The following is a 114,271-nucleotide window of genomic DNA, read 5'->3' as shown; positions in this document are numbered from 1 at the left end:
GCAAGCGACCTTCCTCGCCAAAAACCGCCTTTAAAGCGCTGTCGCGATAAAATCGATATTTTAAAGAATTCGCGAGTGGTGCAAGCGGCTACCAATGGTGGAGCGTCCGCGAGCAGTGACGCGTAGAGTACGTGAGAGGTGCGGTGGTGGCACGTTTTTTGGCACGCCTGGCACACTTTCCTAGCAGACGACCTCCACTGACGAACGAACGGATAGAAGCTTCCATTCACATGGCGCTAAACAGTATGTCCGTGGCAGCGTCTACCTTAATTTTTTTTTTATTGTTGGTCAGGCCCGCGTGGCCACGAATAATGCGAGGAGAAGCAGCAGTCATTGTTTCTCGTTCGCGACGCACGCAACTGCTATTCTCTCTGTGTGGGCGTGCGGGCTCGTAGTTAGATTTTGTGCTCCCTTGGTCAAGACTCCCCCATATTTACTAGGAACAAGTCATAAATGTACCTGGCCACTGGCCGCTGCCCATCTGCTCGAATGTCTTGAGCAGAACGCTTCTTTTTTTTCCGCACCGATCGGAATTGGCCCGCACAACACCAACGATGGCTACGCGTGGAGCGGTGATTGAGTCGCAATTTAATGTGATTGTACTTGCGCTAAGCTACGTGCTGTAAAGATGGAAAAGCCCTTCGGCGTTTTGAGGGAAACTGCAGAGGGAAGTTTTCTATGCAATAAAATAACATAAAACGTGAACATCTCTGCAAAAATACCCAGGTCCAATATTAAGCCGAACCTCGTGAGTATTCAGCACAACAAAGATTGGCTAACTCCATAGCTTCGGGGGGGAAATTGCGTTTGATTCCATTCGACGTTATATTGAACTTCTATATAGTAGAACTGGGCTGCACTCAGGGCTGGTATAACAATTTCATAAACCCATTTATAAGAGTAGGCCGTACTGTAGGTATATCGTGACTTGTGTACGTAAGTTACCACATAGCATGCTTAATTATTGTTATGGAATGCTATGAGATTTCCGAGCAGGTCCAGCACCGTGTTTTCATGCCCACAATTTACAAGCAATAAACTTTGCGGCAAATATGTTTTTTTTCTTATATTTAATTCGATATTCGCATTTTCTTTTGTTGGAGTGGAAATTCAATTAGAAATATACTATTCGGTATTCATACACACCTACATTTCAGTACTCCTTTAAATAAACCCATAAATAGCTACTTGGTCGTCGGAAATTTTCTAGCCATGCCATTGTTATTGGCGTGCTTAGGGTAGCACGCTGTACCAATTTATTTGGCCAGTTTCTGTTTGTACCTAATAAGTATTTTCCCCTTGGCTTTAACATGTCCGTTCTTTCTTATTTGCAGATTCAGGCCATGCTGCCTTCTTTTTCTTCCTCATTCTTTTGTTAACCTGAAAGGATGCCTGGACAGCCATTTTAATTTGTTGGTGTCTAGAAAAAAGTTATTTGAAATACAACATCTACAGGCGAATGTACAGAAGAAGAGTCTTCGTCCACATCATGAAAGGCCCCAATTTCTCCAAAGAATCGAGAAATACCTAAAGATATCGTAGGCATCTCGAGACAGTCATCCTTGGCTTGCCATTTTTAGATTCAGTGGCCTTTCCAATCCCCCACGGAGGAATAGTCCTGTTCTATTTATGCTTGTTGCCATGAGTTCATGAAGACAACGGAACTGGACATAATAACGTGTTGTCCAAACTTAACAACGGTACGTATTTAGTAGTACATATGTGCCTCCGCGTACTGTCTGTGACAAATTAGTAGATATTTGTATTTGAAAAATATGCCATATGACGGGAGACGGTTGAGCACTGGAAATACAGGGCATTTCGTATTTATTTAGCATTTCTCATCAAAATTATTTGCAGCTCGATAAAGACTTCAGGAGCATATACAAGTCAGCCGGCATCCCAAGAAATTTTTATATGTGGCTGGTATTTTTTTTGCCTATTCAGTCATTTTCCGCCTGCCTATCTGTCTATCTATCTATCTTTTCTTCTTTCTTTCTGGAGTTTTACGTGCCAAAACCAGTTCTGGTTATGAGGCACGCCGTAGTGAAGCGCTCCGGATTAATTTCGACCACCTGAGGTTCTTTAACGTGCACTACAACGCAAGCACACGGGCGTTCTTGCATTTCGCCTCTATCGAAATGCGCCCGCCGGGGCCGGGATTCGATCCCGCGACCTCGTGCTCAGCAGCGCAACGCCTTAGCTGACTGAGCCACCCCGGCGGGTATATCTATCTAGATAATCTATCTACCTATCTATCTTTCTATCTTTCTATCTATCTATCTATCTATCTCTTTCTATCTATCTATCATCTATCTATCATCTATCTATCATCTATCTATCATCTATCTATCTATCATCTATCTATCTATCATCTATCTATCTATCTATCATCTATCTATCCATCTATTGAGCGATCCATCCATCCATCCATCCACCCAGTGGCGCAAGTTGTCGACCTGCTTGGGCCACTAGATATGTGTTCCCGGTCGTGTTGTGATCGTGGTGATTACTAGGCCGTCATTTCAGCTTCTTCAACCTACTCTCACCATGCCGAAGTCACAACGCCATCGTCCTCTTACAGTCGTCATATATTTATTGTCATACCACCATATTGATGCCATCGTGGTTGTTCAATTGTCGTTATTCAAGCTACAGACGTCACTCTCGTCATCATGTCTTCGTGACGCCTTCTGTTTCGATCGAGTGGTCCAAGTTGCCTAACAGCTTGGGCCACTAGTCGTGGGTTCGGGGTGGTGATACCGTTCTGGTCGTTGCATCATTCCAACTTTGTCATCCGACTCTCCTCATGCCGTCAACATCACGCCATCACCGCCACACAGTCATCGTCACCATGTTGTCGACTTATCATTGTCATCAATTCAGTAACGCCATCCCACTGCCTTCGTGGCATTGTCTTCATACCGCCTTCGTCTTTTTGTCGACGTCAATCTTTCCTGGCCATTGTATTGTGATCATAGTGTCGCCATCCCATCGAGATTGCGCAATACTCTTAGTCACATGGTCACCGTCGGACAGTCGCCATCGTGCCTCCATTGTCAGACCTTCGTCGTGATACCATCGTGCCTCCATCGTCAGTCCAGCTGCGCCATCCGACTCTCGCCATGTAATCCTCGTGACGCCATCCTTCTTCATACAGCTTTCTTGATCGTCACGCTGCCACTGCCATCATAAACCCGTCGTCATCCCATTGTCATCGTGCCCTTGTCGTGCCATCGTTGTCACTGCATTGTCCTCATACAGTCGTCGCCATGCATTCGTTGTTAAACAGTCACGTCGATGCCCTCGTGGTCGTTCCACTGTCATCATCCGACTCTCGTCCCGCCGTCACCATCATGCCCTTGCCGTGACGTCACTGTCATCAAGCTGTCCTTTCACCGTCGTCATCATTTCCACCATCGTCATCCCGTTGTCTTTATGCTGTAGTCGTCATAGCATCTTCGACGATCCACCGACGACATTACTTGCTTGTCATTCCATCCTAATCATGCGGTCATCTTTCAGTATTGATCATTCCACGGTTGTCATGTCATTGTGGTCATCGCGTCCTTGGGACACAAACGTCATCAAGCATCCGTTGTCCTATCGCCGTCGTCATGCCTTCTTGATCGTGCCATATTCGTCATTACCACTTCTTGACCCGGTTGCCGTCACACAGCCCTCGTCAAGCTATCGTCGTTTTACGCCTTTGCCGTTCCATCGATATCTTTACCTATTTGCGATTCCATCGCCACTGCGTCGGCTTCGTGCAGCATCACACCACCACAGCACGTGTTAAATAAACGTGACTTCGGGAATATCGTCCGTCGCTACGTGGCTCGATTGCTATTCGCATTACCTTCGGCAGTTCTCGCGAGATGAGTTCTGCCATAATTTTATTTCGCTTTTGATCTATCTGCCCAAACACTAACCTTCCCAGCTTCTGCTTGCATTGCAGTATTCAGACCTCTTAACCACTACGGTGCAATTGTGTGTGAAGATCACTGTTGTAAAATGTCGTGCATATGTTGCAGTTTGCAACATGCCACTTTGGTGGACTCGTGACGTAGAAGCAGCATGGTTAGGAAGAAACGGAGCAAGTGTTGGAGGGCAAGTGACAGTGTTACGCCATTGTTATGAGAGGTGCACATTTCAGAGTATAGAAGAGCTCTGTAATCCATTAGATCATCGAATTCTCTAATGTGCTCTTATATCCGAATAGACAGACATTCCAAGTTTCGATAATATCAAACTGCAGCCATTGTACCCGAGATCTAAACTCTCAACCTCGTGTCTATTTCTGAAACTGCAGATTTCAGTAGCACGAATAAGCCCTTGCCAGTAGCCACTTTGTGCTCATCGTAATAATTTGCAGCAGACGCTCACAAAGTGCATTCTATTACAGGAGCAAGAAGATGCACTGGATAGTTAAAGTTGTTGTTGTGGTAAACTTGGACCTGTTGACAGGATGTTTTCTATGTCCTTCGACAATATTGAGGGGAGTCTTGGCTTGGAAGGAGTTCTACTGGTCCGCAGTTTTCTGTGAGTGCTCACTGGCATTTCAGATTTTATTGCGTTATGTGTTTGGAAACAGTAGCCCAGCCAATGTAAGGGCATTAACGAAATCATGTGGATTAATATAACTTGTGACGAAATGCATCCCCTCTCAACTTAACACCTGATGCGGAAACATGCGCTCGCCTGGTGAATATATCATTGCTTAGATGTCTCCGACATACATACGTGTATACCAAAAAATGCCGCCCCGCACCACCAGGATATCGTGCTTGGCATGCCTTTGGATTGGTGGTGTGATGACAAGCAGATCTTTTAACCGTACCTCACTTGCACGCTACGCTGATACCGTCATACTTCCGTTGACTCCACAGATATTATTGATTTCATCTTTGATGCCACTTCTTGACAAAAATGTGCCAATAGGTTTTTGCGCGGAGGCCTCTAGCAAAGCCCGTCAAAGACTCTTCTAACGCATGGGTAAAGTGGGTTATTTCTCTCATTACGACACTTACAAGCTACTTTAATCCCACTCATTGCTTGACCATTTGCCTAGTTCGTTCTCGATGCCTGTGACAATATTTCTTATTTGTTCAGCGTTAAAATATGAACTGGCCATCATTCGATCCTTGCTCTCTTCGCCAAGTACATATCCCATTTTCAAAATGATGCGTTTATGGTCCCTTTCTATGTTGCTAGACCCTTGCTCGTCAATGACCTTTTCTCTCAACTTATCTTAAGTACCCTCTGTCACCAGACAGTAATTAGTGCTCGATTGACCATTTCGGACTTCCCATGAATAACTTCCCGTTGTTGTCGGTATAACTGTCTAGATCCTGTACGTTGGCATTCATGTCACCTAACAGGGTAATCACGACATTATTCCCGAAACCCTTACAAGTCCAGGAATCCGGTATCTCGACAGCTACGATCAAGTCGACCCTGGGGCAGTGCGGTTGGCGTAACTCTATGGGAACCATTTTTTAAAAAGATATTGCCTAGCAATGCCTTATTTTTCGCAAATTGAACTTCAGGCACTTAATCCATGTTGTGTGACCCGCCGCGGTGGCTTAGTCAGCTAAGGCGTTGCGCTGCTGAGCACGAGATCGCACGTAAAACCCCAGAAAGAACTATTTTTTAAATATATATTGCCTAGCAATGCCTCATTTTTTGCAAATTGAACTTTAGGCACTTAATCCCGACAACGGCCGAACACGATATGCGGCGTCTAGTTTAATTTCACTGCTTGGATTTTCTTCCTGGAACACTCTTGTTCACCCGTTTAAAATGCACTGGGCGATTTTTTAAATGCTCATTGCAGCCCAGCGAGAACTCAGCCTCTTATTTCACCCTAGTGGTATATACTATACGTTTCTCGCTATAAGTTGGTGCAGATTCGTTTTATTCCAGCGGCGAAATTTTTTTCCTGGAGTTCTTTTGTAGGCCTACTAAGCGGCGAAGCAGCACTAAAGAAGCTATAGATTCGTCCGTCATTGTATTGAAGGAAAAGCGTTCGTCGATCATGTAAAAGTTCGTGCACTGAAGCGTGCACCTATGATGCACATTCGTACCCGTATATGTACAAGGAAGGATGACAGTCACATTTCCCAACAAGCAGCCGACCGAATCGCTTTATGGAATGACATCCAAGCTTTAAGCCTGGCTACGCGTGCAATTTTTTCTCAAATGTCGGCGCATGGTAACATGTTTCTTTGGTACTTAGAGCGATAAACAATATGTTGTAGTTTAACTTATGAAGACCAATCAGCAATTACACTGAATGAACGAGCGATTAACTAAGTAATTACGCATAAAGCTAGGTAATAGGATTATACTCACTAGTGATCACTAGTGACCAGCATACTAACTTCTCACGGTTTGACGCACCTGTAATGTCTTGGATATAAAATGAATGATCATAAAACGAATAATTGAACAATGAGGCCTGCTGGGAACTGGTATGATAAAGTGAATAGTGATGATGAAGTATTTACTACAGTGAAGCTGCTTATGGCTAGGGTTCCTTCCATTTTTGTTCAGCCTCAACAAACACACAGGTCCCGAATTTGACGCAAAATTGTTTGATTCTGTGCAAAAGCTTATACGTCTCAATCACATAGATACGTTTTGAGTAGATTAGTTATCCACAGGTACCATTTTACGATCAGTAGACTCTCAAGTAGATAATAAAGATTTTTCAAAGATTTGCCGCTGTGCGACCGGCGTCGGCCATGTCTACGGTCGCACCACCCTCTCTGTCGTCTTTCCAAACGCCTTTCGTATCTAGTTTCCGTATCTAAGTTCTTTGTCACCACAGTGTCGTATGCTTAATAGCTTCGGTGGTCATCCACCTTCGCGGAGTGGAATGGCTTATGATTTTTACAGCGTAACCTGTTATGGGCACATCCCGATAGCTGTTGTCCGCCGCCGCCGCCGCCGGGGAATGTAACCGTTATCGCCGGAAATGCGAAAAAAAGTACCGGTCCCTGCCGGGATCGAACCCAGGCCCTTTGCGCGGGAGTCGGATACTTTACCAGTGAGCCACGCAAGCGCTTTCTATCAGGCAGCGGTAAAATGCCCTATAAGTGCGCCCTAGGCAGGCGCGCAGGCGCAGACAACCCAAGCCTCCGCCAACATAGTAACGCCATCTAGTGAAGGCGCCTGAAAACGTAGCGTGCGCAGGCGCAGATTACGAGATGCGATTCAAACGAGGCGCGCAATCAACGCGATCCCCAGCCTCCGCCAGTATGGTGGCGCCATCTAGTTAAGGTGCCTGCAAACGCAGCGTGTGCATACGCAGACGACGAGATGCGATTCAGACGAGGCGCGCAATCAACGCGATCCCGATGTGAGACGTGCGCCACATATTCTGGATACCTCTTCGGTACACGTTATGGCGCCTCGTCGCAACGTTCGAACCACTGCTGAAGAAGCGAATCGTAGAGCTACATGCGCGGCTACAACCAGACATCATTGGGCTCAGCAGACTGCTGTGTAGAGATCATTACAAGCCGCAGCTCGCCGTCGACGCCGCGCGGACAGTTCAAGATCTAAACTCTGAACCTCGTGTCTATTTTGCAAAGTGCACTTTTCAGTAGCACGAGTAAGCCCTTGCCAGTAGCCACTTTGTGCTCATCGTATTAATTTGCAGCAGACGCTCACAAAGTTATCTGCTGTGCATTCTGTTACAGGATGAAGAAGCGTTACTCCAAGGTGTCATTCACAAGCACGTCTGATCGGCGTGTGCCTTGTGTGGCTTCGCTGTCTTTAGAGTGGTCGTGGCTTCTGAATGAAGTGTTCAACTGGATCACCGTGATGTGTGAGTGCTCAATGACGTTTGAGATTTTATTGTGTTATGTGTTTGGAAACAGTAGCCCAGCCAATGTAAAGGCAATAACAAAATCCTGTGGGCTAATATAACTTATGACGAAATGCATCCCCTCTCAAATTGGCACAACTGATGCGGAAACATGCGCTCGCCTGGTGAATCTATCATTGCTTAGATTATGACGCTTACAAGCTACTATAATCCCACTCATTGCTTGACCATTTGCCAAGTTGGTTCTCGATACCTGTGACTATATTTATTTGTTCAGCTTTCAAATATGCACTGGCCATCATTCGATCCTTGCTCGCTTCGCCTAGTACCTATCCCATTTTCAAAATGATGCGTTTATGGTCACTTTATATGTTGCTAGACCCTTGCTCGTCAATGAAATTTTCTCTCAACTTATCTTAAGTACCCTCTGTCACCAGGCAGTAATTAGTGCCCGATTGCCCATTTCCGGCTTCCCATGTTATCATCCCATGATTAACTTCCCGTTGTTGTCGGTATAGCTGTCTAGATACTGTACGTGGGCATTCATGTCGCCTAACAGGGTGATTACGGCATTATTCCCGAAACCTTTACAAGTGCAGGAATCCGGGATATTTACTGCTGCGGTAAAGCCCACCGTGGGGAATTGCGGTTGGCGTAACTCCATGGGAAGCATTTTTTAAAAAATATATTCCTAAGCAATGCCTCATTTTTCGCAAATTGAACTTCAGGCACTTAATCCCGACAAAGGCATCACGCTTTATGCGGCGTGTAGTTTAATTTCAATGCTTGGATTTTCTTCCTGGGACACTTTTGTACACCCGTTTAAAATGCATTGGGTGATTTTTTAAGTATTCATTGCAGCGAAGCGAGAACTCAGCCTCTAATTGCACACTAGTGACATATACTGTACGTCTCTCTCTATACGTAGGTGCAGATTCGTTATAATTCCGCCGACGAAATGTTTTCGTGTGGTGCTTTTGTGAGCCTACCACGCGGCGAAGCAGCACGTCTTAAGAAATATTGAGATGACTGCTGTTCATAATCACAGCACACGCACCGCGGTGGACGTACTAGGCGATCGCTAAGATTGAAGCTCACAACACAAATAAATGATTTTTTTTCCGGATCCTGTAATCAATAGGCTACTCGATCCTCAAAAAACGAAATTCGTAGGTTTATAATTATTGTTACAGTCAAGTTACATCACAAAACGAGTGTTAGTTCTGACAAAGTTCTTTGTTGTTCTCAGTATGTCTAACGTATGCTTTTGAAGTTGGGTAAACGTATTGATGGAATGAAATGTGTGTATTGGGGGGCGAGCTCCACCACTGTAAAAGCTGGCGCCACCGTCGGCGTGACGTGCTTTGAGGGATCACGTGGGACACAGCGGCCGCGTCGTCTGCTTCGGAAGCGCCGAAGCGAGCTGAAAACGGAAGTTTAGTCCCACCTGCGCTACGGTTCTGATTAAGTGGGGATGTTTTCCCGCTTTGGGTGTCTGCTCGACAACACTTGAAAGCACTATAATAGCGTAGTGGCTGCATTTGAAGGCGTCCGACTTTTTGCGCAGTGCCGGACCCGTACGCAATGGAGCCCGGTGTCAGCCTTCCCACGCACCCGCAGGCCAAGAAGCGGCGTGTAGCTCGTATTGCGAAACTTAGAACCGGCAAGGAGCCATCGGCTACAACTCGGGTCTTAGCAAGCACTTCCGCGAGGAAAATTTCTGCTACGGAGTTGGGGCTGCGATGTTCGGTGAGTAGCAGAAAGCGCACGCTGGCCGGTTAATGTCATAAAGATTTGGTCTATGAACTTGTTGATGCTAGATACTGGCAAGTTCACCAGAATGGAAAGGGAACGGTAAGAAGCACATTCAAAAAAAGGCATAGCATATGCTGATGTTTCTGTTAGCACCAAACAATGAATGTACTGGAATAACAAAGAAAGCAGCAGGAAATTCCTCGCTGAGAAGACCGATCAACATACAGTGCGACGCAACTTCAAAAACTGCGACATTGAAAAGTCCAATAATTTAGAGAAAAGAAATGAAGATTGAATCATCGCGATGGCATATCACGAGTCGCCGTATAGCCTCGAAATCCCTAGTTGTAACGAAAATATTTTTGAACAGCTCTGATAGCGTCAACGCAACAACGGTTGCTTGTGTACTGTCAAATTTTCATATGCTGCGGCGTAAATCTCACGGCACGGTGCGCAAACGCGCTCGCAGCGAAAGCGAAACATTGTGCGCGGACATGCATGCGGTCGCTGTGAACCCGTGCGATCGCTCCATTAAGGCTTCATTCTGTTATGCTGATTCTGCTATGCTCCATTTGGTTATACAGACAGCACACTATAAGAACATATTTCACATAGTCTTCTCTCAACGATTGCCTACCTTTCACGCGAGGCCGGTTCGGGGGACTCCATCGCGGCGACCACGCGCAATGGGCGTTCACTGTACGTATTCGGCAAAGAGATAGCGACTGTAAACTATTCTGCGCTTTCTGTTTGCCCAAGATGATTATTTTGACAATAAGGAACTTCCCTCGTTTCGAGAGTAAATCCAGAAATGGCCAGGAGGGCTCCCGCGTGGTGTTTTTATTGAGCGCCGACAGCCAAACCTATAAGGAGCGCCCCGCGTTATCCCTCATACTACGCAAGCGAGGCGCTTCCGACAGATGGCGACTCCGTAACTCGTCGCCCCCAATATATAGCACGAAGGATGGGTTGCCCTACCCTACAGTACAAGCATTCGTGCTTTTATGGGCAGTCGTGAGGTATTACTATTGCGCTTAATAAAAGACAAAGTTACAGTCACTTTAGCATGCGCTAAAGAGGATGAAAGTGAACGCCTGCGCGCTCACGAGACATTGATTAAATAACTTGAATTTCTCATTAGAATGCACTGTTACTTCCTATTACTCGTTTGCTCCTACCAAATCCCGCGGGTTCCGAGTGCCCGAAATAACTCGTATCTTAATTAACAGTGTCTTAATCAACTCCGTCTTTTGTAACACCAAAGGTCCTGGGTTCGACTCCCAGCCGTGGGTTCGAATGCCTTACCTGCACGTTAATTAAGGTAGAGTTAGGGCACTCAAACCCGCGTCCTTTGTTAGTGGCACCGTTGTGACACCAACACATGGGGGCACCGTTTAGCATGTGGGTCCTAAATAAGAGCTCTATTTCTCCCTCTGTGCAGCCACGAGCGGGATTACTGAAGAAACTAGCTGCTTACCGAGACGCCCTGTTGCCCATCTCCAGCTCCAACAAGAGCGATGAACGGGGACGCCCAGAGCACCACCGCTGCCTTTGGGCGCCATAGGTGGGCGTGGAGCCGGCTCCGTACCACCACAACTGCTCCTGCTGATATGGCAAACACGGGATTGTGTGTTGTGCATCGAGACATATAGCTTGCGAAACGAAGGACACTGGCTGGCAAATAAGCCGCGAGCTACCACAAGCGGCGCAGGTTTGTGTGTGGTTCGTGTAGCGGCAACAGGATTGACGGAGGCCCCCTCTTCAGACCTTGTGTGCCACCCCCGTGGACATCTTTGATCGTTTCCAATGTTAAACCAAATAATAAGCTAAAATGAAACACAAAGCTAGACGCAGGCGACACCATACGTCAAGAGTGTAATAACTTTGTGGACGCTTGTTTTTCGAGAAAATTTATGCTTCGTGTGAAACGTACCGCTGCAGCGTCACCGACGATGAAAAAATAAAAATTCTGTGCGTTTCAAATGCCACCAGATGTCGCGTAAATAAAGGATAAAAAATGAAGGCAAGATTGGCCATGCGATGCTAAACCTGCATCTACGTTTAGGAAAACAAAAAGACACTCTTGTATGAACAAAATGGAGAAACGAACTCTTTGTTCCCTTAAGTAGAGCTTCTGATCCAAGAATGTGATCGTGCAATTTGATCAATCAAGTGCCTTTTCAGAAACGTAAGTCTGGTTGACAATAAGAACTGACTTAAAAGGTGCTATGTCACGGATTTTCTTGGTTAATACAAACTTGCAATCTGTCATACTCGATCGACCATTTCCAGGTAAATAGAGAGCGATCAATGACTTGAAATGATGAACTCGAGGTCTACTTGGGAAAATGAGTAATTGGCAGTGAAGTAGGACTAAGTGCGGCTCCCTATGCAGTAGAAGCCCTCGGATGCAAAGCTTCACTGTGAGTTAAGTGGAAAACGTTAGCCCGTTTTCGGGCTCAATCCGCGTATTTCTTTTTTAATTCTCAATAAGGTTATTTTCCGCATCCTCGAAGGACGTCACCATCTTGAACCGGTGCTTGTCCCCGAATTTCCACAGCCCTGCGCATTCCCACACAAGGTGATGTATATAAAATATATAACATCCTTCGTGGTGTAAATTCAACAAGTAATACCCATAGTGAAGCAATACAAGTACCTCGGCGTACACACAAACGAAGGAAAGAATGACTCAAGCAACCACCAAGACAATCTGAAAAATAAAGGAGAAGTGGATTGCAGCAATAATGAAACACGGAGCACTGTGGGACCACAATAAGTGTGAGGTGGTGCGTGTTATCTAGAAAGGAGTAATGGTGCCAGCGCTAACATTCACGAATGCCATTCTACGCTTAAAATCGGATATCTTGCCGGGTTTGGAATTAACCAAAGATCAGTAGGCCGGTTAGCTTTGGGAGCCCACGGTAATACCGCAAATGAGGCAGTGCAGGGTGACATGGGTTGGGGCTCTTTTGAAGTCTTAGAAGCACAGATCAACATTAGTTTTGAAGAAAGGGTCAGGAACATGGATGAAAATAAATGGGCGGCTAAAATGCACAATTATCTCTACATGAAAAGCGTGGACACAGAATGGAGGAAGAGGTTAAGGAAGTTGGCAACCAGGTACAGGATAATCGAAACTAGATAGACAACCAAGAGTCATCAGAAAGAAAGTGAGAGAAATAGAGACCGTGAATTGGATGCAATGAATGGAAACAAGAATAAGAAAGAAATTAGAAGGGAAAATCTGTACGATAACACAGTGCCTTGCTATTTGAGGCTCGAGCCGGTTGCCTAAGGACCAAAACGTACCGGAGCCAATATTCGGAACTAGATGAGGCATGTGTATGCTGCAGTAAAGATCCGGAGACCACTCAGCACATCCTAATGGAATGCGACGGGATCCACCCAGCGAGAACCTAGGTAACGTGCAACTCCCAGAAGCGCTTGGGTTTAAAGTGGAAGGAAACGTCAGCAGATCAGCCGTAGAGATAAGCAAGAGGCGATTAGAGTACTGGTGAAAAAAAAAAACAGGGAAAAGATGAATATGACCTGATCTCTTAAAATCATAGGTAGCGGTACAAGGTACATTTTTGAATAATGAGAGGTATACAAAATGCTAGATAAAGAACATATATAGTATACCTGATTAAATCAAGCAGGCTAGGTGACTATTTGTCGCCGCCCCGTTTCAAAGGGGATGCCAATAAATCATCATCATCATCACTGGAAGCTGTAGATCGAGTAATGCCATCTAGCGCTTTGCGGAAGCTGATTTAATTTGATTTATGAGATATTATTCACCGAAAGATAATTTGAATACCAGCTGCCTCTTGGCCAGTTCCCCGTAGTGGGTTAGTGTCATTGCTTGAAGAGCCAGATGAAGAAGAAGAAAAAGAATTCGCGTCGAGGTTACACACCTGTCACGTCTGTAGCCACGTCTCTAGCCACGTCTGCAACGAGTCCGTCCGGGAGCATCCGTGACAGAATTATCGATCATCCACGAGGCGCTAAGGCGACAATGGGTAAGATCCGTATTGGGGAGCAGAGATGGCGCTTTTGAAGGGGACCAAGACGAGGTGAGAGACACCCATTCAAAAGGCCGTTTCTTCGCCCAAGTATGTACAGTCCCATGTTAAAATCTTCCCAGGTCACAGCGTGGGCGAACGCGTCGACATTCAAACGAGCACCGGGGCTCCTGAAGTAATTTTGATACTCTAGAGCTGCGGATGGCGAGAAACAAGTGTCCATTTCCCTCTTCGGAACATTGCAGCCCCTAGAATCGAATACAAGCTCCACTACGTTCGCTCACGCTATGGCCTGTGAACTTTCGACCAAGACTGTACCAACCGGTCTAAGTTAGCACAATGTGACCGCGTTGGCCAATCGTACGGTCGCGCTAAATGACGACGACCCTTGTTCTGCCCTGCAGATCAGCCCAGCTTCGAGATATCGTCGATCGGTAAGCAAAAACACCCAACCGTTCTCGCACGTATTTCCAATGGCCACGGCGGTATGGGTTGAGCAGACGAAGAGATGTTCATAGATGCATATTCCTGCGGCGATACCCGTTGCAGTAGTTAAGTAGGTGGGGCGTTGCGGTGCTGATCTCGAGGTTGCGGGTTCGCTCCTGGCCGCGGCGGCCACATTCTAATGGGGGCGGAATGTTTTAAAACGGTCGTGTACTTAGATTTATGCGTGCATGTTGAAGAACCATGGCTACCCCCTAGAAGCGCCGCAAGTTATGATCTGTACAAGCTGGCCGTTCCAAATAAACGCTGTTGACGCGTCAAGTGAAATTGAAAGACAAGCAGAAATAGTGCGCGACACTATTTCGGCTCGCGCACGCAGATAGTGCACGAGATATCACTGTATCACTGCTATCGCGATCGCTATCACGGCTATCGGCTATCCCTAAAGTGGTGCAGCGAATAATTTCTAGGAGTTTCCTTTTTTCGTTTCTTCGCTGCAGGTGATCATGAAATGAAGTCTGCCGCAGGTAAGAATATGAAATACTAATCGCTTTTAAGAAGCAAATGACGTGTCCAACAACAAAAAAAAAAGAGATAGTATTCAACCCGACGTTTTTTTGGAGAGACGGCTTTCTTTTCTAGGGCTCAAACGAAAAATTGCGTTGGAGTGCTACTTTAATAGAATATCTTGACAATAGAGGGCCGGTTTTCACTTCTGCTGGTATGAGCTTGCTTTTGTGGTTTATCATGATAATAGAGGGTAGGTGGGGAAGAAGTCGAGTTGGCATCTAAAGTGTGTCGGATTATATATATCCCATTGTTTTTCTTTGACCTTAATTTTTATTTATTTATTTATTTATTTATTTATTTATTTATTTATTTATTTATTTATTTATTTATTTATTTATTTACTTGTTATTTATTGAAAGGGGACGTTATTTACTTCGCTAAAGCATGTCGGCAGGCTAGTTGGTTCCGATTCATGACTCATGATGCAGCGCTGTGTGTGTCTGCCTCGTCTTTTGTTAGCTGTTTTTGTCTAGTCATGCTGCACGTTTTAGTCATGACTTATCAACTGCATAATTAGCCCGACCAGAGAGGCGATTCCATCCAAATGTCAATAGCTGAGCTTTCTTAACTGACCAGCAAAACGGAAACATGCTTCAACTGACCAATGTCACAGAGTATACAGCAAAATAAGGAGAGAGGTACTAGCAAAAATCAAAGTGGCAAAAAGAAAGAGAAACGAATAACAGCTAAAGAACAGGTATAGACGACTTATTCGACACATCTGTGCACAGGGATATGTTCCATGGCTACATGCAAACAATTAGAGTTTTTTTTTATTATTATTATTCGCGAAAACAAGAGTATTTTCCATTCCTTGAAACCGATACAACGTCAACAGTATACAGCTCATAACGTGAATCTAGACGTCGTCAGTGCTGAAAGTAATCCCGGCAACGTCCTAAGCTTGCGCGCAAGCTTCAGTGTGGTCTTCAAGTGACACCAATAATATTAGAGTGTTTCGCTGTTTCTTTTCTTTTCGGAGCTGGAGCAGCCGAGGCGGAGGCAAAGCAAGGGTAAGTTCGCAAGACCCTTTTTACCGTGAGAAAATCAGGCTGCAGGCTCACCGCTTTATTTCTCTGTGAAATTTATACGCGAAATTTATGTAAACTCCTATTTTCCTATTCAAATACGTGTTAAACAAAGAAGTGGTCTTATTACACAACCGGTCGACCAAATTTAATGAAATTTGTTGTATACGAGAGAGGAAGTTAAATTTAGCAAATGTAGGGAGCGGAATTTCGATTTAGGATGTCACAGATTTTACTAAAATTGCCGAGAAGAGGAAAATATAAAAGAATGCAGCCCGGAGTTCACATATCTGTAGGTCTGCAACAGAAACAGATACCGCAGTTTTGTAAACTGCATATGTTCGAGCACCTAAATCGGAGGAAAAAAATCATGCACAAACTTTCCGCTTACTTGAAATCATTCCAATGTTTACGAGAGTTTTTCGAAAGTCATGCGTACAAACAAGAGTGTTGTATTTTAGATCAATTTAGTCCGCTTAGCTTGATGGTTTAGGAGGTGCACTTTACATAATTGTGAGTTTTTTTTTTTTTTTTTTACTGAGTTATAGTTGTAAACATTGTAGAGTTTAAGAGCGCTCGCAAAAGTTGTGCAACGCCATTGCGTTGCGTTTCCGACAACTTCATCTCCCTCGCCTCCCCGCCTGGACGGGATGGCAGTGGTTTCGTAAACACTGTCACTCGGCTGTCATCCCGCCTAAGGGTAGGTCAACAGGCGTCCCCCATTGGCCGACGTTTCGGCGGTATTCGGGCCCTTCCTTGTGTGCGATGTGGGTGCGCGCGCAAGACGGGGCCCGGATAGACCACACCCAGGCCTCGGAAGGTGCTTCAAGTGTTCCTTTCAGGCGGCGGCGGCCCCTTTGTCCTCCGCCGCCGGCCGACGGTTACTTCGGCGCGTCGGCACACGGAGCGGCCGGAGCAGGCTCGGGCGCAGTGTCCTGTATACGCATGGAAGCTTGTGGTGCTCGAACCCACGGTGGTCGTTCGGCGTACGCGACCGGAGCGTGCGCACCGTGAGCGGTGTGTGAAGGTGACAGGAAGAGTGAGGGGAAGGTAGATGAAATCGGCGCACGGGGAGATATGTACGGCTCGGTTAACACAGCGCGTTCGCGTCTTCCTTCGTGTGTCCTCCCTTTATGTATCCTTTATGTTACCGTACTTTATGTATCCTGCATGGTGAAATTTGGCCACTGCTTTTATGTTTCCTTGGTGTGTCCTCCCTTTATGTATCCTTCATGTTACCGTACTCCCCCCGCCTCTTCAATGCAGCGGCTTAGGCGACCAGAGGCTGATTAGGCTCCTGACCCGACGCTGGGCGCCAATTTGTGGTCTCTCTTTCTCCCTCTCTCTCTCTCTCTCTCTCTCTCACGCACGTACGCACGCACGCACGCACACACACACACACACACACACACACACACACACACATATACATACATACATACATACATACATACATACATACATACATACATGCATGCGTACATGCGTACATGCGTACATACATACATACATACATACATACATACATACATACATACATACATACATACACGCGTACATGCGTACATACACATACATACATACATACATACACGCGTACATGCGTACGTACATACATACATACATACATACATACATACATACATGCGTACATGCGTACATACATACACATACATACATACACACGTACATGCGTACATACACATACATACATACATACATACATACACGCGTACATGCGTACATGCGTACATACATACATACATACATGCGTACATGCGTACATACACATACATACATACATACATACACGCGTACATGCGTACATATACATACATACATACATACATACACGCGTACATACATACATGCGTACATGCGTACACACATACATACATACATACATACATACATACATACATACATACATACATACATACATACATACATACATACATACGTGCGTACATACATACATGCGTACGTACATACATACATACATACACAAATACGCACATACATACATACATACATACATACATACATACGTGCGTACATACGTGCGTACATACATATACATACATACATACGCGTACACGTGCGTACATACATACATACATACATACATACATACATACATACATACATACATACATACATACATACATACATACATACATACATACATACATACATACATACATACATACATACATACATACATACATACATACATACATACATACATACATACATACATACATACATACATACATACATACATACATACATACATACATACATACATACATACATACATACATACATACATACATACAGTGCGTATACATACTAAATCATACATACATACATACTACATACATACACATACATAATACATACATACATACACAATTACGTGCGTACATACACACTACATACGTGAATACATACATACTGTGCGTACATACACACCTACATACATACATACATACATAACATTACATACGTGCGTTACATTACATTACATACTACATACCAACATAACATTCCATAATAATACCTACATCCTACCTACATAACATACATACATACACACCTACTACATACATCATCATCATCATCAGGCCGATCTTTTTATGTTCCACTTGCTAGGACGAAGGCCTCTCCCTGCGATCTCCAATACCCCTGTCTTGCGCTAGCGCATTCCAATCTTGCGCCTGCAAGTTTGCGCCTGCACACATACATACCTACAGACATAACATACATACATTACATCCATACATACATACATACATACATACATACATACCATACTACCATGACATTACATACATACCATAACATACATACATACATACGTACCTTACAATACATACCATACATACATCATACATTAACATACATACACCACACACCCCACACACACGCATTACATGCAGTTTCAGTGTGAACAGACCGCGGACGACCTTCGGCGTTCGCACAGCGCAAAACTCACGTGGCGGCACTGGCCCGACACGACCCGGATATTATGACATGTCATATATATACATATATATATATATATATATATATATTAGGATATGTGGCGCCCCGCTCAATACCTAAGCAGAGCTCGACTCACGGCGATTCTTTTCGTTTGCAGGGGGAACAAATCTGCTTCGTTGCTCTCCTTGGGAACATTCTTTTGGATAGCCGTCATGGCGATCATCATTTGTCTTCTGTTTGCCATGACCTTGTGTGAGTCGATTCTTCTGCAGGACTAGTTTGTCGTTGAACCTCTCGCTACGTGTCATTACACAGATTAAAGTCAGCGCACAGACGAGGTAGCGTTGTAGAAAGGGTCATAGAACAAGGGTCAGTATTGTCCAGAGTGGTTGAAAATGAATTATTTCCATCCTCTTTACATCTTCTAGCAGAAGTAGGTTACCGAATTGTGATATCTTGTGTTAGTAAGCCATTAAGAAAGTTTTAAGCTTGAGCAAAGGGGAAAAAAGTGCTTCCTGGAAGGGGGGGGGGGGGGGGGATTTGGCAGTGTTTTCATGTAATACAGGCTAAGAAAAAACTGTGTTCCAGAGAACGACTATGGCATAACATTTTTTTTTGTCAATGCTATTCAGTTATTTAAAATCATTTCAGCGTTTCAATCAATCAATCATCACCAGTATTTGAATAGAGATGCCTCGAGAAGCAACTTGTTCTGGCAGTTGACTTATCTCCTCCTCTCCATTATACACTTACAGCAGGAAGAAAGTCACGGCAAGTATACATAAAGCGCAAAAAATTTTTTTTACCTCTTGTAGTTGTGACGTAGGTGGCTAACGGGTGTTAAAGGCCAGCTGCAACACCATTTTGTAGCACGTGAAAAAGCCATCTTCAGATAGCGAAGACATAGAGCAAACTCTGTCCAAAATTTTACGCTTAAGATACGAGATGATGCGCCACGATAAGGTCGAGTAGATGGATATTTGCGCGCGCTGCGCGCGATGCGTCCTATGTCAAGGCAACATGCGCACGGCACGGAGAGGAGGCGAAGCACACGCCGCTTCGCGAGGTGGTTGCTAGGCAACCCAGGTGACTCATCGCTCAGCGATGTTTTGCGGCTCGCGGCACAGCTTACGGCCGGCTTTAACAGCTCGGCTGTTAAGAGCACAGGCCGCATGCTGACTCCGTGGGCTACAGAAGAGACATATGGGGAACTTAGCAGCTACCGCGAGGTAGCATCTACGGACGCTGGCGCAGTCAGTAACCGGCCACACGACCACTCTAGAAAAAACGTGATGCCGTCTTTATAGAGTTGCAGACAAATTGCCTGAAATCGTTGTGTCAATTGTATTTATTGTAAATCAGTTATAAATGAACCCACCTATACCTTTCTCCCCTTTAGGCCCGGCCAAATCCTGACGACGCTGTTACTGATCTCGCCTTTCTGCCTGGTGCTCATGATATTCGTCTTCGCCATTGTCGGAATCGCCACCTACGGTACGTCGTCCCTGCACAACTCTGGTTGTAACTATGGCGTTCCGTTGCAGAGCACGTGGTTGAGGGTTGGTCGCCAGCCCAGGCGGTCGCGGAATTTTGATGGCGGTAGAATACAAAAAAGAAAACGCTTATGTACGGAGGGTAGGGTGGAAGTTGCAAACATTCCGGGTGCTCAAATGTAATGAGCGCTGCACTAAAGCATGTCTCCCTAAGTACCTGTGTCAGTTAAGGATGGTGATGTCTTCATTAAGAGAAAAGTTCTCTCTCTCTCTGTCTCTCGCACCCACAGACACACCCACACACACACACACACACGCACATGCACACGCACACACACACACGCGCGCGCGCGCGCGCAGCGGCCGTATATCGATGGAGGCGAAATGCAAAAAACGCCCATGTGCGTGCGCTGTAGTGTACGTTAAAGAACCCCAGGTGGTCAAAATTAATCCGGAGCCCTCCACTACGGCGTGCCTCATAATCAGAACTGGTTTTGGCACTTGCGGGCCTCTAAAGTGCGGACCCGCATTCAACACCGGGTTTTGGCGTTGCCCTGCTGAGCTCGAGGTAGCGGATTCGCTCCGCTTTTCGATGGGTGGCACGGAACTGCAATAACGTTCGTGCAGTTAGACTTAGGTGCAGGTTAAAGAACCCCACGAGGTGGAAATTAATCCGGATTTTCCCACTACGGCCTGTCTCATGATCTGATTGCGGTTTTGACACGTAACACACTAGAATGTGATGTAGTTTTCTTTAAATTTCATCCTGTGTTTATGCTCAGCGCGATGCCGTACTTTGACGCTCCTCCTTTGCGCAGGTAGTCCATTAATCGACGCCAGCAACGCCTCCGAGTTGAAAGCCACGGTCAGTGAGAGTGAGTGAAAATTTTCTTCCCCCAATTGGCATTTAACAAACCCTTTCACGTCATTTGCGTTCACAAAACCTCCTCTAATTGGGCAACTTGCAGGTCTCTGTTAAGGCTTACGAGGGTCATGAAAGACATCATAAACAAATATGGCAGTTCGCCCGAAGGCGAACCATGAAAGCTTGAAAGCGAAAGCAAGTTTTAGCGTTGCGCTGAAGGCGTCTCGGGACGCTAGCGTGGCGAAGGGCGTGCCAATGACATATTGGGCGTGGCACTTCGACGGTGCACGAGCTGAGACAGAAGAAAAACCGTCGTCTTCGATCGGCATCATAAGAAATGATTTGCATAAATTTATCTTGACCTTCACTATGGTCTGTGGTATGCACACATCCGCTCAGCAGGAACTCTTACACGCGTGCGCACAACCCTCAACCGAGGAAAGTCAGGATGCTGCCCTGGCTTCCGCAGAGCCCATTGAGGGGTGTGTGATGCGCGGTCCATTTGACTACGTCGCTTTTTGACAGCGGAGCTATTCTTAGTCGAGCGTGCGTAGTCACGCAGGACCTGAGCCGGAGAGGTCACGTGACCCGCTTGCCAGGAGGAGAGGAGCCGGCCAATCGGAGCGGGCGCCGGGGAGGAGGAAGAGAGCATAGAGTTTCTCACTATAACACCTAGAGGGTAAACTGGCGTCACCGTCTATGCGAGTTTCTTAAAGGGCGCCGTGCTCTCATGGGAATGACGGGATATGTGTCTGCGAGGCTTGGGTTGGCTGGTGTTGAACGAGGCTTCGTCTAAAACGTGGATATGGCTACACAAATAATGCGTTCTTAAAGTAAAATCTACATAAAAGGCTTTCATTCACCCATATTACATCTCTCAATAAAGTTTACTCACCTACAATGCAGAATAAAGCGAAGAAAAGCAAGAACAGACGACAAGTTGTTCCAAAGCGAGCGAGAATCTTGTCGTCTGCCCTCCAACTTTAGCAGCCAGCTGATACTTTTTACGTTTCATAGAATTGTGCATCCAATAGTATGTCCTCAAAATTAAACAAAACATGTTTTTGTGTAATAATAAAGCTAAAGCAGTTTTTACGTGCTGTTTTAACAGGAAATGAATCATTGTGACAGACTTGCCAGGCGCGTCTTCAAGGCGTTCTGGCTCTCCAAGAACGATGCCAATCCGAATCCACAATATACCGGCATTCCCATGCATACCACAGCGCAGCAGCGCCACATTTCCCCCTAGGTTTTATAGTGTGAAACTCTATGGAAGAGAGGCCCCGGCGTATAATAGCAGATGTTTGCGCCACGCGCTCCTCGCACCATGGACGCCGCTCGGCGCGAGCGGCATCCATCGGTCACCAAGCACGAGCGGCATCTAGAACACGTGCCACGAAGTGAAATCTGTCGAAACAGTGGAGATGTGGTCGTTCATTCAGTCTAAAACGAAGACTACCACAGCGAAAAGAAAAGAAACATACGCGACAATCGCAGAAATAGAACGACCACAGCGCCGCTGTTTCGACAGATTTCACTTCGTGGAACTGGCTGCATTTTTCTAAATGCAAAAGCATTATTTGCCCCACTAAACTAAAAATCCGGCGTCCGTACGACATCGGTCCGGCGTTAACATCCGATTGTACCAAAACCCACGTGACCCAGTGAGGACGTCACGTTCCCGGCGTTGGACCTGCTGCGGCGCGCGCTGCGAAATCGCACGGTGAAGTGGATAAAGGTGAATTAAATTGCACTAAGGTGGAATGAAGTGGAATAAAGTGGATTAAGGGGGATTAATACTGGTAGAAATTATGACAAGGTGAATTAATGTTGGTACAATAGTCAGGTGGTTTAAGGTGGGTTAGGGTGGAGGAAGGTGGCTTAAATTGGATTTAGGTTAGTACAAATTAGAGCAAGGTGGATTAAGGTGAATTAAGGTGGACTTTTAATTTAAGGTTCTAACTTGGACAAGTCCTCATGCTTTCGCGTTCAAATCACGTAAGGATACTATGTCAACTTTTTTTAGAGTTCAACGCACGGCGCGTCTTTGGAGGCATGTTAATCCTCCACGCGTAGGCCACGCATGCGCAGTCGATAGAAGGACAGCACGACGGCGCCGACAGCGCATATGCGCCTCGAGCGTCCCTATAATTTCCATCGCAATAAAATGGGATAAATATTATCCCGCTGGCACAAGCCGACTCCAATAGATGGAGACTATACAGTCGCGATAAAACGTTGCGCGATATGATAAGTGTTGTGCAAAATATTCTCATATTTCATTTATCCTACTTACTATAGCTTACTTATTAGACGGATCGACATATAAGAAATTACATTTTTTCCAGCACTGAAAAACGTCACTCTGAGATTAATGTCATCGTCGATGACAACGCCGGGCATCAAGACCACGGTGGTAACGACGACCCCGAGCCTCTATCCCATGCTGCTTTGCGTGCTGGGACACAATCTAGCAGTGATGCACCAGACCTGGAACTTCTACTGCAACTACATTGTGTACCCGGATGTTACGGCGACCCGAAACGGCTTCATCGGTCCCGATGGCCCCTACGCCTGGAACCTGTTCGTCAATGTGAGAGGGGTACTAGAAGAAAGGGAGGGGGGGGGGGGGGGGGGGGGGGTAGAGCATTGGCTTTTGCTAGGGCAGCACGCTTCAATCACTCCATGGGACACACATTTCTTGTAGTAAAGAGGCCTGAAACAATAGGCGCAACAGAACCTATAAATACGTATGCTATTACGTATTTATAATCGCCCTATCGAACGTACTGACTCTTTCTCTTACCTTGGTGTCCTTCTAGACAGCTGCTTAAATTGGCAGCTTCAGATAGATGCTGTCTGTTCTAAATTAGCCTCAAGTTGTTATGCCCTCGTGCAAGCCCGTGAATATTTTGACGCTTCAGTACTCCGCATTTTGTACTTTACTCTAGTGAACTGCCACCTTTTGTACTGTGTAGAATCCTGGGGTTTGACATATAATTCCTACCTTGATCAAGTAAGACGTTTGCAAAAACGAGCTATACGTACGATAACTTTCTCGCGATACTATGAACCAAGCAAACCCCTGTTCTCTATGCTAAAAATCTTGCCTTTTGATTTTGTACGAGAATTAAGATTAGCCACATGTATTAACAATGTTATAAGACACAACGAGCCATTCCCCATTTCGTTACTCTTTACGCCACTACGCCACACCAGGAACCAAACTTTTGGTAACCTAAATATTCCGCCAATAAAAAACGCCTATGGCAAACGACTGCTACAGTACGCTGGTGCGAAAGTCTGGAATGGTATTCCGCACTATATAAAGAACTCGCAGAACTTGCTGAGAGCAATGAAAAATTACTACTTTGAAGTACTTCTCTCTTCTTCCTAAACTGATATATATTTAAGTTCTATTTTTGTTAGACCATGTATACTCACTTTATCAAAGGTTTTCATGTGTTTATTACGAAGTGATGTAATTTTCCTGTTCTCGTTGTTAACCTGTCGAATAGATTAATGCTAATACCAACACTACATGTTCTTATTAGCAAATCTATGTACTATTATTACTCAGATATTTTTGTGTATTTTGCGAAGTGTTGTATTTTCTTATATTTTTTGTTAACTAACTTGGCTACACTTATACCAAATTGTATGACAGTTTCTTATATGTATATTTCTAAATGGGCCCCGTACTAGCCATTGGCTAAGGGACCATACAGATTGTGTGTATCTTGTAAAATGAAAAGTATATGTGTGTAATAAAGAAAGAAAAGAAAGAAAGAACCTACGCTCATCCACTCACCCACTTTAGCTTTATCTTACCTAACATAACCTGATAAGGCCTAGCCAGCTTGGCTTAGCCTATACATGCCTTACCTAATTTTACCTTACCTAGCCTAGCTTATCCAAGCCTCGCCTAGCATTGTCTTGCCTTCCCTTTCCCAACCCAACGCAACCCAACCCGACCTAACCTAGCCTTGTCTTACCTAACCCAAACTAACCTAATCTTACCTAACCTAGCCTAACCTAGCTTTGCCTTACTTAGCTTAGTCTAGCCTAGCCTTGATTTGGCTTGTCTTAAGCTATCCCGAAACATCTGGGATGGTATTCGCATCAAAGATGGGCAGAAACCATTGGAGGACAATCGAAGTCAAGCGACAGCTTCCCGGTAGACCTTCTGAAACATACCTGTTGAAATATTCTCCTCGAGGGCAGTTATTGGTTCGCTCCACTGTCTAAGGCTGTGAGGCGGGTGGGTGTTGGGACGTTCCGCTGCCTCCAGGATGGTACCGCGTTACAAACCTACATTAAAATTCTCTCGAGAACACATATCGCGGACTGGTATCAGAATCAGCGTGCGCCAATGCATCACCTTCGAATGCACCGTCTCCGCGATCGGTCCAGTTTTTTCGGTAGCGCAGCCGTTGACGCAAAGTTATAGCCTAATACTTATAGGCAGGTAAAGCTTTGCCCTATAGTACAAGAAAGCAGCAGAACACCAAGGGCCCATAATACAAGTTTAGTAAGGCATCATTCAGTGGCAGCACGCAGGAGGCTGTCTACGCAAGTGTACCTAGACTGACAAAGTAACATTACAACCGCCAAGAGCACGGGACATTATATTAGAAACATTGGGGAAGTAACGATGCATGACATAAGGTAACACAACCTGTTCTTGCATTCCCTTTGCATGCACATGCGTCATTGCACATGCGTCGCAGTCCAAAGACCATATAGGAGAGGTCCCGCATTCTAATAGAAAGTTTTATAGACAAGACCAATGCATGCCCGCAAGGATCCCAGAGATCCAAGAGTAGCATGCCCGCGCTCCGATGAAAAGGTCCGTCGAAAACACCCGTGCGCGACTGTCCAGAGATTGGAGAGAGGTGATCTTGCGTTTCTATGGAGAAGTGTTTAGACACTACACCACTTAGCGGTCTTCCGTTTCCCGCAGGCCACTCGGTCGATGCCGGACTTCTTTCCGGGTCTCGCTTTTTCGGCGCTGGATGCGAGCCACCCGAAAAGTACGGTGGCTCGCATTCCGACCATGAGGAACGCGCTGGACGCCATGGTCGCCAAGAAGGTCGTCGCCATGGGAGTGCTCAACTTCACCAGCGACACCTCTCACAGCACCTCTGTCTTCAAGACGTTGTTCGAGGTGCGTATAAGACCCGGGACCCTAGTCCGATTCCCATTCCCGCGGAGAAACCTGCCGAGGAGCACGTTCTGCTGTAGTAAATGCAGTCAAACCCGACAAACATCACCCGCACCTAAGAGCCCTGGCCGTCAACGCAGCGACGGGCCTTCTGTGGCCACCGATAATGGCGAGATTATTGTTATCTGGGACGGAGCGCTCTTTCGCGAGTTTTATTGAAGGAGAACCCGCCAGCGTGTTGCAGATAGCCTAGTTCCTACTGCTCCAATATGGTTTCCTATGCAGGGATGCTAAGAACGTACATGCACCTGGGTGCGGTGTCCCAACATGCCCCTATGAAATGTTCGTCTATCTTCATGCTCCCTGATACATACATGTTTCTGACACAGTTTCGCTACATGTCCCTATGTAGTGTCCCTGTATAAGTTCATGCTCCCATGGCCAGAGCACGTTAGTTGAGGCCGACCTCTCTGCCTTTCTAATGAATTATCTCTCTCTCTCTTTCTCTCATGCTCCCCTGGAGGGACATATGCAGGGACACCGGGAACCTATATATACATGTATAGCGCCTCTACATGGCCCTATAGATTATGCAGTGTCATTCAATATGTTTTCCTCTCCTGTAGGGGCATTCATATAGGGACACTAAGAACTTATATAGATACCTATGAGCATGGTATATTTTCATGAGTGTTAAGCTTTTTTATTCTCTATTTCCTTGGGGGGGAGTGTCTCCTAGTTATCCCTCACACCTCGTGCTACTGCTTTTTAAGGTGCTGAACGAAACCCTGCAAGGCCAACGGGGGGCGCTCACGTTTCTCGGCGTCCGTCTACACAGCATGCAAGACGCCAGGAATTTCGCCGTGGACGTCCAGAATCTTACGTAAGCCGGGCTGTCCAATATCCATGAATCGCGTCGAGCTTTGCGCGGAAGAGCAGCCGGTGAAACTTTAGAGCAAGTAGTGAGGTTTATGTACACTTTCACGTAAAAGCTTTCATCGCCATGTAGAAATTGAAAAAAAAATGTTAGATCTATTTATGCTACAAGCGAACCAGGAATGCGACAGCTTTGGGGCTCGCCATCATTCATCAGTTACCCACGAACAGTCACCTGGATTCTTTTCTCTCTCCTTGGCCTTCTGTGCCCTGCTTTGGACCTACTTTCTACGAGTTTATGCTTTCACCTTTCTTATATTGTTTGTGCGATTAGCATTGTTAGCCTAGTTCAACTGCTTTGTGTCTACCTACTAGCGTCATTACGTCGCTCTTCAATATAAAAAAAATCCCCTAAAATTTCTTCGTTGCTGGGCAGATTTGAACCCGCGTCATACGGATTCCTCAATCCGGGCAGCCTGACGCTTTAGCACTGCGCCACAAATTCTCAGCGTCAGCACTCACCAGCGCGCCACCGGTGCAATCTCGGAGGACACGCAATGTCATAAAGGGACTTCGCGCGCGCGCCGCTATATGGCGTAGAGCGCTCAGAGGAAAAAGCGAGACAGAGGACCCTGGCTGCAGGACACGGCTCAAACGTGACGCGTTTCGGCGGTCGCAATACACGCTGTCTCGCTGCACTGCTTTATTGCTAATCGCATTAACCTCGACACTCATCATGAGATTGGTTCGCCTGCCGGAAGTTCCTTAAGGGAGAATTCTAGCGAATTTTTGATGTCAGTCAATCTTAGCAAAATTTCTACTGCATGTTCTTTTATTGCGATAGCAATTATATGGACCCTTCAACCGGATTTCTGCCGTCGTCGCCGTCGCCGTGAGGTTCCGTATAAAGTCCAAGGGCGATAAAATCGTCGCCGTGCGCCGTATGCGCGAGTGAAAGCGCGCGGGGGACGCGCGCTATCACGGAGAGCGAACGCACGGTGGAGAACAAACGCGACTTTCATCGCGCGAAAGGCCGTGGGGGTATGGGAGGGAGCTCGGAGGGGGGCGACGCTGTGCTGCGGCACAAAATGCGTATCTTGCAACCGGGCGCAAGGGGAACTGGCCACTCAATCTCCCACGCAAACACAAGAAAGCGGGAAGGCCGCGCGGGAGGGAGGGGGGGGGGGGCAGCTTCTACTCTGACAACAACTGCTCTTGAACTTTGCCAGGCTGTGGCGGCCACCCGCACCGTCTTTAAAAGCGATCTCCACACGGCTCTGATCTTTGTATGCGCTGTGCATTCGTCGCTCAGTTTCCGTTGAAGCGATTGACCGCACGAACCTTCGCTCACTGCGGCGGCTGCGCTTGCTGCCAGCGTTTTCACAGTCGTTGTCTGCGGTCATTGAGTGTGATCTATTCATGTTTGCTTGTGCGCGCTGACACCATGCTTGTTAATTCAGTTAGTAAGCGAACGTGTCCAAGTTTATGCAGCCGATAAAACTACCATCCCTACTCCGAATAGCTCTCTACTAATTTGCTATCGCAATTGATGCTTCGCCTTTCGGGCGAAACTGCGACATTATTTTGGCACTCAGATCATCTGCCCCAGACGGTAAATATTAAATTAAATTATGGGGTTTTACGTGCCCAAACCACGATCTCATTATGAGGCACGCCGTAGTGGGGGACTCGGGAAACTTGGACCACCTGGGGTTCTTTAACGGCACCTAAATCTAAGTACACGGGTGTTTTCGCATTTCGCCCCCATCGAAATGCGGCCGCCGTGGCCGGGATTTGATCCCGCGACCTCGTGCTCAGCAGCCCAACACCATAGGCCCTGAACAACCACGGCAGGTCCAACTAAACATTCCGACGCCGGGAATCGAATCCGGGCCTCCTGGGTGAGATCCAGGTATCCTAGCCACTAGACCACGCCGGAACGAAGGCGCCCCAGACGGTACGATGGATGTTAAGCTTTACAGAAAATCAATTTTAAAGATTCCACGACGGCGAAATGCGAAAACACTCCTGTATTTAGTTTTAGGTGTGCATTAAACGAACGCAGATGGTAAAATTTAATCCGGAGCCCTCCACAGTGGTGTACACCCACTGTGTAGGTTTGGGAAGTGAAACTTCACACTTTCGTTTTATTCTACGGTGCACATGTCTGTTCTTTTACCTGAATGTCTTTCACCACTCCTCTGCGATTAAAAGAAACAAATGGAGCTGGAGAGGCCATGTAATGCGTAGGGTAGATAACCGGTGCAACATTCGAGTTACAAAATGGATGCGAAGGGAAGCGCAGTCGAGGATGGCAGAAAACTAGGTGGGGTGATGAAGTTAGAAAATTTGCAGGCCGAAGTTGGAATCAGCTAGCGCAATACAGGGGTAATTGAAGATCGCAGGGAGAGGCCTTCGTCCTGCAGTGGATTAATATAGGCTGATGATGGATGATGGTGATTCATTATATATGAGGGAATGAGCGATTGGAGCCCGAGACTTTGTCGATCAAAGTGCCTACGAAGGTGGGGTGCAAAGGTGCGCTTTATACCCGCTCCATGTGTGCGCAGTGGCCTGGACTGCGTGGTGCTGCAGACGCACCTATCGGACGCAGTCACCGTCACGGAGTCGTGCTTTGCCCACCTCATCAGCTACAAGTACACGACGGATCCTGTGCCTTGCTTCGTGAGTATCCCAGTCTTCGGGGCAACTCTCCCTAAAGTACTTCGATAGTTAGAAGTATCGCAGTGTCCCCACCATTCGTAAACTCTAATGTCAACACCATGTTAAATGTATTATTATTCATCATCAGCATCATCAGGCCTATATTTATGTACACTGCAGGACGAAGGCCTCTCCCTGTGATCTCCAATTACCCCTGTCTTGCGCTAGCCGATTCCAACTTGCGCCTACAAATTTCCTAACTTCATAACCCCACCTGACTTTCTGCCGTCCTCGACTGCGCTTCCCTTCTCTTGGTGTCCATTCTGTAACTCTAACGATCCACCAGTTATCCATCCTACGCATTACATGGCCTGCCCAGCTCCATTTTTTTTTTTCGCTTAATGTCACTGGAATATCGCTATCCCCGTTTGTTCTCTGATCCACACCGCTTTATTCTTGTCTCTTAACGTTAGGCTTAACATTTTTCGTTCGGTCGCTCTTTCTGTGGTCCTTAACTTGTTCTCTAGTTTCTTTGTTATCCTCCAAGTTTCTGCCCCATATGTTAGCAGCGGTAGAATGCAATGATTGTACACTTTTCTTTTCAACGACAGTGGTAAGCTCCCAGTCAGGATTTGGCAATGCCTTCCGTGTGCACTCCAACCCAATTTTATTCTTCTGCAAAGTTCTTTTTTCATGATCAGGGTCCCCTGTGAGTAATTGATCTAGATAAACGTACTCCTTTACAGACTCTAGAGGCTGACTGGCGATCCTGAATTCTTGTTCCCTTGCGCTCGGCACGCGCTCGTGCCACTGCTCCTGCGTTCGTCGTCGTCGTCTTCTTCCACAGCTTTGCTGCGTCGCCGCTAATAATTCCAGCGTAGAATTTCACTTTTCTTCTCTCGTCGTAAAGGCGAGGCCGAGTGTTTACGGGGGTATGAGCCATTCATTGTCTTACGTGACGGACAGATTTAATTTTGGAGCAATTTATTTTCGAAGAATCGCAAGCGGCAATGGCGGTCGAATGCTGCTAACCATGCCGCCGAGCAAACTCGAGACATCAAACTCAAGCGACAACAGCGGCAAGCAGAGAATTGTACAACGCAACGGAAGGAAATAGTTGCACGAAAGGGAAGTAAAAGTAGCAGGAAAAGGAAGGACAAGTAGTACGAAAGGGAAGGAAATATAGTAGGAAAGGGAAGGAAAAGAAGTAGGTCAGATACACACACGACAAGCTTCGCTTACCGCCATTTCCTCGACAGGGGAAGGGCTGGTGATTTGTAATATTATTAATGCGAAAGTATTAAATGACTCCCGAGGTGCAACATCCGGCGTAGCCGGCATTGGCGTGACCACAATGGCCCAAAAAGTCAAGTGAGCCCAAGTGAGCCAATCGAGGCAGTTGGATGACATCAATTAAGGCAAAGGGAATTAAGTCGAAGTCAATTGGGGCACAGTTAATTAAGATAGTTTTTTTTCTACATTAAGGCACTCGAACCCACGATCTTTGGTGTTAGGGCGAAGTTAATTAAGGCAAAGTTTCTTAAGGTACAGTTAATTAAGGCACAGTTAATTAAGATATAGTTAAGACCCTTGAACCCACGCCCTGTGCTGGAAGTCGAACAATCGATCTTTGGTAGGTCGCGATACTTTCGCATTCATCCACGTAGGGATAACTGAGTGCCCCTTGAATTTTTACTATTATTATTATTAGTAGTAGTAGTAGTAGTAGTAGTATTCATTAGTATACAAACTCATGTAAAACACTATCGTGTCGAACTGTCTGAGCATGACATTTCAGTTATCGTTGGAAGGCGTACACTACCACGAACGAAGACGCGCGTGTAATGCCTGAAGCCACGCCAATCCAATCCAGTGACAAGGCGAGTCGACGGCTGTTTTACAATAAGCTATAAGCCTTCAGGCCTCGACACCACAACTAATCTCAAGAAGAGCACCGAGATAACGTTCTAATTCGCAGCCGAGGTGAGATGAAGTATAGCGAAAATCTACCATACATCGTTCTTTTTTTTTTTTCGTCAAGGAGGCAAACGGCTCAGAAATGGCGACCCGTTTCGTCTGAAGTGGGCGGGCTTGGGGCCGCCATGTCGGCCGATGAAGCAGTTTACGTGAAACGGGAGTCTGGGGGCGACATGGCCAAAAACCGCTTATATGGCAGAACGTACAGTGTGTCGTTGCTTTCAGCCCTTTTTAATGCGAAAGCATTGTATGCCCCATTACACTAAAATCCGGCGTCGTCGGCGGCGGCGTGACCGAGCGATAGTACCAAAAATGGCCGACGGCGCAAAGAGTAATGACATGTCAAAAATGCTCAGATTGACGTCAAATTTCTCTGGAAGCTTCCTGTAAACAACGTAAATTAATTGCTTCGAAAAGAAAATTTGATAAATTTCGGTACGGATGGGAGTCGAACCCTGGCCGCCGGCGTGCAAGAAGAACAAGCTTCCCCGACGCCACGGAATCTCCACGGTTCAGGCTGACTAAATGTGCGCCTAGTGCGTGCGTTTCCGAAGGAGTTTATTCGTTAATTAAGCTAATTAAACAACTGAACAATTTTCAAATTTTACGGCACAACTTGTTATTAGAAACATGAAACGAATCGTCATAAAAACACCATAAAAGTATTTCCTTGTTTCTGTATGTGAAGAAGGCCACGTATACCGATATAACCGCCGTCAAATTATTCGCTCAATTCAGTTGATTGCGCACAGAGTGACTGCGAAGAGTGGGTCGCAGCCCAGCCTTTTATTTCGATAGCAATTTTACAGATACTACAGGGCGCATTTCTGCCGTCGCCGTGATGTTCCGTATAAAGTCCAAGAGCGATAACATCGTCGCCGCGCGCAGTATGGTGTATGTGACGTGGAGGGGTGGTGTAAGATGAAGCTGCCTTCACACACAAAGTTTCCTACTGAAATTAATAAACGAACCTCCGCCGTTGTGACCATTCAGCCATGATGGTAATGTCGGTATGACGCCAATGATGGTTGGTGCATGAATTTGTCTGGCCATCGTGCTTGTGGCTTCAGCCGTTCTTAGTGGCTTTCAGTGTTTTGTCTGCCTTTATTGGCCTAAATTTTGAAGCCGTCCTATATTTTTTTTCTACATGCAAAAGGCAACAACACTGCGCAACCGTATAACCAATGTGAACTGTTGCATTTATCACGCAATACTTTTGTTGAAAATGACCAATTTTACAAAGTCGCAAAGCCGTTTGAAGCCAGAAGGACAAACTTTAGGCAAATCCACGTGCTAGTTATCATCCTATTATAGTGTTCTAGAAAGTTTCTAGACACTATAATGAACCCCATATAAGATTCTTAGAAAGTTCTAGAAGTTCTCTCTTCTAGAGCACTGTATGAACCGCCAAGCTTACAGCTCTCGTAGACACAAGCGCCAGAGTTCCCTCTAGCGATTTTTTGTAGGAAACTCTGTGATGCACACGTGGCCTCCGAGATCAGAGTGCACGCTCGGTCACTGGAATCTCGGAGGCAATGATGCACCTATCACTGACTCGTCACTGGAGATGAGTATGGCTAGCGGGGGCATCTGCCAAGCAAACACAGCTCACCGGGTCAGTTTTTCCGCGCTGTTGCCCACCAATTCGCCGCGATTCATTATCCGGGGTAAATCTATAGAATGCCCCGCCACCAAGCTTCATCCCGCGCATTTGTCGCCACGCAGGCCCACGCGCTGGAGGCCCAGTCTGCCCTGAATAACACCGGCAGTGGACTGCTAGTCATGTTCAGCTCGACGCTGGCGGTTGTGGACTACGTGGGCGAGAGCGGTGCGCCGGGTCCCACGGCGCCCGGACACGAGTGCGAGTCGAACTTGGCGCTCGACATCGACATCATTTGCAACACCAGCGCCATGCAGAATTATCGCACCGACATCTACGATGCCGTGGAGGTGGCCAGGTACAACGTCGACGTCTTCGCGCACTTCGCCAGCTTCGAGAGCAAGAAGACGCTGGAGAGAAAGGTGCCGCCCCCTTGTGGTGCTTAGCCGTGTGTGTGTGTGTGTGTGTGTGTGTGTGTGTGTGTGTGTGTGTGTGTGTTTGTGTGTGTGTGTGTGTGTGTGTGTGTGTGTGTGTGTTGTGGTGTGTGTGTGTGTGTGTGTGTGTGTGTGTGTGTGTGTGTGTGTGTGTGTGTGTGTGTGTGTGTGTGTGTGTGTGTGTGTGTGTGTGTGTGTGTGTGTGTGTGTGTGTGTGTGTGTGTGTGTGTGTGTGTGTGTGTGTGTGTGTGTGTGTGTGTGTGTGTGTGTGTGTGTGTGTGTGTGTGTGTGTGTGTGTGTGTGTGTGTGTGTGTGTGTGTGTGTGTGTGTGTGTGTGTGTGTGTGTGTGTGTGTGTGCGTGCTATTTTATCACTAAGGGTACAATTTGGGCTTGGTGGGGATCCACTATGACTACCTCATCAACTCTGTTTTCTCTATCACCACGTGGTGGCCTTAGCTCTCCTGCAAGTTGAACACTATACTCGCGGACAACTTTCTGTGGCAATGAAGGGAAAGCTACGGGCGCGTGGACGCTGCACATGTGTTACCGCGCCAAGTAGTCCGGCAGCGTTTGACAGTGCTTTTGGTTGCTCGGCACAGACGCTGAATCGACCCAGCTTCCACATGCAACGGTTTCGCGTTTGCCCGGACGCGGAAGGGAAAAGCCGCGAGATAAGTACACTTTTACACTCAGTGGTGTGTTCTGTCTTATTTTAACTGTTGCTAATAAGCTGTTTATGCTTTCTCTTCCCCAGCCTAAAACAACGTGGATTAAAACGCGGGAATCTTTTCAGAAGCGCTCTCACTTGTGCCTACTTCTATAGCTTTCCCTTCATTGCCACAGAAAGTTGTCCGCGAGGAAAGTAGTTCGTACGAGCATCTTCGCCACTGGTCCTCACTAGAGACTTCAATGTTCACGAGCAGGCACCAGCGTAAAAAAAAAAGTATTTTTTTTTTCAGCAGTTCTCTGCAGCTTCGTCTAACGAAGCGCAGGTTCATTGCACTCGAATCATGCAAAACGGCACTTTTTATATTGAAACACTAGAGCCTGGCAGAAACATTCACTGCAGAAAAGGCTATATTAAAGCTGTTTCAAGGAATAAGAAATCTACCAACCTTCAAGGAGCAGACGATTGGCAGATATGCGCGTGCGTGCTGTTTCGCCCCTGCCGCCAATGTATACTACGCGCTAGCTGTACTCGGGACTTGGTGCCGCAGCCGCCTCAGTCGCTAAACGGCTCAGCCAAACTCGAACATAGCCTAATTTTGCCAGGGTTAACACACGTGGGAGTTTTACCGAATTCGGTTGCACTTCGAAAACACGGTCAGGGCCAGAATAGACACGGAGGTACGAAATAAACCAGGATGGGAGCATTGCGTCCCGCCAGCCAGACTTCGCAAGTCACCTCAACGTGAAGCCAACCACATTCGCCTTTTCTCTCTCAAGAAGATCGGCCCAACCCGCGATCCTGATTAAGGCTTGCCTTGGAGCTAGCTGGAATTTCATACTTGTACTTGTAAAGCAGCGCTGCAAAGTTAACCATACACAGGGACGGAATGAGGTTGGAGAAAACAAGAGGCTTCGTCTGTGCTGTTTTCGTCCCTGTGTGTGGTTAACTTTGTAGCGCTGCTTCATAAGTACAAAAAAAAAGAAAGAAAAATGACCCTGCGCTCGGCGAACTCAGCCCAACGTGCTTGATTTGCGATAACTTTTGTGATCAACGGGCTACTTGTTCTGGTGTATCGCCGCGTTGTCAAATGTTCTATGCGCCATTTACTGTCGTTATAGGTCGCGGCATAAAATTCTGGCTGCGGCTGCTGCATTTCGATGGGGTATAGAAATGCGAAAACACCCGTGTCCCGTGCATTGGGGCCACGTTAAAGATCCCCTGGTGGTCAAAATTAATCTGGAGTCCCCCCGTATGGTGTGCCTCATCCTCAAATGGTGGTTTGGGCACGTAAAACCTCAGAATTCAATTCGACTGCCGTTATATTTTGCAACGTGCGGGCGCATGCAGCTGCCCATTGTCATCGCACTAAGTTGTCCTTTTGTAAGAGCGTGCGCTGACGGTAGAAGGGTGGAAGGCACTTAGACTTACCACGACTTGATCACGTGTCGGTTTCCGATTCTTCTAGCCTCAAGGTGGTTAAGTAAATGTTCCTTCCTATAGGTTATTTTCCTTCGTGAAAAATCTCAGCACTCGACAGGGCGTCTCATTAGGGCCGACGCAACGTCCGAGTCTGCGATGATGGCGCGCGCTCGCCAGGATGACGTTGTCCGCGCATGCGCCGCAGTTGCTGGGCGATGGCGTGTGCCGCCTGAGTGGTGTTTATCGCCGAGATTACAGATCTTTAGATTAGGGCACGCAAGCGGCTTGCGTACGCAAGAACTACGGACCACGGTACTGCGCATGCGCAGACTGACTGTTTTCTTTCGTTTTCATGCGACGCAACGCAAGAAAAAAAAAAGACAACGGAAGAAAACGTTAGTTTCTCTCGTCATACAACCGTTCTCATTCGAGTAGGTTCTTGCGATTCCCTAATGAGGGTGTTTGAGAGACTGAGAAATCGGAGCAGTTCTCGACTTCTGTCACCTGCTTCTTAAAGAATGTGATAACTAAGGAATGTACAAGCATAGACCATTCCGCGCTAGTTCTTGCTGCGACAGACTACCCGTTCCATACACCATCAGCATCGCCTTGTTGTGTACGCCCGTACAATTTTCCATCAAACACACACGCACCGCAGCCGCGATGGCTTCGCTCTTTTAAGCAGGAGGTCGGGGGTTCGATTCCTAACCGCGGCTGCCGCCTTTCGACGGAGGCGGAATGTATATAAGAGCTCTTGTGTACCATTCTTTTGATGCGTGCTAAAGGGCCCACAGTATAACTTTAACAAGCACGACTCACCGTGATTGCTCAGTGGCTATGGTGATGGACTGCTGAGCACGAGGTCGCGGGATCGAATGCCGGCCACGGCGGCCGCATTTCTATGGGGGCGAAATGCAGAAAACACCCGTGTACTTAGATTTAGGTGCACGTTAAAGAACCCCAGGTGGTCGAAATTAATCAGGACTCCCCCACTCATAAGGCGTGCCTCATAATCAGATGGTGGTTGTGGCACGCAGAACCTCATAATTTAACTTCAACACGCACTGTATATATGCAGCTGAGTTCTTTTTTTTTTTTTTTTTTTGTTTTTGTTGTTGTTTTCAACAGGTGCACCTGTGTGTTGATTTGTTTATTATTAACATTGGTCTGGAATTTGCTTGTGTAATTTTTGCGCCAGTGTTTTGCGATTGATATTGTGGTGTGTATTATAAACTTACAAAGATAAAGAAACAACAATTATGGTAATTAGGGCATTTATGCGAGTTCCCGTACCTATGGCAACTTCATTCTTCACCTCATCTCTACCCTATTGGATAGCTCGTAGCCCCTAGAGTATCAACTGTGCGTCTTTGTTTTGTTTAGTTTTTTTTTTTCGTTTTTTTTTTTGTTTGTTTGTTTTCGAGGCCTTTCTCGTTTTATTTTTATGGCGAGAACATCGTCAGTAAAGAAAACACAGTAAACGATCTTAAGAAACACTTATTTTTCAGATTGCAAACAAAAAATATCTATTGGCTGTCCACGACTCCCGCCGGGGCTGAAATTCGGGTAAAACGCCAGATCCCCCCCTACAGACGTTTTCCGGAACTACAAGGTAGGAACGTGCCACTGATGGGTCATGTTCTTTTCGCAGATGGACATTTACCTTAACTACACTTCGGGGGGCTGGGCCGTGTTCGACATCCAGCGTGACGTGTCAGCCTGGTGCCTGAGCCCCGACCCGTACCACCGGCTACAGGCGATGGCCGTCAAATTGCAAGGAGGTCAGGCAAAACGTGGGATGATTCGCCGGCACTTCTATCACCAGACGCGTCGCGTGAGCGCCTCTGTTTGCCTTTCGGAAGAGCGGCTCAACTTGTCAGGGAGACCAACAGAGCTCAACTGTCAAGCGTTCAAGTGCGATTGTTCAATGGCAAACACTATACTGTTGCACGAAACTGCTTACCTGTGCAAACCCATTGTTTGGCAACCGACGAATTTTTGTGTTGTTTCGAAATTTCGGCTGCCCATCTTCCATTGTTACGCTCTCCTAATGTTCGCGTTCTGTTTTAATAGCTTTTGTACTCCTACCTCTTGCTGTAGTGCATCTAAATAAATACAACCTAGAGAAAGGTGCCATTCAAGACGAAATATGTGGCAATCGTTTTCTAAATAATAAAGCCACTGGGACGATTTGAAAGGTTGTGTATTGAATTTATTTAATAGATTGTCCCCGTATGGCCGGGGTTACTATAAAGATCTAAAAAATCAGCACCTTTTGATGCTAATCTTGTCCCAATACTCCCCATTTACCTTGCGTGCCTTTCCTTCCCGTGACATTGGGCGTCCGGCGCTTTCAGGTCACGAACGTTATGCGCGAGTCAACGTGACACAACGACATAGTAGACAGTTTTAGTATTGCGGAAATGGCACCACGCTAAACGCAATAAAATAGCGGGGTCAGACTGCGCATGCTCAAAACGCTAATTCAGTTTTGCGGGTAGCGTGCGTCCGCTATTTTTCAAATATAGCGGAGACGCAAAACGCTCGCTAAGTTTCTAGCGTTGCAAACATGGTGGCACCCTAGGCCCGAGTGCTTGACATGCAGGCTCGTTTCAAGGCTTGGCGTGGATTCACACGGCTAGTTTGGTTGTCGAGCTGCTCAGTTTGCTGCTTTGACTACTCGCAGCTAGGTGGTTTTGCGCTTAGCGGCGCATCGTTGTCTTACGCTATACTAAAACTCTATCGAACAGCGTTCTGCAAAGATTTAGCGTGCGTAACACGCTAACGCTAACGCAAGCATTTTCCGCAATACTAAAAGTCTCTAGTGTTCGTGACAGAAAAGTAGCGAGCGCAAAGTGGTAAAGAAGAAAAAATGCCCGCAACACACATGGTTTCGCAGTGTTATCGCGTTGACACAGCCAAATGGGCAATCACAATGTGTCACTGAAGACCTCGCTTTCATCGTATACCATAAAGGATCAGCTGGGTACGGAAAGGGCCCACCGGTGGCGCAGAAAGTGCCGGCAGCCATGCGCTCAATGAGTATCGCGCATGTGTTCAGAGAGAGAGAGAGAGAGAAACATTTATTGTTAATGAGGTGGGGCGACTTCCTCGTAGGGTGGAGCTCTTAGTTCAGGGCCCCATTGGCTCACACCACCCCGCGTGCCCGCTGGATCAGCCATCTCTGCTCTTTCGGGTCTAAGCTGGTAAGCGCAGTCTCCCAGGAGGAAGGTAAGGTGAAGGAATAGGGGAGGGTGTGAGCATTCCCAGGTGCAATGATATACTGTGGACTTTGCTCCACAGTAGGGACAGTATGAGGGATATTGTGTGGGGTGGAAGAGGTGAAGGTAACAGAGACAGGGGTGTGAATTGGTCTGTAGCTGTCGCTACGCTACGGCATCTGCTCCGTTAAGAGACTGGTGTGGTGGGGAGGAAGTGTCTCCTGCTCCCTCTGCAATGTTGTAGAGTTTCACTGTAGTTCAGTGGTTCTGTCGGTGCGTCATCTGGGTTGCACAGCTCTTCCAATGGCGCCCGGTTAGCGAGCTCTCGGGCTATCGCATTAGCGCGTTCATTACCTTGGAGATAGGCGTGTCCAGGTGTCCAGACGATGCGCACCCTGTGTAACGCTGTGGGCTGTAATGATGTAAGGATGCGGCGTGTGTAGGGTGTCACCGTCCCTTGTGTCAAAGTCCTGCACGCGGTTTGTGGAATTAGTGACCGCTGTGATGGGTCCATCCGGTGCCGGTGTGGTTGAAACGTGTACGATGGCTAGGGCGATAGCAGCCACTGTCCACAGTGTTGAGCGTGGCCGAAGCTCTCAGAGTGTCTGTGCTATCGAGCACGACTAGACACACAGCACGTCTTTGTGGGTACCGGGTCACGTCGGTGTAAAGGACCGGTGTGTGTGTCCGATGAGTCATCGCCAAAGATTCGAGCGAGGCCTTGTGCTCTTGCTGGTCTCCGGCATTCATGACGGTCAGGGTGCATATTTCGGGGAATTGGAGCCACGTGAAGTTTGTTTCGAATGCTATAAGCGCGAGAAGTGTGCGGTCTTCCTGTTGTGGCTTTCTTGGTGTTTGGTATCCTAGACGGGATAGAATTAGACACCCCTGTCTTGTTCGTTGGGGCGTTGTAACTGTCTGTTAAGGTGGCCTTCCACTAGTTCTCGGATGGTGTTGTGTACCCCGAGTCGTAGTAGGAGCTGCGTGAACGCATGTTGGGGTAATCCCAGCGCTGTCTTTATTGCCGTACGGAGGAGTGTGTGCATCTGGTTCATCTCAGTCTGAGTCAGGTTATGGTAGAGGAGGTGGTAGGTTAATCTTCTAATTATGAGGACTCGCACGATTCGGAGTACATCTTTTTCTGGGAGTCCTTGTCGGCTGTTCGTAATGCGCTTTGTCATGTGCGTTACTTCGGTTATTTGTTGGCGCAGTATGTGTAGGGTATGTGTGGCCTTCCCGTATGTGTGAATATCCCTAACATCTTCGGAATATGTCGATCAAGAATACCAGCTGGAGTCAAACGCTCGCGTTGCTTACGGCATTCTTTATTGTCCACGTCATTCAAAGGCTCCGTTAAACGGGCTTGTTGTTGAAATTACAGCGTGTATGATTGAGGTAGTCAGCTTTGTGATACATGTCCATGTGCCTATGTTCAACGATGAATGATGTCAATAAAAAACGATGGTAATGATATTTGTAAACCATTCAGGAATTAACTTACTTGCGTGTACTAAAGTTGCTGCTTGCAACTCAATAAAATGACATATATATTATTTCGTGTCGTTGTGCGGAAATAAGGGCAGGAAGAAACCATGTGCACAGGTCAGACGCTCTGTCCGAGCGTTCTGACGAGCGACGTGTCCGGTCCACGTGGTCCCTTTATGCCCTTATTTCCGCTCAACGACACTACAGGATGCACCAACTGGCCCAACAGTCAACGCTTCTAATATATATTAATTGTTGCTTCACCGTCTATATGTGGCTACCTTTCCAAGTAAACACGGTATTTCGATGGGGCGCCACTTCACTCGCTGCTGCGCCGTTTGACGACCATAATCACTGCGGCGCCAACAGCAACCACGGCGATCATGGATGCCACGACAATCAGCGCGATGGCCCACGTCGGCAGCCCGTTCGTCGACCCCGCCAGGGGCGGCGGTCTTTGGAACGTGACCCTCGCGATGTTGGACACCGGAGAGGACAGCCCCACGTCGTTCCACACCCTGGACGCGAAATAGAAGTCTAGCAGCGAATCTTTCCGCGCGACTGCGAGCAGCTCGTCGGGAACCGAGAATCGCTGGCGCTGCCTGGAGCCAACGGCTCCCGGCGTGATGTGTCCGTCCTCCGTGGAGTTGTCCCGGATCTCAAGCGCCGAGTCGAAGTCCCTGATGAGGTCGCTCAAGAGCGTGCTCGCCCTGAGTTCGACCCGGGAAGCTGCGTGCAGGGATGAAGAGAAAGAGCTCCAGGCGGTCAAAATTAATCCGGAGTGCCCCATGAACTATGGCGTGCCTCGTAATGAGGTCGTGCTTTGGGCACGTGCATAGAACCTAGGAATTTATTTTAACGGGTTCAATATTTTGAGATAACGACCTGGATCATCACAAGTCAGTTATAGTTAGTTGATTAGTAATTAGTTGGTTGGTTGGTTGGTTGGTGAGTTAGTTAATTAGTTGACTAGACAGTAATTAGTGAAATAGTTAATTAGCTTGTTCGTTAGTTAATTAGTTGATTAGTTGGATAGTTAGTCATTTAGTTAGTTAGTTAGTTAGTTAGTTAGTTAGTTAGTTAGTTAGTTAGTTAGTTAGTTAGTTAGTTAGTTAGTTAGTTAGTTAGTTAGTTAGTTAGTTAGTTAGTTAGTTAGTTAGTTAGTTAGTTAGTTAGTTAGTTAGTTAGTTAGTTAGTTAGTACGACCAAGTCACTTTTGACTGTTGGTGACACCATGAACAATGGAAATCAATCAGGTCTGTTCACAGAGGAGTTCTTTAAGCTCACAGAGACAATTTCATGTGGCCCGAAGAACCCAATCTAAACGTCACGTGCACTGACATCCCCGTTTCCTCGTACCTTAAATTCTAGCAAGCATTAAATTACCTCCTAGCAAACGCTCCTAACAAAATGAAATCTTGACTACACGCTATCGCATCACTCATCTGTAATTTTATTTTCCCGCTGCACATCGATCGCCTCAAAAAACTACATCGAAAGTTAAAGAATTTCGATAGTTGACTAGCACGTTCCACTTAAAAAACTGGTGTGAAGCGTTCGTAGCGACATAATATTTAACGTGGAGTCCTTTTGGGATTTTTCCTTCGAGGAGAACGTTCACGTGACACAAGAAAGGTGCATTGCAGTTGGATAAAGTGTCAAATGATGATGTTACCAGCTTTGCTACTGCCGTCCATGACTCGGTAAACCGGTAATTTGTAAACGGTAAGAAGGTTAAAGGTAAGTTAAAACATAAAACTCTCAGATAACGAATCTATTACCGCGGAATTAACGAAAACACAGTTTTGAAAGAATACCTAATCAGGCTTTGTTGATGTAGAGCTTCTCTTTAGTTTCCTTTTAGTTTGATAACAGCTCCAGCCGTAACTTACAGCGCTCAATTGGGACGAAACGCGTCAATTTAGGGCTAGCTAATGTGCACGCTTTCGTTGGAAATTGGCATAATTTTGGCTCGTGTACTTAGATCAACGTCCGCATCACCTTTCCTGATCCTATTCGCAAGCGTATACTCTCAAGTAAAGGTGCTCTCGAGTAATGATGCTCTCGAGTAATTGCACATATGGAGTGTTCTACTTAGCTAAAGCTTCCCTGTCGCGTTTCATTCCTTGAGCAACGTAAGCTGTTTGGGGCAAATGAATAAATAGCTCGATTAATTTCAATTGCTGCTCACCGTTGCCAGAGTTCAGGTGGGCTCCCGGGCAGGTCCAGGCCAAGAGCACCACGTGCTCGCCGTTGTCATCCACGAAGGAGTCCTCCACGCTCAGGTCCTGAATGGAACCTGGCGGAATCGTATAGCCGTCAATCTCGTGACCCAGCCGGAACGAGCCTCCTTCGGCGTGGCGCTCAAACTGGGGCGCCTTCTCGCTGGACACGACCTGCGGCTCGGCCTCTTCGATGTCCTGGTCCACGTAGACGAAATGGTCGAGCGGGATGCCTCCTCCATCCTCGTCCGTGGGTGCAGCAGCGACTGTGCCGACGGCCGGCACCTCTAATCGGAGAACAACCACGCGAGATAACGCTTGTTATCGAGCTGGAGACAGTGTCGTAGTTGAATACGTAAGCTATTCGAGCGAAATCGTGCAAACCACAGTGTACTGTTTACCGTGCACGCCCACTTGGTGGAAGTGGTGTTGATAACGCAGAGCGGAAAACTTCAGAAAGCTTAAAGGCCACTCCACTTCAAGGAATGCGTTCATGTTCAACTTTATTTCTGACCATGGAAGGTACTTTTGTACAAGAACAATGAAATATTCATTGAGGAAGGTCATTAGTAACTAATTCATTCATAATTGATTTGCTCAATCATCGAGAACCGGGAAAGCCTCCCTTTTATTCATTGTTTAACTGCAGCGCGAACAAAAAACGAGACTCAGGCAAGTTAGCAAACAGACGCTGTTTTTTTTACTCGCAACTCAGTTTATTTCTGGTAGTGGTACACATGTACCCAAGTTAACTAAAATATGCATATGCAGAACGATTCAAAGAAAGTTAAAAACAACAAATAGCAACTTGCCTGTGTTGTTCGTCCTTTGTGTGAGCTCCGGCTTAACAGTGACTGAATAACAAGTGGCCCAACTTTTAGATCTACTGAAAACTCATTCCTGCGTACAGTGACGCCATACCATGAGCATTCGGTTAAATAAGAATTTTGAGGTATGAAACAGCATAGCGAAGATTAAGTGCTGGACTATAATGGGGTAGGCATATATGCCACGTCAGCGCTTCCAAGACGAATATTACTGAGAAAATAATAGAATTTTCAGTTTATTTCTCGTTCATGTGAAACGGGGCTGGCCAGAGACCCAGTGTACAAAGCCTGAGGAATACCTCAGCGCCCGCAAACGACAAGTACGTTAACAGAGTACATTTGCATGTCACACATGTATCATAGATAGTTTTACAGAGTCTAACGTCAAACTCAACGATGTCTCACATTTGTACGTTCCAAAAGCACCGAATTTGCGTGCCTAAATTCCTCAACTGCATTTGTACAGCATTCAACACACATTTTCTACATACTAACAGTATGTAGAAAGTTAAGTATATACAGAAAAACTTGCAAGGAAACATGAAACCATAAAGACGAACCGTCTCCAATATATTTTCTAACTACAATATACACAAATAGGACGACGTTATTTGATTGATGCACTGAAGGATGTGGCGCTGTCGTACGTCCTTGACTTCAATCAATCAATCCATTAATCAATCAGGGTTGGTTCCCCTAACATATATATCGGTGAGAAGAGGAGACGGCGAGAAATCTGTAAATACTGTAGCTTGACACAGCGTCAACCAACAAAAAGGAGTAATGACAGAGTAAAAAAAAAAAGTCACAGTTTCGCCCGAAAGGCGAAGCACCGATTGCGATAGCAAATTAGGAGACAGCTATACGAAATAAAGATGTTAGTTTTATTAGCCGTATAAAGTTGCGAGACTTCGCTTACTAACGGAATTAATAAGCACGGTGTCACGCGCGCACAGGTAAATATGAACACATCTTGCTCTATGACCGCGGAAGCTCGCTGTCAAAACTCGCTCCGGTGCTGGAGTGAGGAAGCGCGGCCGCTGCAGCGAGCGAATTGACCTTCCTGCTGTCTCTCGTTTCAACGCGAACTAAGCGTTGACAGCACAGCGCGTACGAAGCTACCGGCACTCAGCGTACTTTGTCCACATCGCAGATCGCTTGGCGCCCACTTCGTCAACGTCGCAGATCGCTTTCAATATACGGCGCGCGCGCGGCCGCGCCGGTGTAGAACGCCATCCCCCCTACCTCCCTCGCCTCTACCCTGTGCCTCGCGCATGACAGAAGACGGCGCGCTTGCGCCCCGCATTCCTCCATCTCGCGCGCTAGATTGAGCCGCGATCGTCGGCTGACCCTCGCAAGCTTTCACTCGCACATACAGCGTACGGCACGCGGCAACGATGTTATCGTGTTCGGACTTTATACGGAACATCATGGCGACGGTGACGCCAACGGCAGAAATGCGCTTGGAGTGTCCATATAATTGCTATCACGACGCAATCAAACAATGTAGAAACTTGCAGTTAGAAGCCGCGTTCTGTGGTGTCCAATGCCCTATAAGGAGCATCAAACGTTGCTAGTATAATTAAAATGAATTTTCATATGTGAATCTTATAAAGAAAGCTAGTGAGCCAATTCTACTCACATAATCGCATGTTCCAAAATCTTCTGACTCTCTGAACACAATTCACTTCTCAGGAAAGCTTTATAGATGTTGTTATCACAGGGACGCTGCACAGAGCGGGGCCAACTATTTGCAAGTGGCATCTCTACAACGTAAAACGTACTGACCTAGTAGCTGTGGCGCGGGAAGACCTCCAGATGCCTTCCGCCCTGGCACAATGACGGAGTCATTGCTGCTGACGACACGAGCCGAGACGGAGTAACGACCAACACCGTTGAACTGCGTGAAGTAGCCGCTGTAGATGCCGTCGTTGGCCGTAACGTCGGCGCCTAGGATCAAGAAGGTCCACTTAGGTGACTGCGCATTCCGAGACAGATATGCTTCAAGAACGTTGAATTTGTGTACAGTACGAGTGAAAACTTTACGGGCCGGGGGTGCCGGTAAACATGCCAATACTCTTGTAGGCTGGCGTGCAGCCTGGTACTCCAGTTTCCAGCATGTACTAGTAGCATACGTATGTGAGTATAGTGTTGTAGAAAGTATTTTTACGGATTTACCGGTTACGTTTAAATTGCTCGGAAATTTCACGCTTACTCAGATACCACTGTCAGTAAACTTTTGACGTCGATTGTGCTAGCGAACTCGCGAATGTATTAGACGCTTCACGACGCGAGTATAATTCAGCCCAGCGTGGCAAAAAAGAAAAAAAAAGTAAAAGATGCAGGAACTTATTCGCAAGAACTTAGCGATTTTCTATAGAATGGGAGCAATACAGATTCGGCACAGCAATTGACATTCGCTTGAATGAGTATAACGCATAAGAGTTACATCTTCGATCATTGCATACACAAATGAATGCTTTTGAAAGTCTGCCATCCCAGATACTTAGTGTTTCCACACTTATACAGAACTTCTCCAGGCCACGACATCGCACAAATATGTGCCTACCATTGATACCACGCACCAAGTGGTTGTGGCCAAAGCGCGATATTCTGTACTGGTCCTTAGCGAACAGGAGTTAGAGAAATTGTTGTTGTTGTTTATCTTTTGCATCTGCCCATGCTCCTCCTCACTAGCAACATCGTAGGGTACTGGTTTATAAACATGAAGTTTGTACGTCCGCAGATTTTGTTTTTCTGCTAGGTGAGTTGGTACATACTTGTAAATGAATAGGTAAGATTGCGGAAAGGACGCTTCGTAACTATTGCGTTCTGTTCTTGCGCCCGAGGTCGTCTTGCGCGCTTCTTCCCTCGTGTACGCGTCTTTCTCGCCGGTTTTCCTGTTCATTTACAACATTGTCTATACGCAGTCGGCAGCATACCGAGGCCATCGTCGAATAGCTCCACATCGACCTCGTAAGGCATCCTGGGCCTGATGACAGGTAGCCGTGACCTTGGCGTGCAGAACCACTTGCGTGCCCTTGGTGACCTCCGCGTAGATGACAGCCTCGGTAGCGCTGTTCACTTCAGTTTTCTTTAGGAAAGCGTGCACCAGCACTGGCTCCTTGCCTCGATTGCCCGCCAGGGACGTGGCACGAACGTGGACGTTAGGCGCGCTACTTGTGAATGTTTTTCGGGACACCACCAAGGTCCAGGTGCCCGGCTGTCGACGGAAAACAAAACAAAAAATTGCTGACATCCCTTCGCCAGTCGAAAGAATGACCGCTAGCCCGTCGACAAGGGCACGATGGCGAATGTCGACACCGAAATATGGCAACCTTTATGAACCCAAAGTTTTCTATTAAGTTACTGCAGGGTACTTTGATCAACAGTGATCGAATGAGAGACGTCTTTCTGGAGCCAACTTTTTGACAGGAGGACTTGTCTTAGTCTCGATTTGACTTGTCCCTTGTGTGGACTTGTCTTCGTACTCATTTGACTTGTACCAGGATGGACTTATTTTTGTCCTGACGAAGACAAGTACCCGGCAAGGAGACTTGTATTGATTTGACTTGTCCTGACATGTCCCTTGTGGAGAACTGTCTTCGTACTGACTTGAGTTGTACCATGGGTGAACTTATTTTCGTCCTGACGAAGACAAGTACCCGGCAAGGGGACTTGCATTGATTTGACGTGTATTGACTTGCCCCGTATGGGGACATGTCTTCGTACTGACTTGCCCCTTGTGGGGACATGCCTTCGTACTGACTTGACTGGACTTGTACCACGGGCGTACTGACTTGACTGGACTTGTACCACGGGTGGACTTATTTTCGTCCTGACCAAGCCAAGTATCCGGCAAGGGGACTTGTATTGATTTGATTAGTCCTTACTTGTCCTATGTGGGGACTTTTTTTTCTTCGTCCGGATGAAGACAAATACGTTGGCTCCAGAGACGTTCCTTGGTATTGTTCTTATTTCCCAACAATCGCCCACGAAAAGTTAGGTTAGGTTTTATTATCGTAAAAGGCGTTAAGTGGCACGCCGTACTCTCACAGCGGTTGCAAAGGGTGTCGAGCGTCGCCGGCGGTGTTTTAAGCCAATCGCGTTCAACCGCGGCTGCAAAGGGGCTGTGTTCAGTATATACGCCCCGTTTACACGTCGTGTTTGTGACGCTTGTTGCGTGGCCTACCTACCGTAGCGACGCCGGGTATATGGAAGGTGATGTAGCTCCCACTCTTCGCGGGGCCAGACTCCAGACAGTCCTGACAGGTCTTGCCGTCGGGGTAGCGTAGCTCCACCTCGAGATCGGACGCTTTGCTGGACTGCACCTCAATGGTGGTCCAGTTTCCCAGGTCGGCGTCGACCAGTATCGCAAACTCTCGCTTGTCCACAATTTTGGCCGCTCGCGCGAAGATCTTGGGGGAGAACCATGTAAGAGAGAACGCACTGTAAGTTTCATAACAACAGAACTTGGGATTCTTGGTTGACCTGCTTGAATTGTCATTTAGCCCCACGATTGCTACCTAATGTCATTTAGCCCCACGATTGCTTGAATTTTCTACAGCGCACCAGAAATGGCAACCATTGATACCTAATGTCACTTCGCCCCACGATTGCATATCGTTTTTTTTTTTTCACGTGCTCGTTTTTTCTTATCTCTTTTTCTGTGTATACGTAAGTTCTTTCGAAATGAGGTGATTGCTGGAAGTCAGTGCTGTGTCTTCTCTTACAACCTACTCTGTGGTATTGGGACTTGAAGCCCCAAAGTTCCATGTTTCAATAAACTTTTAACAGCTACGCTGTTAAAGCAAGCTGTAATTTGTGGTGCGTAGCAAGAAACTTTCTTGCCGAGGCTGGATTCGAACCCGCGTACCCCCGGTCCCAAAGCGAGCGTCGTAAAGGCTATACAGCCAAGCCTGCAGAGCATGCATTTATGCGAACCATATGATTGCGTTCGAGCGTCGTCGTCTTCGTGTACAGCTGGCGCGTTCGTACGCTCGTGCTCTGCGAGGTGAAGAGGTTTTGCGTGCTATGAGGGCGAGAGAGAGACGCATTCACGGAGCGGATCTCCTGGAACGCAGTGTCGGCACTGGAACGCGGTGTCGGTGTTGCAAGCTGCGCTATGCAACGCGCAGTGACGGCCGTAAGTCCGAGCCGTGCGAAAAGAATTATCATCATAAGTAATAAGATTTGAAGCCGGGTGTTCTACCTCTGCTCCACGCCACCACAAGTTAAGGACCGTACAAAGAGCGATGGAACGGAAAATCTTAGGACTAACGTTAAGAGACAGGAAGAGAGCGGTGTGGATCAGAGAACAAACGCGGATAGCCGATATTCTAGTTGACATTAAGCGGAAGAAATGGAGCTGGGCAGGCCATGTAATGCGTAGGATGGATAACCGGTGGACCATTAGGGTTACAGAATGGATACCAAGAGAACGGAAGCGCAGTCGAGGACGGCAGAAAACCAGGTGGGGTGATGAAGTTAGGTAATTTGCAGACGCAAGTTGGAATACGCTAGCGCAAGACAGGGGTAATTGGAGATCGCAGGGAGAAGGCCTTCGTCCTGCAGTGGACATCAATATAGGCTGATGATGATGAGTAATAAGATGAAAATTTCGCGCGCACTTCCGGAAAATGCTGGGCTACGATCGCCCAGCTTCGTTGTTTCAAGCGTTGCGCGGCCGAGTGCAAGGTTAAGCGTTTTTTTTTTTTTTCTTACTCGCCATGGTGGTTCAGCGGCTGCGACACTCTGCTGAGGCTGCTGCGGGTTTGAGTCTTCGCTGCGTCGGCCGCATCTTCGATAGGGTGCGAGATGCAAAGGCTCGTGTACTTAAATTTAGGTGCAGGTTATAAAACCTCGGGTGGCCACACTTAATCTGGCTCCCTCTCCTACGGCGCCCCTTATAACCAACAGAACAGTTTTAGGACGTTGAATCTCGCAAATTTTATTGAACTTTCTGATCCTGACGCCCAGTTCATTTTACCCTTCAGTTTGTTTCTTACGCTATAGGTTCTCCTACGCAAGCACGACACCTTTACACCTGGTGTGAAGTTTACACCTTTACACGACACCACAAAGCAGGTTGCCGGCTCACCACTACTGGCTTCTTGTCGTCGTCCACCATGGCAGCGGTTGAGTCCAGGAAGGCGGACACCAAGGCGATGGGAGCGCTGTACTGACCGTCATGGAGTGCGAACGGCTTGCCTCCAGTGCGCAGGGCTAGCTCTTCCAGCTTCTCCGCGGCCTCCGTGCCGAAGGCGATGGTGTTAACCACCACCTGATGGGCGATCAGTTCGTCCATGACGTCTTCGATGCGGGGTGATCCATTTTCCTCACCGTCGCTCATGAGGATGATGACAGAGCCCGCCGCGGATTGTTTGTTTTCTTGGAACATCTGGGTGATGCAAAAGATTGAAACGCAAGAGACATGACGTTGAAAGAAGTGGCACACACCCATTCATATGCGCGGTTGCACGGGAGATATCCAGATGTCCGGATGTATTATTCCTCCTGGTTCCTTTCTTGCTGCCGACAGAGATGACGATCGACGCCCTTATCTTCTCAGCCAATAAAATAGTGAGCAGTTACATTATTTTAAAAGACAGATACTTAAAGTAGGATTTTATTACAAATTGCAAAATAGGTTGGAGCAAACAGAAAACTACAAAGACGATCTATATCCCTCTGCCAATCGAGATGAGTTATGCAATGAAAGTAGGGCAACCCACATTGGGGAATCATACGTAGACCCCATCTCTTGAGAGGTCCTAAACTTCCAACGAAAATATCGCCGAGCAAATCATACAACAGGATTGTAATGCAAGACCCGACTGTTATTGGAGGAGATGCCACCGGTCTGTTGAATGTTTTAACTACCACTGAACCAAATGGCTGAATGTTTTTGTCTTGAATGCCTGCATTCTTCGTAAAATATCACGTCTACATCTACATCAATAATATATTTTCATCGCCTCTGAAAGCAACACTAAAGACCATGGCCGTTACTTGACGTAGTCATGCTACACACTTCAATAGTAAAAACACCTCCCAGCAAAGAATATTTCGCACTAAATTGCTAATTTTGTTACCAAATGGTTATACGCGCTTGCGCAAGGTTTCGTTTTACTTTTCGCTGCAAGACATTTTGTTTTTCGAAGCTGCAAAATATAGCATATACATTCGGTGACCTACATCGGGTTTTGCCCCCACAAAGGCCCAGCGTACTTTATAAAGTACACTATCCTAGTGCTTCAAAGCATACAGCTCCACTGATGAAGCGTTCACTATGTATTTACAGGGTGAAAATATCATCTCAAACAAAAAAAAATCTACAAAATGCTGTAAGATTTTTCTTGGGCCTTAATGGATTAAGCAACCTGTAAAAAGCTTTCCCCTTGGCCAAAGTAACTAATGCTTACTGTACTTGAAGACTAAAAAAAAATGGTACCGCAGAACATTTTTGTACTTTTAGTTGTATTATGCGGCATCGTGTATTTCTAATTTGGACATTGTAGTTGATCCCCGATGCCTTTATCTATGTAATAAATTAATGGCATACCTATCTACGTGCCAGCGTTTGTATCGGGTGAACAGGCACCTGCGAACTCGTTGAGAGGCCCGGCACATGGCCCGGCATTGCTGTCAGGCTTAACGCAAGGTTCTATTAATATTGATGTCGCAAGTAAGTTGTACTTCCGTTAAAATAAAGTGTCCTTAGCGTTGCAAGTCGGTCCTCATGAGCTTCATTCGTTTTAAATCTTATTTGACGTCGACTACATAAAGTACTAGCTGGCCTTTCACTATAGGAGCGCACACAGCTCGCCTGCATGCATTAATTTTAAAATACGTGTCTTCGTTTAATATTCAGCCAAAACTGACACAGAGCTGCATTATTGCCGTCTCTGTGGGCCTCAGGAAATCAGAAGCGTAGAGGCCAGCACAGAAGTAAAGCGGCATGCTGGAATGCCAACCCTTCTCGTTTAAAAAAGAAATGTGTCATTAGAACGCTCATTGGAGTGACGAAGAAATGTGTATCATATTGTTATTATTAGTTATTGTAAGCATCCGTGCAGTCGTCATCACCATCATCAATCACCACCTCAAAGTGCGATGACCCGCGCCTGCACACATCATGAAATGTGTGTGGAATAAGGGTTCTGCAAAAAATCCGAATGTGCTGGTAACTCTATCGTCTATCAGCCTATCGCAAGTCTATCGCAGACACTACAACCTGACCCTGTACTTGTCTTACACATTATACAGGGTGTTCATTTTTAAGTTTTACGGAATTTTTAGAAATCGCCTGTGGCAGGTAGCGTAATTCTTATCATTGAGGTGGGTTATTCCTTGAGGCGGACATTAGTATGACGAGAAATCGAAACACATATTCAACTAATTACCAAAAATTGACTACTCAACTTCTCGGTCAATTACATTACGACACATATTGCAATTTACCAATTGCAGCCGGTGAGCTTGTCAGGCGTGTCCACTTGGAATGAATTTCCAGAACTCAACCTTGTGTTTGGCGCTCTTTGGCCACAGTTGCCCTTGCGCCATAAGAATCTATCACTAACTAACTAATTTCCAGAACGACACCAGTTTGGAGATAAGCGCCATCGAACTCGCCGTAAAAATGTCCTCTTGTTCCACTTTTTTTTTTTTTTAGCAAAATGCTGTTTTATACATTGAAGCACAAAAGTAACTCGAACGCCCACGTATTTCGTCCCACACTTTGGGAAATAATATCTCGAAACTGGTGTCGTCCTGGAAATTCATTTCAAGTGGATGCGTCTTGCAAACTCACCGGCTACAATTCGTAAATTGCAATATGTGTCGTACAGTAATTAACTAAAAAGTTCATTAGTAAATTTTGTTAATTAGTTGAATATGCGTTTCAATATCTGGTGCGACTAATGTCCGCCCCTTCGAGTAACCCAGCTCAACGATAACAATTATGCTACCTGCCACATGCGATTTTTAAAAATTCCGTAAAGCTTAATTTTTAACACCCGGTATATATACGCACTGTGCTGTCTCAGTGTGCAAACAATTACCTCGAGAAACACTTCGCGCGAGACAATTGAAAAATAAGAGTGCAGTGTGTGATGTAATCTGCTTCATGTCGTGCGTGTGGCGGATGCTGTTGAAGCGCGACAGGCTTGCGTCAAGGGAAGCGTTTTCCGGGAACAACCGTTCCAACCAACCAGCATCGCCGTGTTCTCTTGCTAATGGTCGCCGAACTAAAACAGCGTCCTTCACAAAAAACACAAAAGAAAGATTCACTTAAACTCGATTCCCACAGTGCGTAGGATCTGCAGTTAATTATTTTCTGTTCATCTGTTTCAACGTTTTATCTCATGCGGGTGACCGCGATACCATTGCCCCTGAGAGGGACCAACTCTTAATGCTTGCTTACCTCCAAGGCCTGCCGCAAGGCGCAACCGATGCATGTAAACCCATTCTCGCGGAGCTGCTGCACCTTCGCAACCAGCTGCTCCCTCGTAGACTGCTGTACGGTTGTAAGCGGTGCTTCCACGTGGGCACTGCTGCTAAAGGTGACCAGGCCCACTTCCAAGCCGTCCGGTATGATCTCCCGCAAGGAGTGGCTTGCAGCGTCTTTGAGGTGCCCGATGCGGTTGTTTCTCTAAACGACAACGAACGAAGCACCGTTGTCACACGACCACTTTCGATCGCGATCAAGCCCGATCCGGATCGAAATTCTCCGCGCCGCCATTGGCTCAATCTCTCAGCTTGCTCAAAACAACCACTCCGGATAAGTACGCCGCGTCAGGCGTACCATACACCATGAACAGGCGAGTTAGCTATTGTGGTAACTGCATACTTCAGAAAAAATATCATATGAATCATAACCTCTACGTCTAATAAGAATCATACGTATCGTATAAAAATATCATATGCTACTTCTACCAGACATCCGATAATCTCGTATGAACATATGTGAGAGAGAGAGAGAGAGAAAAAAAAACAAAGATAGGAACGGCAGATTGGTCAACCAGACGAAAGTCCGGTTTGCTACTTTACACAAGGGATAAGAAAAGTGGTGAATGGAAAGAGGAAAAGAGGAATATAGTGAGCACTGTACGCACGCAGTATATGATCGAGCGCCTTCGTAACGAACGCTTGTACAACGAAGTTACGTGTATAACGAATGAATAAATCTGTCCCAGTTTTATTGTGAGCTGTGCGCTGCGCGACCTTTACAACAAAGTTACCTTTATAACGAATGATTTCGGAGGAGCCGATCACTTCGTTATGAAGGCGTTCGACTGTATGATGCATAGCAGGACTACAGTCGGTCACTGAGGACGGTGTTCCTCAAAGGCTGCAGTAGCACACGAATAACTTCCACCACCATCGGCAGATGTGACCAAGGTCCAATAATTTTGCTTCAGAAACGTTTCTGCTAGCGTCCTGTCAGCTTATAGTTCGGTCTGTAAAGGAATGCGCTAGACGTCGAACTGAGGGTGAGCGCACGAAAGGCGTTGGACAGTGTCTTCAGAGCCGCAGCTGTCGCATATTTGAGTATAGGCCATTCAGTGACGGAAAGAATACGCGTTCGTAGATGGCACACCAGTCCGTACGCTATAGAGTAGTGTTGAATCTCCGCGGGAGAGGCTAGTTGGCACTTGAAACCCTAACAATGGGTCCAAGGTACGCAGGTGGCAATTAGAAATATGCTCAATGAGTTCCAGAAAGCTTGTGTCGTTGAGCGAGCAAGCACAGGGAATTCTCTTGCAGCGTGCTACCTTACCAGTGGAATTGAAATAGCCTGGGGTGCCTCCGTGGGCGTACCGGGCCGCCTTGTCAGCGGGATCGTTACCGACAATGCCACAATGACCCGGAAGTCACTGAAAGATGACTTCGTGCCTTTTTTTTTTCCCCAGAGCGCGTTGGTAGCGTTCTCTTATTTCAGTATCATCTGCTCATACGTAGTGCGACGTAAATCATATTTCGCGCTCTGAAGAGCTGCTTTTGTGTGACAACACACGATCCATTTCCTCTTTTGGTTGATCAGTGACATAGTTCACAGAGGCTCGGAGGGCCGCAAGTTCGGCCGCCGTGGATGTCGATATGCGTGACCACCTTGAATTTCATTGCGACACGTTTTGCTGGAATGACAACCGCGGCTGCTGAGCTTGTAGGCGAGGTTGAACCATCAGTATATAAACGTGCGTAATCTCCCTTTGTTTCAAGCAACAAGAGCAGCGCCACCGCGTGCAAAACCCTTGTGCTTAAATGAATTTATTAAATAAGGACAGGTCAGAGCTTCTATATTATAAGCGCAAATGGTTTGTGGCAAAAAATCACCCTTTCTTTGGGAACCCTGCAGGATTTTTCTGAGCGTGGCTGATGGCTGATGTTGCTGTCTTGCCGAATAGGTCACAATTAAAAAAAGAATTGTGCTCCCGGTGGTGGGATGGAATCTCAGTCTCCCAACCACGGCAGCCCCATGCTCTAACTATTAGGCCATAGTCGCACGTATACTTCTATCGTGCCAACGCTGACTAGACGATCACCGCGCGTGTACGTCACATTGCGCAGCAGGAGTGCGTGAGCGTGCCAGTTTCCTTTGAGTGAAAGACGCAGGAATGAAAATCACCAGCCCTTCCCCTGTCGAGAAAATGGGGGTAAGCGAAGCTTGTCGTGTGTGTGTCTGACCTTGGCGGTGATTTTCTTTCTTTCTCTCTCTCTCTCTTTCTTTCTTTCTTTCGTTCTCTTTCTCAATCTTTCTCTTTCTCTCTTACTTCCTTTCTCTCTCTAACTTTCTTTTTCTCTCTCTTTCTTTTCGTCCCTGGTATGTGCCATTGAGCTTGGACCCTTACTGCACTGTCACCGCTCTCGCTCTCGGAAGCCTGTGTTATCCACGTGTTCCTCGTCCGCGCAACCTTTCGCCTACGTTCTAACTGTACATCGGTAAGGCCAAATCAAAACTCGCCAAGCCTCTCAACGCGCTCGCTTGCCCGCGAGGCGTTCATAACTCGAAAGAACCGCTCAGCGGCGCTCAATTGGACAGTAATGCTTTGGCATTCACAACTCATAGTCATAAGAAGGGCTTGGGTGTCCCCGGATTTTTTTTAAGTGCATTCGCCGCTCAGTTTCCGTTGAAGCGATAGACCGCACGTACCTTCGCCCGTTGCGGCGTATGCTTGCTGCCAGCGTTTTGACAGTCGTTGTCTGCTGTCATTCAGTGTGATCTCTTCGTGTTTGTGCGCGCTCACACCACGCTTGTTCATTGAGTTCGTAATAGTCGGGCCACATTTTCCAACGCACGCTACACACGCAATGCTGCCCGGATCGACAGTGCAGCGCTACAGGTGTGTCCCTTCGCACGCGCTGCCCACGGGAAGCGCTTCTCATCAACACCACCGTTTCACATGCGCCTTCTCGTGGTCATCGAGTCTCTCTTCATGTCGGTCTACTTACGCCGCAGCACACCTGCTTACTTAATCAGCTCATATTTACTACAATTCATATTGCTACCAAAGCCGCTCACCTTACTTCGAAAGACATTGCTGTGTTGCTATCGCATTCATTGCTTCGCCCTTAGGGCGAAACTGTGACATTTTTTTTTTCAATGCGAAGCATTTCTTGGCAAACATTTGCTACTTTGACAGTATCTATCTATCTATCTATCTATCTATCTATCTATCTATCTATCTATCTATCTATCTATCTATCTATCTATCTATCTATCTATCTATCTATCTAGATAGTGTTTCTAGAAGTGTTTGTGCTCTCATGGTAGTTTCGTTAACTTGGTATGTACCAAAATTGGCATACTATGACAAGAGCATATGACGAACATAAATGACATGTCATAACATGACACGCATGACATGACATGTCATGCATGACACGTAATTGATAGGTCATGAACATAATTGATAGGTCATGACATAAATGTCATGACATTCGTGTCATGTAGGTCATGACAATGACCCAGCGAAAAAGATTAACACTCAAAAACCACTGGAATGGGTTTGGACTAAAGGATGTTGGTTGAAGTCATAGTCATGACCAAGACTTAGCAAAAATGACAATGACTCAGTGAAAGAATATTAACGCTCAAAAACCACTGAAATGGGTTCGGACGTAAGTACTATACGTGAAGGAAACAAGGAAACACTAAAGGATGATGGTAGAAGTCATAATCTTGACCATGACTGAACAAATATGACAATGACCCAGCGAAAAAAACTTTAACACTGAAAAGCCACTGAAATGGGTTCTGATGTGGGTACTAATTCATGGAAACACTAAAGGATGATGGTAGAAGTCATAGTCATTCGCATGACTGAGCAAATATGACAATGACTCAGCGAAAAAGATTAACATTCAAAAGCCACTGAAATGGGTTCTGACGTGGGTACTAATTGATGGAAACACTAAAGGATGATGGTAGAAGTCATAGTCATGACCATGACTGAGCAAATATGACAGTGACTCAGCGAAAGTATTAACACTCAAAAACCACTGAAACGGGTTCGGACGTGGTACTAAATGAAGGAAACACTAAAGGACGGTGGTAGAAGTCATAGTCATGAGCGTGACTAAAGCTTTCGCTTTAAGGTCTCTTAGGCGTAGCTAAAGGGACTCCTGAGGACTCATGACATGCGTGTCATGTAGGTTTTGAAAGAGCCGCCTACGTCTTGGTGCTTTCATGGTCGTTTCGTTAACTTGGTAGGGTCCCAGCGCACTGCTTCGCATAACATCGATTCTCACAGGGCGTGGGATCTGCCGGCGTTTTTTAATAAGGCACGTATAGTATGATTGGCACGTCACCCACTTCTAGGTGCTGGCGAGCAGTGCGCAAGCACCACCATGGCATGCATTCAGCAAGGAGCTCTAAAATGCTGCGATGCGTCTTTGTCACCAAGGCAATGTTTAAGTCGGTACCTCTTATGTTCGAGAGTCAGTAGTGACCGCACGTTCTGGCATTGATCGCACTTACCGACATGCTGCTTGAAAGGTCCAGGGCGAAAATCACCCTGCCTATGGTGCCTTCACGTTTCTGGACTTCGGTGAACGTGACGTCGACTTTCTTTGAGAGGTCGGCAGAGGCGAGTCTAAAAAAAAAGCAACAAGAAAAAGGAATATGGCGATGAAAAATATGGATGAGGAGCCGTGGAAAAAGGGGACAGAAAGACAATAAGAGACGTACAACGCAAGAGAGAGGTTCATAGGATGATGAAGACTTCAAGTGATTAACAGTTCTAAAACAAGGGATGTCCCTGAAGCCAAGGTTTTGACATGTCCTCTTGTCGAAACGATGGCTTCAGCGACAGCACTGTTAATCACAATCAGAGACGTATCATAAGAAGCCAAATACCCCATTACGTGGATGGGAAAACGGTGCCGCGGTAGCTCAATTGGTAAGAGCATCGCACGCGTAATGCGAAGACGTGGGTTCGTGCCCCACCTGCGGCTAGGTGTTTTAGGGGCGAAGCACCTTAGGGCCGAGCTTTGTCCTTCGTAGTCCATAGCTCTGGTTGGCATGGAGACCACTATGTATGTATGTATGTATGTATGTATGTATGTATGTATGTATGTATGTATGTATGTATGTATGTATGTATATGTATGTATGATATATATATATATATATATATATATATATATATATATATATATATATATATACAGTATATGTACGCCAAGCTCCGGAAGCCAGCTTCCGGCTTCCGGAGAACGCTTCCGGCGTTTTGCCCGAATGATCCCCCGGTGCTCGGCCCACTGATCATCATTCACTTCGTGGATATGCGGTGGTTTTTTTTTTTTATCCACTTTCATTTCCATTAGTTTATCATTTGTTTAATTCAATTATTAAGTACGTGTAATTTCCCCTATGCTGTCCTTGGTGTCTTTGTTTGTTGGCTTCTTGTGATATGACAAATAAAAATCGTGTCTTCGGTTTCCTTTCTTCTCGTGCAATCAGTGAAGTAGTCTCGAAAGTTCAGTTTGTATTTGCCTTGTTTTGCCAACTGCTAGTGCCAACCCCCGCCCTTCCCAATTCAACTGCGGTACCTAAACAGGCGCCACATCCCTGCTTACTTTCTCATGTCCGATAAATTTGTATGAAACTGTATTCGAGAAAATATGGCATCGCTGCCCGGGCGAAGGTGCTGCGGTTGGAATAGAGGAATGTTCAACCATTCAACACTTGGGCGTTGCTGCTGGCCTGGTTTGCTGAGAAACGCAAGTTTGCCTTCGTCTAACAAACCTCTCGCCATAAACGATGTCCAAAACATGGTGGCTAGGACGTCACCTGGCCGCTTGCGGCACGCCTGGCACGTAGCAAAGCATGGCCTTCAAGATTGGTTTCGAGCACAAAAAGGGGGGCGGGGAGGTTGAATCACGAAGAGCGACGATGAAAGCAAATCTTTTTTTTTTTTCTGGAGAAAAAAAGTTGTCGCAGTTTCACCTCAAAGGCGAAGCATCAATTGCGATAGCAAACTTGTAGAGAGCTATATGGAGTAATGATAGTAGCTTTATCAGCTGTATAAATTTAGACGTGCAGCAGCACCGGCAACACGCAGAACTGTTGTCGACGCCGTCGGCGTTTTGCCCACGTTCGCACAAAATGCGTGCGGCGTTGGTGACTGTTGCCGGAGCCTCTGATATAAATAGGTACTTGGTGCCGCAGCTAAACGTCCCCTCCCTTCCCCCCCCCCCCCCCCCCCCCCCACGGCCTTTCGTGCTTCAGAAGAAGGCGCGTTTGCTCTACATATATGGTGATTGTAAAGGAGGAAAGAGACGCCTACTTCTGCAGCCCTTAAGGGAGCACGGCACAGAACGCGTGTTTGTTCGCCGTGCGTTCACTCCCCGTGAAAGCGCGCGTCCCTCGCGCCCTTTCACTCGCACATACAGCGTTCGGTGGCGCGCGGCGACGATTTAATCTCCATTGACGTCATACGGAACCTCACGGCGACGGCGACGGCAACGGCGACGGCGACGCCGACGGCAGAAATCTGCTTTGGAGTGTCCATATAATTGCTATCGCAATAAAAGGGCAGGCATCAGAGCGAAATGTTATATTGAACTAACCGGACAATAAAATGTGATCTTGCTGCGAAATTTGAGCCGGAACGCAGCAACGGTAAGCAGCACAAATTTCTTTCAAAGGGGTCCTGACACGATATTTGAGAGTGGTAATTTTTTTTACATTAAGTGGAAGTCCTAGACCTCCAGACCATAGAAAAGTCTAATAGCGCGGTAAATAATTTACATATCAGGTTTTCTGCAGTCTGTTTTGGTTTCATACCAGATGATCGAGCGAGTCGTAGCATGCGTCAAAACATTGCAGTACCTTGTTCTCACATGACCACATACTGCGTCGTGACGTTAAGACACAGTATCCTCCAGGGAAACTAAACCGGAACTGGATGTAGGAAAGCTATCATAATAAGTTATCTACTGCTCTCCGAGATATGTCACTATTTTTTCTAGGGTTTATAGGTCAGGGCACTTCATGTAATACGCCTGCGAGGCCCGCGCTGACTTCGATCACATCATCTGGGCATGCCCGAAAGCTACACCCACCAACACTCACCGCACTAACACTACACACATCATAACTACGGCCGAGCAGTGGGAGACTGCTGCTCAGCTTGGACCCACAAGAGCAGCTCTGGGCCGTCCGGATGGCCGAAGACGCCGCCAGAAAACAAGGGATGGCCGCCGTCTGAGGAAGGGGAGGCCTGGGGGTTAGTCTCCCAACCCCCGCCGCCCCCAGACCTCATCATGGACAAAATAAAGTTTTATCTCTCTCAAGTAATACAAAAAGAAATGAATATAGTCTAGAGTATCACGTCAGTACTCCTTAGAGGAGAACATTCTGTGGCAATTTAGCGGTGAATGCGAGAGAAATGCGTTAGCATTACGTCGCAGACCTTTGAGGTATATATATGTATGTTGAAGTTAGGAAATTTGCAGGCGCTAGTTGGAATACGCTAGTGCAAGACAGGGGTACTTGGGAGATCACAGAGAGAGGCCTTCGTCCTGCAGTGGACATAAATATAGGCTGATGATGATGATGATTATGATTATGATGATGATGATGTATGTAAAGTGAGCTTATGCCGGGATCCGGTAATTGAACAGGAACTTGTAGCTTGAGGACGCTCATCCGAAAAAAAGTCACAGGCCTGCGCGGAACACGCAGCACAGTCACAGCGTAAGCTGGTGTAGCGGCTCAAGAGTAGCTCCAACTTGGGCACCACGCACAACAGGGTCTTCGCGGCAGTCTGTTCGCCTCGTTTTGACGAGAACGATCTGAACTGTCCGCCTGTCGTCGACGGCGAGCTGCGGCCTGTAATGCTCTCTGCACAGCAGTCTGCAGAGCCCGATCAAGCCTTACAACTGCAACTTACATGTCGGGCACACCGCGTTTGCAGGTACCTTAACTAGATGGCACCACCATACTGGCGGAGGCTCGGCACCTCGGGAGCGCGTTGATTGCGCGCCTCGTCTGAATCGCATGTCGTCGTCTGCGCCTGCGCGCGCTGCGTTTGCAGGCACCTCACCTATATATATATATATATATATATATATATATATATATATATATATATATAGGGTGTCCCAGCTATCACGAAGCGCGATTTAAATAAGATGCACGGCATTACGCGGAGCAAACCTAGTGCGTATTCTTTCCAGTGCAGTGGAGTAGGCGCCAGTAATTTTTTCGTTACTGAGATTTAATTAGCTAATTGTAAATAGTTATCTAATTCGAGAAGTACTGTCCTAATTGTCAAAGTGTCAATGAGAGAATTGTAGAGCAGCATGAAAAACTCCCGATACAGTTTTCTGTAGCTCAGTACGTGCTGCATAAAAGTGTTTTTCCGAGTGCGAAAGGAGCCCGCGAATACACGCAGAATTGCCGCGCGACTGGCCGCTCGAGGCACTTTGCGTGTGTTCGCGGGCTTTGACACTCCTACTGTAAAAACAAACATATGTCGCTGTATACGAACGGCCTGAGAGTGACAGAATGGTCCGCTCACCCCTTGAAATCCTCGTTGTCGCTGATCACTTCCCAGGTGGATTTGCGCCCACAAAGGTGGTTGTGCTTGTTAGGAGCATGGGCGTTGTGCCGCTTGTCGCCATCTTTGTCACAGAAATCCGACACCTGTGGCGATAGAGCAGGCGAAGCAAGCCTCTTCAATCTGGCCACCGATAACGGGTGTCTCCACGCGAATCCATAGCGCTGACCCCTCTCGGAGACAGTGTCTCTAATACTGGGATCGTCCGCGTAACATGTCCAACGTTCCAGCACACAATCTACTGACTATATTACCGAAGCGTTTAGGTGCCGCCATCTTGGGCTGTTAAAGCTGTTGTTTTCTGTCTTTAGCAACGAAATGTACGTTACTACATTCGATTTTCAAGCATCAGAATGGTTGTGTGAATGCGTTCAGCGTTTCCAGACCATGCTACATGACTTCACTTCTCATAAAACTTAGAAATTGTTTGTGTAACAGCCCAAGATGGCGGCACTCATGAATCGAATATAAAATCAGCTATAGCAAGTCCGTGAAACACCCGAAGGCGGTGCGGTCCCCCGCTTGCGAGGCACAGTGGGTATCTTTTAAGGTCGGCGAAAAGAGCTACGCAAGGTGATTATGCGACACAAACAAGTGAAAGGAATGTTTTCAAATGTGCTCTATTATTCTATTGATACTGTGGCTACAATTCATTCATTAATTCATTCATTTTGCACCCACAGCGCCAAGAGTCATTAAAATTGGTGGGGAAATGTCCGTTAAAATGCCTCATTCAGATACAGGGCGACAGCGAGCCTCACTTTAGCAGACGATAGGCAGGCAGCACAACAGAATGGCACAAACAAAACAAGATAAAAAGAAAGACAGGAAAAAAAAAGAAAATGAAGCTAGAACCATCGGCACAATTATACATCTACGAACAACAAATGGAAAGGGACACTCCGGACCACAAGAATTAATCCCAGCTAGCCGAAAATGCGCATAATCGAATCAGTTAGTTATCCAAGGAAAAGGAATCATCATTGGAAGAAGTCACTATAATAGAAGGACGCAACCGATCCCACTCGCGAATCGTTTACGGAAAGGACATACGAAATAATTCTGTTCTACAGGAGCATTCGCGTACTTTAAACTTGTGGTCAACTCGCTGAGAATGATGCGAGTAGTATGGCTCCCTCCAGTACTTGTCTCTCTGGGTGCCAATAGGCTAGTAAACGTTGTGAAAAACATTCACACGAAGTTCACGATAACGATGGCTTAAAGTGTCACGTTTCATAGCTTTCTCTTGTACGGGTAGCACCGGAGGTCCCAGACAACGCATGCGCCGTCAAGGATAGATCTCATTAAAATTCTTATAAAGTATCTCCCTGGAGGTCTTAGTAAATGTATTTAATGGTGTAAGAAGTCTGAGGAGCTTGCATTTTTTTTTTCGAGTGAATGCTATGAAAGCTGCTTCCTTCGGGTTTAATTGCATGCTGTCATCAATTTTCTTAATATATATTTGCATACAAATTTTCTCTTCACCAAGTAAAGTTATTCATTCTTATGATTAGTTGAATAATATCTACCAATTACTGTATGAAGGTGGTTGCAGACAACTTTCGGTTCATTTCGTGCTCACATGAGGCTTTGTATTCTTTTTCCTTTTTTTAACCACTGAACTAGCGAAATGTTGCATGAAAAAACTGCAAAAAATTTTCCTATGATTTTCTCCTACTTCCTCGAGCTTTCGCAAGCAGCGTACCCATAGAAAAAGAAGTTTAATGCATGCTCTTTCTTGCACTCATTGAACATATTGATTTACAATGCTTTGAGAAAGAGTTTTTTTTTTCTTCGCAATGAGTTTTGCCAAATGCATAAAAGTCTTTATTAATATTCTCTGAACGTATGACAGCAGAACGAATGTAAGCTGCATAATAGTATGCACGAGTGCCCATTCTCAGCTTTAGGCAATGGGGTGAGTAGACGCACGAGACCCGTTTACATTAAAGCAATTGAAACTGCGGCATGAACAAGTAGCGCTCGTCCTTGGCGATATTCGTACGAATCGGCAGGACGATCGAGTACGGCTCTCGACTGAGGGTTAGAGGGTTAATAAATTGTTCCGTGTTAACTAGAATGGCTGGTATGTTCTAAAGAAAATTCACCGACGATTACGATACTCGCTAATGCTAAATTTGGGCGCAGCTGTATGCGTGCTTTCATTTCGCGATATATTGGCTGGCGCGGACAGTCTAGCTCGTGCAGCATGTTGCAAATGGAGCGAAGTTCGGCGCGACTGCCTCGCCAATCGGGAGATCGCGAGAGGCGGCGCGTGGGTGACGCGTGGGCGCGATTCACCTCAGCCGCCGCAGACAGACCTCGCAGACGACGCGCGCTACTCTGGCGACATCTCGTAGCCAGTCGTCGCCGCACTGCGCTTTTTTTCTCACTCTTTCGCCATACCCTCCTCCTCCACTTTCCTCCTGGCGTCTTTCATCCCCCGCTGCGCACCGCGTTCACTCTTTCATCCTTATAGCTGTTCTCGTTAGCTCGGTTACGCTGACGCCGACGCTCGCCGCCAGAATGGGCGCCCAAGAGCTGCGCTCAAAAACGAATACATGTACGACCACACTTACGCCATCGATGTATGGCATAAACATGATGGACGATATGACCGGGTCCTTGCTGTTCTGCAAGAAGCGAGCCTTGCACTTGGAAGAGACGCGGCAGCCCTTGTAGATGCGACAGGGCTCTCCGGAATCCGTGTACACCTCGAACTTGTGGCGCTGCGAGCAGGTGCTGGCGCGAACCTGTTCGAGGGAGAACACCGCACATTTAGGCACCCTCGGAGCCCCTGCAGGAGCGGCTTTAGCCTTAATTCGCGCTCATTGTGCCGCACGTGATCCTGCGTTGTGAGCGTGTGTTGTGATCCTGTGCGGTAAACGCGTGCCTGTGATCTGTCTGTCTGTCTGTCCACCGCAGCCGTGGCTCAATGGTTAGGGCGTCCGGCCCGGCTGCGGGAGGTGCTGGGTTCGAATCTTCGAACCGGTGAAACGGGTACGAGCGATTGCCCGCCAGGCGCCCGGTTACCAAAGGTAAATCAATGCTTGGGAGAAGCTCCCGCCGTCGGAACGTCTGTCTGTCTGTCTGTCCGTCAGTCCGTCCGTCTGTGGTTAGACTGGCGCGTCTCACCTTGCCGAACTCGCAGTAGAGGCTCGGGTACCGGTAGCTCTCGGGGTCGCCGTACTCGTCGAACACGCCGTACCGGAAGTGTGCCCATTCGTGGACCAGCAAGTAGGCTGCGACGAAAGATTTGTTGCGTTCAGTTACCGCATGTCACCGCGGAATAGCACAGTTCAGAGATCCTCTTGGATCACATTATCGGGTTTGGACTGCATTCCTTTTAAGTGAGGAGTGCTTTAGGAGCCCGGGCTGTCGGCGTCTGTCTCGTGATCACGCTCAAAAAGAAATGCTCAAAACAGGGTCAAAACAAGTGCAGACTTGATCAAAACCATAATTCATAATTTTTCCATAATTCCATAATTCATAATAAAACCATTCATAATAATTTAAAAGACGGAAATAATCAAGGATTACGCGCATTAATTAACAGAAATTCGCTAAAATCTCTTATATCATCAGCAAATGCTTTAGTTCCATGTGCATGGTGGTTTGACTCCATGTATATACGTGGTGGTTTCCCACCAGTTGTGCCTTAGCACAGGTGTCGAAACGGATGATGGATTGCTAAACACAAGATAAACACACGATATAACAAGATAAACGCAAGGAAAACACAAGAGAAACACCGGCGAATCACTGCTCCGCACTTCCCCAGCTATGACGTTGAGTGGAACTGCATTGCCGCCGAGCTTACCATTGCATTAGCGCCGAGTTTTTCATACTGGTCGAGCGTATACAGGCCTGAACATGCTCCTCCAGCAGTGGAAATTTAGATGGCACGGCTGGACAAATGTGGGAGAGACTATAGTGCGGTTGCGACAGATGAATCTCACCTGGACTGCCGTAAACCTCGGCGATGGAATCGTTCAACTCTCCCAGGAAGCGCGGCGTCAGGTGGACGTACTCTCCGCGCTCACCGCATCCCCGGGGCTGCAGCGTGTACGGAGTGTCGCCGTACTGCGGGTTCTCCGCGGCCACCCTCACGTCGGCCACCGGGAAGAGGTTGGCCGTGGTGCTCTTCGCTTGCGGCCTAGCTGGCCACGTGTCCGGAACGGCGATGGTCACGCTGCCGAAGTGCACCAGACCATGGGTGGCCCGGTGGAGGAACGTGGAGGCAGAGCGGAACAGGGCCTTGCAAAGAGCAGTAAGAGGACTAGTTATCATGGACGTCACGAAAAATAGCACTGACGTACTGGCGCGACCAATCGTCCAATTGATTGATTGATTGATTGATTGATTGATTGATTGATTGATTGATTGATTGATTGCGCTGCCTGCCTGACTGACTGACTGACTGATTGGACAATCACTGATGCACTGTTTTTACTTTATAACCGATACATGAGTTCATTTCGTGAATTTATCAACCACATTACTTGATTGGTGAGTGCATTAACTTATCTTTATATGCATCTTCAGTAGCAATAAAAACGCTTTGAGTACTTGTGGAATCGTTAAAATATTCTTCTGTCGTAAGCATTTCAGCGCACTTTCGTTGGTGCCAGACACAAACACCTAGGAAGTTGGCTTTTTGGGCCAGAAAATGATTAGCTATGACACGCTGTTGCAATAAGAGCACGCTGATGGAGATACCCACGTCAAGCTAATGAAGTCGGTTCGAGCAGGCTATCTGGCCTGCCACATGAGGTCATAGTCTAAGCCCCGAGGTTCACTGGGGCACTCTGTCATCCCACTTGACGTCATGGTCGCCCAAAGCTTGAATTTCAACCATATCCCTGCCTCGGCACTTGCCGTCACTGTTCAAGGCACGATTTTCAACAGGATCTCTGCCTTTGCGCGTGACGGCATGGCTTAAACTGCGAAGACCTACCATTATCCAGCAATTGCTGGAGCATAAGGTAACGAATGTTCATTGCGGGCTATGGAGGGGAGCCTTAGTAAAATCTGTCTTAATTTTAGCAACCTGGATTCTTTTAACGTGGGCCTAGATCTAAGCCCATAAGCATTTTACGACGAACAGCAGTTGTAATCTTGGCAATGGCATGTCCGTCCTAACGTAAGCATTGCGATCACCATTCCTACAACAAGGAGAAACAATCTGCGCAGTGGTATGGGAAATTAGACCAGCGCTTATAGGGACTTCGAAGGCGACCACTCTACCCCACTGCTCCACCTCCGCCCTCCAATGCGATCAACCATTATAAACTCGGAAATGGGCTAAAAGTGTTCCTACAAGGCTGAGAAGGTTCACCGGGCTCCAGTGAACAAAATTCAGTAGGAAGGAAAGTGCTTCTGCACAATGGGTTTGGCGTCAAAATGTAGTATAAAGAAATGTTTTGCGCCAGGTCTCGCTATCAGTACAGCCTTCACGTAAAAAAAGAAGCTCGCTATGGGACCGGAAGATGGTTGGGTCCCACCTCATCAGAATGCGGCCGCCTCTGCCGAGATTCCAACCCGAGACCTCGATCATGCTTATTGGTAGAGAGTCATAGCTATACTTAGCTACCTCCGCAGGTGTTATAGAAGAGTCATTAGGAAGCATTACCTTGATGTTATCGACGATCCGTTCATCAGGCTCCACAGATTTGTCGATAGCGACCACGATATCCTCGTAGGCGCCCGTCGACTTGTCGATGCGGAGACCATGACTTGACGACCAGCACGCTGACACCACAAAGAGCAGCGCAAGCAGCCGCATTCTGGGAGGAAACACAGGCAAGCACTCGAGATTTAATATCATTTTGTGCCAAATTAGATTCAACGAAACAGTGTCATAACTTCGCGTGTTTCTGGCTACGAAGTTCATGGGTTTTAACGTCCAAAAACTATGTATGGCCTACAGACGGACGCTGTATAATCGGTTTTCGCTCGTATTATGCGAGGTGACGTATGCGCCAACCGTACATCAAGAGGTAGTTGACGCTGGCACCAATTGTGGCCCAATTATTGGAGCATCACTCCGTCGTTCTGGAGGACTGCGATCCGATCTCGAAATGGGATAGGCATTTTTTTAGAAAGCCCAAAACGATGCAAGACGGGAACCTACGTACCGCAATATGCTTCGTATTAGACAAAGAAAAACTATTTGCATTAAAGTAAGGAAGTAACTAAGCACATCCATACTCAGTTTCACATAATTCAAAAGCTTAGGTCCGTAATAACGTTGCAGGACACCACCTTTGGTGCTGTAGGAAATTCTGTTCAGAAACCAAGTGTCTCTATACGAAGTTAATGCTTTAACCAGTCTACCAACACTCAACAGTTGTCTATCGCTCGCTGCTCAGAAACGAAAAAAGAAAACGCGTATTCCATTTGGTAGGCTTACTTGAAACGGCTTGCGCGTGATATTCCGAAGAGACCGTTCTTTCCTGTACAGGATGATCGTTCCTGTTCTTCTGCGTCGGTGACAATGGCTGGCGATGCCACTCACCCCCCGATAATAAGAGGCAGTTCCGTTCAGTGCAATAGGAGGTCAATAAAGACGCGCAGATTTGAAACATGCGATAACAAAACACTGGATAAGCACGCCACAGTCGTCCAACTGAACTGACGCAGCGTCAGATTCCGGAAGTTTCCCTATCGCGGAGACACTCCGTGGGTGACATATTATGGCTATACCTCACACGAGAATAGAAGGAAATTCTGTTCGCTGCCAAAATGGGTCAACGCATACGCGCCGAGTTGCGACCTGTGATGACATCGTACAATACGCGCACGCCACTGTTTTGTAAATGGCCGTTAGCTTCTCAGCATTGGCGCTATCGTGGAAGCAGTGACGTTCGAGAGGCGCAGATAAGATATGAACCCAAGAAATAATATGTTACGAGGAGGAGGAGGACGAGACGTGCTGCAGGTGTATACTTAGCCTTTGCTAAAGCTACTAGCAATGGCTGCACCCAAGCGGGCCACTTATAGATTGCTGTTGAGTCTGAAGCGTGCAATTGTACACAGAATAAAGTTCGCAGCCGCGAGTCATACATTCCACCTCGTCGTGCTACCCCACCTACCTGCACTATACCGTTCGATATGAAGGAGAAATTTGACGAGAAGTCGAGGCACCTCTCTCTCTAATAGCCACTGTCCTCGCGGCGAGAAAGAGTCACATGCACTCGGGGGCGAAACCATTCAACGCTTGAGTCCATCTGTTAACACTTTACGTTCTCTATCAGATTCAGGACACTCTGAAAAATAAAAAAAGTATGTGATGTTCGCGGCTGTGAGAGAACATTGAACACCTACTGTGCCACTGTACTCAATTTGAATCACGAAGACGATCTATGTCCAACGCATTAATGAAACTAGGTGATCGTCCTCTGTGTGAACAGACAGTACTAGAACACCGTACTCACCGATCATCGGATCAGAAGGCAGTGAAGGAAATTTTGGGCTCCCTGAGAACGTCTGGCTTGTGCGAGCGCCTTCAACTCCGTAGTGCTGTCCGTGCAGGTCTCTCCGCCCCCCCCCCCCTCTCTCACTCTCTCTTTGTATAACCCTTCTCCCTTCCCCCAGCGTAGGGTAGCCAACCAGGCTTTTGGCTAGTTAACATCACTGCCTTGTTCGTTATCTCTGTCTCTCTAAAAAAATATATAATCAATGCCACCAAGGGGTCGACAATGCATAGACGACCATGACAAGCTAAGTTCTGTTTTCCATCGCCACGTTGGAGTTTGCAGTGACATCTCGTGGATGGGATAAAAGAGGGCAGCTTCCGTTCTTTGACATCCCTTAGTTACCCGAGGTTGTGGTGCTGGCGAAGGTGTAAAGCACTCGTTTGCACTGTGTGGGTGTGTGCTTCCTGCATTCGTTGCAGCATATGCTCAGGGACGTTACAAACCATTGGTTACGGCAAGGCCGAATAGTGTGGTGGCCATGAACACATCTTAGCCACGTGATTATAAGATTTAATAGCAATAATTAATTATTCACGTGAATGCACCTAGTACAGGAGAAATGCCCGACGGTACAATATTGCAACATCCAATATGCGGCATGTAGAGAAAGATCTCGCGCATGGCAGAAAAGGAGACGAGGTTCATGCTTAATCGCTTTTCAGTTTGTCTAATTAAAAGTGACCTGCCCTGTTTTCCCAGTTCCTGCTGCTTGTGCATCGTGACACTGGTGGAGGTGCTGGGTAAACGTTTGGGACGCCTGTCAAGGTCCAGCCCAGGACGATTTCCTCGCGCCGAAACACCCGTTCACCGCGCCAGCCGTCGCCTACTAGGCCTATGCCCAGAATTCGGTCCCCAACCAGGAAGTCTGCCTGTGACCACGACTGTCCAAGACATGGCTGAATCAGGACCTGCACAGGTGACTCCTTTTGTCTCCTTGATCTCCCGTGAGCTTCCACAGCAACGTCGACGAGGATGCAGAAGACTGGCTTCAGGAGTACGAATTTGTCAATGTTTACTAGGCTATACACACCCACGCTTGCATAACATGCATTCATAGGAACCATGTGGTTGCGTTATACCGACGATTGTAACACAACTTGCTATGGCCGAGAGAAAGAGAAACTTAGAGCGAGCGAGAGAGAGAGAGAGATAGATACACAGAAAGAGAAAAACAAAGAGAGAGAAAGAAAGAGAAACACAGAAAGAGAGGCGGGATTTGAACCCGGGTACCCAAGGTCCGAAGGCGAGCGTCATACCCACTACGCTATACACTCACGCTTGCAGAGCTCCGCTGTTTCATCAGATTTCACAAGCGTGGAACTGGCATAATTTTTTTATTCTTCTGTCAATTCGTCATCTTACCGTCGTCTTCATGTCATCGCGATCGTTCCATCATTGTCTCTCCTTCGACGTCACGTGTTTCATGTGCATGATCGAACGCTACAGTTTATAGCGAGGCGATTCCCAGTGGAAATGTCTAACCGGGTCACGTGGTCGCTACTTGCAAATGATCACCAAGCAGCAACACCCTTCTTGACATGCACCAATGAAAGCTGGATTCGCTTGAACCGATTTTTTTTTTTTTTTACTTCCGTAGCGTCTACCTGCGACATGCGAAGTTCCACAATCCGCAGTACGGACTCAGTCTGCGCAATATAGTTGAGCACGTTGTAGAGCGCCCTCGCTGGTATCTCCAGCTTTGAAAGCACTTGGGAATGAGCGGTCTCACCGTTCACAAGCTGCCGATAAGATAAGCGCTGCCGCCTAACATGTCACATCCAAGTGGCGGTCATGGCCAACGATGAGGAGCCGAAATCGCGAGGGTTGAGATGACGTAAAGCGGTTTCACGGGAACCGCCCTCGATGCCCTTCGCGACACCAAAAAATAAAATGTATTATATACCTCGCGGTTATCAGTCGTCCAACGACGTCTTTTTACACCGATCAGCGTCAATGACACTTTATCCACTTATCGTGGCCCCTCCTATCACGGGGCTCATTGTCATGCTTATCATAAAACCGTTTTTATGTGGGAGCGAGAACGTTCCTATAAAAGGAACCTCTATTTGCCGCGACCCAAGATTAAAATCTCGGTATACGACGTACGAGCTGAACGTCATACGTACGTACGTATGACGGCACGGAACCATCGCCATGCCGTCATTCTCTTCGCCGCACTCCTGTCATCGTCATCTTCATCGTCAGCGTCTCAGCCCTGCCACTGTCATGGCAGCCCGCCCGTCACGGCAGCCAATCGTTGTCAGGGCACGTCATAAAGAATCCTTGGCGGCACACGCGACTGTCCTTTTGGCTTTCGTTTTGCCACTTAAGAGTGTGCTGGTTTGGATACCCTTGCGGCCACTAAACACCACATATCATCATCACTGGTTTGGATATTTGAGTAAACCTTCCAGTTAGGTGCTTCGCATCTTCCCTTTGTCATCGTCGCCACCCCATCCTGCTATTTTCCTCCTCCAAGCGCATAGTAGCTGCCTATCCCTACCGAGAAAAAAAAAATACCGTGTGCCCCTTATCCGATATTCTCATACGAATTTATCAGTCTCATATAAAAATGCGTATATTTCCATAAGCCATATAGGACTTGCCTGATATGATAATGTAAACACACAGGTGTTTAGGTATATGGAACCTCCATAATGTTCACAGGGAATTATTGGATAAGAGGCATGCGTGCTTTTTTTTTCGGTGTGGAGAGGAATGCACATCAGGCCGACTTCTCTGCTTTTCCTAAGTTAAAGCCTTGTTTCTTCATTCGTTCGTTCTTACAGCAAAATAGATGCGTGAAAAGAGTGCCCAAACATGCTACACACTACTATCAGCAATCGTTGTCGCCTAGACCAACCACGTTCCACATTTCGCGAAATACAGACGGCGTTCTTTTTTTAGAGCGCAGCTCATAGGCGCCTGTTCCGGCGGTGAGCGTCGGCGTCGGCGTAACCGAGCAAACGAGCACAGCGAAGGATGAAAGAGCGAACGCGGAGTGCAGCGGGGGATGAAAGACGCGAGGAGGAAAGTGGAGTAAGAGAGTATGGCGAAAGGGCGAGAAGAAAAGGGTTGTGCAGTGACGATGGCTACGAGATATGGTGCCAGAGTAGCGCGCGTCGTCTGGGAAGTGGGCGACGCGCTGCATCTCGAGATCTCCAGAATAGCGAGTCGGTGGCGGCACACTTCGCTCCGTTCGCAAGTGTGCCGCACGAGACATATTGTCTGCGCCAGCCAATATATCGCGAAATGAAAACACGTATAGAGGTGCGCCCAAATTTCGCATTAGGGAGTAACGTATCGTGAGTGAATGAGTTTTTTTTTTCGCGCTTCATTGCCAAGTTAGCGAAAATGATACTTACCCCAATCACTGCAAGGTTCCATTTAATCGGAACAACAAACGACCTCGTCAACGTTGTCGGTGTTCTGCAAATATGAATGTATAAATCTAAATAAGGCTTATACCTATAGAGTTTCTAAAATTTAAAAACAAGTTGAGCACCTGACGGCTACACGATGACCAGAACTTTCGGAACAGCTTATATTGAACGCTGGGCAACTATGCCTACATTTTCAAAGATTACACTTTGACAACGATGCCCCTCTACGAGACGAAATACTACACGAATATATGCCAACCTTTCTAATAAGCACGGGACCAACTTCCTGCGCAATTTGTAAGCGCACTGTACTCGTAAGACAGTACTTCAAACCCAAGGCAAACATATAAGCTTCCTACGTTGGTGTGAAAGCGTGTTATAGAGTGCACAACAATGTAGCTCTCTCTGTCTCATTGAAAAGATACAAATGCGCATTGCAGCGTTTATTACACAACTGCCAGTAAATGTACAATGATGGATTCTGTTATCACAGTTAGCACAGCTGCTCTTTCACTCACTTAAACCAGTTAACTGAGTAAGACAGAAGATCTACGCCAACTACTATACATTAGTACAACCGCTTTCTATTGCCTTTTCAGTTCAAGCGCAATTTATATCGATCTTTAGCGTAGACAATTCAAGGGCGTCGCAGTTGACCAACGAGACTATCCTAATTAGAACTTCGCTTTCCAAAATACACCGGCATGCAGATGTGAGAAAAATGCTGGCTCTCCCGTAATCGAGAGTAGATGTAAGCGTGAAATGGCTAAAGGCAAAGCAGATTGCTGCCTCGACGTCGGCCTGAAAGCTTACTGAGGCGAAATGAACCTGTTTTGAACTGAACCTCGTTGCAAGTTTCGTCTCGGCCAAACAGCCATTAGCAGCGCGACGGACGCTGCCGGCCTGGTCACGCAGCGTGGCGCCATCTCTCGATGAAGGCGGCGCAAAACCTGCGCCGCGGAACTCACGGACCGCTGGCGTTGAAAAGAGCACACGCAACCCCTGTCTCAGCGCCCAAAAATAACAACTGTATGCTGCACTGTATCTGCCTTTTGAACGTCGCTATTGGAAATGACAAATTTAACTTCAGCGTACTAGAAGTTACAGCTTGAGTGATATTGTGAACAAACATTATAAATAAATCGGAAGCAATATTTTTTTTTTGCAGCGAAGCTGTTAAGGGCTCAGTCTTCGATGGTCGCGTCCGGATGTAGAAAAAAACTCTCATTGGCCGTAATCTGTATGTGCGAGTCAAAGCGCGCGTCTCTCGCACTAGTACGCTAGTGCCTTTTCGAAAATGTCGCTGGATCACTATAGAACTACGATGCAGTCTCCTCTGCAAGCGGATTGGCGTGATGTCCCTTTTAGCAGACAACTGCTAGCTTGTTTTCCTTTCTCTTTATGATTTTTGTACATATGTTCACTGATGAATAATTAATACAGTATAGCAACATACATACCGAGTTTGCAGTCAACGTGCTTTTCTCACGAAGCACAGAATGAAACAGAGGGTGGTTGCTTCGTACAAAAATCAGGAAATTTATTAGTCTTAAGTTAGAATAACATCAAAATAAATCACAGAAATCAAAATCGAAATCATGGAGAACTGTTTCAGGCAGATACTGCAACCGCGACTTGGGAAACGCATTGTCTGTGACCCATCGCTCAATGCCACCTGGTTGGTCAGTTCTTGACGTAACATTCCTTAAAACATGTTCCTTGAGTGCACATAATTTTATTTCCACTTCATGCCGTGCAGCAACCCAAACAAATAAATAACAAAGGAAGAAAAACTGATCGGTTGACTAGTCTGAGATATATTGCAATGATTGTTGTGAAGAGGGTACCAGTGCTGTTTTCGTTCCATCTCCAGGCCAGAAGAATTCCGAAAAAGCAACAACAATAAGAAAAAAGAAACAAGAAAGAAGGCGAACTGTTAAATGCCCGAAGTGATGTTCATTCTGCGAAGCATAAGATCGTACTCATTGTGGCACTCAAGAGATGTGATATGCGCTCTTAGAGTGATTAGAACGCGTGCACATTGAAGATTCATAAAGATCGTCGGTGGCAGTAGAATAATAAGGCGTGATGTTCTTTATTAAATGCATGATATCGTTTACTAAATGAGATCCTGGGGAAATAGGCCCCAAAGGTCCAGCCATCCGGATCATCAGATAGAAACACCAGCCCCCTGATTAAGGAATGTCAAAAAAGAAAAGAAAAGATCGCGACGACATCGTAATATGTCAGGCATAGGACGAGGGTGGTTGATAGAAGGCACCAGTAACTGGCGACCTCTGAGAAAGCCCTTTTAGCCTGCACCGTACTCGAGTAGGTTCACTATCGATAACGATGACGATAGTGATGACGTGCTCAAAGCTTGCGTCTACGTCAAGTCTTCTTCGTCCCGGGTGTTTGCGCCGTGATTTCACCACGATCAACCTTGAGCGACACGCCGTGCCCAGACGTGCGCGCCCTGCTCCCAGAAGGCGACGGTGCAGACCATAAAGTATCTTCATCCCGGCACCACTGCGGTGGCCCCGTCTACGCCAGAATCGACGTCACGCATTCGCTCATCCTACGCCACCTGGCGATCTTACGCGCCGAGATAACCAGCGCGACGACGCCAAACACGGCTGCCAGGACACTCAGGGCTATGATCCACCAGGCAGTTCCCTTCGTGTGCAGCTGCGGCCACTTGAAGGTGACCCTCACGAGGTTCGACACCGGTGAGGACAGTCCGTCATCGTTCCATACCCTGGCTGCGAAGTAGAAATCCCGACGAGACTCGTTCCTCGCGGTGGCGAGCAATGCGTCCGGAAGATGGAACCGCAGTCGCTGGCTGGAACAGACAGCCCCGGCCGGTATCTTGCCGTCCGCCGCGTGGTCGTCGGAGACCGCGAATGCCGAATCGAAGTTGTTGGTGACGTCGACGATACGTGTGCTTCCTCTCAGCTCGACTTGAGATGCTGCGAACGCAAGAAAGAAAAGAAAGGCAGTCTGAGAGATTCTGCATAGCGCATTTGTCTAGGTTCTAAGACGCAAGGTCCGAAACGGAGCCGCACTGAAAGAAGACCTCCTCGTTCAACGGAGGACCGTTACAACAACCGCACAGGGATAATGAACGAGCGTTAGAAGCGGAATTCAGGGCATAGAGTTGGGCTAGTTGCAATTTAGACACAGACATTTTCCAGCACGTAAGAGAAAGGGAAAGTGCATAGACAAATGAACGACAAAGAAGCCCCCTATAGAATGATGTTCTACTGTAATTACTTTGGGAAGAATGATAGCAAGTCATACGGCTACAGAAGGGTGATGTCTTGGTGCATGACTACATGTAGACAAATGACTTGCTGTCACTCTTTTCAAAGTTAATACAAGTTGAAGACCAGCCTTCCAGGCTTTTCCGACGTCCTTCTGTCTATGCACTTCTTTTATTTTTTCTTACTTGCTGGAACACGTCTTTGTTGAAGCGGAAGCCACCTAAGGTGTATATTTAGAACATTGCTCGAGGTTTATGGTTGCAGCATTTTTTATCGATTCCTGTGTTGATTTCTTGGTAACGTAACTAAGTTAGGCACACTTTTATTGCTGGTGTAGCAATTACTCTGTAATGTTTGACAGAATGTCTTATTGTTACCTTGTAAAACTCTTACCTCATTCTGCATATTGTTTTCTATTAACTTAATCAACATAATTATCATTCTGAATCAGTGGCCTTCTGCACACGCGTAATGATAACCCGTCCTACCAACGGAGACCTCACTTAAGGGCAACTCGCTTAACGACTGGGTCACCTTGTCAAACGACCAGCGCTCACGAGGCACACTGATTTCCCGCCTCTGGGAGTCTGCACTTGAGGCGGGAGCCTCTCGTCCCACGTGAACCGGTCTCTTACCTGAATCCTCACCCCTTGTTAGGCCGAACAGCCACTCGCTCTCTTAATAATTTTTTTCTCATTCTACGCATACACTAAAAGATTCCAGGGGCTCGATCATAAGCAAGAACCGCATGTAGCCGACAGACAAGGCAACCAAGTATCCAACCAACCCAAAAATTAAATTTTTTCGTGGAAAAAAATCCTGAATTGGGAATGAAAGGGAAATTTTTGGTCGGCTTCGTATTCGCAATAAAGGAAAGACTACCGCACGCGTAACGCAAAGGTTGTGGTTTCGGCTGCCGCCAGTGGCAAGTTGTCGTCTCTTCCTGTTTCATTTCCCTTTCTTCTTTATTAAGAATATGACACGTATCGCAAGTTCCTCAATTTTATAGAAGAAGCAGCTAATTTCTCAATGTTTCCCGTGACTTCATCGTCTGTAGTCTTAATGTCCAGACCAGTACTTTTCAAACCGTCGCTAGGCCTTGCGGCCGACGATCGGCACAAAACACTGCGTCACTGCCACGCCCCCGTAGCAACCGCTAACTTTCCCGGCATCGTGATACCACATGTTACCAGCTTCTGAATTTCATTGTATGAGCAGCGCCTTATAAAAAAGAACGCCTTAATATTATTCGAAGTAAATACGCCCACAGTACAACAGCTTGTCTAGAAAGCACCGCAAAAAAAAATCATGACAAAAGTAATGACTGCACTAACAAATTCACTGCGATTCCTGGGGAACCAATTATCTCGGAACAGTCGCAGTGTCGAATTTCAAATCCCATGCTTCCGTCCATTTGCTAAGGGGTGACCCGTATTTCGCTTTCATAGATACAACACTCACTTCTTGGCCCATTATACAAGCTCTGAACCGCTTAGCGACCTACTCCTAAACCTTATCGACCAACTCTTAAACCAAGTTGACAACCATGATACATTATAGCTGTAAATCTTCTTTCTACTTCGTAATGTGCCCCAATGTCAGTACTGCGAATCAACACCAGCTCACGGATTTCGTCAAAACTACTGCTACTTACACTTACTGCAAAGTTTGTACGTTGTAGAGCAGCTCACTAAGTTGTTTTGTTTTTAGAAATCGCGGTAGAGTTATACAGCTGCGACTCCCATTTCTGTGAAGCCGACGTTCAATTTTTTTTTTCTTCGCGCTGGATCTAGCGGTCCTGCGAAAACTGTGGCTGCAGCTCCCCGAAGACACTCGAACGTGTTCACTGCGAAAGCATCACAACCACAATATCCAGCTTTAAAAGCCAACTAAGCCAAGATTTTACATCCTGTAAAGAAAAGAGAGAGAGAAGCCTCAGTGATAAACTTTACGCACGTATGGTGAACGTGTGCATCAGAAACAACTCGAAACTAAAAGAAAACTCCGCTATTAAAAATCGCCAGAAGCGACTCAGAACTCCGAATCGATCCAGCCCGAACCTGGCATGGTCTCTGCTTTACATACATAGTGTATGCTGAGTGCAGTTACGTTTCAAAGACGTTTCCACACATCTTAAGTGCGGAGAGATACCTCTGGCACAGCTGCGTGCATGCTATTTTTGTAACTGTGACGTCATATCCGCTCTTCATAACCAGCGCACCTCTATAGGGGTGCGTCTCGTTTGCTACGAGAGTAAATGAACGCTATGTGTAGTTTGTAGCCTTGCTGCTCTGGTGCGTGGCGCGTTTATCTTGATGATAATTCCTTAAGAGTGGAGCACAGGTTTGCTTGCACAATGTTTCGCTACACTTGGTGTTTCAATGTTCTTCTTCTTTCTGGGGTTTTCCGTGCCAAAACCAGTTCTGATTATGAGGCACGCCATAGTGGAGAGCTCCGGATTAATTTTGACCACCTGGGGTTCTTCAACGTGCACTACAACGCAAGCACATGGGCGTTTTTGCATTTCGCCTCCATCGAAATGCGGCCGCCGCGGCCGGGATTCGATCCCGCGACCTCGTGCTCAGCAGCGAAACGCCTTAGCTGACTGAGCCACCGCGGCGTGTATGTTCCAATGTTGATTTCACATTACTTCCAATACTACCACCCTCAGTTGTGAGCATAGCTGGAGGGCAATATAAACGTGTCGCAAAGTGTGCGAGAGTAACAAATGTGCTCCTAAACAGAGCTTTCACAGAAACAAAAAAAACATCCTAAATAAAAAATAAACATTTTTGTCAGACATGCGCACTTTTCACAATAAAAAACAAAAAATAAAACGAACCGCAACCGCCGGAGCCGCATTGTTCAGTACAAACGTGGAACCCTTCGGCCCGTCCCCCAATGACACCTCTCGTAAACCAGATTTGGCGTTGGGAAGTGAAAGCCTGCAAATCTATCAACCGATCGATTGGTCAATCAATTCATCAATTAATCGATTGAATTTTCCGTGCAGCCGCAGGTATGTATAAGCACTCTGTTATCGCCTTCTCACCGTTGTCAGAGTTCATATGAGCTCCCGGGCAGGTCCAGGTCAGGATGACGATATGCGCTCCGTTCTCATCCGTGAAGGCGTCCTCGACTTTCAGATCCTGTATGGAGTTTGGTGGGATTGTTGAGTCCTTATTAACCTCGTTGGTCAGCCGGAACGAGCCTCCTTCGGCGTGCCGAGCAGACTCTGGTGCCCTTTCTCTGCGCAGGACCCTCGGTTCAGCCTCCTCGATGTCTCGGTCCACGTAAACAAATCGGTCGAAAGGAATGCCATCGACCTCGTCGGTTGATTCTGGCGCTTCACCACTAGCGAGAGCTGTGCCGAGAACGTCGTGCAACGAGGTCAGTTAGAACTTTTCGAAGCAGTGGCACAAGTTTGTCGATGGTGCCACTGCTTCGTAACATCTTATCATATCTGCACAAGGAGCTGAAATGACAGAGCATACTGCAGAAGACACCGTCTTACAAGAGACCTTACGTGGGATCACCTTAAGCAATTCACGGAGTTGTAATTTGAAACAGTCTGCCCCTGTCGCTAACAGGCTCACGAAACACAAGAGGTGAAATTTTTAAAAAGGAGCCGAGCTTTCTGGTTCTTTTTTTATTTCCCCCGCACGGCCGGCACCGCCGCTGCCGCGTATGCGTGGAAGCGAGTACCATCTGGTGGTACAACAAGGAACCCAGCGGCGCACGCAGCGCGCGCCTCCCGCTGTGATTGGTTGAATTGTCTGTCGACGGACACGAAATCCTGGAATCCTAGTCATACACAGCTTCGCTGTAAAAAAGCCTTCTTTTTTCAATATTGTTACCACAAGGTGAGTTTCACACACAGTGTGTTCCTGGATTAAGCTAATTGCTCCTGGGTCAACATTCGATCAGGTTATTGCAACACATAAAAAAATAAAAATGTCACAGTTTCGCCCTAAGGGCGAAGCAATGAATGCGATAGCAACACAGCAATGTCATACGAAGTAAGGTGAGCGGCTTTGGTAGCAATATGAATTGTAGTAAACATGAGCTGATTAAGTAAGCAGGTGTGCTGCGGCGTAAGTAGACCGACATGAAGAGAGACTCGATGACCACGAGGAGGCGCGTGTGAAACGGTGGTGTTGATGAGAAGCGCTTCCCGTGGGCAGCGCGTGCGAAGGGACACACCTGTAGCGCTGCACTGCCGACCCGGGCAGCATTGCATGTGTAGCGTGCGTTGGAAAATGTGGCCCTACTATTACTAACTGATTGAACAACCGTGGTGTGAGCGCGCACAAACAAACATGAATAGATCACACTGAATGACTGCAGACAACGACTGTCAAAACGCTGGCAGCAAGCGCATATATACGCCGGAGCAGCGGGCGAAGGTACGTGCGGTCGATCGCTTCAACGGAAACTGAGCGAGCGGCGAATGCACGGCGCAGAAAGGTCAGAGCCGTGTGGAGATAAGAGACGGTGCGGACGAGCGACGAGCGCGGTTGTTGGCAGTAAGTTGGCAGCGTAGAAGTGCGCCCCCCCCCCCCCCCCCCCGCGCTCCCTCCGGCGCTGGCTTCCCGCTTCCTTGCTTGCGCGTGGGTGATTGAGTGCGTTCGCTCTCCGTGATAGCGCGCGTCCCCGCACGCTTCCACTCGGGCATACGACGCGCGGCGAAGATTTTATCTATAGGGAACCTCACGGCGACGGCGACGACGATGGCGACGACGACGGCGACGACGACGGCAGAAATCCGGTAGAAGTGTCCATATAATTGCTATCGCAATAAAAAAATTATGGGGTTTTACGTAGCCAAAACCAGTTCTGATTATGAGGCACGCCGTAGTGGGGGACTCCGGAAATTTGGACCACCTGGGGTTCTTTAACGTGCACCTAAATCTAAGTACACGGGTGTTTTCGCATTTCGCCCCCATCGAAATGCGGCCGCCGTGGCTTGCAACACATATTGCACCGCACGCGTTTCATTTGCATGTCTGCAATGTACGTCTTCTTACGGCACCTGCTACAGAATAAGTGATGTTTCTTTGAACTGTATTTTTCTGTTTCATTTCTGGATATTGACTTTACTGGATATTGACTTTACGGCATCTGTACTTTAGTGTTGGACCCCAGACTTCTTATAGGCTATGGGTTTGCTGTGCTAAAGTTGACAGTACAGAGTTAGCTACTGTGAAACTATACGTTCCTGGTACATCGGCTACTGTGACTTAAGTCACTAAGACGGCCGACTGTTTGTTGCTACGCATATTAGCACCTTAGTCTGTGTGGGTCTCCAATACATTTAACAAATGGCACAGAGGACGTCACCATGAAGGCAAGAGACCAGAGCAACAAGTGACGTAATACCCTTGTGACGTAACATCCATGTCGCACGCACAATTTAAGAGGTTCGATCCCGAGTGACGCCAGCATGCGGTCATTTGCTTTATATCGTACAAGAATGAATTTTTAAACGCACACAAGTCGCGCCAGCGAACCCTACACCCGAAATATGCAACGAACTCTGTTACAAAGGCCCTTCTCAGGGCAGTATGGTACCTAGAGTTGTAGATAAGTGAGTAGAAAGCTGCTCAATGCCATCAACTGTTAATGATGCCCAGTAGAAGCATCATGACAAGCATGAAGCAATCTCTTTTACAGGGGCATTCTCTCACTTCCATGATCATCGATATATATATACCAATATATCAGTTACGTGACATGCCACAGGGCATGTTCCCGATTTGTATTATAATGACCTGGTTATTTTTTGGCCCTATAACCCTATATCTCACCAGTCACGCGAAAGGTAACGCGACTAGTAGCATGTCACGTGACGTGAGAACACAACACATTCTCCTCGTTCGCATAGGACCGTACTTGTACCTGACACTTGCTGAACGGGCAGTCCTCCTGAAGCCTTGCGTCCCTGGACAACGACAGAATCGTTGTCGCTGGCGGCGCGAGCTGACACCGAGTAGCGGCCAACACCGTCGAACTGCGTGAAGTAGCCGCTGTAGATGCCGTCGTTGGCCGTCACGTCGGCGCCTGCAAGAAGGACAACGCACACGTATGACACACCCTTCTGTTCGCAACGGCTCGCATCTGAACGGCAATGGCTTCTGCACACGTGGTAGGGTCTCCTAGCTGGGCTAATGTACCCTTAAAATTCGTGCGCAGAAATTTAATTCAATCATTCTTATTAATAACGTTGTCCACTGGACTATGTCACTGTGCAGTCTTGTTACTATTTCACACCACCGAACATCCCTGTCGAGTCCCCTGGAGAGCTTGCGGGACCTTGCCCAAAGGCGTAAAGAGCAAACATAAGGCTTCACTAAGGAGCGTCACTCATTTCAGTGCGAGTGCCTAGTGATGACTGATGCAGCGATGGCATGGGAACGCAGCTCGAGAAATACGAACCACGGCAGCCGTTTATACTTCCAACGATCTCGGCAGTGCCAGTGAGCTTAACGTACCGAGACCATTGTCGAAAAGCTCCGTTGTCACCGTTTCGTGTCCCTGCGGTCGATAGACGATAGCCGGGACCTTGGCGTGAAGAACAACGTGCTCGCCCTTGGGGACCTCGGCGTAGACGGCAGCCTGTGCCGCGCGGTCCACTTGCGTTCGCTTGAGGACAGCGCGCACCATCACGGGCTTCTCGTCCGGGTCCTTCGTCAGGGACGTGGCACCGACGTGGACGCCGACTTCGTCTCTATCGAGGCTCCGGGAGACGACTAGCGTCCAGTTTCTGGGCTGGTGAAGAAAAATACCATAAAGAATACATTATGTTACAAGTGTGTACAACGCAAAGTGGTAACAACCGAATGACAAGAGACAGAGACGAGCGCTAACTTCAAACCCTAAGTTGGAAGTTTAAGGCTCGAAATAAAGTTAATAATAGACATGGTGGAAAAAAGGACGAGGTGGCAAAGCTTCATGGCTGCAACAGCGCGGATGGACACAGAGTAAGTAAAAAGAGGCGACACCACACGGCGCTATCAACTGAAGTTCATTCCAAGAAGACTTGTAATATATAAAGCATAACAATCACATGATCTTCACCCGGCACCTCGGCAGAATCAAAGAAAACTATTCAAAACACAACGTTTATTTATAAAACCCGTGCCTTATGTGGTTGTTATGCTTTATATATTAGACGTTTTCTTGGAATAAACTCCAGTTGATAGTCAGCACCGTGTGGTGTCCCCTTCTTTTACTCAGTCCGTGTCCAATCGCGCTGTTGCAATCGTGATACTAGGCATTTAAACTACTACTTTATGCGAAAAAGGTTCAAAGTATAGGCAATCGTACCTGGCACCACCATCTTTCCTAGGCGCTGTCGCTACCAGCTATACTAACCGTGTGAATAGCGGATGGCGGTCCAGCTGCTATTTGATTACCCGAGACGATGGAAGACTTATTAACCGTGTGAAAAGCAGCGTGTATTGAACTGACTTGTGTAGCTTATCCTGGCAAAGCAATTCAGGAAACGCACTGTAGTGAAGGGTAGTATAGTTAAGCGGTTAAGCGCTTAGTAAAGACGAGAACAAAAAAGGAGTCACACGGACACACGGGCGCTACTCACAACAATGAAGTTTAATTCCTTGACACAGCCGAACAGGAGAGTGCCCTCGGATGCACGTCACCGACCACGTGAACCACACTGCCACCGTGTGTCTTCTTTTTTGTCCTCGTCTTTACTAAGCGCATAACTACTACTATTAAAGATGAACCAACAAGCCCCTCGAGCCACACTTATAGTGAAGGGTCTCCATGGATTAGATTGCACCTCAAGTACTTTAACGTGGCTCTAAAGCATGGCACACCTGCAGCCTTCCCACATTTACTCCCACTATGTAAGTTTCATAGTCTGGTGTACTTCTCCCTACTTAATCGATTCTGCTGCGACGCTCAGAGCCAGTGTTGCCGTATTAGCGATTTTGTCGCTAGAATTGGGGACCTTTTGTTATTTTTGGCACCAATTCTCTTTTTCTATTTAGCGACCAGCGAAATTTTTAGCGACGTGTATAGACCAACTGGCCCTTCTTTGTGTCAGTTTGCATCTTCGTTCCCATTCAGTGACCATGTTGTGTGTCCCCGTTAGTGTGTAGTGTACATAGCGCAATAACAATAACAGTTTAGCGAACTCGAAGTTCAGAAAGGTGTTTAGAAAACGACTTTCTAAAACGCTCTTTATTATTCTAAAGCTACAAAAAGATGGCCGAAATTCCATGTACGGTGCGTGGGCTCCGTGAAAGTCACAAAGCAAAGATGAGCAGCACCCACTGAGACCGTATAGGTTGCGCCTAATTGAGCCGAGGTAAACAGGCTTCGCATATTTTGTTCACAAAATGCACGTTTCTTTTTTTTTTGACGGGTCGTTTTGTTCGCGGACAAAACGCTCGTTCAAGCACATCTTCCAGGATATTGACGTCAGTATCCTGACGATGCCGTGCAGTGTGCCGCGGCTAGGCGGGCTTGGCGCAAAAAACGCACTACTTGGCCATCGCGCCGGGCGAAAACAAGAGGCCGGTATCCTTGCTTTTTTGACGAACACGCCTAAGACGCTCAATACAGTCAATAATGATAATATATATATTTTCACTATAGCAATATTCATTATAGCAGACCCACCATAGTCACAGCTTCGCTGGCTTCCATCTTCACGGTAGGGGAAGGGCTCTGAATTTTTCTAATGTGTAGAGATGTTCCCTGGCCTGGTGGTCGGCTCTCGATGGGGTTCACATCTCGAAAGGAGACCCAATAGAGATTTTACGAGTTGTCTCTGCACGCCTATTGTCCAACCACAGACGGTCCTTGTTGAAGAGCATCCGCAGCAGTTGTGGGAGGCAAGTGCTGCCGCCGGGTACCTACCGGTAAAATAGGTACAAGCGCACTCCCAGCCTGGTGCTCAGCCGTTACGGGACCTCAGCGCTCGGAAAGGGGTCTTTGTCCACAACCCGAAGGCGTCCCCATCTCAATAGGTGCATTTGGGGAGGCCACAGTGGGAAATGGTCGCCGTGGAAGCTGCCCTAACCTCTCTTTTAACACGAAAGTGTTTTATGCCGGGGTCCACGATCAACTTCCTGTAACGGATGTGACGTCCGGCGCGAACGCGTAAAATATGCTTTCTTGGCAGGGATGACACCACCATCTAGAAGCGGTGAAGCGAAGTACTGCATCATGACTCTAACGAGCGCCGACAGTGAGCGCTTCGGTAGTCTCAGCGCTAGGTAGCCTACCATTCAAGCGTTGCATGTAGGCTCCCTACTCAGCGCAGCGGAGGCTTCAACGCGGTGTAGCCTGGTGCAGGCGGTGCAGGCCTCTTGCTGAGGTGGCGACGCAGTTTCCGCACGTGGTTTGTCCTTCGCGTCCTGATTAGCCTGTGACGCCTCGTCGCCTACAGGAGCGCATCTTCAACATGCATCAGCAGTGCTTACACTCCGCCTACTGCTTCTCTTGCGATGGCACCAACTAAGATAACTGCTACGCTAAGCGGCGCAGAAAGGCAACGACGTCGACGGGCGAATCTCGCTTTGGTCCGGCGAGAGACACGCCCAGCGTGAAGCAGAACGCCTTCGCGCGTTCGCGGCGCACGCTGCGTACTTTGCCACTCGCATTCCTGAAGCTGAGCGCGTCGCAACTCAACTGGCTGCCGAAGACACTACGGAGCCGGACCAAAATGATCGTACTTTCGCCGAAGCGACTCGGCAGCCGGACGCCGCGCGCCAAGCAAACCTGCAACATGGTCGCCGACCCGCAAATCGTGCGCCTTGCGCTGCAGCGGACCATGAGTTCACGAAGCGATTTACTGACAACCCGTTCGGTTTCGCTTGCACGGTTTGCGAACGCCTGTGGTCTATGGCGGATTTGCGCAGAGCTCTGGCGCGGCTGCATTGCAGCGTCTCCTGGGATGTTTCCCGGTCGCGAGTCGTTCGACAACTTTCGCTTGCGTGGCAATTGTCGAAGGTCCCTGTGTAATGGTAGGGTGCCGCTGATGGCTGCTTGCAAGTTAATTGTTCAAGTACAATAAACATGCAACAGCTTCTGTGAAGACACGTTTCACTTTCGTGTTCTACCGGTTCCTATGAAAGAGAGGTCAACCATAATTTTTTTGCGCTCAAGAGGGTTTCGACGGGAAAATTAGGGCGCACGCTCCTTTCGCATGCGTATCTCCCTGAAGGAAGCCGAACGCCAAGCCGGGGTATGCTTGTACCTATTTGAACCAGTGGTTGCCCGGAGGCGGTGGGAATCGAACCCACAACCTCCCGCAGCCGAGGCGGGCGCTCTACGCTCTACAACTTGCCAGCCTCGGTCGCCAGACTAAACACGCCTGTAGCTCCAACACACCACCACCACCACCGGAAGATTTGCGTAGACGTTCCGTCCAATTACGCTTGATCATTTCGCTAACGTCACTCCAGTACCGGCGTCTCTCTGGACACTTTTTTTTTTTGAGCCCCGAGGCACAGAGTTCATCTGCAATGCCACTTTGAGGGCGTGGCTTGTGCTGAACTCTTATGTAGCCACCGAGTGAGGACGAAGCAGTATACGTACCTCGATGTTGTCGATGATTCGCTCGTCGGGCTCCACGGACGGGTGGATGGCGTCCACGACGTCTTCGTAGGCGGCCGTCGATTTGTCTATGCGTAGACCGCGAATGTGTGAGTACCGCAGAGACAGAACGACGAGCAGCGTGACGGACCGCATCCTGCAAGGAGCAAGTTCATTTTGTACATACAGTAAAAAACAATTCTGGGGTTTTACGTGCCAAACCCAGGATATGATTATGAGGCACGCCGTAGTAGTGGAGGGGGGGGGGGGGGGGTGTAGGACTCCGGAAAATATGACCACCTAGGGATCTTTAACGTACATACAATGCACGGCACACGGGCATTTTAATGACAAGTATCGATCACAGGTATCGCATTTGGAGCACATTTTTCGCATCTACTTATTATCTAAAGCTCCAGCCTAGCACCACAAACTTACATAGCAGATACTCATTTGAAGGTTAAGTGCGTATCCGCCCCATTATTCTGACCCTATGTAGGGTGAGTTCTGCGACAGGGCAGTATGGACGCAAATAGCAAGCTTGATAAAAACGCCTAAAGAAAAAAAAAAGTAAATGGCGCGTCATCGGACGTTCACATTAAAGATAGTGAGGCATTCACGCGCTTATCAGTATGTTAAGGAGGTCGATGGTTGATTGCACGATAATACGCGGCATATCCCGAAGAGCGTGTTTGAGTACCTTGGCGTTGTTGTCACTTGAGCTGTCGCTGTCTTAAAAAGCACTTTAGTTTTTATGTGATTTTTATGCCCGTCGTTCTTTTTTCTTTTTTTGCTTTGCGATCCGCGTATGCGAGCGGCACCTATAGTCAGTAGTCAACACATGACCCATATGATTGCTGGTTATTAATTGATTGATTGATTGATTGATTGATTGATTGATTGATTGATTGATTGATTGTTTGATTGATTGTACGAATGGGTGAATGAATTAATGAACTTTCCGTGCTGAAGAGAGGGGAGGCCATCGAGACTAACGGCGTAACAGAGCTTGACTAGCTCCGGAGGTCTATATTTCTCGCCAAGAAGTGTGGCAACCTGACAGCCGAACTAGGCACAGCAAGAAATATAGCACATTCAATAACTGAAACAAGAATTTCGGATATTACAAGGATTAAAAAAAACACGCAATCACCAATGGCAAACAGCTCCTACGAACGAAAGGCTCTGTGGATACAGGTCCTCATTCCCGGGGGGGGGGGGGGGGGGGGGGGGGGGGGGGAGGCCTACCGAGGACCATTAAGATGTTAACGGTCGATGCACGATCATTCCTGTGAGTGCTCAGTAACACTGCATGAGCAACAGCAAAGCCAACGCGTTTCCCGACAATCGGCCAAACATGTTTGACAAGACTTAGTGTTGCCAAACATCGTCTCACAATGCCCAACAGCGTCGGCCACGATAACCACCTTGCGCAGTGTCATAGCCCCGGTATTAGAAAACCAGCGACATCGTTTGCCAACACGTGCGGTTGTGTTCTTTCCTTGGCGTGTCCTTTCCAACGCTCGGACCCAAATTGTAAACTAATTTGCACCATTACGGGTGAATAAGGGTGTAAATTGATCTATAATTCAGCACCTTTACACTCATTTCAAGTGAAAGGTGTCACTTATAAATTAATTTACAGTGTAAATTGGTTTACAGTGTCCGCGGCGCGCGCGCCGTGGTGCCTCCTTTTGATCCGTTTCGTGCACTTTGCGTGCGGGCCCTCCTCTTTTCGTGCTCTAAAAAGATGCAATTTGCAATTCTTGTTTGAAATTTTTTGCGCTCTTCGGTCGGACCGAAGATCAGTCACGTGGTCGACAACCGTGGTCTTATCCTCTAGCTACTTCAATAGAAAATGTGTCGCGCAGTCACGCTCATGGCCTCATAGCACACGAGCGAGAACGAACGGAGGAACAGCCCTTAAGCCTTTTGTTCCAAGAACTATTTCTTAGAATGACAGGCTGTTGACCAGATGTTGTCTAGAGAGTCATCGGAACTTGTATAAGAGCACCTTTCCACAAAGTTGTGATCGTTCAGAGCCACAAAGTCACCGATCAGCACGCTTGGCGTGCGGTTGAGGAACGTGTTGGCCAAGTGCTTACCCAGAGTGAATAAGCCCTAAGTCTGATTGAGAAACAGGACACTCACTGTCAATAAAGTACTTCGCCACCATCGTGGGTTAGTTCCCAAATGTTCCACACAACTACCTGCTAACATTTTGAGATCCTAAATCTTGTCTGCACTTCATGAGCAACATCACGCCACATCACCTCTACAAGGGCAGGCTTGAAAATGAATATGTAAGAAAGAGTAATGTTCAACACTCTCGCAATGGAAAAAGATATCAGTCAGTTCTTGAAGAAGCGAAGGAATACGGTTTTCCAAATTTAATATAGTCACAGGGGTCCCAAATCACGAGAAGAAACGCGCCAAACGAACAAAAATCAGCTCGAGCACATACAACAGACACTATCATGCCATTAGCTCTACAACATCTCCCAAAAGCCTATGAGAGAGACAAGAGAGAGAGAGAGAAAATGATTTAATGAAAGGCAGGGAGGTTAACCAGGACTGAGCCCGGTTGGCTACCCTGCAATGGGGGAATTGTAAGGGGGAGAGAAAGATTAGGAGAATAAAGGAAAACCCAGTGTTGATGTCACCAACGCAAAGAAAAATTCTCTGCTCTGCATTCTGTCCGGTAGGCTTTAGAAATTGCAGCACCGCTCTCGTGACCTTCAGCAACTTTAATATGCGGGACCACGGTCCCGACATCTTGTCTAACGAGAAAGTTATTGCGTATAGCTGGTTTAGAGTTGTGAGGAGGGCAAGCCTTTCATTTTCAAAGGACGGGCAGTAGTAGAGAAGCTGTTCAATAGTGTCTTCGCCACCACAGGCGTTGTAATCAGAGCTATATTAGTAATTCCAATCAAGAATAAGTATGCATTGGTGAATGAAACGCCGAGGCGCAAGCGACACGTTACTGTTTCTTCACTTCGGGGAAAAGCAAGTTACAGGCGCAGTTGCACGTATAGGGGTGTCAGAGCTAATATTAGCCAAGCGGCCAACCGAAAAAATTTAAACACGATGCAAGATACGATTTTAAGATCTACGGTGTTTGGTCGTCAGACATTTGGGCGACCGAACACCGTAAGTTTTATATTGTTACGGCGCAACCGAGCGCGGCGCCAGTCAGAAGATGATTTGACGTGTAGAGGCGGACTCGGTCTCGACAGCCATCTTGTTTATGTATCGTTGTCTGTCTTGTAAATAGCGTAAATACATCTTTATGTGTGACTTTCGCATCGTAACAAATTAGTGGAGGTGCTGGATATCCACAAGAAACAACAACGGAGCTCCGCAGTGGTCGTCACCTCAGACTGGACAACATGACGGACGAAACAGGGCCCGAAATGGCATGGCCCCCATCAACGCCTACAACCCCGACGGTTGTCCTGGCTCAGCCGCGGGATCTAGGAACGTTCTGCGGCACTGACCACCTCGACGTGGAAGACTGGATCACCCCGTATGAGCTTGTAAGTGCCCACAACGAATGGGATTCGACGATTACGTTAGCTAACTTGGTGTTCTACCTTCAGGGCACGGCGAAGGTGGGGTATGAAAACCACGAGGAAGAGTTTAACGACTGGGACACGTGTAAGCACAAGCTGAGGGACTTGTTCGGCCGTCCCGCCGGGCGGAAGCGGGCTGCTAACTAAGAACTAGCGACCCGCGTCCAAACGTCCACAGAATCGTACGCATCTTACATCTAGGACTTGCTGGCTCTGTGCCGTAAGGCCGACAGCGATATGGCTGAGTCAGACAAGGTTGGGCATGTACTGAAGGGAATCGCTGACAATGCTTTCAACCTGCTCATGTGCAAAAATTGTGAAACAGTACACGACATCATAAAGGAGTGTCAACGCTTTGAGCAGGCCAAGAGCCGCCGCCTTACAACGCCGTTCGCACGTCTGCCGAACACAGCTACGACATCCTCTTGTGACGACAGGCTAGGAATGCCGCATCCATCATCATCATCAAACGACCTCACGCGAATAGTGCGGTGCGAACGTGAAGCCATGGCTCCTGCAGACCCCCCCCCCCCCCCCCCCACACACACACACCTATTGAATTGAAAAACTTGCCTACAGTGCCATTAATGCAGGCGAAGAACTCGCTAATCTTAAAGTTAAGTCAGTATGTGCCGTTGGCGCGTCAGACCTGTCCAAGGCTCCTTGTCCATCCACTGGTCGGCAGTATCCTGCACGGTACCGAAATCCGGCCGCGTGGCAAACCACAGACGATCAGCCGATATGCCTTGCCTGCCAGCGTATCGGTCACGTTGTTCATAACAATGTAACGTAACAATATAATTGTATCTTGCACTGTCTTTCTTTTTCAATCTTTCTTTTCGTTGAACAGTTTGACTAACGTTAGCTGGGGCACATGGTCGAGTGTTCGAGTGAATGCAACCGATAGTGGCTAGAGGCCTACAGGAGTGCGCCACTTTTGTAATATCAAACCGTGCGCTAACTGCCTTAGGTGCTGGGCTGTGTCAGTCCTCGACGCACAGGTATAAAAACAACACCGCGTTTATATGATTGTCGGGCCATTGCGATATTTCCGGCAACGGCCTCACCAACTAAGCTGCCAGAAAAATCACATGAATTAACAAGCCCCAAAAAGATAATCACATAATCAGTACATCGGATGAGTACTAAACATCGAGCTGATACATGGAGGATGACCAAAAAAAAAACTTGAGAAGAAGATAAGGAGGTTAGCTCGACGAGCAATGGAACGGAAAAATTATCGATGAAACTTTAGAAGACAAGAATACGGAAATATGCAATAGCGAACAAACGCTGATTTGTTTTATTCTAGTTGACATGGAGAGAAAGAGAAAGAAGAGGTGGAGTTGCGCAGATGTATAGTTTGAATGCATTGAGCAGACGACCGGTGTTCTAGTAGAGCAACATAATAGCTGTCAAAGGCGAAGGGGAAGTACAGTCGAGGATGGCAGAGCCCTACGGGGTGGGATGAAATTTGAATATTCGCAGGCATAAGAAGGTGGGAGTTGGCTTACGCGAGATCGAGGCATTTGGAGATCACTGGGAGGAGCTTTCATCCTGCAGTGGCCATAAAATAAGCTGACGATGACCGATGCAACGTACGGAAGAATTGCATGTGTGATTAGTCGTAACGTGGATTGATTACACGGCGCTAATGAAACCGGATCGCTGGCTATAGGGAGCAAACAGCGCTAAAAAACTGGACGTTGAACGAACTACCAACTGCTGGAGGTCAGCGTACCGTCCTGTGACTTTATGTTCTGTGATCAACTTTTAGCGACGTTTTCTCCATAAACATGTGCTATTTAGGTCGCCTATGGTCGCGTTATTATCGTTAGATGTGTAGCACAACGGAAGTTATTGTGCAACAGATAGCGTCATTCTCTTGTCCTTAATAGAAGATTGCTAAATAATATTTGACCACCCTGTACGATTATCCTGAGCACCTCGATCTGCCTGTTATGGGCTAAAATTTTGCTGACTTAAGTCTAGACCGCCTCGACGCATTGCTGGAGGTCGTTGAAGACACATTTATGATAGGCATTGCCTTTCTGTCATCTGGATAATTCGCCTCGGCAGTTGAAAGCGGCATACAACAGTTCAATTCGCACGTCACCTCTAGTCCGTGTAAGTGTGCTTGATTTCTAACAGTCGGACTACGCTGCTTCTTACTCGGTATCGCTGACAGGCTGAGGTCCCTTGATCTCCTTCAAGGACTCGATCCCTGGAACATGTAAACCAGTTAACTTTCAGTACAAAGCACGCTTACCTTGGTTCTCCAGAACAGCTGTCACTCTATATCCGAGCACGTCGACGACTTCAGCGATCCTCTCCACTGTCACCCACAACAACAGACGCCTCGAAACCGATACATTCACGACCAATTGGCCGCCCTAACGAGTGGCGCAGCATATATCAAAACACAGCCACGTTACTGAAGCCTTGCGAGATAAGCCACATTTCTTGGAGCCCGAGACAGCCGCAGCGTCAGCGGCTGGACAGCTCACAGAATGAACGGCAGATAAGATAAGCGAAAGTGATGCGTAGGTGGTTGCTCCTTGGGAATTGCCTTATGCAAGCCGTTGTTATCTGCCAGAACTGAGAACCCGGCCAAGAATAAAATAACGTGCGAGTTCTTATCGTTACGTCACCTTCCGTGAAGTACTAGCACGTCACAGATGATGTTGGCCAGGGGCGGTATTCTGTAAGAGTCTACCTAGTGGACTGCCCATTTCGGGTGTCGCTGATTGGCTGCTGCTTGACGTACAGGAAGGAGACTGGCTGGCACCTTTATGCACATCAAGCAGCAGCCAATCAGTGACAGCCGAAATGGACAGTCCACTAGGTAGACTCTTGCAGAATACCGTCCCTGTTGTGTAGCTCACTCGGGGACCCGACATATTTCAACCGGCAGTCGCCAACGGCTCTCAGTTTGACTAATACCGGTGACACTTTGATTCTTTACTTTCGTTAGAGGTGCAGGAAGGCTTTCAACACTGGGCACACCTTGGTAGTAGAAAAGGTGTGTGTGTGTGTGTTTGTGAAGGGAGGAGGGAGAATGATGGTAGTGTAGAAGGCAATATTGGGCGGTCGCCCCCCCCCCCCCTCCTCCCCATACACCCCTTTAGAGCCACCACTGCGCCACACGCTCCGCATCTGGGAGTCCAGGCATGGTTATGCCCTGAAGAAAGTGATTAGGGTCCATCGTTTCAGGTTCTTTTGTATTTTCCTTTAATTCGGGAGGTAAAAGATTTGGTGTCATTTTTAATTAAGTAAAGCCAGGGAGGTATTGGGTTCTTCATGTCTGGCAGCCCGAAGCCCAAATGCAGGATGACGTCATCGCTGCTTTCGCTTCCTACCGCATCACCGCCGTTTGCACGTATACTCGAAGTGTGTGAACTGCAATGCGATGCGCCATTGTCGTATTCGTGAACTAAGCCGCTATTCTGGACATTCCGCCATTTTCTTCGAGGCGTGACGTAGGCGCGACGCTTACAAAATGGCGCTGATGGCCCCGTTTTGCTTTCGTAACGTGACGCAAATTTGACGTTTCGCCTAAGAAACTGTAATGTAGGCATTGAACCTAGCGTTCTTGATAAAGGTAAACAGTTTTCCTCCCCAGTAAAAATAAAGCAGCTAGCTCAAAGCGTACGATTATTCCATCAAAATCGTTTCTCGCTTCTTGTCGTCTCCATGCGGACAAGCTGTCGTCTGCTTCATTAGCTAGGATGCGTGTCTTCGGGCAATGGAATGAGTCATCGTATATTGGCGCCCACGCGCTTGCTTTTTACCTTGAGACAACATACGTGACCTGTCAATGATAAAGCCCCTATATATAAATATATATTTATATATAAGGGCTTTAGTCAGTGATGATCAGTGCACGCCCTAGGCCGCGTTATCGCTATATCTCGTGAAACGCAAGTGACTCAGCCCGACTCGACTGGCTGAGAAGCGGCCGAACATTATCGATAGCGTTGCGCGCGCCAGAGGTATCAGCTTGCGCGACGCAACACGACGCAATAGGGAGCCTACATGCAACGCAAAATGGCGTTGCATGTAGGCTCCCTACGACGCAAGCGCCGGCACTGTCATCTCTTGTGCACTTCACTCCTTACTCGCACCGCGAGAGGAAACTTCAAGGCGACGCCTTGCGTACATTTTTTTATAAATTAAAAAGTCACCGTTGTCATAGACTTTGATGACGCGAACAGTCATTAATATTGATTACGATACAAACGCAGTAGTGAAAAGTGCAAGAAGTCGCCAACAGTTGGCTACTTTCAACCAATATTATTTCAAATAAACGTGTTTTTAATAAAAATGATGGTTCAAAACACAAATGCCAACACCACCCGAGAGCGATGCAAATGCTACGAGTACGCGTTGTGAACAAAATATTTTCATGGCCACAAATGACAGGGAAAATGCGGCGATACGCATGCCTCTCGACTGTCATTGCATATGGCCGCTCATTACCATAATTCGCGCGGCTCGTCGAACCACAAATTATGGCGGAAAATCTCTGTAATGGCGGCCCAGCGCAACGTCACGCAACGTCAAATTGACGTTTACGAAACAGCCCTTCCTGTGACGCTCTTCACGGCATATTCCTTCAGCCAATCAACAAGCTGACATACCGGCTATCTTGGAACGCCACCACATATTCGCGAAATTGCAGATGCATTGCACGGGCTTCTGCACGCTACCATCCACTTTCATTTTAAAGCGCTAAAGTCGCAATATAGGTGCCAAGGACCACAAGAAAGTATTAGTCGATGAAGCTTGCAGTTTCACGTCACGTTTCACCATTCTGAGGAAAACGCAAAATTTCATTTTGCAAAACTTGCGTTTCCCGGCACAAATTTCAATACACGTGACCTCTGGACAGCCAATGAGACAGCCAAGATGTCGGATAATGGCAGCCATGCAGCCGCCATGCGTGTCGAGAATAGAGCCTCTAAACTCGGCTACTATGCTAGGGGTCTGCACTAAGCGGGTTGGTGCGCTTTGCAGAAGGACCGCCTCGAGTCTCCAGGTCTCGCGACAAACGACTCGTGTGGTTAGCAAGCTTTGCTCGACTGGGTGAAGGCTCCGATTGAAAGCAGAGGCGCTACTGAACGTACGCCCATCGTTCAAACGTCAAAGGCAATTGATGCGGTGGTCAGCCTCAGAGACTATAGGCAACTGATGCCGCCTCATGCACTCGCCGCTGGCTGAGACTCTCTTCCAGAGAATGTATGTGAGGCAATTAACTTTGATGAAACCGTTGAATTGCAGTGATTTTTTAAGCATTTATCACGTTCATGTTGCAGCACAAGTTGCGTTTGTACAGAGTATTGCCGGATACTTTTGTGTTGTTTTTTTTCCTGTGTGTGCACGTGTTTTGTGTATTACATGCATGTTTCAATTCTTACGCCCCTGCTTCGGCCACAGAAGCCTTGCGTTATTGTGAAATAAATTAAGAAATTATATAATAATTAAGTACTTATTTAATTAATTCATTAAACAAATAAACAACTAAGGAACAAGGAATCAAACAAACAAACGTGGCAATTTTGTGCGAAAAACAATAAAGATGGCATACCCCCTCCCTTGCCCCCCCCCCAACACACACACACTACATACATACACAAACACAAGTCAAAGACAACTGCATCTTTATCTTTAAAGGTCCCCTTAACCACCTAGCTCTTATAATTAATAAAAATAATTCTGTGTTCCTCTGTGGGCTTTTCGGGTCCCTTCGTCGTGGTGCCAAAAGGGTCATGCGCGTGACGTCACCAAGGTGAGCGATGTCGATTGGTTCATATAATACTAGGGGACATCAGTTCCGAACCGTCTGCTAGCGTGCCTTTGCGGTGCAGTCGAATGGGCTGTCTTCCTCGCCGTCTCGCTTGCGTGCCGTGCGCAATCGACTGCTTTCACCAAGGTCGATCCAAATTGACGCGAAGCTTCGGGCGAAAAGTGGTTCAGAACGAATTGTCACCGACATCAGCAGGGGTGGTTATGGGAGCAGCGATTTAAGGGCGAGTATGTTTGGAGGGAACAAACATTGCGAAAGAAAAAAGCGTTTTTTTTTTAATTAAAGTGATACACAGTTAGATTCATTCAACAAAAATAAAATTACTAATCAATTTTATATACGCATGGCGAGAAAAGAACTCTATTTTACTTGATCATTGTCAATAAATACCTTTTTTTCCGCGCCCACCGTAAGAGCACCCACCGATAGCGGCGGGCGTTGACGCCGCTATCACTTGCAATGCAATGCAGCTCTTGAAGTGGGCAGAAAGGGTCACTCGTAAAGTTCACTTGTTACAATACGCCCCCCTCACATGTGTTGCTTTGCTTGTCGACGTTTGTCTGAATTTGGTGATGCGTGTAGTTTCATTGTTTCTTAACCTGTTCAGTCAAAAGTAGTGAGTTGCGACCGCCAGATAATGGTTCACTTTAGTTGTTTTCGTGGGACAGCGCTAGCCGACGGGCTTGGCGTCCGACGAAAGGACGAGCACTCTACGCCCAAAGCGTTCGTCGGCCTCCAAACAAAGTATGTTATGTGCAAGGGTTGCGGTTTCGACACCCGTACGGCTGAACTTTTCTTGCATCGGTTTCCGTGCTGAAAGCTCGAAACGCCCATCACGTCGAATGGCGGGGCATTTGAATATACAGCTCTAATGGCAGGCCCCCGAAAACAAATTTCGCGCCTTTGAGAACAAAATGACGTCACTTCTGTTTTTAACGGATATGGCATCTCATTGGTTTTTCTTCCGCCGGAAGTGTTCCCTCCTCACACAGATGGCGCTAAGCCCCATGAACTGCCGACGAACCGCCATGTTTTGAACGTATGGGCGTCTATGGAAGCTTCGCTACCAGGTGTATTTACCTTGCTTTCGCCTCGTGTATACAGCGTGTTCTGCAGCGCGCGTGCGGCGGCTACCGGAGTGTAGCCGAAAAGCGCGGAGTCCCGATAAGCGGAAGTTGATCGCCATTTCAGAGAAGAGCGCCAACGATTGTGACGTAGTGTCCCGCTGTGACGTTGTGTCCAGTTGTGATGTAGTGTCCGCGTGCCTTGAAAAGCAATTCGCGTCTATTAGGAAAGGGCTCCTAGGTGCAGGGTGGCGAAGGAGAGCGACACACTGCTCGCTCACCTTCGAGCTCAGAGTGACTTATGGACCTTATTGACCATTTTCGCGGTGATCCCGTGGGCGCTGCCATGTTTGATCACGCGGTGACGCGTCCATTGCTTGCCTCAACTGCCTCCGTTGCCTCCGTGTTTACAATGGATGTGTGTGACACCGGTGCGGCTTAGAAGTCGAAGTCCGCAGCACTTCTATTGCAAGCTGCAATCGCCACAACGCCATTTCACTGGTGTCCGGTGCCTGTACGGCTGTGCCCGTGAGCCAAATACAGAGCCTCCTTTGCTCGCGCTCCTGGTGCGAATCCACCTATGGGGCTCATAAGCGCCGAGAGAACGTTCACCCAGGAAAGCAAGTAGCTGGACTCTTGCGTGCGGTTTCTCGCTGATTATGTGACTCAGCTACTGGACTTTGCGCTCACTGCAGGCTGAGGTTTACACAGTTAATCACAACGCGACGAGTGTGGAAGTGTCGCCCAAATACTACATAGTATATTGCGAAGTTACACTGGCAATGTGCCGTTGGTCGACCGGGCCAGGAGATTAATTTTAAATAGCAGTCATCTTCCACGCCCTGTGAGCTGCAACTCACAGTGCTATTGAATCCGCCACGTACGTTTTTTCGCAATACCATGACGGTGCAACAATTTATGCTTGTTTGTGCGTGTGCGTGTGCATGTGCGTGTGCATGTGTGTGTGCGTGCGTGTGCGTGTGCGTGTGCGGTGATCTCCGCGAAATTGAGAGTCCGAATGGCGCATTTCATCTTCAGCTTGAATATTTGCCGTTTGACAAAATCGTTGCGTGAAATAATTTCATATCAAGACCATGACAAATGTGACATACATTTTCGAGCCAGTCTAGTTCACTAACTACTTGATAAACCTACACAGAGAAGAAACATAAGCAACACTAAAGTCATTTAACATGTACCAGTACCGTGGCCGAGCGATGCGACTTGGTACGGCATTGGGAGGCGGTGAGTTTTCACCATCTGCACCGCCGGTGGGCCTTGTGACCCAAGTTGGCCAAGCTACCCGTGGCAAATCGGCCAGGCATAAGCGGTCTGCTTCAAGATGGCACGTGATGAGTAATGAAAGGTTTCTCGGGGGCCTCGATCACATTTACTTTCACCGCCCTTCTGCTAGCCACCCGGTTTATTAAGACTGGAAAAAAAAAATCGCCGGCTCCTCGTAACCCGAGAGGAAAGTGGTACTTTTGAAAGTGGCATTATAATTACACTCAATCCTTCTCGTTTGTATCATGGCCACGGCTGTGGACCGACAAATGTCGCGACATATGGCGCTACGATGGCCCGCACCGGGAATGGGGTTAGGAATAATGCCGGATTAGAGGCGGTCCGCAACACAAGCCCATTTACAACTATTTTAGCCTGCACAATTTATCTGAGCACAAGACATGAGCAGCTGAAACGTTGCGAAATCTCGAGAGGTTGACTTCCAACCAGACCCTTCAACACTCTATGTGACTCGGCCAGCGCTCGGACCGAAATTGTAAACTAATTTGCACCATTACGGGTGAATAAGGGTGTGAATTGATCTATAATTAGCACCTTTACACTAATTTCAAGTGAAAGGCGTCGCTTATAAATTAATTTACAGTGTCCGCGGTGCGCGCCGTGGTGCCTCCTTTTGATCCGTTTCGCGCACTTTGCGTGCGGGCCCTCCCTCCTCTTTTCGTGCTCTAAAAATATGCAGTTTGCAATTCTTGCCTGAAACTTTTTGCGCTCTTCGGTCGGACCGAAGATTAGTCACGTGGTCGACAACCGTGGTCTTATCCTCTAGCTACTTCAATAGAAAATGTGTCGCGCAGTCACGCTCATGGCCTCATAGCACACGAGCGGGAACGAACGGAGGAACAGCCCTTAAGCCTTTTGTTCCAAGAACTATTTCTTAGAATGACAGGCTGTTGTCCAGATGTTGTCTAGAGAGTCATGGGAACTTGTATAGAGCACCTTTCCACAAGGTTGTGATCGTTCAGAGCGAACCGACAGCACGTTTGTCGTGCGGTTGAGGAACATGCTGGCTAAATGCTTACCCAGAGTGAATAAGCCCTAAGCATGATTGAGAAACAGGATATTCACTGTCAATAAAGTACTTCGCCACCACCGTGGGTTAGTTCCCAAATGTTCCACACAACTACCTGCTAACATTTTGAGATCCTAAATCTCGTCCGCACTTCATTAACAACATCACGCCACATCACCTCTACAAGGGTAGGCTTGAAAATGAATATGTAAGAAAGAGTAATGGTTCGACATTCCCGCAATGGAAAAAGATAGCAGTCAGTTCTTGAAGAAGCGGAGGAATACGGTTTTCCAAATTTAATATAGTCACAGGGGTCCCAAATCACGATAAGAAACGCGCCAAACGAACAAAAATCAGCTCGGGCACATACAGCAGACACTATGATGCCATTAGCTCTACAACATCTCCCAAAAGACTATGAGACAAGAGAGAGAGAGAGAAAATGATTTCATGAAAGGCAGGGAGGTTAACCAGGACTGATCCCGGTTGGCTACCCTGCAATGGGGGAAGGGAAAGGGGGAGAGAAAGATTAGGGGGAGAAAGGAAAACCCAGTGTTGATGTCACCGACGCAAAGAAAAATTCTCTGCTCTGCATTGTGTCCGGTAGGCTTTAGAAATTACAGCACCGCTCTCGTGACCTTCGGCAACATTAATATGCGGGACCACGGTCCCGACATCTTGTCTAACGAGAAAGTTATTGCATATAGCTGGTTTAGAGCTCTGAGGAGGGCAAGCCTTTCATTTTCAAAGGGCGGGCAGTAGTAGAGAAGCTGTTCAATAGTGTCTTCACCACCACAGGCATTGCAATCAGAGATATATCAGTATTTCCAATCAAGAATGAGTATGCACTCGTGAATGCAGCGTCGAGGCGTAAGCGACGCGTTATTGTTTCTTCACTTCAGGGAAGAACAAGTGGCAGGCGCTGTTGCATGTATGGGGTGTCACAGCTAATATTAGCCAAGCGGGCAAACAAAAAAAATTAAAAAAACGATGCAACATACGATTTTAATATCTACGGTGTTTGCTCGTCAGGCATCTGGCGACCGACAGATCTGGCGACTGACATCGTAGATCTTACATCTAGGACGTGCTGGCTCTGTGCCGTAAGGCCGACAGTGATATGACCGAGTCAGACAAGGTTGGGCATGTACTGAAGGGAATCGCTGACAATGCTTTCAGCCTGCTCATGTGCAAACATTGTGAAACAGTACAGGCATCATCATCAAAGAGTGTCAACTCTTTGAGCAGGCCAAGAGCCTCCGCATTACAACGCCGTTCGCACGTCTGCCGAACACAGCTGCGACATCCACTTATGACGACAGGCTAGGAATGCCACATCCATCGTCATCAAACGACCTGACGCCAATAGTGCGGTGAGAACGTGAAGTCATGGTTCCTGCAGCCCCCCCCCCCCCCCCCCCCCTCATTGAGCCCAAAAGCTTTGCCTACAGTGCCATTTATGCAGGCAATAATCCGCTAACAACTCGCTAATCTTGGAGTTAATGCAGTATGTGCCGTTGCCGCTTAACACCTGTCCAATGCTCCTTGTCCATCTACTGGTCAGCGGTATCCTGCACGTTACCGGAATCCGGCCTAGTGGCGAACCGCAGACGATCTGCCGGTACGTTTTGCCTGCCAGCGTATCGGTCACGTTGTTCGTAACAATGTAACGTAACGATATAATTGTATCTTGCACTGTCTTTCTTTTTAAATCTTTCTTTTCGTTGAACAGCTTGGCTAACGTTAGCTGGGGCACATGGTAGAGCATTCGAGTGAATGCAGCCAATAGTGGCTTAAGGCATACAGGAGTGTGCCACTCCTGTAATATCAAACCGTGCGCTAACTGGCTTAGGTGCTGGGCTGTGTCAGTCCTCGATACGCAGGTATAAAAACAACACCGCGTTTATGTGGTTGTCGGGCCATTGCGATATTTCCGGCAACGGCCTCAGCAACTAAGCTGCCAGAAAAATCACGTGAATGAACAAGCCCCGAAAAGATAAGCACGTCATCGGTACATCGTATGAGTACTAACTATCGAGCTGATACATGGAGGATGACAAAAAAAGTTGAGAAGAAGATAAGGAGGTTAGCTCGACGAGCAATTGAACGGGAAAATTATCGATGAAACTTTAGAAGACGAGAATACGGAAATATGCAATAGCGAACAAACGTTGATTTGTTTTATTCTAGTTGACATGGAGAGAAAGAAAGAGGTGGAGTTGCGCAGATGTATAGTTTAATGCATTGAGCAGACGACCGGTGTTCTAGTAGAGCAACATAATAGCTGCCAAAGGCGAAGGGAAGTACAGTCGAGGATAGCAGAGCCCTACGGGGTGTGATGAAGTTTGGATATTCGCAGGCATAAGAAGATGGATGTTGGCGTACGCGAGATCGATGCATTTGGAGATCACTGGGAGGAGCTTTCATCCTGCAGTGGCCATACAATAAGCTGACGATGACGATGCAAAGTACGAAAGAATTGCATGTGTTATTAGTCATAACGTGGATTGATTACACGGCGCTAATGCAGCAGGATCGCTGGCTATAGGGAGCAAACAGCGCTAAAATACTGGACGTTGAACGAACTACCAACTGTTAGAGGTCAGCGTACCGTCCTGTGTCTTTATGCCCTGTGATCCATTTTTAGGCGATGTTTTCTCCATACACATGTTCTATTTAGGTCGCCTATGGCCACGTTATTATCATTATATGTGTAGCACAACGGAAGTTATTGTGCAACAGGTAGCGTCATTTTCTTGTTGTCCTTAATAGAAGATTGGTAAACAATCTTTGGGCACCCTGTGCGATTGTCCTGAGCACCTCGATCTGCCTGTAATGGGCTAAAATTTTGCTGACTTAAGTCTAGGCCGCCTCGACGCATTGCTGGAGGTCGTTGAAGACACATTTATGATAGGCATTGCCTTTCTGTCATCTGGCTAATTCGCCATGGCATTGAAAGCGGCATACAACAGTTCAATTCGCACGTCACCTCTAGTCTGTGTAAGTGTGCTTGGTTTCTAACAGTAGCACTACGCTGCTTCTTACTCGGTATCGCTGACAGGCTTAGGTCCCTTGATCTCATTCAAAGGACTCGATCCCTGGAACATGTAAACCAGTCTTCTTTCAGTACAAAGCACGCTTACCTTGGTTCTTTAGAGCAGCTGTCAATCGATATCCGAGAACGTCGACCACTTCAGCGATCCTCCAGACGCCTCGAAACCGATACATCCGCGGCCAATTGGCTGCCGTAACGAGTGGCGCTGCATATATCAGAACACAGCCACGTTACCGAAGCCTTGCGAGATAAGCCGTATTTCTTGGTCCTCGAGAACGCCGCAGCGTCACCAGCTGGACAGCTCACAGAATGAATGGCAGATAAGATAAGCGAAAGCGATGCGTAGGTGGTTGCTCCTTGGGAATTGCCTTATGCGAGCCGTTGTTATCTGCCAGAACTGAGAACCCGGCGAAGAATAAAAATAAAGTGCGAGTTCTTACCTTTACGTCACCTTTCGTGAAGTACTAGCACGTCACAGATTATGTTGGCCTGTTGTGTAGCTCACTCGGGGACCTGAGATATTTCAACAGGCAGTCGCCAACGGCTCGCAGTTTGAGTAATACCGGTGACACTTTGTGATGCTTTACTTTCGTTAGAGGTGCAGGGGGGCTTTCCACACTGGGCTCACCTTGGTAGTCGAAGAGATGTCTGTGTGTTTATGAGGGGGGCAATGGTAGTGTAGAAGGCAATATTGGGCGTTCGCACCCCCCCCCCCCCCCCCTGGTAGTGCCCCGATGTGCCGTTGTGTCCAGTTGTGACGTAGTGTCCGCGTGCCTTGCAGGGCAATTTGCGTCGATTAGAAAAGGGCTCCTATGTGCAGGGTGGCGAATGAGAGTGACACACTGGCTCACCTTCGAGCTCAGAGTGACTTAGGGACCTTATTGTCCCTTTTCGCGGCGATCCCGTGGGCGCTGCCATGTTTGATCACGCGGTGACGCGTCAATTGCTTGCCTCAACTGCCTCCGTTGCCTCCGTGTTTACAATGGATGTGTGTGACACCGGTGCGGCTTAGCACACCTCTGTTTCGGGAGATATCGTAGACGGTGACTGGATGGACGACAGGAAGCTTTGGCCACAGCTTCAGAGAACATGCAGAAGCGCTTTCGGAGCGGAATAATCTATGTCGGAACGGCGCGGGCAGCGAATATGGTGCTTGTTCTCAAAGCGGGGCTAAATATGTATTCCAAGCTATCCAAATTTTCCGCTCATGAAATGAACCAGAATTAGCGTGTTTTGCTCTCCGTTCTTTATTTGGCAAATATCTTGAAGCAGCGGTTTGTCACGTTTCCGACTCAGTAAAGTTCCTAGGTGCAGTCACTATCCGATTATCTTCAGCCTACTCGCTCGCGGGTGTGCTCAGTTCCGATAGATTTGTCCTTGCTGCGCACAAGGCTTGATACATAGCTGTTCTGTACATTGGGATCCCTTGTAGCAAAGATGTATTATCGCTAGTAACTCGCTTACTCTTGCGGGCCGTCACGAAACATTAAGCTTCGACTATTCGTGCGCTGTCGGTGTAGTTCCGTCACTTATTGTGCGTATATAGTGCGCATATATTCAAGTGTGCGCACATTCACTTATTCTTGATACGTCGGCGATAGAGCGGGCGTAAGTTTCCCTGCCAGTTGGGAGAGATGTGTATAGATAACGTGCGCGAAACTTACTATGACAGGAAGCGGCGCTACTACCTTTGTCATTATTTAACGAGCGGTACTCACTCTTGCCGACGTTCCAGGGCTGAAGCCCTTTCTTTGGAGTTTACCTTTACAAAGCTGGCGGATGAGCCAATTTCTGTATCCTCGAGGAAAGCCGTACATCTCAAAGTGCCGGATACACGTGCGGACAGTTGAAGCAGCGGTCCGCGAACTCGGCCACCCAGATTCATTCCATTCCTTAATATGCCAGTCACTATTTCTGCAGCCAACTACTACACACGTCTCCAATCCACATGATTCAATCCAGCACGATTGGAGCACAGTGCGTCAGTGAAAACTCGGTTGCATTTCCGACGGCTGATCGCACAGAAGCAAGGTAGAAGCGGTAATGGTTTCGTATTCGGGCGCTGTCGCTGAGGCCACGTGTGGCGCGGCGCCGACAGCGCCATCTCGTTTCTCTATAACAAACTGCTCCGCGAAAAGGGTCAATAGGCCAGACTGGGACCACGTTCAGACTCCGTCTAAATAACCGCGAAGCTCACTCCCGCGCGCTACCTCATCTCCCAATTTCAAAACATCCGAGTCTGCCAGAGCATTCATTTGACAAAATATGTGTCACCATTCCTCAGTTAGGTTTGCGCTCTTCTCGTGCACGGGAGCGAAGAGAGTCATGTTTTATTCAGCAATTTAGAACAATCAAGCACGGCATAAATGAGCCTCTCGATTTTTATTGCATAGGTTAGAGTAACTAAAATAATAAGTCAATCGTCGGATATGTAAACGAGTACGTGGGTGATGCTGAAAGAATGCGCACTACTCCACATGGGAAACGGACCGAATCGTCCACATTACTGTACCTTGTCTTGCTTTTCATTTTTATTTGCCACATAATTTTTATATTTAGAGTCTTTTTTTTTTCTACGTTGCTTTTTCGAACGTATTATTTTTTTTTCATTTTCTTTTCTTTCACGATCAGTTCTTAGCATTCCTCGGAACTGACTCAGCCCCCTGCCTCATCCCTTTCTTTATTTTTGTAATATTATTTTATTACTTTTACTGAGAAAAAAAATCACTTGTGTTCATTAATATTGTTTTTTTTTTTTACACATTCCACTCATTTTGCAACGCCTTTGTTTGATCAGGACACCACAAAATGGCTTGCGTGTTTGTCGACCATGTAAAAGCACGCGTAACAAATTCCTTTTCTTGCGCCTCTTACCTCCTGACCCCTTGACACTCGGCCTGCGGAGCGGGTCAAAGACCTGAACACTGCCAATGACAAGGGGGGTGACTACGCAAATACGCCGTGAATAACTCCGTTACCTATATACGAGTAATGTGTGTAGCCTTCGGCTCTCTCCCTTCTGCTTATTTTTTTTTCTCCGTGCTTTGGACGCCCGCATTTTCTTAGAAACACTCGCGCGTCTATTGTGAAGCTGAATTTAGGCATGCATGTTAACGTACTCACTTCTGCATGGACGTATAATTATCATGCATGAAAATGAAGTGTCCGTTTCTCATTGCGCGTTCGTACGTCATCGACGATCATATATTCAAATTCACAGCCAACAACAACCACGTCGTATTTGGCAAATAGAGGGATAAGGCTTCGTCAAATACAATAGTGACTTATTTCTAGGTAGAACACGCCGTAATTATTACGACAACTGTCGACGTGAAACATGCAAGATTAGAAACACGGAAGAAACACGCAATGTAAACGGGGAATATTGCACGTATGGATATTCAACCTTCCAGACACGCTTCCGGTGGTGGTATAGTCGGGAATATACTCCCTGCATTATAAAGCTACGCACATTCTTCTGAAAGTACTGGTATTAAGACTCTCGTCGACTTTTCAATCATTGGCCACTACAACGGGACGAGAGCGCTTACTTCAACTATGGTTTCCCGGAAGCCTACACAAAAGCTATATCCTCCCTACGCCTCACACACTGTCAGTGCACAGTAGAACATGCCACTCTTGCATGTTCACCGCTGAGATTGGACGAAAGCGCTCGTCAGGTGAAGATACTCAGCGCTCCTTGCACATCGTCTGCCATTATACGTTATAAAAACGAAAGCTCTTCGACGGCGTCGTAAACCCTTCACGCCCCACACTTCCCTCCTTCACGGCCCAGAAGCAGCGGATTGCTCCTCAAAGAATGTGTACGCGCGGTGCAACAGCATTTCGTCGTGTAAGAACATGTGACGTATGCCGTCGAGCTAACCAGTTATAGCAACTTGATTACGATGCTTCTCCCACTAAACTGTACATAGGGCACACGACCTATACCTGGTGTACACGCTCTCGTTTAGCCGAAGCACAATGGAATCCACGCGGACGTTGCAAGCACGTATAGGCAGCGTACGTTCAAGATTTTCAAGCTGACAGCAGTGGCAGACCGCACAGCCTAGCGAGCGCAGGGAGCATATATCGTTAGACAAGTTGCGCGGTTACACATTCACGCTACTCTCTATATGTATCGTTCGTCTATATAGACAAGTGTTCTTCCGTTCTGCAATGGTATGGTAACCCTGCATGCTATGTATAGCTATATGAAATCGCAGCGAATGACCAAGAATTACGCTTTCTAACGCTGTCGCGCATTGGGCAAGACTTCGTTGATCAATTTCAAGCAAGCAGAGAAGCCTGCGCGTGCAGGTGGCTCTTCAGAGCGTCGTCTCCATTTCCGTCGCATGCAGTGCAAGCGTACTAGTGTCCGCAGCACTTGTATTGGAAGCTGCAATAGCCACAACGCCATTTCACCGGCGTGCGGTGCCTGTATATACGGCTGTGCCCGTGAGCCAAATACAGAGCCTGCTTTGCGCGCTCTTGGTGCGAAGGGACCCGACCGTGTCCATGAGAATCCACCTAGGGCTGATGAGCGCCGAGAGAGAGCTCGCCCGGGAAAGCAAGTAGCTTGACTCTTGCGTGCGGTTTGTCGCTGATTGTGTGACACGGCTCCGATAACACCGATAACACCGATGATTGACACCGATAATCACAACGCGACGAGAGTGGAAGTGCTGCCCAATTATACTATACAGTATTGCAGGGTTACACTGGTGTGTGTGTGTGTGTGTGTGTGTGTGTGTGTGTGTGTGTGTGTGTGTGTGTGTGTGTGTGTGTGTGTGTGTGTGTGTGTGTGTGTGTGTGTGTGTGTGTGTGTGTGTGTGTGTGTGTGTGTGGTGTGTGTGTGTGTGTGTGTGTGTGTGTGTGTGTGTGTGTGTGTGTGTGTGTGTGTGTGTGTGTGTGGTGTGTGTGTGTGTGTGTGTGTGTGTGTGTGTGTGTGTGTGTGTGTGTGTCGCGTAATGGAGAGTCCGAATGGCGCATTTCAGCTTCAGCTTGAATATTTGCCGTTGGAAAAAATCGGTGAAATAATTTTATATCGAGACCATGACAACTCTCATGACATGAGGTTGACTTCCAACCAGACCCTTCAACACTCTATGTGACTCACTCTGTGCTGCTCACTAGCTCAAAGGCGTCGCGAGTAGGTTCGTTTACAATCTTTTTTTATTGCGATAGCAATTATATGGACACTCAAAAGCAGATTTCTGCCGTCGCCGTCGCCGTCGCCGTGAGGTTCCGTATGACGTCATTTGGAGAAGAAATCGTTGCCGCGCGCCGAACGCTGTATGTGCGAGTGAAAGGGCGCGAGGGGCGCGTCTTTCACGGGGAGTGAACGCACGGCGAACAAACGCGCGTTGCTCGCTTAAGGGCTGCAGAAGTAGGCGTCTCTGTTCTCCTTCACAATCACCATGTATGTAGAGCAAACGCGCCTTCTTCCGACGAGCGAGAGGCCGTGGGGGAGGGGGAGGGAAGGGAGGCGACGTTTAGCTGCGGCACGCAGTGCCTATTTATATCAGAGGCTCCGGCAACAGTCACCAACGCCGCACGCATTTTGAGCGAACGGGGGCAAAACGCCGATGGCGTCGACAACAGTTCTGCGTGTTGCCGATGCTGCTGCATGTCCAAGTTTATACAGCTGATAAAGCTAATATCATTACTCCGTATAGCTCTCTACAAGTTTGCTATCGCAATTGATGCTTCGCCTTTCAGGTGAAACTGCGACAACTTTTTTTGCCGCAAACAGAATAAAAGATATATAAAAAACGTGGACTCTCCCGTAATCCAGAGTAGATGTAAGCATGAAATTACTACCATATAGCGTCTTTTACTGTGGTGCCGCCGACTTACCGCTTTTCTTCTTCCAACAGTGCAGCGCGCTCAGCGTCTGCCACTACTTTTATTGCGATAGCAATTATATGGACACTCAAAGAGGATTTCTGCCGTCGGCGTCGCCGTGAGGTTCCGTATGATGTATGTATGAAATTGTCGCCGCGCGCCGGACGCTGTATCTGCGAGTGAAAGGGCGGGAGGGACGCGCGCTTTCACAGGGAGCGAACGCACGGCGGAGAACAAACGCGCGTTCTGCGCCGTGCTGCCTGAAGGGCTGCAGAATTAAGCGTCTGTTTCCTCCTTTACAATCACCCTATATATATATATATATATAGAGAGAGAGAGAGAGAGAGAGCAAACGCGACTTCTTCCGTCGCGCGAAAGGCCGTGGGGGGACGGGAGGGAGGGAGGGAGGGAGGGGAGGCAACGTTTAGCTGCGGCACCAAATGCGCATTGATATAAAAAAAATGTGGTTGATCCCTCTTATATAGGAATCGGTATAGAACACGAAAGTGAAACGTGTCTTCACAGAAGTAGTGTAATGTTTATTGCACATTGATATATAATGTCTATTGGTGTTTTGTGGCTAAAGCGCCCTTAGACGTTGATGCACCCACGCTGACGCCTGGTGGCACGTCTCCTCCATCACGACTACCAACGTCGATGACCATGAGCAACCGTCGTGCATATGGAAGCTGCACTACGCTGCACACGCTAGCACAACGCGAAAGACGAAGCACGTAACTGACACACTAATACAACGCGCAAGACAAAGCACGTAACTGAATCGTCACCGAGTCAAATCAGCGCGTACAGCGCGTCGTAATTGCAGCCTCCGCGATCAACTTCAGAAACATTTTCAGAGCTAATTGCAAAGGCCACGCTCCGCTGTGCTGAGTACGGTGAACGCCACTACCAACGCCACCTAGGTGGCGTTGGTAGTGCTTCTTGATGCCAGCGTCCCTTCGAATGCTGGCATCGAGACGTCGTAGTGGTGAGACCACCGAAGCGTTCACTGTCGGTGCGCGTTAGTGTCATAATGCAGTACTTCTCTTTTCTGCTCGTAGGCGGCGGCACCGCCCCGAACAAGAGCGCGGGTACACGGAGGAGTGTTAGATATATAAGGCGCGTCTGTGTAGCTCTCTGCAAATGCGTTGTGGCGCAATGGGTCTTTCAGGGCACTAGCCATGCTCGCCTCGACCGAATTTACGTTTCATTGGACATGGTTCCCAAGTGTAATAATTACCACGTGGTACCAATGTCATTTTCAGACCACTGCCTTGTTAAATGCCTGATAGGTACTAAGAAACACAGCTGCAGTTTTAATTGGGATTTATGGAAAATTAATGCGAAGCTCATCAGTGACAAAACTTTCATTGACACAGTAAAAAATAAAATAAGTGAAATAAACTTTGCTTATGCAAGCAATATGGGAGAACAGTGGGAATGGTGCAAACAGAACATTAAAATGAAGGCTCTTGAAAGGTCAAGCTGCATAAGATACGAAGAAAGAAGGAACGAAAGCGCACTAAGAACAATGCTCAAGAGGTTGATTGAACTTGAAAGCAGAACGCCTGGTGCATTTAAAGATGATGTGCGAAAAATTAAACAGAAGCTCCAAGTAATAGACGAGGAAAAATACCGTGGTGCAGTCGTGAGGGCGAGGGCGGAAGCACTAACCGCAGGGGAAGTGCCAACGAAAAGGGCGTTAAGGTTAGAAAAGACATACGCCAGTCGAAATCAAATTCATGAGATTGAGTGGAACGGTAATTTGGTAAAGGATAACTTTAGCATAGCAGATGTGTTTTTCCAGCATTACCAAGCGCTCTTTTCGCTCCGAAAGGTTGACGTGCCTAAGTTTAAGAATGCTTTTTTGGCTGTCATGCCACAGCTGGACGATGAATTAAAAGAAAGATTGGAGCAGCCGATATCAAAGGAAGAGGTTTATCGAGCTATAGATAACTTAAATAACGGTAAATCACCCGGACCAGATGGGTTGAGTGCAGCTTTTTACAAAGCTTTTAAACAGGAAATTACCCCAGTCCTTGCCGCAGTCTTTAATGAAGCGTATGAGCTTAATGTGCTGCCACCGTCGTATCGTACATCTCATACAGTCCTCATACCAAAAACAGATCAAACGGAAAAACTAAGGTTGCCCACGTCATACAGACCCATCTCATTGACAAACGTCGACTATAAGATCTTCATGAAGATCTTAGCAGCCAGGCTTCAGACTGTTATGCCCGAAATAGTAGGCGACCATCAAACTTGTGGTATAAAGGGTCGTTCGATTCTAAACAACATTCATAAGGCTAGATGCGTTCTGGAGTGTTGTGACGTTATGCAGGTTTGTGTCGCGGTTCTCCAGATAGACCTCGAAAAGGCGTTCGACTGTGTATCACACGATATTTTGTTAGCTATATTGGAATACATCAATGTTGGTACTGTTATCAGACAAGGTGTAGCCATGGCGTACCAGAACTGCTCCACACAGTTAATTGTGAACAAGACGATAGGAAAGTCCATTAGTGTGCAACGTTCTGTACGCCAAGGCTGCCCTCTCAGCCCTCTTCTCTTCTGTGTGTATATTGAAACACTGTGTCGCTCTATATTGCAGAATGATGCCATTCAAGGTTTTCGCCTGCAGGCATCAGAAGTTAAACTCTTGGCGTATGCTGATGATGTAGCTCTTTTCTGTGAAAACAAAGAAAGTGTTATTGAAGCAGTTAGGGTGGTTAAACAATTTAGTGACATCTCTGGAAGTCCTGTCAATTGGGGAAAGTGCCTGGGGTTTTGGCATGGAGAGTGGCCTTCGACCCCTGCCACTTTTGCCAACATTAGGTGGGAAAGTACTCCGGTAAAATATCTTGGTGTGCCGCTTGAATTTTATAAGGATAATGATCGGTATTGGCAACAACAAGTGAAAGAGATGCGTGAGAAGGTGGACAGATGGAAAGTGGCTAATCTATCCATCTTCTCCAGAGCAACCGTATGTAATTTGTTCTTTATCAGTAAGATTTGGTAGACAATGCAGGTGTTATACTGTTCTAGGCTAAACATTCAGAAATTTCACCGCATATTTGCCGTGTTTGTGTGGGCCTCGAGTTGGGAGAGGTGTAGTCGGACGAACCTATTCAGGCGCGTCAAAGATGGGGGAGTAGGTCTGGGACACCTCTTTTTGCGTCAGCTCGTAAACAGATTTATATTTTTTCGAGACGTCAGGGACCCTTTCTTGCGCACTGTGTGTCAGATGAGAATAAGCAAAGCGCTACCAGATTTTATTGTTGCCACAAGCAGTATTCCCGGAACGCTTAAGGGGTTTTTTAAGGAGGTTGTCTCCACTGTGCGCTTCCTAAGTGTACGTTTCTCAAAGGATTACCTGAGTTCTGTCCAAAGAAAAAAGCTGTACAGGGATCTATGCGACACTGAATTTCCGGTTCCTTTATATAGATCCCTTTACAGAGGTAGCCAGGGCCAAAATGTACTAAAAAGGGTAAAGCGTATGCAAATTCCACCAGGGGTAAAAACCTTTTTTTTCAAGGTTCATACAGGAACGCTTTCAGTAAAGACAGTTTTGAAAGAAAGGGGTTTTTTTGTACCGTGGGGAACACATTGCTTAATCTGTAATCAACCCGAGACAATTGACCATGTTTTTCTACATTGTTGGGAGGGAGTGTTCTTGTGGGATGTTTTACAAAGGACAGTCAAAAAGAATTCCCTCTAGATCCCTACGGTATCAGATATCTAGCGATTGAAAACGACGATGGGCTTCCTTTTGATCTGGTAATGCTCGTTGGCCTTCACAGTATCTGGCGCGCTAGAATGGCGGGCTATTACTGTGACCCAGACGCACGACCTGCGCGAATGTACTTCCGAGAGAGTATAAATGCCTTTCTGGAGGTGCAGAAGGCGCATGAATGCGCCCCGGAGTGGTTGTCAAGGTTAGAACCTTTGGCAACATTAAGAGAATTTTGATGTGATTGCAATAATGCTGGTTGGTAAATGTTACATATGATTTTCACGTGCTTCTTCGTTGAACTGGGCTGTGGATAATTGAGTGAATTTTGCACATGAGACAATAAAGAAAAAAAAAAAAAAGTTGTGGCGCAATGGGTTAAACGCTCGGCGATCTATCGTCGCGGACCGAGAGGTCGTGGGTTCGATTCCCAAATTTTGCATGTTTGTGGAACTTTTTCTTCTGGTTTCTTTCTTTGTATTATGTTCTATGACGTATTTCCGTGACGGAAATACGTCAGTGAAGTCTTGGTGGACCCCGGCATAAAACACTTTCGTGTTAAAACGTTGCGAGACGAGAAGGTGGTAAAGACTTCCGACGCTGCTCGACGAGTTTCCAGTTCTGATCTCGTTGAAAAAATTCGAGCCGCCCCCAGAGGCCCTCGGTGCGAACGCGGGCAAAACGCCGACGGCGTCGACAACAGTTCTGCGCGTTGCTGGTGCTGCTGCATGTCCAAGTTTATACGGCTGATAAAACTACTATCCTTACTCCGTACTAGCTCTCTACTAATTTGGTATCGCAATTCATGCTTCGTCTTTCGGGTGAAACTGCGACATTTTTAAAGTGTATACGAATACAGAATAAGCGAGGATGCAAATATTTAAAATTTAAACGGATAAAATTAATTAAAACTAATAATTGATGTCATTAAAATGATTGTAATTATTGAGGCAAAAGCTTCATTACGCTACCTTGGGCAGCCGTCGGCGACTCAACAGTTTTCACCTTGAGAGCTAGAGGTCAAACCACAAGAGAGAGAGAGAAAAACAACTTTATTTAAGCGAAAAAAAAAAAATTTCGCTGAAGGAAGGTGGTCAGGCGGTGCCCGCCCGCCACCTCCTCGGCGCGTTGAATGGCCCGGAGTTGCACGTCGAGGCTAGAGTTCCGGAGCACGTTATCCCACGCTTCGGGCGAGGGAGTGGTCAGGAGATCAGGCGGGGGTGGGTCCTCGCTGCAGTCCCAGAGTATGTGGGCAAGGGTGGCGGTCGTGCCGCACTGCGAACAGTGTTGGCTAAAGAGGTCGGGGTATATGTGACTGTATATTTGCGGGCAAGGGAACGAATGGGTCTGAAGGCGGCGCCAAACGATTTGCTGGGGTTTCGTGAGTTTGGGGTGCGGTGGCGGTTTTGTTTGGCGAGCGAGGCGGTAGTGTTGCGCGATTTCGTGATACGAGGTCAGAGGCTCGCCGGGGCCCTCCTCGGGATCCGTGGCACTGCCCGCCGCTCGGTTGACGAATCCTCGAGCTTGCCGGTGGGCGGCCTCGTTTCCCGGGTTGCCCGCGTGTGCAGGGACCCAAACTAGCGAGATGGGTGGGGGGTCCTCGTCGTCAGACTGACGAGCGAGGGGTTGAAGAAGGCGTAGGGTGCCAGGGGTGACGGTGCCGCGAGCAAAGTGAAATATGGCGGTTTTCGAATCGCTAAGTATTGTAGTGTAACCGGCAGATGCCGCAAGCGCGATAGCCGCTTCTTCGGCTTCGGCGGGGTTTAGGGCGCGGACGGAGCCGGCGATGCGTAAGGCAGTGGTCGTGTCCGAGGGAGTGCGGATAGCCATAACGCTGAGAGCGTACGCTTTCGACTGAGAGGTGTAACGGGCCGCATCTACATATGCTGCCTCTGTGCTTGAGGCGTAGGTCTCGTGCAAGGCCTGCGCCCTCGCCTGTCGACGCCCGTCGTGGTGACCGGCCAGCATGTTTTTCGGTAGTGGTTTTACTACAAAGCGTTGTCGTATCGGAGAAGGTAGGCAGGTCGGGTCTTGGCCAGAGGGCGATGCAGTGAGGCCGATGCGATCGAGGATCCACCGGCCGGTCTTGCTTCCGCGAAGACGTTGTATTTGGGCAGTGCGATGTGCCTCAATCAATTCGTCGAGGGTGTTGTGAAGACCGAGGCTCAGGAGATGTGTCGTGGAGGTGGTGGGGGCAAGGCCTATAGCTAGCTTGTAGACCTTGCGAATGAGTCGCTCGACTCTGTCCTTTTCGCTGCGTAAAAGGCGGAGGTACGGTAGGGCGTAGGTGATGCGCGATATCACGAAGGCGTGAATGAGTTGGACAAGTTCCTTTTCGCGCATGCCTTGCCGGCGGGCAGACACGCGTGCGATGAGACGGGCCGTCTGTGTGACCGCAACGGTCAGCCGGTCGAGCGTGGTGGTGTTGTATTGGCCTGTTTGGACGTGAAGACCGAGGATTCGCATGTGGTTCACTTGCGGTAAGGCCGTGCCATTTACGTAGACTTGGATGGTCGGTAAAGGGGGGTGTTTGATCTTGCGGCGGTCGGGAGGTCTA

The 114,271-nt window shown here is 47.4% G+C and overlaps 2 protein-coding genes and 1 non-coding gene across 3 annotated transcripts; 2 read left to right on the top strand and 1 right to left on the bottom strand.

The window, feature by feature from the left end:
• Positions 1-33,163: 33,163 nt before the first annotated feature.
• Positions 33,164-38,129, top strand: LOC125940863 (uncharacterized). The gene is made up of 3 exons (XM_049657490.1): positions 33,164-33,301; positions 33,412-33,708; positions 37,462-38,129. The coding sequence occupies exons 1-3, from the start codon at positions 33,164-33,166 to the stop codon at positions 37,921-37,923; spliced, it is 897 nt and encodes a 298-aa protein (XP_049513447.1). The 3' UTR covers positions 37,924-38,129.
• Positions 38,130-39,065: 936 nt separating this feature from the next.
• LOC119430910 (calcium-activated chloride channel regulator 3A-1-like) lies at positions 39,066-102,218 on the bottom strand. Its single transcript, XM_049657488.1, has 14 exons — positions 102,128-102,218; positions 86,330-86,483; positions 65,593-65,890; positions 64,769-64,875; positions 64,213-64,386; positions 61,595-61,719; positions 57,547-57,661; positions 52,990-53,217; positions 49,666-49,965; positions 47,762-47,983; positions 46,492-46,788; positions 45,354-45,543; positions 42,708-43,025; positions 39,066-41,245 (listed from the first exon to the last, which is right to left on the bottom strand). Exons 1-14 carry the CDS (start codon positions 102,187-102,189, stop codon positions 40,836-40,838), a joined length of 3,000 nt encoding a protein of 999 aa, XP_049513445.1. The 5' UTR covers positions 102,190-102,218; the 3' UTR covers positions 39,066-40,835.
• Trnat-cgu (transfer RNA threonine (anticodon CGU)) lies at positions 57,950-58,022 on the top strand. The gene has a single exon. It is a non-coding gene; the product is annotated as a tRNA-Thr (tRNA).
• Positions 102,219-114,271: the final 12,053 nt, after the last annotated feature.

This window comes from Dermacentor silvarum, chromosome 10 (genome assembly GCF_013339745.2).
Source record: "Dermacentor silvarum isolate Dsil-2018 chromosome 10, BIME_Dsil_1.4, whole genome shotgun sequence".
NCBI lineage: Eukaryota > Metazoa > Arthropoda > Arachnida > Ixodida > Ixodidae > Dermacentor > Dermacentor silvarum.
This window is presented reverse-complemented; position numbering and strand designations above follow the sequence as displayed.

Excerpts from the sequence above, each read along its gene's own strand:
- LOC125940863 (XM_049657490.1), top strand. The coding sequence starts at position 33,164 with ATGCACACGTGGCCTCCGAGATCAGAGTGCACGCTCGGTCACTGGAAT. Across the intron at positions 33,302-33,411 it reads AAGCAAACACAGCTCACCGG|GCCCACGCGCTGGAGGCCCA; the intron begins GTCAGTTTTTCC and ends GTCGCCACGCAG. Across the intron at positions 33,709-37,461 it reads AGAAGACGCTGGAGAGAAAG|ATGGACATTTACCTTAACTA; the intron begins GTGCCGCCCCCT and ends TTCTTTTCGCAG.
- LOC119430910 (XM_049657488.1), bottom strand. The coding sequence starts at position 102,189 with ATGTTCCAGGGATCGAGTCCTTTGAATGAGATCAAGGGACCTAAGCCT. Across the intron at positions 57,662-61,594 it reads GACAACGAGGATTTCAAGGG|ACTCGCCTCTGCCGACCTCT; the intron begins GTGAGCGGACCA and ends CTTTTTTTTTAG. Across the intron at positions 43,026-45,353 it reads TCCCGCGCCACAGCTACTAG|AGGTGCCGGCCGTCGGCACA; the intron begins GTCAGTACGTTT and ends TTCTCCGATTAG.